At 45.1% G+C, this 143618-nt stretch overlaps 3 protein-coding genes, 1 long non-coding RNA gene and 1 pseudogene across 6 annotated transcripts; 4 read left to right on the top strand and 1 right to left on the bottom strand.

The window, feature by feature from the left end:
• Positions 1-33658: 33658 nt before the first annotated feature.
• Positions 33659-34967, bottom strand: LOC112659764 (L-xylulose reductase-like; annotated as a pseudogene).
• Positions 34968-42504: 7537 nt separating this feature from the next.
• Positions 42505-67520, top strand: MMP2 (matrix metallopeptidase 2). Its single transcript, XM_025447274.3, has 13 exons — positions 42505-42663; positions 45629-45855; positions 46774-46922; positions 48024-48152; positions 48386-48559; positions 51433-51606; positions 52510-52683; positions 54451-54606; positions 55792-55927; positions 59577-59713; positions 60738-60897; positions 64866-64975; positions 66634-67520. The coding sequence occupies exons 1-13, from the start codon at positions 42508-42510 to the stop codon at positions 66735-66737; spliced, it is 1986 nt and encodes a 661-aa protein (XP_025303059.3). The 5' UTR covers positions 42505-42507; the 3' UTR covers positions 66738-67520.
• A 1965-nt stretch (positions 67521-69485) lies between these two features.
• On the top strand, positions 69486-137962 carry LPCAT2 (lysophosphatidylcholine acyltransferase 2). 3 transcript variants are annotated; one of them, XM_025447064.3, is made up of 14 exons: positions 69488-69691; positions 83125-83264; positions 85924-86141; positions 87690-87802; positions 89788-89848; positions 90731-90789; positions 92056-92090; positions 95309-95363; positions 105318-105400; positions 107926-108051; positions 109413-109566; positions 127986-128084; positions 132584-132719; positions 136080-137962. In XM_025447064.3, the coding sequence occupies exons 1-14, from the start codon at positions 69521-69523 to the stop codon at positions 136262-136264; spliced, it is 1635 nt and encodes a 544-aa protein (XP_025302849.1). In that variant the 5' UTR covers positions 69488-69520; the 3' UTR covers positions 136265-137962. The 3 variants fall into 3 exon arrangements, with proteins under 3 accessions (XP_025302850.1, XP_025302849.1, XP_048960240.1); XM_025447065.3 differs by lacking the exons at positions 89788-89848; positions 90731-90789; positions 92056-92090; positions 95309-95363 and having other exon boundaries at positions 69486-69691; XM_049104283.1 differs by lacking the exons at positions 85924-86141; positions 87690-87802; positions 89788-89848; positions 90731-90789; positions 92056-92090.
• On the top strand, positions 69879-70695 carry LOC125754055 (uncharacterized). The gene is made up of 3 exons (XR_007407328.1): positions 69879-69925; positions 70035-70071; positions 70551-70695. It is a non-coding gene; the product is annotated as an uncharacterized LOC125754055 (long non-coding RNA).
• On the top strand, positions 112460-121111 carry CAPNS2 (calpain small subunit 2). The gene has a single exon (XM_025447068.3). The coding sequence runs from the start codon at positions 119839-119841 to the stop codon at positions 120592-120594; it is 756 nt and encodes a 251-aa protein (XP_025302853.1). The 5' UTR covers positions 112460-119838; the 3' UTR covers positions 120595-121111.
• Positions 137963-143618: the final 5656 nt, after the last annotated feature.

Here is a 143618-nt window from a genome sequence, read left to right as displayed (position 1 = left end):
GAGGAGAGAGACGATTGTTGCTTAGAAAGCTTTCAGGACGATGAGACCCTTTAAAACTGACTACAGGACATGTTAGAGAGCTTACAAACACCCCCAACAAGCACTGGGCTGAGCTTCTGGGGGCACATCAGCAGGAGCATGGGCCTGAGCTGGGGCTGGTTCCAGGTGGGGGACACTAGGCCCTCCTCTACACACCTGAGCTGGGATTTCTGAGAGCCTGCTCAGGTTGCTGCCACCCTCCGGCTTCCATACTCCCTTTCACCAGTCAGGGCACCTGGTCTATAAATATAAATATCTGGAAACTCTCATGCTAGACTCTGGTATTGGGATCCCTGGGTGGCGCAGCGGTTTGGCGCCTGCCTTTGGCCCAGGGTGTGATCCTGGAGACCCTGGATCGAATCCCACATTGGGCTCCCGGTGCATGGAGCCTGCTTCTCCCTCTGCCTGTGTCTCTGCCTCTGTGTGTGTGTGTCTCTCATGAATAAATAAATAAAATTAAAAAAAAAAAGACTCTGGTATTTATGGTTCAGTGCGTGACATGGCCACAAATCATGGCTGCATTTAGGTGCTAAGGGAAAGGACCAGTCGATTGATCTCTCTCTCATTCTCCCCAAATTTTTATTGCAGTGAGGTGGAAGGGTAATGTGTGGCTCCCAAATCACCTCAAGCTTATTCTTTAGCATTTGAAGTACTGGAGCCTTCTAAGGTGCCAACTGGAGATCAAGCTCTTGTACCATTACAACACCTTGCTGCCTTCATTAACCGCATTGGCCAAAAACATTATATAGGAATTATAGAAGAAACATATATGGGCAAGAAATAGCAATAGATTTTTCCTTCTAGGAGGTGAGGGGATTGAGTAAGATGCATTAGTCTCTTCTCTTAGTTGAATCATTTGTGGCTTGATTTTTTTAAATCTCAAAATCCCAACAACTCTATTGTCCTTATTTTATAGGTGGCAGAACTAAGTCTCAGCAAAGGTAATCGAGTTGCCCAGAAAGCATAGATTTTTTTTTAAGATTTTATTTACTTATTCATGAGAGATGCAGAGAGAAGCAGAGACATAGGCAGAGGGAGAAGCAGGCTCCCTGTGGGAAGCCCAATGCAGGACTTGATCCCAGGACCCTAGGATTATGCCCTGAGCCAAAGGCAGATGCTCAACCACTGAGCCACCCAGGTGCCCCCAGAGATAATAGGTTATTAGTGATGGGGCCAGACCTCCAGCCTAGAGCTCTCTGACTTTAAAACCTGAGGTCCTTCAGAAATATCCATTCATATTCATCTTAAAATGGGAGCATCCAGGTTAGTGCCGCAGTCCTATTGCAATCCTTTGACCAGAGATTTACCCTGGTTATGTTGGCCATTCCCTCAGAAATATCCATTCATATTCATCTTAAAATGACCATGTGCCTTTTTAATGGGGGTGCCTGGGTGGCTCAGTGGGTTAAGCATCCAACTCTTGATTTTGGTTCAGGTAATGATCTCAGGGTCATGAGATTAAGCCCTGTGTAGGGCTCTGTGCTCAGCAAAGGCATCTGCTTGGGATTATCTCCCCCTCCTACCCTGCCTCTCTTCTCCTCTCCTCTCTCTCTCTCTCAAATAAATAATGTTTTTTTTAAATACCCATGTGACCCCTCCCTGACAGCCTGTGCATTTGTGAAAGCATTGTCCAGTTGATGTTCCTTGAAAATGATATTAAAGTAACTTGGACCTGGTACCTGACTGGGATTGAATTTGTCAACATTGTCTACTCTGCCAGCAAAGTTGCAAGGTGAAGGTCTTCCGGAGTTGACATACATATAAGTACCAGCATGGTCTGTACTCACATTTATTTCCCCATCCTTGACCTCAACCCTCAACTCCCTAGACTTGTATTTCCACCTCACTACTCAACAGTTTGGCTTAAATGGTCAATAGATCACAAACTCAACACAGCCAGATCTATGATTTTGACATTTCCTCTCCAAGCCTTCTCCCAGACCAACCCCCAGGTCTTTCTTATCCCAACAATGACACTACCACTCATCTGGTCAATCCGGCCAAATGCTTTGAAGGTATCTTTTTGACAAGTCCAGAAATTTAAGACCAGATCTTGCCCGAAGGGACCAACGGATCTGAACTCATGGGTGTAGAGTGAGCAACTGGAAAGAATGAGTGGGTGGAATGGGCCTCCTGAGACTAATCATACAGAGCAGAGATTGCATAGGAGAACAGAATGTTGGTCTCTAAGAGAGAATGCCTCAGTAGGAGCACTGAACTTCTGGATTAGAAGAAAGCTTCCAAGGAACCATTTGGGCCTCTCCATCAAAGCAAGGACTTTGTGGGAGCTCTAGAGTCTAAACTTGCATGGCACTTTCTATGTTCGTGGCTCTGCCTCTGTGTTCTAACCACTGTACATCATTAACTCATTTAGTCGTCACAGTAACACAGGGAGGGGAAAGGGTTTTTTCTCTCCCATCTAAAACTTCCAGGAGTGGGGGCTCCTGGGTGGCTCAGTGCTTGAGCATCTGCCTTTGGCTCAGGTTGTGATCCCAGGGTACTGAGATTGAGTCCTGCTCAGGCTCCCTGTGGGGAGCCTGTTTCTCCCTCTGCCTATGTCTCTGTCTCTCTCTCTGTGTCTGTCATGAATAAATGGATGAAATCTTTTTAAAAATAAATAAATAAAACTTCTAGGGCTGGTGGTCAGGATTTGATTTGTCACTCCTCCTTGTTGGGGACCCCTATGAAGTCATCATCAGAGGTGGCTGCTGGAGCTCCAGCCTTTAGGAACAGTTCCAGCCTGCAGGAAGGAGGAAGCTATAAAAAAAGGAAGATGTAAGACAGTGACAGCACTCTTCAAAAGTTGCACTCACCACCTCCACATATGCCCAGTAACCAGAAGGTAGTCATGTAATCACACCTAGCTGCAAGGGAAGCTGAACAATGGACCTTCCAGGCAGCCAAGCAGCCATTTAAATCCAGGGTATCTCTTATGGAGAGAGAATAGAAAATGCATATTAGAGGACAGTAAGGGGGTTCCACCACACCCACTGAGGAAGCCGACCTAGAACACCCCCCAGAGAGCCTTGAGACTAGTTCACTGGTGTATCCGCGATCTGTCACTGCATAACAACTTATTCTCAACCTTAGCAGCTTAAACAATGCATGTGTTGTCTCACGTGGTTTCTGAGGGTCAGGATCCACAGGCAGCTAGGCTGAGTGGCTCTGGGTCTCTCAAAAGGCTCTCACACACAGCCGGGGCTGCTGTCATCTGAAGTCTCAGCTGAGGATGGGGTGCCCACTTCAAGATTCATTCACATGGTTATTGGCGTCTCACTGCCTATCAGTTGGAGGCTTCAGTTCTTTGCAGGGTGGGTCTCTTCAAAGGCCTCTAGCAACCTAGCAGCTTGCTTTCCCCAGAGCAAAAGACAGCACCCAAGATGGAAACCAGTCTTTTATGGCCCATTCTTAGACGACATACACCACTACTTCTGCCTTTTTTTTTTTTTTTTTTTGTCATACAGCCCTACCTTGGTTCAAAGCAGGAGAGAACTAAGCAAGAGTGTGAATATCAGAAGTTGGGATCTTTGTGGGCCATCTTGATGCCTACCAACCATGGGTAGGTAAACAAGAGGCAGGGATTAAACACAGATCACCAGCATAGAGAGTCTCTTGAAGCCTGACAGACTACACAGGTTCAGGAAGACTCACTGGCCCCAGACAGCAGCAGGTCAAAGGGTAAGGAGCTCAACAGAAAGTTCCTTGGGATTGCCCCCTGGTTACCCATCGATCATCCCTATGAAATAAACCTTTTTATTTTACCAGTTCAGGGAGAAAGGCAGATTTACTAGGACATAAGAAGCAGCACTGGTACCCACAAGACCTTCCCCTTAAGTCTCCACCAATGCAAAGGCAAGACCACTGCATGGAAAAACATCCTAGCTAAGTATAGACACAGGGCACAACCAGGGAAGTGAACACACAGAGGGCTCCGCTGGCTCCTGAAAGACTACTGCTCACGATTTGAAGTTGCGAATATGGATGAGCCAGTCATTCCAGAGACTGACAGTCTCCAGCAGCCCGTTACCTGAAACCACCGGGGACCCAATATCATGCAGAAGGTATAAGTCATTATAGAGGCAATTAAATGCTCACCTCCACGGCCAAATGCCAATATGTAGGGCTTTGTACATGGATATCTTAACTCCTTTAGTGGGAGGAAAAAAAATCTTTAGCCTTATTTTCTCTCAAGCCCCAGGGTGACTCAGAAAGCCAGAGTCTGTGACTTGTACACAGAGGCTAATTTGTATACCCATTGCCTAAAACTGGGGGGCTGGATGGGGTGGGCAGGACAATGACACGCAAAGCATATTGCTGGAGACAGTCAGCCATTGAACTCGACCTTAATATTCTAGTCCACAAGCCAGCATTGCACTAGAGCCTGGTTTAAAAAAAAAAAAAAAAAAAAAAGGCAGGAAAAACCCACACACATTCTTTCAATTTCTAAAGGGAAATTTGACTCGAGCTGCAGAACAAAGGATGAAGAAATAGAAGTAAAAGAAAATCAAAGAAAAAGTGATTTGGATTCAAGGGGATCAGATGTTTCATTTATTGCAGGTTGGAGACCTTCAATCAGTCAAATGAAAGGAACATTTGTATTAAAATACCTACGAGGCAGAGAGAAAAGCCTTGATCGGGCACAGGAGAGTAAAGTTACAGCAATCTTGCTGAGAGATATGAACCCACCTTCGAGGCTATCTGTTCCCAATATTGGAGGTTTTCTATGTTACGAACTTGAGATGAAAGGTAGTCATTTTAACGTCTGGGTCTGGAAGCCAGACGCTGAAATTAGCAGCATTCTTGAAGTGCGTGCCGGAGGGACGGGGAACCCAGGAGGGGGTGAAAATGTAGTTGTTTGATTAAAATGAAAAGATGTTAATATAACACCAAGGGCCCAAGTCACCTATGCAGGCAGGCAGTGGACAGGAACCATGAAAACACCTTCTACTGGATGGGAAGGGGCAGGGAAGGAGCACTAGATGGGGAGTCAGGGGACCTGAAATACAGTCTCTAAGATGGTAGCTCCATGACGATGGGATTTTGCCCGTCTGGTTCACAGCGCCGGGCATATAGGAGGTGTCCCATGGATAGACATCAAACAAATGTATGGATGAAGAAGTGAATGTGACCTTGGGTAAACCCTTCTCCTTTGGGGCATGAGTCTTGCAAACATGAGAGGCTTTGACCCGTTGTGGGTTTTCCCAGTGGGATGGGTACGATGATGGTTGGGTACCATCTGGATGGGACTGGGTGATAAACATGACTATGACAATAAATCATATTGATGCACAGAGAGAGAAAGGGATCAGTCTGAACTATCCTTTGGGCTGTCTGAGTCCCTATAAGAGCAAGTCTCAGTCCAAAGGTACTTTAACACCACCCTTCTGTTTCTAAACCTCTTTTCATAATTATAAGAGGGGAGGCCTCAGGCTCCCATTCCTCCTCAGGCATGGCATTCAGCTAAAGGTAACAACATGATTTCTTTCCCTTGTATTTATTTTTACAGTTACCTATTTATGGCAAGTGATAATAGTTTTTCCTTTACAGGACTCATTTTTTTAAAGGTTTCCTTGTCAGACAAAAGTATACTTGGATAATAGAAATGATAAACAGTTCAAGAGGGATGTAGATAAGGCAAACATCTTGATAGAGAGACTCAAATGCCTTGGGCTTGGGGAAAACCATCCCAGCTGACCTCCAAGGTCCCTTCTGGCACCATTGACCATGTGACATCTAGGACTACACACCTCTGGTTTGTGCAGAGCAGAAGCAGCTGTGTCCAGCAGAGGAAGCTCTAGCATGAACTTTAGGAGGATAGGTCCCTTCATTCAATCATTCATTTCTCAAGGGCATTCTATATGTTCACTGCTGTTCTAGGTACTGGAGACTCAGAAAGGGGGGAAAAATAAACCAAAAAATCCTTGCTTTTGTGGAATGTCTATTCCAGAAGTTTGAGAGGGGACAGAAACTAGGTCAAGCCAATGAGGCACACCAGGGTGCAAAATTTAAGAAGGTAGTCACTGTCAGGGTCATGCGTACCTAGTCTTAGCTTGAGCACTGTGCCCCATCCTGACCACAACTTGACATAATTCGTCATTATGGGGGCCACAGACTTTGCCTACAGAGGGTCTAGTGTTTGGTCTTGGGTGGACCCCAGAATCAGAATTTTACCATGGTTTTCCAGACCATTCCATGCCCATCATGATTGAGAACCACTGAGTTAGAGTTGATTTTCACAGCCTGGCATTTTTCAAGGGCATCTATCTTCTAAGGGCATCAATCAATGCTGATCAAACGATTTAACTGATAAGTGAATAAGTCAGTGAGTTGCCACTCACCATGATGACAAGGATTTCTCCTTTCTCATATGTGTTTATCAGATAGCATGGGCTGTTCTGAGCTTGTCACACTTGTTGCCTTATAGTCTCGCAACCACCTACAGAATAGGTATGGTTACCATCGTGACCTCATTTTGCAGATGATGAAACAGAGGCAGAGAGAGTTTGAGGAACTTGCCCCAGGTCACTGGAAAAGCCATGCTCCCAACCACTGCACCCTATTGCCTCTGTGGGATGGCCTTGGTGCCTGGATCCTTGGGCACAAGGGTCACAGTGAAAGTGAGTGAAGGAGGAGGTCATTTGTACCTTAAAGCTAGCACATAGTCTTTACTTCCACTAAAGTAATATATCCTGTCTCTTTCTCCAAACCATCAGGTCTGCTCTAGCTTCATTTTGCTTCCACATGTAATTAAAGCCATGACTATATAATAATGTCAAAAGAAGAATGCAGGTCCTCCCACCCTAATGCTGGGGTCATCTTGGGGAATGGTGGGGAGTGTGGTAAACAGAGAAGAGACCGTCCAATGTCTCCAGATCTGATTTATCAAAAGAATCAAGAAATTCAAACTTAGCATGAAGTCTCTCAATTTCTATATGGGTTCTAACTTATAAACACCTGTGTAGGGCAAATATATGCTTTGCAAAATGTGGAAGGCAAAGCTGGAGAAAAAAAGTCCCTCAGGATCTGGCCTAAGACCATTGTGTGACCTAGGACAAACACTTAGGGTTTCTCTGTGCCTTGAATCTAAAGCCATAAGAAGAACATAAGAAAGCATCATTTAATCTTTCTTCAACTTTTAGTGACTGTTTTCTATATATTAAACACTGTGCCAGATGGTGAATTTTTTTAAGACTTTATTTATCTATTCATGAGAGACACAGAGAGAGAGGCAGAGACATAGGCAGAGAGAGAAGCAGGCTCCCTAAGGGGAGCCCAATGTGGGACTTGATCCCAGGACCTCAGGATCACGACCTGAGCCAAAGGCAGACCCTCAACCACTGAGCCTCCCAGGTGCCCCCCAGATGGTGAACTCAAAGATGAAATCAATGCACTTATCATCGAGATAGAGGCAAGAACTGTGAGCTCTAGGTCCACGAGATAAGCGCCATAAGATAAGAACCCAGGGGCACAAGGGGAAAGCCCGCAGCTCCGCCTGGAAGAGGTCACATTTTAACCAGGTTGAATGTGATTCTCATGGGAGCAAGCAGAAAGCAAATGACTTTCCCTTGATTCCCAAGATCTTCTATGAGTTCAAAAAAAGCACGCATGCATATCCATAAATAGGCTGTAGACTGGGCAAATTGATATCACAAACCCCAAAAACGCAGCTCTCTTTTGCATATTAATCACTTATCCACAAAACTAGACTCATTGGTCTCTCCCTCACCAGCCCCCAACCTCGAGCTTTGTCTTCCTGGAGTCACTGATGCCCTGGAGCCCAGATTAGGTCTGCCTAATATTTCCCCATCCCAAGAAGCATCCCTCACAGGTCCCCCGTCCTCAATTCCCGCCCCGCCCCGCCCCCTACCCAGGAGACCTGGAGTCAACACCAGCGCCCTTCCCAACCCCTACCTAGGAGACCTGGAGTCACACCAGCGCCCTTCCCATCCCCCCCTCCCAGGAGACCTGAAGTCACACCAGCGCCCTTCCTACACCCCACCCTGGATACCCGGAGTCACACCAGCACCCTCCCGTTCAGCCTTTGTCTGCTGCATGGACCCTTGCTGTTGCTTTCTCTCTGTTCCTCCTGCCTCTCTTCCAGTCAGTACATTGCTATTTCCAAAACCTAGATCTCACAGCATCGTTTGTGGCTTTAAACCTGCAGTGGCTCCCATGGACCTCTGGCCACAGTAGAGCAGGGTGTCCTAGGCCCTTGGCTCTGGCCCTGCCTACCCTTCATTTCTCACAGTCCCTAAAACAGACGCTCCCAGGCACCTTCTGCTCCTGCTGCCTGCCTTCCCAGCCCCGAACATGCCTGGCACTGTCCTGCCTCAGGACAGGCCCCTCTAGCTTCCTGTGTGATCTACCTGCTGCATTCAGCTGTGAACCCAAGGCGAGGCTCAAGCAGTCTCTGGGGAAGGTTTCTCTGGCTGTCGCGCCCCCCTCCCTCCTGGGACACAACAAACTGGGGAGACAAGGCTAGAGAATTAAAACTGTGAGACAGGTGAGGTTTTGAAAGTTAAACAGAGAAAAGCCTTTCCGAAAAGTCACTTTTGCAAAAGCCTCAACCCAGAAAGTCATTTTGCAAAAGCCTCAACCCGGAGAACTCTGCCACCAAGCACAGAGCCCACCCTGCAGAGAGAAAGAGAAAGCAATTTCGCATGTTGGAAAAAGGCCCAGGGCAGAAGAAATGAAAAGCCACCAGTTGGCAGTAGGTGCTACAGAGGCTGAGCAGGAAACCCAGATCGAATGGGAGGTTGGGCTGTTTCTGGGCCACATATGGGCCCCAGCCCTCACCAGGCTGACACTCGCTTCCGAAGGGCTCCGACAGCCACACACAGGGCCTCCTTCTTGGCCAACTAGTGCGGAGGGGGGTGCGCACGCAAGGCTGGCTCCGGGCTGCGGCTGGCAGGCTAATCATTTCAAGGCAGAGCAGGCCCATGGCTGTGTCTCTGTCACCCACAGCAGGAGGTGACAAAGGTCCCCCTTTGTGCATTGAACATCCAGACCTTCTCCCTATAAACCAGAGCCTCAAACTCAAACACCAATATGTCACCTGGCAGGGATAGGATGAGCACGCTGTGGCCACCGCAGCTGGCACTCTCCCGCTCAGCTCCAGCTGATGGTAGCCAGATCCGGATTTTCCTAGAGGCGTCAGATATTGGCATTTTCATGTGAAATCTTTTGTTATTAAAATGTTTGCTCAGTTTTTTTTTTTTTAATCCTACGGTACAAAACAAAGAAGGCCACCAGTGTCTGAGCTCTGATGTGCAGGCTCAGACTAAGCGCATTTAATTCAGACCAAATAAATATGACCCTTAAGTCCGCATTACTCCTTGGCTGAGAATTAAGATTCTGTCATTGAATTGGATTTTTCTTAAGATTGGAGTATTTGGCTCTGCGGGAGATGGGGCTTCAGCAGGCAATAATCTTCACGAGTATTTCTCTGGGCATTCCTTGTGCATCTGTAGTTTCACCTGAGAGCAGCGTCCAGAGCATTGTCTTTTAATTTTAAGAACGAGAAGCACTCTGAAACCTCAGAGAGGTTGGACTCTACGCCACAGTTTTATAGTTTGGGGAAACTGAGGTCCAGAGAGAGACAGGCTTCAGAGGCCCCCAGAGCCGGTTAGAACCCCCACTCCCGGCCCCCCTCGCTCTACCCTGGCTCTGCATCCCCGCACCGCTGCGTATGAGGTTCCTTGGTCCCAAAAGGAAAGCCCACCAGGTTGCCAGATGTGCTGGGCTCCGGGGAGCCCAGGGAGTGGTGGGCCCGCGATGAGCAGCAGGCCTCGCTGGGGTGTAACCTGGCCTTCTCGTCAGGCCCGGCGTTCCCGCCCACAGCAGACAAGAGGCCAGTGTGGAGGGGACAGACGCCTTTGGCCTGTCCGCCCCCTCTTAGGCACAGTGACGCCCAAGTGCCGCTCAGCCCATGTTGAGGGAGACGCATCTCTACCTTTGCTGGGTCCTGTCCTCTCCCCTTCCTTCCTTTTCTTTGGGGGGGTCCCCCCATTCCTGAGGGGAACTGTTGGAAAAAACACCTGAAACCCGCATCTCTGCTTTCCGGTGGGTGCCTGCATCTCCCTCGGGAACCCAGAAGAAGGGGCAATGCCACACTTGGCTTCTAATGGGGGGATGGCAGACTATTCAGCTGGGAGGGATTCCTGGTTCGTGCCAGAGGACACCTCCCGAGGGACCCCTTGCTCCAGTTTCTGACAAAGTTGCCTTGAAGCTCAAAGGGACTCTGGCTGACCGGGCCTTGCTTGTCCTGCATGTCCTGTTGATTCTCATGTCAGCGCAGACCCTGGCTACAAACTCCCTATCTTCACTCTAAATAATACACACGTACGGGTGGGCAGGGGGGTGTATGAGACAGGAGAGAGAGGAGCGGAGCAGGAGGGAAGCCCCTACTATGTGCTCAAATCGACAGTCACCTATCCCTCAAAGTCGCTTTTAGTATACCCATTTTCCAGATGGAGACTTGAGGCCGCTCTCCTTTTCTCCATCCCCTGCCTCCGTGTCCTTCCCCTCCTGTCCACTCCTCCTTTCCCGCATCAATGTCATCTTCATGTGCCACGTCTGAGCAGTCCCGGGGCTGCTGGGTGCACACTGCTATCACAGGAATGTGAGGCTGCAAGCCTGGAGCTGGTGTCACCAAGGGGACTTTGTGGCTGGATGGACACCTAGCCTTGGCAGCTCCTGGGGATTCACAGAACACCACAAAATCCCAGGGGCAGGTGTAACCCCGACACAGAACTCCACTCTGGAGTTCAGCAGCCTGGGGGAGAGAGCCCCGGTTGGCTGTGCCACCTCAGGCTAGTGGAGCAGCCTCTCTGTATCCATCAAGTGGAGTAGTGCTAACTAGTAACCAGTACACCAGCTTAGGGTTGGTGCAAGGATGAACCTGAGTAATGGAGTGTTTGGAAGCTTACAGAGACCACACATAGTACCTGAAATGATTTTAGGTGATAGGTCATTAAATAGCATTGATTCACATGGTGCATACATTATGCCTTTTTTTTTAAGTAGGCTCCACACCCAGCTAGGAGCCCAGAGCAGGACCTGAACTCACGACCCTGAGATCATGACCTGAGCTGAAATTAAGAGTCGGATACTTAACCAATTGAGTCACCCAGGCCAGCCCCCATTATGTTTTTTTAAACTCCCTTTGGACCCTCTTAATTACATCACACAAGTGTCTGTTGGATGGCACTGTGTCTTTAATACCTAACAGATACTGAGTATTTTTGTTGTTTCCTTCCTGTTTTAATAAAAAAGGGAGTATACTTTGGCCTTGAATCTATTCCAGGTGGCAATACAAAGGTAGAATTTAAGAACTATTTTCTTTTGATTAAAGCGATTTGTATGGTTCCTAACTACACGTCTATTTATAGGAGTGATATGGAATTTGCTTTGTAAATAAATAGATCTAGGTCTTCAAAGCAGGTCCATTTAGGAATCCCTGGGTGGCGCAGTGGTTTGGCGCCTGCCTTTGGCCCAGGGCGCGATCCTGGAGACCTGGGATCGAATCCCACGTCGGGCTCCCGGTGCATGCAGCCTGCTTCTCCCTCTGGCTGTGTCTCTGCCTCTCTCTCTCTCTGTGAGACTATCATAAATAAATAAAAATTTATTAAAAAAAGCAGGCTCATTTAAAGAGGGGGGATATCACTAAGTAGATAAGTTTCAGTGACACTCAGATATGGCCAAATTTATAAAGAGAGCCACAAGTGATGGAAGTTCTGAAATCATTGACATAATCCACATCAGGGGTTTAGCAGAGTGATTATGATTGCTGTTTTTGGTGTCCATTCAGGAGGTGCCATGGATCCTGAGAAGGAGGACATGTCCCAAACCCAGACCCCCTCTCTCGTCCCCTCCATCACCAGAATTCAGGCTGAAGAAACTGAAAGTCACTCACACTGGCACCAGAAAACTATGGCCTCAGCAATCCTGCAAAACAGGTGGGACCAGCTGGATGGCCTTTCCAATTCTAGGATCGGACAATCCTTGCTTGTGTTTAGTCCGTCATCTTTCTCTGATGGGTCCATCTTTCTCTGATGTGACCTTTATGTAATGTAGCCCTGGGCTTCTCCTGAGGAACATCACTACAGAAAAATATTTGATGCAGAAAATCTCTGCGGTCAGGAGGTACACCCTTTTTTTTTTTTTAAATTTTATTTATTTATTTATTTATTTATTTATTTATTTATTTATTTATTTATTATTTATTTGTTTGTTTATTTATTTATTTGTTTATTTATTCATAAGAGACACAGAGAGAGAGGCAGAGACATAGGCAGAGGGAGAAGGAGGCTCCCCATGGAGAGCCCAATGTGGGACTCGATCCCAAGACCCGGGATCATGACCTGAGCCAAAGGCAGACGCTCAACCACTGAGCCACCCAGGTGCTCCCAGGTACACCTTTCTGATTCTTGGTTCCTCACCTGCAAAATGCTGTTCTTGATAATATCAACCTCATAGGGATGATAGATTCACTAAGATTATGGAAAGTCTCACCAAATGTGGGAGCATGATTCCTGAGATGCACATCAATGATGTGTGGACAAAGCATTGAGTAATAGTCACTCGAGTTTCTCTGTTGCACCAAGGAGCAATCTCAGTCTGGTACTAACATAGCCTGAACACTTCTCTGACACTTGCCAAATAACCCTTTCCTGAGGCAGAGAGCAAAGCTTTGGGCTCTTGCCACGGAGCGAGGTCCAGCTGGGATCCTAGTAGCGTGCTTAGAGGGATATGAAGAATATGTCCTCAGGTGAGCCCTGGGAACAGAACAGATTCCATGGGGACAGCACCATTTGAGCCATGCCCTGAAGAGAGAAGAATGTTCCTTGGAGTGAAACAGGCATGGGACAGTGTGCAGGCATGAGGAAGGGCAATTCCCTTAGAATTGGGGGTGGGGGGGAGACAGGTCTTAGCCTAGTTTGTGATATGGATGCTTCCAGTGAGGCCTATGAACCCCTTTACAGGGTATATCTTTTATTTTAAATGTGATATGAAAATATCTGTATTGTTCCCATGGATTTTTAAAAATTGTGATAAAATGCACATAATAAAACATTTACCATTGCAGCCATTTTTAAGCATAGGGTTAGTAATAAAAGAAAAAAAAAAAAGCATAGGGTTAGTGGCATTAAGTACGCACTGTTGTAAACCATGACTATCATCCATCTCCAGAACTTTTTTCGTCTTCCCAAGCTGAAACTCTGTTCCCATTGAACACTAACTTCCTCGTCCCTCCTACCCCAGCCCAGCCCCATTCTGCTTTCTTCCTCCGTGAATCTGATCTCTCTCGGTACCTCATCTGAGTGAAATCACACAGCATTTGTCCTTCTGTGCATGGCTCATCCCACTTAGCTTCATGTCCTCACGTTTCATCACAGAATAACATTTTCACAAGGATACAATAAAAAATAGGATTGCAAAGAAAACAAATTCTATTGAATGACAGTTATCCAAATAATTTAAAAAGATACAGTAATCCACGTGCTCCTGTTAACCTTTAAGTAACCGGATATAGAGGTGGGTCTAGTAGTTATAATTTCAGTATTATAATGAGTCTGTTTCAAGATATCCTATAACAACTATTACATGGCATTTAATATCTGTGATTTCTATTTTTTTAAAAAGATTTTATTGATTTATTCGTGAGACACACACACACAGAGGCAGAGACACAGGCTCAGGGAGATGCAGGCTCCATGCAGGGACCACGATGTGGGACTTGATCCCAGTACCCTGGGATCACACCCTGAGCCAAAGGCAGACGCTCAACCGTGGAGCCACCCAGGTGTCCCCTGTGATTTCTATTCATGACAAAGACACACAAGTAGCATTGACACAGTTGTAGTGTGTTGCCCATATTCAGAACTGAAGGAAATGCTAACTTTCAGTTAGAAACTCACACCCCAAAAAATGTGTGTGTGGGTGTGTGCAAATTTTTCCTATGCAAGCTCATGCACTCCCTGAATTTTCTCCATGGATCTTTCAGGGGTCTTCTCCTCTGTGAAACCCAAGTTAATGAGCCCCACCCCAAGAAGGAGCATTTTTATCCTCCACCAGCCATGTGCGAGCAGGGGAAGGGGCAGCAGGAGAGGGAGGCGAGCAGACTCCCTGCTGAGGGGGGAGCCCCACCCAGGCCTCCATCGCAGCACCCTGAGATCATGACCTGAGCCGAAGGCAGACACTTCACCTACGAGCCACCCAGGCACCCCTCTCGGCCAGCTTATTCCAGTCTTGGCTCAGGGGTGAGGCAGAGCCAGATTCTCCTCACTTCCACCTGAACCCAGACTCGGACCCACTGGATGGACAGTGGTTTCTGGACGCCGAGCAGCCATCCTTAACCACCACCACCCCACCCCCCGGCCCCGGGATGTGGGGTTTGTGCCGCAGCCTGCAGAAGGAAGTGACTCAGATCCAAGACAGCCCGTGGAGCCCGTCGGCATCCCTGCGCTGAAAGCCCTTCCTCTCAAAGGCTCATTTCCATTCGGGGTGCAGCGACGCACCCCGCACTCCGATGAAGATGGGTGGCTGAGACACCGGAGACCCTCCCCGAGTGTAGACGACCGTGTTCCCACCAACAGAGGAGACGCACTGCCTGCTTCATAGGGTTATTTCATTTTTCTCATCTGCAAACAGGCTTTGGATCGCCAACCTTTAATTAAGATGCAGTTTTCTTGTCAAAAGCAATGTGTTCTAATAAATACCATCTGAGCTGGGGCGGGGGTGCCACAGAAATTATAACTGTAGCTGAAAAACCATGAAGGCCTTCTGGAAGGGAATAGTTTCCATGTGCTTCGGAGAGGAGGACACGCCTGGTGGACCATGTTCCCCGCTTCAAAGCCAAGCCACCGGGCCTGGGGTGCTGCCTTCCTAAGTGGAAAGGAGGACAAAGAGAGGCAGGGCGTTGGCTTAAATGGCCCCTGCCCTGGCATTTCGACTTGAGAATCAGAAAGTTTCAGGGAATGAGGTGACTGCAGGCGAGACCCATCGGCTTTGGAGGAAGGAGTTTCTAGAAAAGAAAATATTTCTGCAGACAGACATGTCTTAGCATCCCCGTGGCCATGCCCTCACCCCTTAGAACTGCCCGATAAAATCCAAGATGTCCAGTTACATTCGAATTTCTGATGAATAATGAATAGTTCTTCAGTGTAACTGTGTCCCATGCAATACACTAAAAATATACAATAAATAAATAAATAAAATCTTTAAAAAAAAAAAAAAAAAGGTCAGTCCCAGTGGCTCAGCAGTTTAGAGCCGCCTTTAGCCCAGGGCCTGATCCTGGAGACCCGCCATCAAGTCCCATGTCAGGCTCCCTGCAGGGAGCCTGCTTCTCCCTTTGCCTGTGTCTCTACCTCTCTCTCTCTCTGTGTCTCTCACCGAATAAATAAATAAAATCTTAAAAAATAATAATAATAAAAAATAAAAAGATACAAAAAACATTATCGTTGTTGATCTGGAATTCAAATGTGATGCTGTGTCCTGTATTTGTTTGCTAAATCTGGCAGCTCTATCACCCCTCAAACAAGATTCTGGAAGCTCTCCCTACAAAGAAATGCTGGGCCAGCCTGGGACACTTTGAGGTCAGCTTAGAGGGATCCTCACAGTCAGCACGGTGGTTAAGAACGTGAACTTTGGAGTCTTAAAGTCTTAGCGTGGCTTCCAATTCAGGGCAGTGACTGAGGGTTGACCTTGGAGAGGTTCCTTGGCCTCCCACTTCCCCATGTTTGTCCTCTGCAGAACGGGGAAGACTGAAAATCAGTCTGATGGGACATTGGATTAAAAAAATCCTGGTTATTTAAAAATTAGAGCACTTCCCAGGCCAGTTGTTCAACAGCCTCACACACACACACACACACACACACACACACACACACACACTGTCATTCTGCCACCGCCCTGGCTCCTCCCCTACGTCCCCCAGACTCCACCACTTCTCATCTTGCTGCCTCGAATACCTGGCACAGACAAGGGCATCCAGTGTGCTGCCAGGGGTCCTTTCTGGTTGGCAGGTGTCATGGTTCCTGGATCGTTACCTGGATTGACTATCACTCCGGTTAGGAATACCCATCTTGAAAGGTTGTTTAAGGGTTAAATGAAATGATGTGGAAGACTGACTGATTCAGGACCTGGACTATAGATCTCACACACACACAGAGAATGAATGAATCCATATCCTACTTATTAGAAAGAGCTTTCGTTTTTTTTGTTTTCTTTGTAAATAGCAAAGTTCTTCTCTCTCTCTCTCTCTCTCTCTCTATATATATATATATAGAGATGTAGATATAAATATATCTAGATAGATATAGATATAGATAGATATACACATATATATACACACACATATATATACATACATATATATACACATATACACAACATATACACATATATAGGCACACACATATGTGATGTGTGTCTTAGAATCACAAATCACATCAACTTTAAGAAATCATAAAGATGGGACACCTGGGTGGCTCAGTGGTTGAATGTCTGCCCTCGGCCCAGAGCAGAATCCTGGAGTCTTGGGATTGAGTCCCTTATCAGGCTCCCCACGGGGAGCCTGCTTCTCTCTCTGCCTGTGTCTCTGCCTCTCTCTCTCTCTGTGTCTCTCATGAATAAATAAATAAAATCTTAAAAAAAAAGAAATCATAAAGATCATTCCAGTTCTAGTTCAGTTCCTTCCCTTTTACCCAAAGGAAAGCTGAGATCTGGCTTAATTTACTTACTTATCTCAACACAGCCAACTCTGCATTGGAGGAGAATGCTTTTGAGGAATCATCGGAAAGATTTTCTTGCTCAAAAATATCCCTTTTATCAAGAACTGCCACAGAGCCTGAAATTCCACCATTAGCATTTTAACCATCTTTTAAAATCAAACAGGTTTACAAGGTATTTCTCAAAGCTCACTCTCTTTAAGCTGGCAGTGACCCAGGGTCATCCTGAGAGACTTGAGTGCTGGGTGGACGGGGAGAAAGGGGGTGGTAGGAAGGAGACTCTAAAAGAAGCTGAAAGACTCATGTGGCCGACTTTAAAACTTTGTGACAGGGGAGCTAGGCATTAAATTGTTCAACTGTGACAGTTGTACGTTTGTGCTGTTGCATAATACAGGAGGACAAAAAGCATAAATACTAACTGATCATTTCATTCAAAAGAACTCCGACGAGAAAGCCAGACCCCTTGATGCTGTCTTATGCTAAACAAAGCTAAAAGCCTCTCTTAGATTGTTGGCCAAGGGTTTTTTGACTGGGTGGATGGAAATGTTTTTTACAGATCTACAAAGCGTGGATGGTAAAACAAAGCCTCAAAATGTCCAGGAGCAAAAATGTATCTGGGACTGTATCTGTTCATATACACAAATTGGTTCTGCCACTTGGGTGAGTTGCTCACCGTTGGAGTTCAACATCTCTGGTGTTTGGATGTGTCCTTATCTGCTGTCAATTAAATTCAGCCCACCTGTGTGTTATTTTGGGGACTGTTGGTGAGGGCTAACCAGTTGCTGGTATCAACCAGACGGTTTTCTCCAAAAGAAAAAAAACGCAACCTCCTCCGATAATTTGATTGGCTCAGTTTGGAAAGATCGGCATCAAAGGAAACGGAAGAAACTTCTAGAAAATAAGAGGGAGAAAATTCTGGCGATTCCTTCTAACACCAATACTTGTGACTTATTAATTACCAATGGATGATCACTAAACACAGTGAGATTTTTCCCATCAGAGTCTAATTAGTTTCATTGTCTTCTCTCTGAGTTCTATTGTATTCCATTCTACCCATCGGCTGCCTGTTTTAATTAATTTTGCACTGCATTCAAAGGTTTTGCTTTTGTGCCTCTCCGTTTGATTTAAATTCCTTTTTGCAGATAAATAAATAAATAAATATCAAAGCTAATGAGGCTCTGAAGATTCGAGATGTAAATATCATATGCAGATTCTTTTTTGGGTCCCAGCTCAGCGGAAGACCAAAAATAACACTTGGAAGTTTGATTAAGAAATCTCAGGCTCCCCTTTCCAGGCCTCCCTCCAGACAATCTTTCTGCTGGCAATTTCGGTTATTTGACAAAAAATCATGCCCCACACACTCAAAACCCCAGAAGCAAGTTCCTTTCAAGAAGAGCTCAAACGGGCAAAAGACTGTGCTGAGCTCCTAAAGATCCATCTCCAACTGACTGATCGTGTCTATCCTGAGAGGTTTCTATCTATGTGTGTGTGTCTATGCACGAACTGGCACTCTCATACAAACGCACGTCTTTCACACACACATGCACTCACAAACACACACATCACAGACATATGCACACGTAAGTCCATACAAACGCACACTCTACATTCACACTCTTTCACACATCCACACATTAAATGCACACGTTCACACACACACTTTCATGCACATTCACACACATGCACAAAATCACACACGACTCACACAAACTCGCGCACACATTCTCTCTTTTTTTTTTAAGATTTTATTTATTTATTTATTCATGAGAGACACAGAGAAAGACAGAGACACAGGCAGAGGGAGAAGCAGGCTCCATGCAGGGAACCCGATGCAAGACTCGATCCCAGGACCCCGGGATCAGGCCCTGAGCTGAAGGCCGGCGCTCAACCACTGAGCCACCCAGGTGCCCCGTGCACACATTCTCATACACATCCATGACAAACACATCTTCACACATGCACACAAACTCACACTCATATCCATACATACACACGTGCATCATCCACTCACACACACACTCATTCACCCATAAGCCACTCACACACACACTCATTCACCCATAAGCGTGCACACACACATTCTCTCACACGCGTGACACATGTGTATCATGCTTTGGCCAGTCCAGGTTTCCTGTTTCAATCCTATGCCTTCAACATCCTCCCAAAAGACATCTCTGCCAGACACCCCCCAGGACCCCCCCACTCCTGTCAGGTGCACGTAGGGCTGCAGAGTTATTAAACTGTATCCAAAGAGCTCTTATATTGTGCAATCTGCTTTTACCCGGTATCCTTTACGGAGAAAGTCTGATTCATTTCCCAGAAATGCTCATCTGCTATTAATCTTTCAGGATATAGTTAGTGTTGTGATATTTTCAGATATTGTTTTCGGGTGGCAGGGGGAGGGGAGGGCGGATTTCACATGGCTGTCCCCTGGCAGTTTCTGAGCTTACTGGGTGCTTATAAGCGGCTCAGAATTGTGTGACAGCATTTCCATGCAAGGGACTTACAATCATGTTTCATTAATTCGACGTGAATGAAGCCTCATTTCTGGCCTTGAGGAGCTTAAGATTTATGTGAAATTAATAACAGAACAGATGTCTTCACAATTTGGTTCCTCTGGAAAAAAAAAAAAAAAAGGAACCTGATTACTTTGAAAACTTCAATGCTTTAAAATGCAGACCCAGGGAGTTTTTACTCTGGGGTAAAGAGTTATGCCTTGATATCGTCCACATCGCAGAGCTAAGTGGAATTTAAATGTCAGATTTATATTAAATAGTCATATTCCCCATTATGACATATAATAAACAACAGCTTATTACTTTCATTAATAAGATGTGTTGGACATTTAAACTAAAGCTTCCAAGATAAAGCCGGTACCTCATAAGCAGGAGACACTGGGGAGGTGTGGGAAATATGCAAGCAGCCTGGTTTTTAGCTTGGTTTCTGATAATTTAATCATTGATTCCTCCTAGGAAAACAAAATGCATCTGTGCTCACACAAAACTCACCACTTTATAAAGGAGTTGAGTCATCTCCCGCAGACATGTGTGCCGAGGGCCAAATGCTCTCCATTTCACAGGACATTTTAAGTCTTGCCTCTTTATTTTATTTTTTCCTCTTGCCTGAAATCCTTTCCCTTTATCTAGGCTTCTGTAGTGCTGGGTGCCTCTCCGGCTGAATTTTAACACTCCTCCGGGCTCAAGTGTGTCCACACACCAGCGGGAGGGGGGCTGGGTTTTTACTTTCCGAAGTCCAAGGAGGATAAGTGTGATAGAAATTTCTCCCCTGTGGGCCTGTTGTTCTGGAAGTGAGAGAGAGAGAGCTGAGACCCCCAGGCACCAGGCAGTTCCCCTCCCTCTGGCAAAGCAAGTTAATGAGGTTTGCAGGGGGTGGGAGGTGTCAAATGGCAAAGCCCAGAGTTAACTATTAGGTTCCAGAATCCTTTCCCCATAACAGCTGTGATAACCCTTCTCTCTATTCCAAACCAGCAGTGGAGCGTGGACTTAGAACCTTCCCCACATTCCCCCAGAGAAAACAAGAACATTGAGCCAAATAATCTGAAAGCCTCTCCCTTTAGCATGTTCCATCTACTCTAATATTGGCTTTCCTGATACTTGTCCTCTTACTTCTCCTCTTGCCCTCCCTCCCTCCACACCTAGACCAGGTTGGGGATCCTATAGTCCAGTCACCTCTGCTGACTGACCCACAGGTGATGGTCCAGAGAAGCTTGAAGGAGATGTGACCGGCCCCAGCACTTCCTAAGGGTGTGTGGCATTGAGCAAGACACAGAGCTTGTTGGACCCTCTGTCTCCTCATCTGAAAGGGGACAGAATCACTCCCACCCAGGACTGTTGTGATGATGATGCTATGAGCTGGTGCATGGAGAGAGCTTGGCACTAAGGCAGCTCTCCACAAATTGAGCTCCTGTTAGTATTGTACAGCTCCTGGAAAGATGACAAGCCATGGTCCTGCAGAGGTAGCCAGGAATGACTTTAGGAGCCTCTGCAGACTGCCACTCCCCACCCCATGCAAAGAGGATTATCCAAATTGTCCCTACTCTCTGCTGATACTGGGTTGTGAGCAGTGGATGGGCCCCATCTAGGAAGCAGGATAACTCAGAGTCGGGCATCTGTCACCACAGGTGTGCATGCCAATGGCACTGGCAATGCCAGACCTTCCACTTCTTCAAGGAAGCCAGAAATGGTGGAACGCTTTTATGTCAAGGCTTCCATGTTTCAAATAGAGGGCACCACTAGGCCACAAACCCTTATCTGAAACTGTTGGGTCCAGACATATTTCAGTACTCAGAAATGTTCAGGTTTGAAGAGATTATACAACATAACTGCCATCTATTACCTGACATCCCTGGGCAGGCTCTGGAGAAATGTGACACAGTCAAACTCATTAATATCCCTGCATCGCAGGACTGGTCACCACTTCCTTCTCCCCATAGGGCACCAGGGTCTGTAGGCCCTCACCACATTGGCAGGTGGGGAATGTCTTCTGGCAGAAGAGGGCATCTATGGTGGAAGTCTTGCGACTCAGTTTCCTACAGCCAGCCCCACTTACTTTAGAGAGTCTTGCAAGAGCCATGAAGCTTTGGAATTCCTGTGCTGAAAGGCTCCTAATGATCATGGTGTAAAGTCAAACTAAGTCACTGGACTCTAAGTGATGGAAACCCAAGTCAAATAGGGTTGAGCAAATAATGGTGGCAATAATCCCATTACTAGCTCATGCAACAGGAGGGTATAGAGGTGGATCCAGGTGCTCTGACAAGGTCCCTAGGACTCTATTTCTCTTATCTCTCTGCTTCACTTTTGATTGTGTTGGCTCCAAACTCAAACAGATGCTTCCTTCATGGTGACAAAATGGCTGCCAGCAGCTCCAGCCACACATGTTTCTAAGGTTGGGCCCTATGAAAAAACATCATGAACTTCTGCCCAGAAATCTAAACAGCAGCTATTGGACATTTCTATGGCTCTGATGGAGTCACTTGCCCATCATGAAACCAATCACAATGCCCAAGGTTACACACCCACCTGAATGCAGGGATGGATTCATCTTGGCACAAGCTGCTTGGACTTGAGAGTAGAGGTTTCTGAATGAAGGCAGGGGCTGAAGATCTATAAGCCCCTTATGAAATAAACCCCGATTCCCACCCACCCCAACATGTCTGCTCCCAGCTGTTCTTTTGTCGCCCATCCTAGACCACCACGCTGACACCCTTCCTGCCTCCCACCCTTATAATCTCCATGGTGACCAAGAGGTTTCTCTTCCTTTTGTTGATAAGAACTCATTCAATTTGATCAACATTTCACGCTTAAGAGACAGTGCTCACTTTCCCCATTTTGCTGACTAGGAAACAGGGACTTGAAGAGTTTGTATAGCCTCAATGGCAAACAGTATGGAGGCACCTCAAAAAGCTAAAAGTAGAACTACCCCATGCTCCAGCAATTCTTCTGAGTATTTATCTGAAAGAAATAAAATCACAATCTCAAAAAGATACTTATATCCCCACGTTTATTGCAGCATTATTTACAATAGCCAAGGCATGGAAACCACCTGTGATCACTGACAGATAAATGGATAAAGCAAATGGAGAGCGCACACACACACACACACACACACACACACACACTGGGATATTATTTAGCCATAAAAAAGAAGGAAATCTTTCCATTTGCAACAACATAGTTGGACTTTGAAGACCTTATGTTATAACCCAAACAGAGAGACAAATACTCTATGATCTCACTTACATGAGAACCTAAAAAAAAAAAAAAAAAAAATTCCCCAAACATAAAGAAATAGTGTTTGCCAGTAATGGGGGATGGGAGTAAGCAAAAATGGGTAAAGGGGGTCAAAAGATTCAACTTCCAGGTATAAGGTAAATAAGGCCTAGGGATATCATGCACAGCATGGTGACTATGGCTAACAATACTGCACTGTGTATTTGAAAGTTGCTAAGAGAAGAGATCTTAAAAGTTCTCAAAAAAGTAAGTTCTCATCTCATCTCATCTCATCTCTCATAAGAAAAAAATATTGTGGGACGCCTGAGTGGCTCAGTGGTTGAGTGATCATACCCTTTAGCTCAGGGTGTGATCCCAGATCCAGGGATGGAGTCCTGCATCTAGCTCCCTGCGAGGAGCCTGCTTCTCCCTCTGCCTATGTCTCTGCCTGTCTCTGTGTCTCTCATGAATAAATAAAGAAAATCTTTTTTTAAAAAAAAATGTGTAACTGTATGGTGATGGGTGATGGTTATTAACTAAAATCTTGGGTGGAAAAAAAAAAAGAAAAAAAAATCTTGGGTGGTCATCCTTTCCCAATATAAACATATATCAAACAATTATGTTGTAACACCTTAAAGTAATACAATGATGTATGTCAATTATATCTCAAAAAAGAGAGAGAGTAACTTGTCCCAAGTTGTAGCGCTAGAGTTCACCATTTCTGCTTGTCCATCTCTGGACTAAGTGGCCTGACATTGGCGTCTACTCAATTTTTCTCATTTTGAAACTGGGAAGGCTGGATGTTCAGGTCCTATCCTTATTAAAAGTGGGAAGAAAGTGGTGTTATTCTCTTCAGCCTGAGGTTATGAGGTGTTGGAAGTGCAAAGAGGAAAAGAAAAAGGAGAATAGTCCGTGTGGGTTAATGTGTAACTGAATCCAAAAATGTTTTTTCTTGAACTAGAGCTTCTATTGTCAACCATTATTAGAAAAATAAGTTCAGGCATCAAGCGAGCAGTACCATGGATATAGATGTACCTGGAAGTACATGTAGATGTAGACATCCATCTTCTATTTTAGTAGGTGATACATACATAAGGTTTTAAAAAACCCACCAAACTTCTAAGTCATAAAAAGTATGTCTCAGCCAGCTACCCAGTTTCTCTCCTCAGAGACATTGGCCTAATGTTCTCATAAGTCCATCTGGAAAAAGTAAAGCACAAAACAAGAGAGTGCTTATTTCTCCAGAACCTCCCAAAACAAATATTATCAAACTTTATTATATTTGCCACTCTGATCAATGAAAAAGAGTATTTTTCAGGTGCCTGGGTGGCTCAGTTCTTTAAGCATCTTCCTTTGGCTTAGGTCATTATCCCAGGGTTCTGGGATTGAGCCTCACATTGGGGTCCCTGCTTAGTGGAGAATCTTCTTCTCCCTCTCCCTCTGCTTATCCTTTCTCTCTCTCTCTCTTCCTCTCTCTCTCTCTCAAATAAATAAATAAAAACTTTCTTTAAAAAAGAAAAATAGTATTTTTCTTGAATTGCATGTTCATAATCTTCAAATATTTTCTGTTCAGTCATATGATTTTTCTTATTGACTTATAGGGACTCCTCATATATTCAGTAAATTCACCTCTGTATGATATGAGATGCAAATATTTTTTACATATCTAGATCACCCTTACTCTTTGGTTTTTTTGTTATGTAGGCTTAAAAATATTTCTTTGTAGGCCAACTGATCAATTTTATTATAGCTTCTGGTATTTTGGCCATATTTTGAAAACTCTTACCCATTCTGATATTTTTTTGAAGTTCCTCCACATTTCCTTCCAGTTCATTTGTGTATTATTGAATGTATGCAAACATGGATTCATCTGAAATCTTTTGGGATATATGTTGTGAGGTAGGGGACCAATTTAATATTTTCTCTAGATGACCACTCATTAATCCAAAGACATTTATTAAATAAAGCCATCTTTCCCCCTACTGCTTTGAAATGCCCAAACCTTGGACTGTTGCAACATTCTACATTTATCTCATTGTTCAGAGGCTATATAATTATTCCAATGTCATTCACAATGCTTGTGGGAACCATCTTGCACACGATGGAAGCAATACAGATAAAACAATTTTGATAAGGAAGAAGCACTGCGAGGATGCACCCACCAGAGAGCTACACCAAACCGATGCTATCAACAAAAGCATGATGGGAAAACTTCCCATCATGAACCTTTGGTTGTGTTCAGCTTTTAGATGGGAGTATTACATTTGAATACTAAAACAAGACATCAAAGTGCATAGTTCTGTAAACAAAAACTTGTAACCCAAGGACAGAAGAGGTTCTCATAGAAGCTTAAAGTCCCAGGACATGTGGATTCACACCATCTAGAACATCTGTTAAGACTGTGACCCTATAGACATAACCAGACAATTGCCTTCTCAATTGGAGTTCCCCTCACCAGCAGAATGTGAACTCCTGGGACTTTCCTTGAGCTCCAGATGATCCTGGGACCTCCTTCCCACAGGGAAAGGCCTGAGTGCCCTTTGATCTTCTTAGAGCAAAATCTACTGGGTAAAATTATAATTTGATATGGCTGCACGTAGCCAATAGAAACTCATAAACCGTCTTAACATCATAATGCATTGTGAAAAAGAATCGCTAAGTACCATGAAACATATGAGAACCCCAGGCTTCCATTCATCTCTAGCTTTATGCTAGGGCAGCATATTAAAGTGATTTCAACTTCAGAGCTGAGCTCCCCAAAGAGTGCTCCAGTCTTAATTAAAATGTCAATGAAATACAAAAGTGCATGGGGGACATTCTCAGAAATCATTTCCTTTTAACTTCCGGCTGGCTGGCTGCTCCTTCCCTCAAGCTCACCAGCTTGGCCACTTAGTGCAGGTACTCAAGCCACCCTTCTACTCTACCATGGGGGAGCCCTCGTCCAGACCCCAACCATCCCCATGGGAGACTGGAGGAAGGTGGGCTGCAGATTCTTGCTTGAGGCTTCTCTGTATCTTGAGCTGCCCGAGTTGAAGGGTTGGACGATCATTACCTGGGTGCATAACCCAGAACCGCAGAACAAGGGGTGGGCTGGAAAGGTAGGGGGAAATAAGAGAAAACTTCAGCTTCAGGTCATTTGGGTGCAGCATCAGTGAACCCAGGAAAATTTTAACTCAGGAATTGAAAATGCAGATACTTATGGGGCTAGACAAAGGACATAATTGAGGAAGTGGGGGAGGTGCAGAGTACGAGGGGGTGGTGGGGATTGCCAAGAGCTAGAAATCATTTTCCCTTCAAAAGGAACAATTGCTACTCAGTTTAGAGATTGTTTACGTGTGGGAGTGCAAACCTGGTATCACTATGCCTTCCAATTTATTTTTAAGATTTTATTTACTTATTCATGAGAGACACAGAGATACAGGTAGAGACACAGGCAGAGGGAGAAGCAGGCTTCCTGAGGGGAGCCCGATGCGGGACTTGATCCCAGGACTCCGGGATCATGACCTGAGCCAAAGGCAGATGGTCAACCACTGAGCCACCAAAGTGCCCCCCTTCTGATTTTTTTTAAAGAAAATCCAGAAATCTGCATTTTTCAAATGTGAAGTCTCATGACTTTGTATTGGCTACTTATTAAATATTTAAAACTTCTGCATGGATCAACGTATGACCAAAATAAAACATGTGTGGATAAATTTCAGTCCTGGGAGGGGACTATGAGGTCCCAGGCACGTCCCTTCCTTAATCTCTATATCCATCCATGCATCCAGCCATTGAATATTCACTAATGCTTCCAGGTGCCAAGCTAATAGGAGAAAACAAATGATTCTAAGTGCAAGTCCAGTCTTATCTCCAGTCCCATTCTGGTCCTATCTCTTGGCTTGAGAGAGCAAGGTAGCCAGATCCAGTATTTAAATTATATTGTGTGTGTGTTAAGTACAGTCCAGGAATTAAAAGGCAACCTTTTTCAATGGATCTATCTTGGCTTCAAAGTTGCATATGACCTTGGATTAATACCTTCTCTTCTTTCTCATAGCACAAGCTGAAGAATCTTTTATGAGACTCTAAATTGTCACAGTGACCATTTCTGGTCTGGTTAGTGACCTCACTCGAGGCCCCAGGCCCACGGTAACTTTTGTGTTAATATAACCTCTGGTGACGCTCACCTGTCTGAATCTGTCAGGACTTCCTGCCTCTGTCCTGCCTGGACCATAACCACAGGAAATGCCTCTGTACTTGTTGAATTGCTGCATTTTATGCTTTTAGTCAAAGGAGAACATGGGGAAGTGGCATCCATCGTCTCCTCAGAGATAAGTGACTCCCTGGACTACAGTCAGAAGAGCTTTTTGCTAAGAGGGACACTCCTGCTGTGTCCTGGCGTGCCCATCTGTCCCTGTGTATGGCAGGGGTGGGGGTGCAGGGGTGTGGGGCCCCCAACAGCACAAGCAAGGCAGACCCTGCTCTATAGGTGGTGGGCTTCCTCGTTGTTGGGGCCAAGCCCTTGGGAAGATGCCAGTCCTATTTGTTCCCCACCTGATGCTGCTGACAACCTTGCAAGGACAGGGACCTTGACTTGTCACTTCTACATTCCCAGTATCCAGCACAGAGGCTGCACATAGTAAGTGAACATTTGCAGAGTGACTGGCCTAATGGGGGAAAAACCATTTTGCTGATGGGCAATTAAGAATCAGAGAAGAGAAGGGATTCATCTGAAGCCTGTTGCTCTCTTCTCCCTCTTACCATCTACACACACACACACACACACACACACACACACACACTCACATACACGGAGAGACACACAGATGCATGCATACACACACTCTCAGATACAGATACATACGGACCCACATTCACATGCAGACGCACCATCACATGGAGAACGGGCACATGTGCACACATGCACACATACATGGACACGCACACGCACACGCCTCCCCCCCACTTCAGCTTCCAGTTCCTAGATGCCACTCGTACAGCAATGCACCCAGGCCTCCCACTCCAACTTGCTGTCCCAGGTGCAGGAGATGCTGTTTCTCTCACACCTCTGTCCAAGGAACCCAGTTCATGCTAAATACTTGACTGTCATTCAAGCCGCCCCTTGGGAAAAACCATCACTGTTTAGCAGGATCTCTCTCTGGAAAGACATTTGCACCAACAATTCCTATCATTCCGGAAGTCTGATGTTTGAGAAAGCATTTACTTCTCTTGAGGCGTAAGAACAGGGAGCATCCGTTTGTGGGTGCCACCAGCCTTGGCCTTGGGTTGTCTAATAAAGCACTGGCTTAACTATGTCTGGGGTTGTAAAACTGCAACATAGCTTCTAGGTGATTCTACTGTATGAAGAGCTCAGGATGCTCCTACTACACCACAAACACCTGCTTATCTTTTTCTGTGTGTCATAGATTGTAGGTCTACACTCCTGCCCGTATTCACGGATTTGGGGCCTCTGAGGCTGTGGTTTCTGATCATCCAGCCTGAGGTCTTTATTCCACTGTTTTTTCCAAACTCGTGGCTCTGCCTCTTCTTTAGCAGATAACTCAGCCATAATTTAACATTTGTGCTCTTTCAATTCAGTCAAACAATCTCCTTTCGTGGGGCTAGCCACTCTTTTTGAGAGGCAGGGATGGGGAGGGAGGCTTGGGCTTGCTCTGCTTTTGTGTGAGCCTGTTGCTAAGAAATAGCATACTTTTTGTTCATCTTACCTGCTTTCCAGCTTTTGATCGATAGCAGAGCGCGTATACCTTATATAAGAACTAGCTGCATTTATTCAGCAGGTTATATATTAATTTTACCATCAGGACATCGTACAAATAGATAATCTTTAAAAAAAGCATTTTGGATTTCTTAAAAGTGAATTTAATTATAAGTAGTAATGTGTGCCGGAGAATTATAATTATGAAAAGTCATGTTCTGTAAGACTGAAATGACAGATTATATTTCAAAGACTTATTGCAGAGGAATTAAAAGACCCAATTTATTAGTTGTAAATTTATGATTATTGCGGCTTTGCTGAAACACGCACACACACACACACACACACACACACACATCATAGCATATTCTAGTTGGATTTAGTATGCCTAATCCTTTCGACAAGAATCATATTTTGCACCAGAAGCTGCCACTCCGTTAATTTGTTTGTGAGACAAAAACAGACAACTAATCTTTGTCTTCTGATCCCTGAATGGCAATAATTTAAATTACTTTGTAGGCATGTTTTGCATCCCTCCCTCCATCCTCGCAAAGTGATTAAAAAGTTGACATGGACCCGAGAACAGAAATGCTGTTGTCAAGGAGGAACTGAAGAGGGTTTTATGGGTATCGCTGGGGAGGGCGTGGGGGGAGGCAGCAGAGCTGCAAAGGACCTGGGATTGAGCCTCGCTGGTTCACACAACAAATATTTGCTGAGCATCTACTATGTTCCAGGCATCGTACTAAGTATATTCGAGGTGTTCTCTCCATTAAGCCGAGCTGAGGGGCTTAGACCTTCTCCTGAAGTCAATGGGGAGCCACCGATGGTTCATGAACATGAGTCAGTGGTCTTGGAGAAAGACGTAGGCAACTCTTTTGCCTACAGACAGGTAACACAGGCCCAGAGAGGTTGTAGAAGCCAGAGGAAGCACGCCCTGTCTAAAGGGGTAGCCACTACTTGGCTCCAGCCCACGGTGGACAGAGATTCCGGACCCCCCAGCTTGTTATAAGAAGCTAGAAATTTGTAGATTGATTGCAGAAATCGTCCTACCCTTTGCTGTCGTCATGCCCTTTACACGTGACTTGGTAGCCCCTCCCGTGACGTGCTGGAGTCCTCACCCCCACCACCGAATCTGCTCACCGACATCTCCTGGACTGTGACAGAGCCTGGCCTTCAGGGACCTCGCACGCTTCCACCGTCTACCCCTGGGAGTCTGTCTCCGCCCTGAGGACGAGTCCCAGCCTGGCCCACCTAGACCAGCGCAGCTCCCCTGGCTGGCCTGCAGCTTTGCAGAAACCAGAAGGAGCCCAGAGCCCACCCGCCAGCCGGCCAGCCTGCAGACTAAGGGAAAATAAGGAATGTCTCTTGTTCCACGCCACTGAGTTCTGGAGTCACTGGTTAGGTGGTGATAGCTAACTGATACAATAATTAATTCCTATTTTAAAAAACAACTTCAGGGGCATCTGGGTGGCTCAGTCCCGGAGTCACAGGATCGAGCCCCGCATTGGGCACCCTGCTCAGCAGGGAGTCTGTTTCTCCGTCTGCTCCTCCCCCTGCTCGTGCTCACTCTCTTTCTCTCTCTCTAATAAACAAAACCTTTTAAAAAATAAAAATAGGGGCACCTGGGTGGCTCAGTGGCTGAACATCTGGCTTCAGCTCAGGGTGTGATCCCGGGCTCCTAGGATCGAGTCCCGCATCAGGCTCCCTGTGGGGAATCTTCTTCTCCCTCTGCCTGTGCCTCTGCCTCTCTGTGTGTCTCTCATGAATAGATAAAATCTTTAAAATAAATAAATAAATAAACACACGCATACATACATAATAAAATAAAAATAAAAAGCAACTCTATGCTGTCATCCCTCCTCTCGTCAACCACCGCCCCTACCCCCCATACCTGCAAATAGAGGGACCCGAGGCTCAGTAAACGTTTCTGGCTCACCAGGCATCAAGGAGGGTTCAGTTCTAAGCTGCTGGGTCAGGGAGAGGAGAGGACACCTAAGCACGTCACATCTGCCACCTGCTCCGACCTTGACCTTCCTGCAGGAGGGCAGGAGGGCAGCAGGTGGGGCCGACTGCAGGGGCCTCTGTGGCCTCAGTGCTCAGTCCCCCTACTCACCCACGACCAGGGGCCCACCTGTGTGTTCAGCAGGCCCCAACCCAGATGTCTCTCCCCAGCCCCAACCCCCAGCTCCGTGTCTGGGTCTGTGATCCCCAAGAGCTCTGAGCCCCAAGGCTCGAAACTGCAACCTCTCCCCTGGGCATACAGCGTGGCTGGAAGCCTCTGCGGATGGAGCAGAGCACTTGGGCAGGTGGCACCCGGTCCTCCAGCCCCCGGTACGTCCACGAACTCCTACCCCGGGCCTGCATCCCTGCCTCAGAGGGCAGCGAGCCTCGGGGCTCCGGGCGGGCTCTCAAGCTGGACCCTGCAGCTCCATCTCCCCCTGTCACCAGGCCTTGCTGCCGTGTGAATTAGAAACGGCTCCCTGCAGGCAGGCGCAGCGTCAGGGCTTGTCTTAGCTGGATGTGCCCTGCATCAACACCCCAGCCGGGGCCCTTGGTTCAAGGCTAAGCGTGACATACGTCAGAACTTGAATCAGCCTAGGTGTTATCGACCTGTCTGCCAGTTTGAAATGTCCTTCCCCTTCCTCGGCCTTCAAGGCTCCATTCTAGTGATGCCTCCTCTGCAAAGTCCTCCTGGATCCACTCCCTTGACTGAGATTATTCTTTCTGAAACCTTTGAAGCCCTAGGAGCCCCCTTATTTAGCTTCTACCCTGTCCTGAGTGTCCCTTGGCAGCTGTCTGTCACTCCCCACCATACCACGTGAGCAAGGAGGGGTGCTCACCTGCCACCCATGTGGGTGCCCACAGGCTATGTGACAGGGGTCAGGAGGAGAGGTGGTGCCTCTGAAGAAATGGCAGGTGCAAGGGTCCTCTGGGAATTCAAATCAAGCTGGTTCCTAAAGGCGTAGAAGGAGGCGGCCTCCCTCACTCCCACATTGCCCCGCTGGGGGTGATACCTGGCGAATATTCCCCAAGAGGATGAGGCGTGGCTTGTAAGGTGCACTGTGGCCACCCCCCATCCCTTCCCGAGGCCTGCTCATCTGCGATTCCGCCCTAAGTCCCTCTTGGATCCTGCCACAGAGCCACTTGTTCCAGCGAGCCTCCACCAGTAAGGGAGGCAAGGACCAGGCGAGTTTGACGAGCGGGAACAGACATGGAGAATGTTCCAGATTTGGAGACTGACTCGAGGATCACCGTGGCTCCAGGAGCCCGGATGGGGTCTGTGTGTCTCTGGGCTGTGGTGGGGAGGACAGTGGATAGAAGTCAAGCTGAGGGGCAGGAGGGAGCTGGAGCACCGGGCAGCACAGAGGAGACAAGTGGCATCTGCAGCCAGCCCTGGGGAGGTGGAGGTGGGGGTGCTGCTTATAGGAAAGGGATTTTCTGGATTCCTAGAAAAACAATAGCCAGGGCTTGTTGCTGGGGCAGAAGGATTGGGGTCACCAGCTGGCTCTTTGGTACTGCGATTGGTTCCTGATGCTTCAGAATTTGAGGGCAGGAGGCACTTGGGGACACCGGCTGACCCTTGGGCCCCCTAACCCTCTCCCCAGCCCCCCTGGTGTCTCACAATGTATAAGATGTTCTGATTGCCTGTTTCTCCTTCCTTCTCACTTTGCTCTTCTTTTGCTGGGGTGTGTGGTGGGGATAAAGCCTTAGAGGCACTTCCAGGAGCCAGGCAGACACCCCACAGCAGGACCCTGGGCACCTGCTGAAGGCAACGGCTTGCTAGCTGTAGAGTGGGGACAGGCCTGGGCTTGGGTGAGGAAGGACGGCATTCTGGTTGGGGGCTGGTGGGATAAGGCCATCCCGGCAGGTAAGAAGCCACCGACACCCGGTCCTAGGGTCTCAGAAGGGCCAAGCCAGCTGCATCTCATTGTCCTCAGAGCACAACCCAACTCCTTAGCTCAGCCAAACAGCGTGACCTGGCCCCACTGACCGCCACCACCACCCCAACTTCACCTTCCAGTATTACCACACTGAACCCTTAGGATTATTTGGGTGCAAGCAACAGAAATACACCCTGACTCACTTAAGGGCAATGGGGGTTATTAGGGTGACAACAGAGGGGAGGAGGGATACCAGTCCATGGGCCCTGCAGCAGCACACTTGGGTGGCCAGCACTCTTTGTGTTTATGTCACTCAAGATGTCATGGGCATCCCGTTGGCTGAGCCCAGATCACAAGCCCACCCATAGGGTAGCCAGAGGAAAGCCCTGGCCCAAGAAGGCTTCAAGGACCCACCTGGCTGCTGAAGACAGAAGGCAAGTACCCCAGTTTACCTTCCCAGTAACACTGTCCTCAATGGAAAGGACAGAACTCCTCCAGAGGAAGAGGAGACACGTGCTTGGTGACCAAACCCACAAACGTCCACTGTGCCCTTCACTCACTCTATGGCAACCATGATGCTCTTCTTTTTGTCCCTTTTGTTCCTCAAATACAATAAGCTTGTACCTGCCACAGGGCCTTTGCACCTGCCATTCTCTCTACTGGAAACACTCTTCCCTTAGTTCTGCACATGTCTGCTTCCTTGTCTTTCTTCAGAAATCAATTCCTCTCAAAGCCTCCCACTCCCACCACCTTTTCTCAAGTTTTCCCTATTCGATCATCTTGATACCATCCTTCACAGGTCTTCCCACCATCCAGGATGACTTCTTCTATGAATGTGTCTGCTCTGTGTTCTCTGTCTCCTTCCACTAAGGTGGAAGCACCATGAAAGCAGTGACTGCAATTAGTCATTGCTGTAGATCCAGGGCCTGGCACAGGGCTTAATAAGCCTTTAGCAGCTAAATAAGCATATAGGAACAAAGAATCCCAGACAAGGAGCATGTGGTCTGGCCAAGGATGCCTGGAAACGAGACTGTGATGGCACGTAGGGTGCAAAAGCCAAACTTTGCCTGCTCTGGGGCACTGAGTGTCAGCTGGCTAGGGGCATGGGCTCCATAGCAGGTTGCCTGAGTCAGGGCTCACTAACTGTGCCTCAGTCTCCTCATCTTGGAAAAGAGAACTCCAGATCTAAAGTGAGTGACTATTTAATGACTGAACAGGTGGGAGCGGCTACAAATACATTTGCAGAAGTCCCTTTAAAGTCATGCTTCTCCGGACGCCTGGGTGCCTCAGTGGTTGGGCCCATCTGCCTTTGGCCCAGGGCGTGATCCTGGAGTCCCAGAATCAAATCCCACATTGGACTCCACACGGGGAGCCTGCTTCTCCCTCTGCCTGTGTCTCTGCCTCTCTGTGTGTGTCTTTCATAAATAAATAAAATCTTTTTTAAAAAAGTAAAGTCATGCTTCTCCAACTTCACGTTTCCCACAGTTATAATAACCTGGAAATGTCGTCTAAAAGGTAGGTTCTAAAGAAGCATTTCCCTCCCCGCCCCCTCGCCCCCATCACCAATTCTTTTTTTTTTTTTTTTTTTTTTTTTAAGCAGAAGACTCATGTTTATTGGAGAAACTGGGCGGGGGGAGGGGGGTTCTGCATGGAGCAGGGGTGTCAGTAGAGACTCAGGTGGCCAGGAAGCCCCCATCCACCGGCATAGCGGAACCCGTGGTCATGCTGCTCCGGTCACTCAGCAGGAAGAGGATGGTGTCCATCACGTTCTCCACCTCTGCAAACTTGCCAAGTGGGATTCGATCCAGCATGGTCTTGGCCTTCTGAGGGTCGCTCCAATTGGCCTGGCCCATGGGGGTCATCACCACTGTGGGGTTCACCGTGTTCACGCGGATCTTGTGTGGCCCAAGCTCCAGAGCCATCACCTAGGTCAGCATGTCCCTGGCACCCTTGGTGGAGCAGCAGACGCTGTGGTTGGCTATTGCTCGCCGCGAGGCCTGGCAGGAGATGTTCACGATGGACCCTGGGGCTCCCCTGGCTATTAAGCCGCGGGCCACCATCTGGGACACTTGGATGACGACGGCCCGCAGGTTCAGGTCGAAGGATGCTTCCTTGGTGACCTCCAGGAAGGGCCGCAGCAGCGCCACGCAGCGTTGCTCACCAGCAGGTCCACGGGGCCCACTGCCCAGTGCCCGCTCGGTGGCCTCCCGGTCAGCCAGGTCCACACACACGGGCTCCACCCCGGGACGCTCGCGACCAGGCTGTCCAGGTCGGCCCGGCTCGGGCTCACCGCCACCACCTGCACCCCCGCGGCGTGCGGCGCCTGGACCGCGCTGCGCCCGATGCCTTTGCCCGCCCCGGTGACGAGCGCCCGGCGGCCCGCGAGCCCCAGCTCCACGGCCGTGGTTCCGCCTCTGCGGGCGGTGGCGGCCCGAACGCCCCCATCACCAATTCCGATTCCGTGGCTCTCACGTGGAATCCTGGAAGGTTCCAAGAACAGCTTCCCCGGAGTTTCAGGACCCAACGGATGAGCTGTGATTGCGCATGATGGACACTAGATGGAGCCACGCGCCCAGAGAACTGGTCCGAGCCGCGCCGCGCCGGGCCCCGAGGCTGCTTCGCCACGCGTGGCCAGCAGGTGGCGCAAGCCGTCCTCGGAAGGAGCCGCCGGTCCGCGGGGGCGGGAGGGGAGCCGGTGGTGCGCACGCTCGCTCCCTCCCAGCTTAGCTCCGGCCGCGGGGGCCCGGCCCCTGTGCGACAGCGTCCCGCCTGCCGTGGTCTTAGCCCTTGCTCCCCGGGTAAAGGCGCTGCACTCAGCAGGTGCTCAATAAAGACTTGATCACTTGGGAAGACACACACAGGCCTGCTGGGTGACCTCTGTGATGAAGACCGTCATCGCCTAACTATTAAGTGCCTACTGCATGCATGCCAGGCGCTGTGTTAAGCATCTACCACACTCTAACGGATCCTCGGCCACCCGCCACAGCCCTGAGGTGGTCATTGTGATTACTGGACACACACGGCGGAGGGGGCCCCATGGGGTTCATCGGGGGTCAGGGAGCCGTGGGCAGCACCGCGGCGCCGCGGCAGAGCAAGGGCTCCGAAACCAAGGAGGGCTTCCTGGAGGTGAGCTCTGCGCAGGCTGCAAAGTGCGGTAGTCGTGGCCTGGCAGAGGGAGGGCGTCGGAGAACAGCCCTGAGCAACGGGGGAACCAGGGTGCTGAGGGTGCTGGAGACGCAGGAGATGCTGGGCTGCAGGGGTGCCGCAGGGGGTGCAGAGCCTGCTGGCCGAGGACGCAGCCGCGGGCGGGGGGGGGTCAATGGACTCAGGTTCCGGTGCCGCCCGCAGGCTGCGCGTCCTCCGTGGAGCTCACCTTGCCTGTCGGTCCTCGTGCTCACAGGTGCGTCGCGAGGCCTGAGCACAGCGACCTACGACCTACGGTTCCCGGTTCAAAGTGAGCCCCGCGGGGTCGCTGACTTTCTTTCCCTTGTAACGTGGCCGCAGCAAATCCTTCGCTGTGCCTCAGTTTCCCCACCTCTCCCCGGGGTTGGCGGTGGGGTGCAAGGGCTCCGGTGTCGGGGTGTGAGCTGGGGCCGCGCCCGGCGGAGGCAGCCGGCGGGGCGGGGGCGGGGGGCGCGGTGGCGACGCCCCAGAGCCGGGCGGGCCCCAGGGGGCGGGCGGCGCGCGGGGGATGCTCGGGCCCTGGGCGGTTCGCGGTCCCCGCAGCCCCCGCAGCCCCCGCAGCCCCCGCAGCCCCCGCGACGCCGGACACGTCCCGCCCCGCCCCGGGAGCGCACTGGGAGCGCACTGCGTCCGCGGGCCGCCTGCTGCGGGAGGGGGGGGGGGGACGGGGGGGGAGGGGGGGAGTGGGGACCCCGCCCCGGACGGGGAGGCGGGGGGGGGGGGGGGGCACTGAGCAAACCCGCCCGCGGAGGACGCCCCCCCACTGGGCCGCTTGGGGGGGGCGGGGAGCAGCCCGGTGGGGGGCCACGATTTTAGGTACAAATAACAGAGCTTCTACGCAAATCGGATTACGTGGAAAAGGACTCCTCAAAGAGACACCCAAGGCGGTATGGGTTTCAGGTAAAGCTAGATCTGGGCTCTCCAACAGGGCCCCCTCCGCCCTGAGGCAGCCCTTGCCCCCTCGGATAGAGCCGGCCAGGCGGTCCCTGGCCTGGAGAGGCTCCCTGCCCCCAGGGCCGGGCCTGGGCCACGGGGCGTGGGGGGGGGGTTGGGGCGCCCCAAGCCGAGCTCGCTGTGCCGTGAGCAGAAGGCTGGAAATGATGCAGAGCAGCAGAAAGAGCATGTGTCCTGCCCCAACCGTCCCAGCCAGAGACCACACATCTGGACAAAAACAGAGGCTGTGGCTAAAAGCACAGGGGGAGAGAGGGGGAGGTGGGCAGGGCGCCCCGGGGAGGCAGTGACTCAGGGCCTCAGAGACCTCAACGTGGGCCTCAACGTGGGGGGAGAGAAGGAAGGGCCAGCGGGCAGCGAGGGGCGGCAGGGAAGGAACCCAACGGCCCACTTGTCCGCCCCTGCCCGGTCGGGATCTTTAAGTCCATCTGAAGGCCCTTGTGTTCACCCAAACATGGCTTAGCCTCTCCTCCGTCTCTGCCTCTTGCGGAGGCAACTGCCTCGGCCTCCCTCACCGGCGCCTTAAGGCCTGGCTCCATGCTTCTCAGTGCTGCAAAGTCCTACCTGAAGTCTGCCCTAAATGTCTCCTGCTGTTGGTCACCATTTAACAACTGTGCCCACAGATTCCCCGAGTCTCAGGTGGTCTGTCCTCCCCTCCCCTCACTCCAGTGGCAGGAGAACCTAGGGCAGAGTCCGGGCCTTTGTAAGACAAGGGAAGCCCCAGAGCTTTGAATCATCCAAAACGACTTTGAGATAACCCAATTCGGAGCCCTCAGCTGTTCATTCTGGCCTTTCCTTCTACTCCGGGGGCCACCCCACCACCGCCTCCCCTGCTTACTAAGCCTTTCTTCCCACCTCCCCGCATCTAAGAGTAATTCATAAATTAATTCAACCATTTATTTGACAAATATTTATTGAGTACCTAATTTGTGAAAAACCCTATTCTAGGTCTCGGAACAGCAGCTGACCTTCTAGTGCAGGAATCAAGAAACAAATAAGAAATTAAAGTCACAAAAATGGGGGCACCTGAGTGGCTCAGTGGTTGAGCGTCTGCCTTCAGCTCAGGGTGTGACCTGGGGTCCTGGGATCGAGTTCCGAATCAGACTCCCCACAGGGGCCTGCTTCTCCCTCTGTATCTCTCACGAATAAATAAAAATAAGATCTTAAAAAAATTTTAAAATTAAGTCACAACGGCAGGCGGGGGAATCCTTCTGGTCAGTCCAGGAAGGCTTCACAGAGGAGGCTGCATTTGAGTTGAGACCTAACAGAACAGAAGCTTGCAGGCCACCCCGCCATGCTCCGCCCCACCCCACCCCACCCCCACCCCCCTCCCCCCCCGTCCTGGAATTCGCTGCCCAGCTCTGCGCCCCTGGCATTGGGCTGGGGGAGCCCAGCAAGGTATTGGAGGGAGGAGAACACCATCAGGGAACTAGTTCCTGGATCCCTGCTCCCACCACCACCAGAGGGGCTCTCGGGCTGGCTGTGTACTTCAAGGCACCTGCTCTGTGCCAGTCTCTCTCCTTTTGGCTCCTGCAAGCCGTCTCCTGTCACCCCTCTGGGCCTGCAGTGGTCTCAGTGCTGGAGCATCTGGTCTGGTTCCTGCACCACAGGCTGGCTTCCCCAGCACCCCACCCACATGCTTTGGTTTTAATTCCTCTGTCAATAAGCTTTCCTAGAATTATCCTCCCCAGGGGTGCCATCTGCTCCCTCCTGGGTTCCTGACTACAGGGACAGGCCACAGCAGGTCACGTGGGGTTCTGCAGGCCGTGGCAAGGAAGTGGGTTAGTTGGCAAAGGGTTTTAAGCAGAGAAGAGCGCAAAGCCTTCTGAGCCTCCGAACCTGGAATCCATAGGCCTGGGTCTGGGGTGGGGGTCCTGACAGAAAACCCAAAGGGACCCGGACTTCCTGGCCCCAGGAAAGGTCCTGCCTCTGCCCCTCTAGGGCTGTGTATGCTGACACACCCATGTGCCCCCCAGAGTGCTTCTCTGATGTTCCCGGGACCAGGACTCAGTACAAAATGAGAACAGCCCATGATCTCAAGCAGAGGGGCTCACGGGTCCTGGGTTCTCGGCTAAGTCTTCCACCGCGTCAGTAGCAATTCTCCGGTGGTGAGGGACGGACACTCAACCCAGACAGGCTCAAGCAAAGCAAAACAAAACACAAAGTTTGATGGAGAAGACGTACTGGCTCAAACAAAAAAAAGAAAGCTCAGGATACTCCAGCTGCAGGCACAGCTGGATCTAGGAGTTCAGTTGCTGACAGCAGGAGCTCAGGGTCACCATTTCTGTTTTCTTTGATATAGCTTCATCTCAAGAAGCCTCTGTCCTTAAGGGCACCTCCACCCTTACGTCACGCCAACCTCCTTAATAGTACATAGTGTATCTCAAACATCTCCAGTGAAAGTCTCAGATTTCATTTTCATTAGCTCCGAGGGACTCAGAAACCCATCTCTGAACCATCACCCAGCCAGTGGTACTGGGCCCAGGAGCCAGAAGGTAGGTCTCGTCCACTGAACCTCACAGACCTAGAGCCAAGGAGTAGAAGTTCCCCAAAGAAAAAATGAAGGGCCAGCTTCCAAAACTAAGAGAGGTTAGGGTGTTTGGAAGGCACATTCCACAGATGGCCACCCCCTCCCCCAGGCCCATCCTAGCCTTGGAATCTCACATTGTTGTTTTCCTTCTTCCTCAATACCACCTTTATCTTGGTGCTTGGTATCCCAGCACCTGGAATTGGGCTCAGGAAAGTTTTCCTAAATGAATAAAGGGCTTACAGAAATTCATGCCGCATCCTGGTGACTCCTAAGCGTGGCCTGTATCAATTTTCTAGGGCTCCTGTAAGAAGGCAGCACAAACTGGGAGGCTTAAGACATCCAAAATTTATTCTCGAACAGTCCTGGAGGCTAGAAATCCAAAATCAAGGTGTTGGCAAGGGCTATGCTCCTTCTGCAGGCTCCAGAAAGAATCCTTCCTCGCCTCTTCCAGTTTCTGGTGGCTCCTGACAATTCTTGGCATTCCTTATCATGCGACCAAGACATTCTAAACTTTTAACCTGATTACATCTGCAAAGACTACAGCTGACCCATGAACAGCTCTGGGATCAGGCAGGGACAACGACCGCACGTGTAGTCAAAACCCTGAGTACAACTTGTGACTCCCCCCGCCCCCCACAGAACTCACCGCTACCGTCATCATAGATGCTACAGATGTAGATACGTTACTGATGTCATAGACAACAAATGAAAGCTATTCTGATGTTCTATGTGTTATGTGCTATGTTCTTACAATAAGTAAGCTCGATGGAAGGGAATGTCATTAAGAAGATCATAAAGGAGGGACACCTGGGTGGCTCAGCAGTTGAATGTCTGCCTTGGGCTCAGGGCGTGATCCTGGGGTCTGGGGATAGAGTCCCTCATCAGGGCTCCCTGCAGGGAGCCTACTTCTTCCTCTGCCTATGTCTCTGCCTCTCTGTGTCTCTGATAAATAAATAAAACCTTTTTTTAAAAAAGAAAATCATAAAGAAGATACATTTACAGCCCTACACTGTATTATTGGGAAAAAATCTGCATATCAATGGTGGATCCACACAGTTTAAGGGTCATGTTCATGAGCCAACTATATATCTGAGGGAGCACACATTTACTACAGGTACTAGAGGGTAGGATTTGAACATATCCTTTTGGGGGGGCACAGTTCTCCCCTTTACACGACCGGCATTAAGACCGGCTAAAAGATGCTGCAGTCTCAAACATAATACCTGATCTTGGTGGTTATTATGCAAGAGTTTGTCTGGTTGCTTTCATTTAATGGTTCCCCCACATCCACATGGGGTTACTGGGATTACCACGGCAGGCTCTTAATGGCAGGCGGTGAAAGGGATACACAGGGATCTCATGTGGTCACCCACAAGTCCATTGCCACTAGACTGCCTGTGCTCTCCAGGCACCTTGGGCCCCTAGTCACTGCCGGGCACTGCTACTCCTCCCTCACTTCTGCAGCTGATGCCATTTCTAAATGCGCACCAAGCACCTACACTGGACACCGACGCCCTGGAATGCCAAAGCCATGCATGTTGTAGAGAGTCACAGTCAGGGCGCCTGGGTGGCTCGGTTGGTTAAGCATCTGCCTTCGGTTCAGGTCCTGATCCTGGGGTCCTGGGATCGAGCCTTGCATCAGCTCCCTGCTCAGTCAGGAGCCCGCTTCTCCCTCTGCCCCTCCTCCTGACTTGTGTGCACCTTCTCTCTCTCTCTCTCAAATAAATAAAATCTTAAAAAAAAGAAAAAAGTTGCTCAGCTAAAGCTGCCCTCTGCAGAGGAGCCCCAAAGCTATGTTGTTTAGGCTGCAGTGTCTTACAAAGCCTTCTGGGAAACGGTTAAACCCTGAATGGGGCCAGCAATATCTATGAGCACAACTGAGCCAAGCCCCATGCGAGGCAACAGGGAACAGCGGAGACTGTGGCAAACCAAAGCCCACGCCTCATCTAAACGGGGCAGCTGTGATTTATCGCCAGCTACCGGTTGCCATGTGAAAATTGGCACCCAGGATTGCCAGATCTTTGGGCATTTTTGAAAGAAAACCAGAAAGTCAGATTTCTACATGAAGTCTCCCAAGTTTCAAAATGCTGTCCAGGCTGGATTCAGCCCACAGGCCACGAGTTTGCAAGCCCGGCTTTTGTGAGACAACTTTTTCCATCTTCCCAGCTGTCCACTCTGCAGCTTGACTCTCTGGCTGCCCACGGGACATGGACATGTGTCCAAGGGGGCAGAGCCAGGAACAATCCCCCTCCCCCACTGACCTCAGCCTCACCCTCCCTCAGATAGCCAGGGCTTCTGCTCAGGTCAGGCCCATGGGTCTGGCTCCCTCCTGTGGGGCTAAGTCCCTCCCTCAGGCCTCCTTTCAGATTGAGTGCTGGCAGGCACGTAGCACACTGCCAGGCAAGCCTGTGCATGTCTGAAGCCCACTGAGACCCAAGCTTCCGAGGCTTTTCCGGTTCTCAAGAGAAAAGTCCAGACTTGTCACCATGAACCCTGAAGGCCCTCACTGGAAGATTGCTCCTGGCCCTCGGAGCCCATGGCTTTGGTCCTCAAATTGGTCCCTGCTGATCCCAGTCCCATCTCTTGACCCTGCCCTTCAACACCGCCCCCTTTTTAGATAGAGGGAAACTCCCTTCTCCAGGGCGGCTTGCGGTCTTCCCTCTCTGGACCTCTGCACGCAGGGTGCCCCAGACTGTGCCTGAAACGTCCTTCCCACGGCAACCCCCACCCAACACTCCTGTGTCTCTGTAGGTGGTAGCTCAGAAGTCCCTTCTCCCAGGAGGCCTCCCCTGACCATCTATACTAGTTTAGGGGCTGAGGACAGATGTTCTCACAGCCCTGCAGAGTTCCTCCTTAGCACTTAATTGTCTTTCCCGAGGGAGGGAGGGGACATCCCCCTTGGGCAGGGACCATAACCCCTGTGCTTCCAAGTATGCGTCTCGCACCCAGCATCACGCCGGACGCCAAGCAAACGCTCCAATATCTGCAGTGGGAAGAAAGGAAGGAAAGGAAGCGGGAAGGAGAGGGGAGAGGGCGCGACCCTCCACCTTCTCTGTTGCCACATCTCTTGCTCTTTCCTTTCCTGCCCCTGTCTTCGCCGCTCTGTCCTTATCTTCAGAGTTCTGTCGGCGCCGCTGACCGTCCGTTTCGGAGCTGGCGACCCCGTCTCCGCGCGGCCCCTCGCCCTCGCCCCCGCCGCGGCGCTCCCAGCCCCGCTGCTCCCCGACCTCGGGCGCCCACGGTCCAGGCGGGTCGCGCCCGCTGTCTCCCGCGGGGGGCGGGGGTCCCGAGGCCGGGCGCGGGGCTCCGGGGCGGGGGAGGAGGGGAGGAGGGGAGGAGGGGATGGGGGGGAGGAGGGGAGGGCCGGGGGAGGGCCGGGCCGGGGCGGCGCGGGGCGGGCCGAGCGCGCCCCCTCCCTGCGCCGCCCGCGCCCTCCCAGCCCCGCAGGCCACATCTGGCGGCCGCCCCATCCCGTGTTTCCGCTGCATCCAGACTTCCCCAGGCGGCGGCTGGAGGCTGCGCATCTGGGGCTGGAGCCGTACAAAGCGGCAACGGGCGGCGGCGGCGGCGGCGCGGGCCGGGGCGCGGGCAGGGGCGCGGGCAGGGGCGCGGGCAGGGGCGCGGGGCGGAGGATGCGCCGCTGAGCCGGGCGAGCCGGGCCCACCGAGTCGCGCGGCCCCTCGGAGCGCAGCGCAGCCCCAGGCAGGAGGCGCCGCGGCCGCACGCACCGAGCCAGCGACCCCCCGGGCGACGCGCGGGGCCCCGGAGCGCGATGACCCCGGAGCGCGGGGCCCGGGGCGCGCTGGCCGGCCCGCTGCGGGCGCTCTGCGTCCTGGGCTGCCTGTTGGGCCGCGCCGCCGCCGCGCCGTCGCCCATCATCAAGTTCCCCGGAGATGTCGCCCCCAAGACGGACAAAGAGCTGGCTGTGGTGAGTTGCGGCCCGGCCCCGGGAGGGAGGCGAGTTGGTAGAAACTCCGGAGGCCGAGGCTCGGGGTGGGGTGGGGGTGGGGGTGGGGGTGGGGGTGGGGTGGGGGGGTCTCCGGAACAGCCCCCGCCGCGGTGGGCGCGCGGCGTGGGGAGGAGCTTCTGGAAACCGCTCGGTGGGGGGTGGTCTTTGGCCGGCGGAAGGCGGGATCCCTTTTGCAGCCCCTTGGTAATCGGAGAAGGCCTTGGGTAAACAACTTGGCAACTTTGAGGACCCGCAGGGTGGGCGAGGAGCCAGCGGTGGCAGGGCCGGGATGCTTTGGCCAACAGCTGGAAGGGACCTCCTTTGTAAATAAAGGGGCATTGTCTTGTAACCGGGGGATTTGGCAAGGGGGCCCGCTTTGTAAACAACTTTTGGACACATCTGGGGGGTTGGCTACGGGCCCTTGGCCCTTGGCAGGCGTCTTGCTCGGCCTTTGGCCAGCGGTCTGAAAGGGGTCTCTTGAAAAGGGAGGATCTCTTGATCCCGCGTGAGACTTTGAGAAGAGGGTCCTTTGGCGCCCAATTTGGGTTCACTTTGGCACACATACGGATAGGAACTCAGGGCAAAGCAGAGCTTGGCCACCGCCAGGGAACCTTCCGCACACATCTGGAGAGAGGCCTTGGAGGGGATCTTTTGGCAAGTATTCGTGGGCCGGAGGGAAGCAAAGAGCGCATCCTTTCCACCTGGCTTAATGGACAGTTGGCCCGGAGGGTCAAGCGTTGCACCTCGGAAAGTTTCCTCGAACTTATCCAGAGGCTTGGAGAACCCGGGAGAGGCTGGCGGGCCAGGCGCCGGGAGGGGCAGGCGCACGAGGGGCCCCGGCGCGTGGGGCGGGGGCGGGGGCGGGGGCGGACTGAGCCCCGTGCTGGTGGGACCGCAGCCAGCCAGTCCTCCCTCCTGGCGGGGCTCCGGGCTGTGGCTCAGAGCTTGTTTTGCCAGCGCGCTCGCCTGGCCCAGGAGCTCCCTGGACCGGCTGCAGCGTTACTCAAGGGGGCTGGGGGCATCAGAGGGGCGCTTCCTCTCACCCTGTAGGCGCCTGGAGCCTCCAGGGGTACCTTCCAGCCCACGAGACATCTGCTTCTTTACTGCTTCAGACGCCCCAGAAATCTATTCTCCTTCATCCTGGCCCTCAACCTGCCCAGGACAGGACTTTTGCACCCCCTGGTCACCCTAGGAACCCCTTCTCAGAATGTGATGCCACCACTCCCTCTCCCTGCATATAAGCTTCTGTCCCTGCTGGATAAATAGGTTGGGAGATCATACTTGTCTTTTTTCTTTTTAAGATTTTATTTATTTATTCATGAGAGACACACAGAGAGAGGCAGAGACACAGGCAGAGGGAGAAGCAGGCTCCCTCTGGGGACCCCGATGCGGGGTTTGATCCCGGGACCCCAGGATCATGCCCTGAGCTGAAGGCAGACGCTCAACCACTGAGCCACCCAGGCGCCCCGAGAGACCTTACATTTTTAGGGGGCTACTCATTTCAAGGATCTGGAGCTGGCATGCCTGATGATGTGGCTGTTGCCTGGGGCTGGGCTTTGCAACACTGACAGAGCTCCCCGGGTCCCCACACCTCCAACAGCATGCGGAAGTCCATGTTGCCCCAAGGCCATGCAGTAGGAGGCTTGAGGGGCAGCCTCTGGGCTTAGGCTGCCTGGCCTCTCATCAGGGGGTCATGAGTGGCCAGCGTCCTTGGGCAAGTGACTTCATTTCACAGTCTCAGCTGCTTCTGCAAACAGCATGAGAGTGGGGTCTCAGAGTTAAGGGTGAGGCCATCATAGAAACCTTGAAGGGCCCCTGGCCCATGGTAAAGCCTCAATGGGAGATAACCGTGGTCATTATTCTCATTGTTACTATTATTATACTCTTTCTTTCCCTTTCCTAGCTACCCCCACCCAAACAGGGTTAGGGCCTCTGTAATAAAGTCTCCGGGCTCTTTTCACCATTCCAACATAACACACCTCACACATTCAATTTTGCACAGACTGTGGTCCATCCACCTCCCCACGCTGGGATTTGCACCCTGGAGACTAGAAACACCTGTCATGTTCACCAGTCTCTCCCGAGTACTGAGGCACAGGTCCTGGCACATGGCAGGGAGGCAAAAACCTGAGCTGGTTGGTCCCTGAAACTCCCTAGGGGCCTGTTTAGTTTAGGCCTCAGCGAGCACGGAGCCAGATGAGGACAGGATGATCTTCTTTTTGGAAATTACAGCTCTAGGATTTGAACACAGGTCTGTCTGCTACAGGAATCCATGCACATGAGCCTTGAATATCCTTCTAAGGAAAGTGAGAAAACCAAATCCCTCTGTCTTCAGCAGTTAGGTGAATTAAAAGAGATGGTGGAGGTAAAGAGGAGAGGCAGAGAGTTATACTTCCGAGCCTGGGCTCCAGAGCCAGATTGCTTGGGTTCAAATCCACCCTCTACCATTTGCGAGCTGGGGGATCATAGGCAAATTTCCCAACCTCTCTGTGCTTTACTTATTTATTTAAAGATGTTATTTATTTATTCATGAGAGACACACAGAGAGGCAGAGACGTAGGCAGAGGGAGAAGCAGGCTCCCTAAGGGGAGCCCGATACGGGACTCGATCCCAGGACCCCGGGATCATGACCCGAGCCAAACGAAGGCAGACACTCAACTGCTGAGCCACCCAGGTGCCCCCTCCCCTGTGATTTAATTTCTTTCTCTGTATGAGGGAGATAGCAAGAGTAACTGCATTACAGAGTTGCTCTAGGGGCATCTAGTAAGCTCCCAACACGTGCCCCCAGCCATGTGTCGTTACAGCTTTCAGGTCACTCAGTGAGTGACAGAGCTGGTTTGGGAACCTGGGATTCTATCCCAGTGCCGTTAGGTTCCTGACTATTTTGGTCAACATTATGTTATCCTAACATGGCTGCTTGCCTCGGGCTGTTTGTTTCTTCCAGCAATACCTGAACACCTACTACGGCTGCCCCAAAGAGAGATGCAACCTATTTGTGCTAAAGGACACACTGAAGAAAATGCAGAAGTTCTTTGGGCTGCCCCAGACTGGGGAGCTTGACCAGAGCACCATCGAAACCATGCGGAAGCCACGCTGTGGCAACCCTGATGTGGCCAACTACAACTTTTTCCCCCGAAAGCCCAAGTGGGACAAGAACCAGATCACATACAGGTGCGGAGGCAGGGCTGCAGGCAGTGGGGTCCCAGAGCTGGGGGACACTGAGTGTCCTTGGGCCTTGCCTTCTCCTTTGTGGGGACCCAGGGTGTATCCAGTGACAGCCTGGCATCTTCAGAAGTTGAGTCCAAAGTTCTTAGGAACTGGAGTGAGACCAGAACTTGAATCTCACACTAGCCTGGGGGCAGCAGGCTGCTTGGCTTGCAGTGCTCTGAGCCTTGGCTTTCCCGTCTATAAAATGGGGCTAAAACACAACCTCCTCTTAGGTTTGTTGGAAACTAAGCTTGGTCACCGATATAAAGGGATATCCTAGCACCCAGCATACAGTGAGAGTATAAGGAACGCCAGTCACTGTCCTTATTAGAGGGGCTCATAGGGTGGGTGAAGGGATTTGATGATTGGTTGTTGAGTTTTATATGGTATTATAGAGTTGTTATTATCGGTTGTTAATTGGGCTGAGAGCTCCCTCTGAATGACTCATGTTGGATTCCAAGGGTGAGATCTCTGTCTCATAGCCTTCAATGCGCTATTCATGCCCCCCCCTGCCACCCACCAGCCGGAGGTGAGAAAGGAGACTCTTGAGCCAGGTGTGGAGATGTGGGCTGGTCTAGGACTTCACAGAAGCCCAAGGCATTCTGGGTGGACTGTTCTCTTAGCTCTGCTCCACATGCACACATGTATACCTGCTTGTGCATACACACTCATGCACACTCATACATGCCTGCAGAAACCTATGCACCCCTTACACGCTTAGGCACAAACTTACATACCTGCATACATGCACGCACATTTGCACACATTCATGCATGGTCACACACGCACACTTGTACATGTACTTGCATGCTTGTGTGCATATGCACACTCCCGTTCCCTTGTACACCCAGACACACTCACATGCATCTCCACCCCCTGCAGGATCATTGGCTACACACCTGATCTGGACCCTGAGACAGTGGATGATGCCTTTGCTCGTGCCTTCCAAGTCTGGAGTGATGTAACTCCACTGCGGTTTTCTCGTATCCACGATGGAGAGGCTGACATCATGATCAACTTTGGCCGCTGGGGTAGGCAGAAGAGGGGTCAGCAGAAGGCAGTCTGGCCATTGGAGGGGCACGGGGTCCTGAGCAGAGCTTAGACAGGAAAGTAGAAGATGTGTAGACACTGGAGAGCCACATTGATGTGGGGGCAGATGATGTGACAGTGAGTTTATCCTGGACGCAGTGTAATCCTGAAAGTAGGTGGTCCACCTGCATCCCCCAACGTGGTAGTCACTAGGTACATTGGGCCATTTTAATTTAAATTAGTTAAAATTAAATTAAACTTAAAATTCAGTCACACTAGCGACACTTCAGCTCCTCAGTGGCCACATGAGATTCATGGCTATTGAATTGAATGGCACAAAGAATCTCCTCATCGTCACAGAAAGTTCTGTTGGCTGAAGCTGGTGGACACTGAGGAATTCTAGATGTGAGAGAGGGTCAGAAACAGCAGAGTAGTGTAGACTTGAGAGGAAATGGGCTAGAACCTGGCATCAAGGATGCCATGTGGGTTGGTACTATGAACACTGGCAGTAGTATAGACACGAAGGTAGATAATGTGGAGATTGTGAGTGGTATTGCGATGTGGGTGAATGGCAGAGGCAACAGTGTTAACATGTGGGAGGGTGGTATGCACCTGGGTGGCAAAGTAGACTTGTGGGTTAACATTGCGGATAGTGAAAAAAACAAAACAAAACAAAAAAAACATTGCGGATAGTGGTAATGGTATGAGTTGAGGGTCAGATATAGGGTTAAATTGACAGTGTGGATGTGGGGTAGGTGATCTGGACAATGGTATAGACGTGGGGACAATGAGAGAGTGGTGAGGATGAGGGTGTGGCACATTAGTATGTGGATAGGTATGATGTCACTGGCGGTAGTATAGACAATGAAAGTCAGCGGTAGAGATCCTGGGGACTGTATAGACTTGGGGGGGTGGGTAGTGTAGACCATAGGATAGTTATAATCAAGTCAGGAACTCTACTGAGGCTCTGTGTTCCCAGGGCTGGATGACCGTACCACGACAGGGAAAGGGATGGATGTTAGGGTTGAGGGACCATGGACAGGGATGTGGCTGGGTTAGGGCCCCGCTGGGGCAGCTAGAAGCTGAGACCCTGTGTATTGCAGAGCATGGAGATGGATACCCCTTTGATGGCAAGGACGGGCTCCTGGCTCATGCCTTTGCCCCAGGCCCTGGTGTTGGGGGAGACTCTCACTTTGATGACGATGAGCTATGGACCCTGGGAGAAGGACAAGGTAAGAGAGCGAACATCTGCATGCCGGGTCTCCTCTCGGGTCCTCTGCATGCCTTGCTGTCCCTAGCAACAAGGACCGTGGCTTCCCTGGCAACCCCAGACACCTCCATCTGCTCCGATGGGATCAGAGAGCTGGCCATGGGAGGGAGGTCACATTCCCGACTGAGTCAGAATCCTGGTCTCTAAAGAAGGGTCTGGAGACGCTGACAGTCCACCCCGTGTTACCGTACGCAGTGGTCCGTGTGAAGTATGGGAATGCCGACGGAGAGTACTGCAAGTTCCCCTTCCTGTTCAATGGCAGAGAGTACACCAGCTGCACAGACACTGGCCGCAGTGACGGCTTCCTCTGGTGCTCCACCACCTACAACTTTGAAAAGGATGGCAAATACGGCTTCTGCCCCCACGAAGGTGAGCTTCCACCTGGCCCCAGGCTTTCCTCCTCAGCCTCTACCTTGCCAGGCTCCCCGCTCTCCCCCTGCCCTCCCTACTCCTCCACAGGCCTGACACTGCCAGCCAGCCAGCATGCTTCCATTCCATTCATTCAGGCCCACCACCCTCGTGTGAGCCATGGTTGTGTCCTTCTCATCTGCATGATTATTTACACGATACTTTCATTAAATCGGTTTGTTTTGTCATTAGCAATAGCATTTGTGAAATCACAGGCTTTTTAAAAAAAATATATTTTATTTATTCATGAAAGACACAGAGAGAGAGGCCGAGACTTAGGCAGAGGGAATAGCAGGTTCCCAGGCTGAGCAGGGAGCCCGATGAGGGACTGGATCCCAGGACCCAGGGATCACGCCCTGAACCAAAGGCAGATGCTCAGCCATTGGGCCACCTGGGTGCCCCAAATCAGTGGCTTGTCATACTAATTACTTTTTTTCTAATGTGCATAAGAATGAATTTAGAACTACTAAAATGCCCAGTGATTCTCTCTAGAACCAGTCTCTAGCCCCAGGCCAGGATGGGGGCTTCAAGGACTTAAGAAGAGGCTGTGGAGGATGGCTTGGAAGCCTAGCAAGCTTGGGAAGCAAGACTCAGACACAGAGGCTGATACCCAACCTGGTTTGGGGACACCGGCCCTGGGAATTTCAGCCATTGTTCCTGGTTCTGACCGACTTTTCCAGTGTGTATGTGTGTGTGTGTGTATGTGTGTGTCTGCATGCATGTGGACACGGACTCCCATGCTCCTGCACACACACCTGGGTGTGTACACATGTCTGGGTGTGGGGCCTCTTCCTTATCTGCCTCTCTGGGTTTTTGTATCTGCTTGTGTCTGCATCTCTGTGTCTTGGCAAAGGCATTAGGCCTGACTCAGTATTTTTGTATGTGTTTTTGCCAATGCTTGAGACATAACATTTTCAGATGTTTTGAAACCATACAGAGGGAAAAGTTTTTTAAAGGGGTCAAGGTATTGACATACTCAATCCTTTTTTAATATATCCTTCACCATGAGACACACTTCATAACCGGAAATCATAAGAAGACAGCATGTACGTTTTTATACTTGTCACATCATCATACTGGATGATTCTAGAAGTCAAAAGCCCAGAAAACTGGAGGGAAATGGGAGAAAATCCAAAAATTCATTTTGTAAATATTTGTTTCTTTTCCATCCCCATAAAGACTCTTTGATCTATATCCCTGTGTTTTTTCGGCTGTAATTTTACATGTTTGTTCTGACCCCATAGCTACTGGTCATTGAGTACCAGCCATCTTAACAGAAGGAAAGGAACAAAGATCTAGTTAATCTGTTCCTGTTTATGCTTTTAATACCAAGCTCACACAATACTTTGTATTAAGTAAGAGCTCAAACCACTGACCATTAATAAGTCAGAAATTTTTAAACAAAAATATTTTATGTATCTTGCATTTCCCAATAGGGATTCAATCAGAGTTAACCCTGCCATGTGTCAGTCCCTGTGATTAGAACAAAATGCCTTGATTGTAGAAGTGGAAACAGCTGTAATTCGTAAGTTTGGTTTTTCCCTGCATTGGACATTAGCCATATACTTGATCTTTAGCCAGATGCAAGTACGTACAACACGCGCGTTTGGGTCTTGGAATAGAGGTTCTGGTTACTCAGCCCCTCCTGACTGCTGAGTCAGTGTCCTTTTCCCTTTATCCTTGTTGGGGGTAGGATCTGAAAGGAGATGGAGCTTTCTGGGTGGTAAAAATGCAGCTGTTGGCCTCCACAGAGGTTAACACTGTGCCTTTCCTTCTCTGAGGCCACCAAGACATGTGGCTTCAGTTTTGGCTCTCTTGGAGTCTTGTTGTTTCTGGCATTGTGGGGGAAGGTCTCTTGGTTGGGAAGAGGAGAGTAGTGAGGATATGGGGCCCTGATCCTGCCATCTCTGGCCCACATTTTGGTCATGGTGGAGTTAATGGGGGTTGATGAGGTCACCTCTGGCGCCGTTGCGCACAGATGGTCCTTGTTACGCACTTGTGGTTTTGCTAGTTGGCAATTTCAGAGACACACCATTTTGTAGCTTTAGGGTGGATGAAGGCATTGGGGGAGCAGGAGAAGAACCTAAGAGAGACCAAAACCCAGACTCCGAATCCCACTCTCCCCAAATTCTCCAGTCATAGCCTCACATCTTGGGGAAGTTAGAATGGGAGAACAAAGTGTATGTTATCCTTTCCCCCTCTCCTCCTCTCTGCCCTGCAGGGACCACAGCAGGGCCATCCAGGAAAGCGCCTGAGGTTGAAAGGGAGGTGAAGCTTCCTCTGTGTGTGTGTGTGTGTGTGTGTGTGTGTGTGTGTGAGAGAGAGAGAGAGAGACAAAGACTGTAAGCAAGAGAGAGATGACCACGAGCAGTTCCAGAGTGAGCCTTCGCAGAACTGCTTTCCTAGGTCTCAAATGGAAAGCCTCTTGTGGTCCTGCCAACCACGATCTACGTGGCGTGGGCATGGACCAAGCAGCAGGGGACAGAGACCCTTGGGTGTGCGCGGGGCTCTGGAAGCCCCACGTGCCTCAGGTTTTACCATCTCCTTGTTGGGAGGAGGGAGTTTGGGTGGGTTGAGGGAGGTGTCCTTAAGGTCCCAGGGGAGGGGCCGAGGTGGCCAGGGGGGACAGGAGTACTCTCCAGGAGCCCAGAGAAGCAGCAGTTGACCAACGGCTAGAGATGGGTTTTGAATATTTTAACGATGCTGTGACCTCACTGGCGTGACCCGGCGGATGGCGACCAGCCAGGGCTGGGCCCACGCGGCGGCCAGCTGACCCCCAGGCAGGCAGGCGGTGGCCGCTCACATTCACCCCCTCCCCTCTCTCCCGCCCCCAGCCCTGTTCACCATGGGTGGCAACGCTGACGGACAGCCCTGCAAGTTCCCGTTCCGCTTCCAGGGCACCTCCTACGACAGCTGTACCACGGAGGGCCGCACGGACGGCTACCGCTGGTGTGGGACCACGGAAGACTATGACCGCGACAAGAAGTATGGCTTCTGCCCCGAGACCGGTGGGTGTTGCCCTCCCCTCCCCCCCACCGCCCCTCGCCTCGGCCTGCAGCCTGCCCTGCACCCAGAACCTCCCAGAGCGCCCTCCCCACCTCCCACCCCCTTTCCCAGGACAAGGGTGGCAGTCAGAGTGCTTAGCAGCTGGGACAGTTGGGCACCCAAGTCAGAACGGTCGGCGGGCACCCATAGCCAGTTGAGCCGTCTGGGAAATGCCTGATGTCCCACCAGCTCGGGACTGGTCTGAATGGCCCACCTTCCGTCGATTTCCTTTGCAGTCATTTCTCTTTCTCTGTCTCCTCTTGAAGTCTCTCTTCCCTGCCTTTCTTTGCTCCTGTCTGCATCTCTGGCCTTCATTGTCTGTTTTTCAGTAAGGACTCCCTGCCTCCTTTCCTCCTCCCTCCCTTCCTTGCTTCCTGCTTGCTTCCCTGGCCCATCTTTACTGAGCACCTGCTTTCTGCAGGAGACACGGGTAGGTCTTTGCAGGACCCTGCATGAGGGAGCTCCTGGTCTATGGGAGTATGTGGGTGCTTCTAGCTCTGCCCAGCCCCCTTTGCCTCTGGTCCCTCTGGCCTCGTCCATGGGAGGCTAATCAAAGCTCTGGAATCTGGCTGCGTGGGTGTGAATCTTATCCCTGACACTTCTAGCAGTAGCTGCTCAGGCAAGTTTTTTCATTTCTCTGAGTTCCAGTTTCCCATCCATGAAATGGTGGGATGGGGGTAAGGGGTAGGTTATGCTCCCTACTGCACAGGGTTGTAGAAATATGTATAAAGTGCTTGCTCCAGTGCCCAGGCCTGAGCAAGTGAGTACTCAGTAATCATGGTTTGTTAACTGTCTGCATCGTGTCATTCCCTAGTGGTAGCCTCGGGTTCCTCACTGCCCCCTGACCCATGTCCCTCACTCCACAGCCATGTCCACTATTGGTGGGAACTCGGAAGGCGCCCCCTGTGTCTTCCCCTTCACCTTCTTGGGCAACAAGCATGAGAGCTGCACCAGCGCGGGCCGTAGCGACGGGAAGGTGTGGTGCGCCACCACGGCCAACTATGATGATGACCGCAAATGGGGCTTCTGCCCTGACCAAGGTACAAGGTTCTGACCATTGGGCAGAAACACCAGACCCCATCCCGCCCCTGCACCGGAAACCTTCCTGCCCTCCTCGCCACTGCCCCACTGGCCACCCACCTCAGGCACAGACACCAGCCCCACACATCCACCTGTGCTGGTAGAGACAGTATGTTGACTGAGGTCCTGCCCATCCCTGGAGACGCTGCGCTTTCCCTCCACCTTGACTACCCCTCTAGATGGGGTGGTTCCTGCCCAAAACATTCAGTGCTGGGCACAGGGTATCCTATACTAGAGAACAATTCCCCTACGAGGCATTCCTGCCTCTCCAATGGAGAGCTGCCTTCAAGGAGCTGGGTGCGCAGGAGACGTGAAGAAAACAGAAGTAGCCTCATCGTCCAAAGCCACCCTCCAGGCAGCACGAGAGAGCCCCCAGAGCCCTCCTTGTCCCTTTGCCAAGTTAATGGTGGGGAGGGTCTCTGACAGTGCTGAGTGCTGAGGACAGCTGCCTGACATAGCTCTTTGCCCTCCAGGGTACACAGGCTGGGGCAAGAGAGTGACCAGGAGATAGGCCATGACCTTACTATGTGGTCAACGCAGGTTGTAGAGGGGTGCCTGGGGGCACCATGCCCACTCTAGTCTGCAGGGCCGGGTGTCATTGGGCCCAAAGCTCCCTGATGGCCCCTGATGGACAGGGGAGAGGGTTGGTGCAGGGCTGGCCAGAATTCGATCAGCCTCTTTCTAGGTTACTTTTCTTCTTGTTTACTCACAATGAGATGGAGTTTGGATTGCATCAACTGCCAGAGGCCAGCCAAAAGAGTTTTCCTTAACCCCTACCGAATGCCATGCTAGGACATACCCTGGTATTACGTGCTCTGCTCCAGCTTCTGCCTAAAGGTGGGATTCTCCATCTGCTGGGAGGGCTTAAGGCTCCAGAGCTCGTGTGGCACACTCATAGCATGTATTAGTTTCCTGGGGGTGCCCATAACCAAGTGCCACAAACTGGGTGTCTTAAAACAACAGAAAATTATTCTCATGCACTTTGGAGGCCATAAGTCTAAAGTCGAGGCATTCGCAGGGCCACATTCCCTCTGAAGACTGCATTGCTCCAATCTCTGCCTCTGTTCTTACGTGACCTTCTAAGTATCTTCTCTTCTTAGAACGACACAGGTCACAGTGGATTAAGGGCCCACCCTACCCTGGTATGACCTCATTTTAACTTAATTTATCTGCAAAGGTGCTATTTCCAAATAAGGTCGCATTCATAGGTGCTTGGGGTTAGGAATGAACTTATCTTTTGGGGAGACTCAATTCATCCTACAACAGAGTATGAAATGGGGTTTGCTCTCTGTGACTGAGCCTGGGCAGCCACTCCAAGTGAGACTGGATTTTATGGCTTCCTCTGGGGAAGAAACAGGGGACCCACTCTCTTACCTCTTGGAGACCCTACTCTTTGTAAAAAAACATAAAGGCAAAAAACCAGATTTTTAACAAATGAGACTTTAAGTAGAGGATTTACAGCTGTTCCTGGTCTCCTGTAGAGCTTGCATGAAGCCCAGCCTGGAAGGGACAAAGGAACTTTGGCTGACCCTCCTTGAAAGCAATGGGCATAGTCTATCAGACCTAGAATTCTCAGGAGAAGAGAGAATTAATATGTGCCACTTGCAGGGCTCTCTGCCCCCTACCATGGGGATGTCCTCAAAGTCAGCATCACTGGGGCCAGAGCCTCGCTCCTCTCTCATCTCTCTCCCTGTCTCTCTACCGCTCTCCCCCGCTGCGGCCCTTAGGGTACAGCTTATTCCTGGTCGCAGCCCATGAGTTTGGCCATGCAATGGGACTGGAGCATTCTGAGGACCCTGGAGCCCTGATGGCACCCATTTACACCTACACCAAGAACTTCCGTCTGTCCCAAGACGACATCAAGGGCATTCAAGAGCTCTATGGTAACCCGCAGCGTGGGAGTCTCGGGATGGGAGTCTGGGGAGGTTATGCAGCCTGGGGTGGAGGCTTGGGGCTTGGGAACCAGCAAGGTCCCATCTTTCCAGAGCTGCAGGAGATGGAGGCAGGAGCGTTGATCTGTTCTGAGCATATCAGAGCAGCTCCTCAAGGGTTAGTCCCCTTCCTTTGGATGGTCCTGTTCCTTTCCAAATAATATCAATATTCATGTCCCTCTTGGCTTCCCGGAGCCACTCCGTGAGCTCAGCAGGGAAAAACTGGCTCCACATTTTCAAGGTGGGTACACTGAGGCCTGACTAAGGTTCCCTTCTGGCACAGGGTCGCCAGGTTTGAGCCACGAAGTTAGGTTTAGAATTCAGGAGAATGAGCTAAAACCCAGGACAGAATTGCTCAGCATGTGGAAAGACCCTGATGATATGGAGGGATAAAAATGTCTAGTTTTCCTACCTGTTCTTTTATTTTAATGTGTAATGGGCACAATGGAACCAGAGCTTGAAACTAGTGATTTATTTACTAATACTTACAATGAGGCTAGAGTGGGTCCATTTAAAAAAAAAAAAAAAAAGTGGCTATAAGATGGTCCTGGACCAAGTCAAAGTAGTGGAAGTGGTGCTGGGTGACAGCTGGGGGCACACGGATTTGGGAAGGAACACCGGCTCGAGGTAGAGGTGCGGAGTTTGAGGGCCTCTGCCACTCACTCACAAGTGATGGAGCAGGTCTTTACCTCCCTGGACTCAGTTTGCACTGTGGCCGGTTGTCATGAGGAGCAAAGGGATGAGTCCTTGAGAAAGTGCCCACTGCTGGCTCTGACTCTCCTGTGGGCTTAAGGACCCGAGCTTTGGAGTTGAATGATTGGGTTTTAACCAATTAATGATTAATCATTAATCATTTAACCTTGGTGGGCCTCAGTTTCCTCATCTGTAAAATGGAAGTATTATGATGAGGACTGGTTCGGGTGATGTTGGTGAAGAGCATTTGTAAAGGACCAGGTGCTGGGGGTTCTGGTTTCTCTTTCCTGTCCCCCACCCATCACATCCAGGCTTCATTTCTGTGTCTCACCTGGGCTCAATCCAAGGCCAGAATACTATTTCTTCTGACCCTTAGCAGGTTGAGTGGGCAGCCCCGGGGGGCTCAGCCTGGTGGGGAGAGTCTGAGGTCATGTCCTCCTCCAGGGGCCTCCCCTGATGCTGGCACGGGCACTGGCCCCACCCCAACTCTGGGACCTGTCACTCCTGAGATCTGCAAACAAGACATTGTCTTTGATGGCATCTCTCAGATCCGTGGGGAGATCTTCTTCTTCAAGGACCGGTGAGTGCAGGAGCTTGCTTCTTGTCCTGCCTTCTGCCCATTCCCTCTGTTATTCCCGTGGTCTGGGAGCCCACTGGAGGCTTCACAGAATGGCCTGTATAGACAGTTTGTCCCGTGTATTGGGCAGCCTCCAGATGTCAGTGGCTTACCACACCAGACATTTCTTTTGCTCTATCCTAGTCTGTGGGTCTGCTAGGTGTCTTGGCTTCAGTCTGTGGTTTGGGTTCGGGAACGTTCTGCGTGTCACTCATTCTCCTGGGGTTAGCAGCTACTCGTGGCAGATGACAAGCACAAGAGGCCAAATCAAATCACACAAGAACATTTAAAGCCGGGGATCCCTGGGTGGCTCAGCGGTTTGGCGCCTGCCTTTGGCCCAGGGCGCGATCCTGGAGTCCCGGGATCGAGTCCCGCGTCGGGCTCCCGGCATGGAGCCTGCTTCTTCCTCCTCCTCCTCCTCTCTCTCTCTCTCTCTCTCTCTCTCTATTTCTATCATAAATAAATAAAAATAAATATTTAGAACATTTAAAGCCTTCACTCACAACACGGCTGAGAATGTTCCATTGACTGAAGCAAATCACATGGCCAAGCCCAACACCTGCTATAGAGGGTAGTATATGTGAGGTCACATGGCAAATGCACGTGGATGTGTCATTCTAAAAAGGGGTGGAGGGAAGAATTGGGAACAACAATCCAGGTTCCCACAGGCTTTCCCCTGGAATGGCCTTGACCCCGGATAGCCAAATCGTGCTTTGTATGGGGAGCAAGTAACCACAGGGGAGGGGTGGTATCCTTCATGCTATAGATAAAGGCCCCCCATTCAATCAACCAAGAGCTGAAACTCACCCTAGCCCTCCCGGAGAATGGCAGACAGTATCTAGGACCGCATTGAAGGGTCTGTCCATCATCTGACTGTACATATATGCATGTATACATACACTATCCATCATTCATCTATTTGTCCGTCATCTATCCATCTATTATTCTTTATCTATTATCCATTAGCCTGTCGTCATTCCTCCATCCTTTCATCCATCCAACCATTCAGAAAGTGTGGTAAATCGTGCTTAATAGTTGCACGATTATAGGCAAGTTAATTATGTGTGTCCTTGGTACCTCCATTTTCTCATCTATAAAATGGGAATAGTATTCTAACCTGCATCATGGGGCTGTTGTAGAGATTAGGTGTTGTAAGATTAGATGCTTAGACTCATGCCTGACACAAGGCAAGTGTATTGGATCATACTAGCTAGTATTATCAGCAAACAATTACTTGGCATCTATTGTGCCAACTACTTTGCTTTAGGAGCTGTGGGAGTTGGCTTGCTGAGAGCAGATGGGCTGCCTAATGCCTAGAGAGGTCCACGGGCCTCCTACACTAGAGCCCCCAAGGGTGTAAATATTAGGAGTGTGGGTTTCTGCGCCCACCCTCAGGCCCTCTGAAATCTCTGGGAGTGGGCCCCAGGCATCTGCATTTTCACAAATTCCCCTATGATTCTTATACTCATTGAAGTGTGAGCAGCAGCAGTCTGATTTGGGAAACAGGCAGGGAGACCTGACAGCAATCCACAGCGGGATGAAAGGAATGGACTTGCAGAAGTATTTTGAAAATGCTTGCCTGGACACCTGCAAGTCAGGGGAGGCTCTGAAAAGGAAGCAGCCCTTCAGCGGGCCTTTAAAGAAGAACCAAATGATGTGGGAGTGACGAGCTGACAGGTTGGAAGGGTATTTGAGCAGGGGGCTCCACAGGAGCAGATCAGAGCAGAGCCGTAGAGATGTGAGACTTCCTGGCTTGCAGAGGGGAGGGATGGAAAGAGCCTGATGAGGCTGGAAGATGTTCCATGAACTTTTGTGAAGCACGTCCTCCTCTGGTCCAGGCACTGGGCTCAGTGCCGCAGGGAGGATGCCCTGCTTTTTGCAGAGTCTTCTGGCCAACAGGGAGATGGCCAAAATGCCGAGAGAGCTAGGAGACCCAGAATGCAGTGAGAAGTCAGGTACCATCAGGCCTTGAATGCCCAAACCTGGAAGTGTAACAAAAGATGCCAGTGCTTTCCAGCAGCCCCTGTTATAGGGATGGGGAAGAGGTGAGTCAGGGGGCCCCACTCCCCAGGACTGTCCTTAGCCTGGAGTACCTCCCAGTAAGGAAACCCTGACCACACATTTAGATCTGAGAAATGCAGACCTAGAAAAGGGTACAGAGCCCAGGCCTAGGTTTAAAGCCATCCCTGGCCTGACACAGCATAATTTCAGAAGGAAAGTGATGAGTGTTTGATGGGTTTGTTGAATTAACCAGCAAATATTTAAGCCCTGATCAGATGCAAAATGGGGGATGGAGAAAGGTAATATTGCAAGATAATTAAACCCAGAACTTTGGAGTCAGGTCTGGATTCAAATCCTGATAATATTGTGATCTCTCTGAGCTTCATTTGCCCAATAAAGTTGATGGTACCTTCCTGCAGCAGGATGTTTGGGCTGCAGATAACGGGGAACCCCAGCTCAAACCAGCTTAAACAACAGACAGAAATTGCTGTCACGTGGTATGAACTCCAGGGGTAGGGTTGCCTCTAAGGGCAGAAAGAAGCTCAGTGACTTAATGATATCTTTGTCCACTGCCATCCTCTCAAGGCTGGGTCCCTCATGGTCAGACAATGACTACCAGGGGCCGTGGGGGCTGCAGGCTTCCTTGGCCATATCCAGCAGGAGAGAGTGAGAGATTCCCCAGCTGTGAATTACAAGTCTGTCTGTTCAATCTCATTGGGCCCACATGAATCATACAGTAACTGCTGAATCCATGCCAATTTCTAGGAAACTCTAAGCTCTGATAGGCTTAGACCAGTGGTTCTCAAATGTTGGCATGCATTAGGATCATCTGGAAGGCTTGTTAAAGCAGATTGCTGGGCCCCAAGCCCAGAGAGTCTGGTGCATAGGTCTCGAGTGGGCCCCAACAAAGTTCCCAGATGATGCTCATGCTACTGGCCTGGGAATCGTACCTCGAGACCAGTGGCTTAAACTCATCAGAATGGGGATGGGTCTGCCGGTGGGCAAGCTCGGATCATAAATATGGAAGTTGTGTGAAGAAGGATGATAGGGAAATAAATGTATCATGGATGCTCATAGACCACCAGGAGTGCATATTATCTTGTCACATTGTGAAGATTTCATTTTACAAGACACACAAAGGGCGTGGTGCTTAGTAGGCTGTCCGTAAATAAGAGCTCTCGCCCCTGCCAAAGTACACGAGTCCATTCCATTTCAATTCAGGAGATGATTGGAGTACCATCAGCCCCTGCCTCAATGGACATCTGAGCTAATAAGAGAGATAAACCATCTTAAAAAATCATCAAACTGCTATTGCAGACACTCATGTTGAGGAGGAAGAATGTGGTATGATGGAGGTAGTTAGGGAAGGCTTCCTGGAGGAAGGAGCAAGACAGGGGCAAACAACGTGGCTCCTCAGCCCTGGCATCTTGCAGAGCAGGTGGGCAGAGCTCTGCTCATTCTCCAGTCCTGCCCCCACGTGCCCTTGACCTGGCCTTCCTGTCTGAAGGCATCATCAATGGGAAGTGTTTGGGTGGGCTTGAGGAGGCACATGTGGTAACAGCTGCAGAGTGACCCAGAGTGTGGTTTCCTGTGTCCCCTGCCCCCACCGCAGGTTCATTTGGCGGACAGTGACACCACGGAACAAGCCCATGGGGCCCCTGCTGGTAGCCACATTCTGGCCTGAGCTCCCGGAAAAGATTGATGCTGTGTACGAGGCCCCACAGGAGGAGAAGGCTGTATTCTTTGCAGGTGCGTGGGAAGGTCTCTGCCTCGCCCTCAGATCCCTGGGGCTCTGCACCATGGTTCCTGTGTACCTGTGGGTACTCCCTGTCCTTTCAGGATCTGTTCTTTCAACCATCAGTTCCAAAAGCGTGGGATTCCTCTGGGGGATTGGCTCAGACACCCAGCATCAAATAGCACTAGCCCACAGAGTGAACATTCCATTACCTTTTAATTTCCAATCCTGATCCTCTTCTAGAAGGAAAATCACAGTTTAGTGCCTGTGTGCTGGTGTCCCTAACACTTTTCTAATGCTGGAGCCTTTGGCAGACAAAGATTTTAGCTAGAACTTTTTCTAAGATGATCTCACTTATAACATTTAAAATAAATTGATTTCCAAAAAAATTTATCTCCGTGGATTTCAAGATGAATTCAAGATGAATTCCTCGAAAACAGAATAGGAGGTCCATAAGAGGACGGAAAGTCTCTGTAAATGGTAAAAATTAGCAGGGGTAGGGTCATGTGGCTAACACTTGGGAAACCTGCTCATTCAGCATCTGAACCTACCACGTGCCGGGGATCCAGCCGCTGCCCTCGTGGAGCTCACAAGTTGGCGGGGGAGACAGAAAAGCAGGCTGTGAGGAAATGCAGTAGGGCTATGGCAGGGCAGGGAGGACCAACTGGACCCTGCCCTGGTCTGAGGTGTGGGCACAGGGACGGCTTCCTGGGGCATCAGACAGGTACGTGTTCCACCAGCCAGTTCCCCACCCCCTCCATCCCAGAGTGGTCCTGGGCAGTGGCACCAATTAGGCAGAAGGTGTTCATGGCAAGTGTGGCACTTAGCGTGTGAATAGCAAGGGCTGCTTCTAGAGGCAGGTTGTAAAACCATATATGTGAGTCCCGATCCTGGGCACTGAAGCAGAAGTGAGCAGGACCTCGTGTCCCCATCGAGAGCGGCCACGGTGGCATCCCTGGCAGACAGACGATAGGCAGAAGAGGCCAGGCTGAGGGGCTTCAGCACCAGCCACCAACGCCCGCTTTGCTCCCTCCCCAGGGAATGAGTACTGGGTGTACTCAGCCAGCACCCTGGAGCGAGGGTACCCCAAGCCGCTGACCAGCCTGGGGCTGCCCCCTGACGTTCAGCGCGTGGATGCTGCCTTTAATTGGAGCAAGAACAAGAAGACCTACATCTTTGCCGGAGACAAGTTCTGGAGGTAAGGGCTTGGTGGTGTGGGCGGTAGAAAGGGGGACAGCACAGCCAGCTGTGTGGACGTGGAGAAGACGTGCTGCGGTTTCCTGTTTCCTGGGGCAGAGTCGGTGGTTTGGGGCCGTGGGTTCCCCCTCCGGCCTCTGAGAGGTCACCGAAGGATCAACCATCCTTGGGCACGTTTCTGGTGCAAGGTGGTCAGAACCTCCTTTCCTTTTCTGAAGTCTTTGGATGCGGCCCCTGTCTGCCTGCCTGGAACCTCTCATTTGGGGGTGACTCGCTGAAGAAGGCGGTAATAAAAATAAAGCTAATTACTGCTACTACTCACACTCTCCACCAGACACTATTCCACGGACTTTACGAGATAAATGTCGTTACTCCTATTCACATTTTACAGATGAGGGGAAGCATCTAGCTTAAAGTCACACAGCCAGGTCGTGGCAGGTTGGGACTTGAACCTTGGAATTCTGGCTCCCAGAGACTATGCTATTTATTCCTCACTATTCCCTACTATACCTTAGATAGCGGGGTGTGAAGAAATAGGGGTGATGAAGGCGGGGGGTGGCGCTGAGGACCTGGCAGGAACTTCCAAATCAGGTCCCATGGGAAGCAGCAGGCACTCTCTGGCATGTCTGCCACCAGCCCAGTGTCTCTGGGTGCAGACTGGCAGGGGGCTAGTTTGGAAGCAGGTAGCTCCCTGCTCCAGGTCATCAAAAGGGAAGGGTTCAGTTCCAAGAGGCCATGATCAGGGCTATGGGTCAGGGAGCCCAGTGTCCAAGAATGGTCAGTGAAAGGCCATCCAGACTTCTGGAGTTTGATTATAATTCTTCACTTTTCCCAGACAAGGAAACTGTGGCCCAAAGAAAAGAAATAACTTGGTCTACATTATTTAAGTGCAAGTGTGCTGACCACAGAGCCGGGATGATAACTGCTTCTCTAGTCCCATAACCCCACACCCCTCCACGGGACCCTGAGGGTCATTTGGGCAGTGGGGAGGCATGGCGGGTGCAGGGGGTGGTTCCTGCATTCCTCCTGTGGCTGCAACTGCATCTGGGGCCCTTTGTCTGCCTTCCCTAGAACATTCCAGCTTCCCTCCCAGGCTACTCTCTTCTCCCCTTGCCCTGCTCCCCACCACCCTGCCCCCAGAGGCTCTGCATGCGGAAGCTATTTGCCTGTGTCTAGGAGGAATTCCACACGTATTTCTAAGATACTTAGCAGCTCAAACTGATGGATATCTCAAACCTCAAGAAAGAACACAGTCAGCCAGGAAACCTCGGGGCCGGCTTTCTGCCCAGAGGCTCCGGAACACTCCTCAGCACTAGCACATACTACAAATGGCCTCTCAGCCTGGTAGGTGCCCTGAATTTCTAAATCTTAGAACCTAGACGGCGAGAGACGCAGACACATAGAAACGTGAATCTTAGAATCTTCAAGCACTGGTGTCGACGATTCAGGGTATTGGAAGGACTTCTATAATCTCCCTCCAATGTTCCCCACCCCCGTGGATAAAAACACATATGACAGATGCGACCACATGTGAATGCGAGTGAGCACATGCACATGTGTGCACATACACGAGGACGCTCAGCTGTGGTGGAGCCTGGCTGGGTTTTGGGCAGGGTTACCTGCTTCTCAGTCCTTCTCTGCAATAAGCCCACCTTCCAAAGCTGGGGTCCAGGATGCGTTGCTGTAGGCCAGTGAAACTTACTTAAAAGCAGCAGAGCCAAAGGCCTTATCGGAATCTCAGGGCTGGGTTTCCTGAAGAGACCGATACATCTCTTACTGGAGCTGAGTGTGCAGGGGACTTGGAGGCCTCCTTGCAGGAGAAGGACAGACACCCCCAATGACAGAGGACAAAGCTGCTGCCTCCAGCCTGACATCCCCTAGTTTAATCCAGGGAGTAATCAGCCCCTGCTTCTGGAAGCTTCCCACTAAGCCCACGAATGTATATTCGATATCTTCTATCTTCTAAATGTATATTTGATATCTTCTATATAAAGCCAGGGGCTGGAAGACAGTGGTCAAGAAATAGTCACACTTTTCCTTGCAAAGTTTATGGTAGAATGAGGGAAATAGACATATGTGCATTTCGCCTTTATTTTTCACGTAGGGTAGATACTATCTTTAGCCCCATTTTCTGGGTGTAGAAACTGAGGCTGAAGTTGGCTCAAGGATACACCCGAAGAAAAGCTAGGGCGGAAGCGTCTGCGTTCTTAACACCTGCTCTACACTGCCAGTTTCCACAGCTGCGGGGAAGTACAGGGTGTCGCAGAGAAAGAAACATTTAAGACAGCCAGCAGGGAACACTGTAGGAGCCTGGGGACAGAGAGCCGAATGAAGAGCTTCGAGCCCCTGCAGAGCCAGCACCTTCTGATGTCATGATGTCGGGCCCTTCCCAGAGGAAAAGAACTTGGAACCAAATTGGTTCTCTCCCCTGAGCCTCGGTTTCCACATCTGTAAAATGAGGTGGCTTCCTGCCCTGCCCACCCTCTGTGGCTAGGCTGGATGCAAACACAGGGCACATAGCTCTGGGTCGGGGGTGGGGCTTCAGTGAAGGCCATGTGGATGATGTGGATGGAGGGCTGGGATTTTGAGCTGCAAACTTGGCTTTGGTACACCAGGTCACGAGGAAGCATGTTAGGTTTTGCAAGCAGTCTTATGATGCAGCTGGGATCAAGGAAGGCTTTTCTGGCAGTTTCTCAGAGTGACGGAGAAAGGGGGAAGCGAACCCCCCTGGAGAAGGGAACTTACAGGAGAAATTATTGTGGTGTTGGGGTGGCCGTGGGGAAGAGGATCCGCTCTGAGGCACAGCAGAAGAAAGCCTGGCTGTCACTAGAATGGCATTCAACCATGGATCTGTCTAGAAAGTTAGCTCCACAAGGGCAAGACTTTATCTTGATTTTAGTATATGCTGTTGAAGCGAGCACTATCTTGATTAATGCAATATCCACTGACAATCAGAGAGGAGGAGCTCATTAAATATTTAGGGAATAATAGGTTGAGTGTAAATAGAGAAGCAAAGGAATCAAAGTGAGCCTAGCATTTAAGAAATTCTCCCCAAATTGAAAAAGATGGAGACATTGCTAGCCAGGAAGAAGAATATGCCAGCTAATACCCCAGGTAACTACCTGGATAAAAGGCACAGCCCAGGATAACTACTCACCCTGTTAGCAGCAGTAGGGACTCCAGTGGCGGGAGGCCTGCCCCCTGACTAAGTGAGCTTCCACCCACATACCTGCACTGTTAACCTGGCCATCCCAGATGAGATCATCTCCCAGGATGTAGATTGTTACCTCCACGTGATGGATAAAGAAGCAGCAGTTTGTCCAAAGCCTCTCAGTGAAAGGTTGCTAAGGCTGGAATTTGTCCCTAGGTTCCTAGTCCAGTGCTCTTCATACCACAGCAGGGATCAGAAGTTTGTAAAGGGACTAACATTTCCCAAATATCTACTAAGTATCAGATATGGAGATAGGCACTTTGCATATATGTTCTTTCAATTCTTATATATGTCAATTAAAAACATTAACTACAACCCCATTTTATAGTTGGTAAAGTGGAGGTTTGGAAAGCAATTTACAGCCCTGGAGCCAGACAGGCCTGGGTTGGATTACTCCTTGGAAGCTGGGTGCCCTTTCTAAGCCTCTGGCCTGTAAAATTGGTATTAAGGTAATAACTGTGTCCTTGCGATTGTCACAAGGATTGACTGAGAAAGTATATGGAAAGTGGTTAATACACCGGTTACACTTTAGCAATAATCACAAGATTGCTCTTATGGGACTGTTTAAGTCACGTAATTAATAATGAGTAGTGGAGTTGGGATCCAGACCCCAGTCTGACTCCCTGGCCTTCCACTCCAGCCGGCTGCCTCCAGGCAGGGCTAGGGCTGGTTTCCCTGGGCTGGACCCTCCCATCAAGGTGGGAGGAGGGCTGGCCTCCAGGAGGTCCCACTGGTCCCTCAGATCCGCTTGCTTGCAGATACAATGAAGTCAAGAAGAAGATGGATCCTGGCTTCCCCAAGCTCATCGCAGATGCCTGGAACGCCATCCCGGATAACCTGGACGCCGTGGTGGACCTGCAAGGCAGTGGTGAGCTGCCCAGAGCCCTGTCCGCTTTCTAGGACAGGCCTCCCCACCCCCAGCCAGGGCCCAGCTCCCCACAAGCACACACTCCCTCATTGTGTAGGGAGGCAAGTGGTGCTGGGGCGGGGGCGGGGAACAAATCAGCCCCTTCAGCCCAGTACTGGGAAGGCATCCAGACCCCTGACCTCTGCGCACTCAGCCGGCTCCAGGCAGTAAGACCCAGAAAGGCCTCTCACAGCTGCAGGGCCTGGAGCCAGGGAAGGGGAGGGCAGGAGGCCTGCTGGAACAAGAAATATGGCTCTGTGCCCTGCATTCATTCTGGGGTTTGGTCCAGGCCCTTTCAGGTTCCACAGGAGGCCTTGTGACTGCCTCCCATTAGCAGAAGGATGGCTCCATTTGAGACAGGACAAACTTTGTCATGCCCTGTTGCTGATGTGGCAAAGATGTCCCACTCAACTCCATCCCTCGCTGAGTAAAATACAACCAAGTGTCAGCAAGGGATAGGATTTGGGGTTGGAAAAACATATTCTTGAGGAGGCTTCTGTGAGGTCTGCAGGGTCCTGGGAATGAGTCCAGTTTGGCTTTTCAGAGGAGGTTGCAATTAAATTCCACAAAGATTTCTATTGAGCCCCTATCATATGCGAAGCACACGGCCCAAACCTCCTGTGGCGAAAGGTCTCACATGTCCAAGAAAGAGCAAAGTATAATCCAGGGGCCTGGTTAAGGGTTCTCTTCAAGAATAAACATCTATGGAGTCCCTCTCACGTGCCGGGCTTTTAAAGGAGGCAAACAAGATCATCGATGTCAGGAGTCACACATTTTAAAGCCCATAGGGGCTGGGCCAGTAGCACCAATGAGTGAAGCAGACAAGGCAGACAGGAGGGAGGGGTGGGGTCTGTGGTGAACCAGAAGGCACATAGCTTCTTCACAATCATCTGCTTCTTGAGGCTGCTGCAAGAACGGGACCCAGTGCTGCTAGATATCCTAGCTGCTTTATTTTATTTTATTTTTCTAAGATTTTATTTATTTATTCATGAGAGCCAGAGAGAGAGGCAGAGATATAGACAGAGAGGAAAGCAGGCTCCCTGTGGGGAGCCTGATGTGGGACTCAATCCTGGGACCCCAGGATCACACCCTGAGCAGAAGGCAGACACTCAACCGCTGAGCCACCCAGGCGTCCCTATCCTAGCTGTTTTAAGAGGAAGCAAGAAATGTATATTTTCGTATGAAGTTTCCAGATGTTTATGTGTTGGCAACTTAGAATTCAGAACAAAACAAAACAAAATATGTGTGCAAGCCAAATAAAACCCCTCTGCAGGCCTGATGGAGTGAGAAGCCTCCTAGTTTGCTCCCTCTGGTCTCTGGGACTTGCTTAGTTTGTACCCATGCTCAGTGGAATGCTGTTATTTATACTCATAATAGCATATGTTATCTGATGTAGTCCTCGCCACAAGCTCTAAGAGGTCGGTATCTTAATTCCCATTCAAGATGAAAAACAGGGACTCAGGGAGTGGACTTCCCCAGCCATTCCCTTCCCTCTGGCCTCAGAGGGATCTTCTCTGGTTGAAAAGCCTGTGCCCTATGGCCGGTGGCTCTCAAAGCTCCCAGGAACCTTCCATGTCTCAGGGTGGGGTGGTGACAGCCTCCCCTCTTTCTCATCCCAGGTCATAGCTACTTCTTCAAGGGTGCGTATTACCTGAAGCTGGAGAACCAAAGTCTGAAAAGCGTGAAATTTGGAAGCATCAAATCCGACTGGCTGGGCTGCTGAGCAGGCTCTGGCTCCCCCAGGCCCTGCCCCGCCACATTGCCTTCTGCACACCGGGCCCTGAGCGCCAGGGAAGGACCCGGATGGGCCTGGCAGCCTTCAGCTCTGTAGTTAAATGGGCGTGCTCACCCCTACCTGGTAATTTAAGATTCTGGAGAGTGGCTCTGCCCTGTGCCCAAGGAACGGTGCTGATTGTACCCCTCCCAACTGCCCTCACCCCCCCCCAGAGCCACCCCCAAAGAGATGCCTTGATATTCTCAATGCAGCCCTGCCTTGGGCTGCCTTGGTGCTGTCACACACTTCAGGCTCTTACCTTGCCACGATTTTCTGTGGCTCACAGCACCCTCGGAGCCAACAGACGGAAACTGTCTCAAGAGGGCACTGGTGGCCTGACAGCCCGGCGTGGCATGGGGCAGTGGGACAGGGGCGCGGATGTGGCCGCCCCACACACCTGGCTTCTCACTGCTGGCTGCCTTAGGACCTCTCCTACATTAGCAGTTTGCTTTGTATGCACTTTGTTCTTTTCTTTCGATGTTTATTTTTCCACTTTGTGATTGAATTTCTTGACCGAAGGACTCAGGTTGTCTGAAGTCACTCCACGATGCATCTCAGCCCACATAGGGATGGTTCTCTTGTTCCCTCTATTTAGTACAGCCCTCCCCCATCCATTCCTCCACTGGCTGGAGGAAAAAGCCAGCCTTGGCTCCTTGCTCAGCCCCGCCCCCTCCCCTTCAACAGTTCCCCATGGGAAATGTCAACAGAGTATGAATAAAGACACCAATTGAGTGGCGGGTGTTTGTGGGCTTTTTTTTTTGCAGAGCCTGGGGAGGGGCGATGGCCCCTGGGCCCCAGGCAGAGGAAAAAAAAAAACAAAAAGTTTAAATCTCTATTCCCTCCAGGGCTCAGGTGACTTGCTGCAAAGGTCAGAGCTGCCAAAATAAATAGCAAGAGACCCTCCAAGTGGGTGAGCTGGAGTCCCTCTGTCCCGTGGAAAGAGCCTTGCAATAGCAGTGGTTCTTTGATGTTGCTGGAAGGGTCTCATTCAAGGCTCCCTTCCTTCCTGACTCTCAGTTTTCTCATTGACAATAACACCCGTTCTAACACTAATACCACCAACAGTGAACAACAGTAACACCCCCTCCATTAACAGAGTGCTGATGGGGGCCGGGCACTTGACATGCATCACTGGTGTAACCTTTCCAACAACCTAAGCTTAGAGGAGGAAACTACAATTCGCTCAGTGCTTACAGATGAAGACACTGAGGCCCAGAGAAAAGAAATGTGCCCAGGGTACCGCAGCTGTTGGGTGACAGCCCAAGTCAAGGCCAAAGATGACTTAGAGGAGGAGCTTCGGCCCTCAGCCTGAGTCTCCATCCGCAGCATTACCCTCCACTGTGTTTAGAAGGCATGTGTTAATGATTAAGCTTCTGTTAATGATTAAGCTCTTTATCCCCATCTTCCCACCATATTGCCCTCTCCTCAGCCCCTTTGATACAGAAATCCTGAAGCTGCTGGAAAACAAATTTAAGGCCTGGGATTATTTCAGAGGCCCCATCTGGCTCTGTTAGACTTTCTGCTTCAGGCCTCTCATGGCTGGGCTCTCGGGATGAGTAGACAGGACTCTCTGGAGGTGACCCTAGTGGACCAGGAGGCATCTTTCCTCCTCCTGTGGCCTGCCCAATGGCTCAGATCCTCGAGGGTCCTAAAGAGATCGCTTTGGGGCAAGTTTCTGGCTAAAGAGCCACAAGGGACTGTCAGCCCCTACTTGAAGACCCCCACGCTTATATCATGATGATGATAATACACTATTATTAACATTACACCGAGAATATTCAACTGCTCCACAACATGAGACCTCTAAGGTGCCATTTCTTGACTGCTTTTCTATGAACCCTACACATTCTTTTAATTGTTACTACAACCCTATGAGGTAGAAATTAATCTTTTCCCATTCTTAGATGAGAGTACAAGCTCAGAGAGGTTAAGTGAGGAGCAGAAAGCCACACATCTATCTGGTGGGGTTGGAAAATTTTCAGATTCTGCAGGAGCTAAGTGTGAAGCATCAGCTGTCCAAGGGCCCAGATTCAGAATCTCGCCGTGCCCTCCAGCCTGATGTGAGCAGCTGACCGGTAATTGTAAGATATTTCCCATCTCCAGCCTCTGCTTCTCAGCACTCAGGGCTTGACCAACTGACCTCAGGACCTCCCTTCCTGTTTTCCCCACCAACACCACCCCCATTGGTCCAGATAGGTCCCAGACCTTCCTCAGAGAGAAATGGAACTGTTTATCTGAGTTCTGTTTATCCCCATTTTACAGAAGAGGCCAACTGAGGCTCATGGAGACACCGATTTAGCCAACGTCTGTCACAAAGCCCGTAAAAGAGAATGGTACTCCAGGTGGGCATGACCCTCAGGCAGAGAACGCGCCCCACCCTGTCCTTGGGGTGCCCTGCTCCAAGAGAGAAAGACACCTCCAGGGGGCGGAGCTGTAGGACCCGGGAGGAAGAGCCTGATACCTAAGGGGGCGTGGCTAGCGCTCGGGGGTGGAGCCAGAGCGGAGGCTGGGGGAGGGGTTCGGAGCCAGAGGAGGGGGCCGGCCGGGGCGGGGCGGGGCCTGCCGGGGCGGGGAGGGGCGGGGCGGGGCCGGCCGGGGCGAGGTGGCTCGCGCCTGCGCGGACGCCCGGCAGCAGCGCCGGGCGCTGGGACGCGGGTGCCGCTCCCCCTGGGTCTCCGCGGGCGCCGGCTGCGCGCTCCGCCTGGGTGGCCGGGGCCGGTCCGACGCCGGCCATGAGCCAATGCGCGGAGGCGGCGGCGGTGGCCGCCACGGTGCCCGGCGCGGGCATGGGGAAATCCGGGCTGCGGCCGCCCATGGTGCCCCGCCAGGCGTCCTTCTTCCCGCCGCCCGTGCCCAACCCCTTCGTGCAGCAGACGCGGATGGGCGCGGCGAGGCGCCTCCAGGTGAGCGCGTGGGCCGAGGGCAGGAGACGGAACCGCGGGCGGGGCGTGGGGCTGACGGGGGGCAGATCACCGGGAGGGATGGGGACGGAGGGAGGAGGCAGATCCCGGGGAGGGGCGTGGAGCTGACGGAGGGCGGAGCCAGGTGAGACAGGTGAGGGAGGTGGGTCTGAGGGAGGAGGCAGATCTAGGGGAGGGAGGTGGGTCTGAGGGAGGAGGCAGATCTAGGAGAGGGATGTGGGTCTGAGAGAGGAGGCAGATCTAGGGGAGGGAGGTGGGTCTGAGAGGAGGCAGATCTAGGGGAAGGAGGTGGGTCTGAGGGAGGTGGCAGATCTAGGAGAGGGAGGTGGGTCTGAGGGAGGAGGCAGATCTAGGGGAGGAAGGTGGGTCTGAGAGAGGAGGCAGATTCTGGGGAGGGAGGTGGGCCTGAGGGAGGAGGCAGATCTAGGGGAGGGAGGTGGGTCTGAGGGAGGAGGCAGATCTAGGGGAGGGAGGTGGGTCTGAGACAGGAGGCAGATCTAGGGGAGGGATGTGGGTCTGAGAGAGGAGGCAGATCTAGGGGAGGGATGTGGGTCTGAGAGAGGAGGAAGATCTAGGGGAGGGAGGTGGGTCTGAGGGAGGAGGCAGATCTAGGAGAGGGAGGTGGGTCTGAGGGAGGAGGCAGATTCTGGGGAGGGAGGTGGGTCTGAGAGAGGAGGAAGCTCTAAGGGAGGGATGTGGGTCTGAGAGGAGGCAGATCTAGGGGAGGGAGGTGGGTCTGAGGGAGGAGGCAGATCTAGGAGAGGGAGGTGGGTCTGAGGGAGGAGGCAGATTCTGGGGAGGGAGGTGGGTCTGAGAGAGGAGGCAGATCTAGGGGAGGGAGGTGGGTCTGAGAGAGGAGGCAGATCTAGGGGAGGGAGGTGGGTCTGAGGGAGGAGGCAGATCTAGGGGAGGGAGGTGGGTCTGAGAGAGGAGGCAGATCTAGGGGAGGGATGTGGGTCTGAGAGAGGAGGAAGATCTAGGGGAGGAAGGTGGGTCTGAGGGAGGAGGCAGATCTAGAAGAGGAAGGTGGGTCTGAGAGGAGGCAGATCTAGGGGAGGGAGGTGGGTCTGAGAGAGGAGGCAGATCTAGGGGAGGGATGTGGGTCTGAGAGGAGGCAGATCTAGGGGAGGGAGGTGGGTCTGAGAGGAGGCAGATCTAGGGGAAGGAGGTGGGTCTGAGAGGAGGCAGATCTAGTGGAAGGAGGTGGGTCTGAGGGAGGTGGCAGATCTAGGAGAGGGAGGTGGGTCTGAGGGAGGAGGCAGATCTAGGGGAGGGATGTGGGTCTGAGAGGAGGCAGATCTAGGGGAGGGAGGTGGGTCTGAGAGGAGGCAGATCTAGGGGAAGGAGGTGGGTCTGAGAGGAGGCAGATCTAGTGGAAGGAGGTGGGTCTGAGGGAGGAGGCAGATCTAGGGGAGGGAGGTGGGTCTGAGGGAGGAGGCAGATCTAGGGGAGGGAGGTGGGTCTGAGAGAGGAGGCAGATCTAGGGGAGGGATGTGGGTCTGAGAGAGGAGGCAGATCTAGGGGAGGGATGTGGGTCTGAGAGAGGAGGAAGATCTAGGGGAGGGAGGTGGGTCTGAGGGAGGAGGCAGATCTAGGAGAGGAAGGTGGGTCTGAGAGGAGGCAGATCTAGGGGAGGGATGTGGGTCTGAGAGAGGAGGCAGATCTAGGGGAGGGATGTGGGTCTGAGAGAGGAGGCAGATCTAGGGGAAGGAGGTGGGTCTGAGAGGAGGCAGATCTAGGGGAAGGAGGTGGGTCTGAGAGGAGGCAGATCTAGTGGAAGGAGGTGGGTCTGAGGGAGGTGGCAGATCTAGGAGAGGGAGGTGGGTCTGAGGGAGGAGGCAGATCTAGGGGAGGAAGGTGGGTCTGAGAGAGGAGGCAGATTCTGGGGAGGGAGGTGGGTCTGAGGGAGGAGGCAGATCTAGGGGAGGGATGTGGGTCTGAGAGAGGAGGAAGATCTAGGGGAGGCAGGTGGGTCTGAGAGAGGAGGAAGATTCTGGGGAGAGATGTGTGTCTGAGAGAGGAGGCAGATCCAACAAAGGGGCCTGCATCTGCTATGGGCTTTTGTCCAAGGGGAGTACTCCTGTGATGGGGAGGTATCCAAGGTGGAGGGCGGGAGCCTGAAAAGCAAGGCCTAGTAGAAGAAACAGATGCAGATCTGGGAGGCGAGGGCTTTTGAAGGGACGGTGACCCTGGAAGGGGAAGAGATGTGGGTATGAGAATTGAGGGCCCGGAGGATGGTGTGAGGGTGTAAGAGAAGAGAAAATGCAAAGAGCATGTGGGCCTTAGAGGCAGGTCCTAAACAGGAGAGGGGGAGCACACCAGTGGAAGAGGAAACATGCCATGTTGAGAAGGGAGAGGAATCTGTGACAGAGCTTCAGTTTGAGTTTGAGTTTGTTAGGTTGGAGGGGTGGGCAATCTATAGGAGAATGGAATTGGGGAAGTCTTTTTTTTTTTTTTTTCTTTTTTTTTTTTTTTTTTTTTGTCTCAGGGAAGGAGAGGAGTCAGTCTAGGATGAAATGTGAGGGCAAAGGCATAGAACCCAGGTCTGGAATTAGAACAAGCAAGACTAGGGGGATGAGCTGGGGAGAAGGGGCATGGAGGGGAGGAATTCAGAACCTAGGAAAGGGACAATGGTCAGTGTAAGGTGTTCAGAAGTCTTCACCCTGCATCAGTCCCTAATCAGTCTTCACTCAAACACTGCTAGATGCAACACTTCTCTAAACTTTTCTTCGACTGTTAAAAACTGCTGAATACATAAAGGAAGTTTCCTTTTCTTTCCTTTTTCTTGTAAAACGCTGCTTTTACCATTAGCAGTTACAACTTCGTGCTCTGTGGACTTCCTCTTTGGTGAAATTAGCGATCAAAGAACAAGATAGAGGGTGCAAGCTGGATTTGTCCTGTGTGTTCTGCATGACAAAAAAAAGTTTTGATGTCTTCCTGTCCATCTCATGCATTTCTTTACCTTGGATTTGGAATAGTGTTATTTTTTGCATAGCCCACTTATGTGCACTGAGACCATTGTCCTGAACAATGGAGGCAGGTTAGAGTAACGGTAAATGTGCATCTGCTGAAGAAGGGTGTGAGAGAGGAAGAGGAAGATAATGTAGAAATACCTCTTTGCAAAGAAACTAAATGTTTAAAAACTTGACCTTCATGTCTTTAAATAGATAGATATCTCTTTTGTATCTTAAAACTTCTGAAGCACTTCTAAATGCATTGACTATCACTCAAGGTTAATTTTAGTTTGATTTGGTCAAATTAGTCATCCTTAAATGAAAGTATGTCTATTTGGCTTCATATTTGGAGAGATGGTCGAAGTGGCATATATGTGTGTGTGTGTGTGTGTGTGTGTGTGTGTGTGTAGAGAAAGGGGGGGAATTGTTGGTTTTATGCATACACACCTAGCATGGCCTATTACTGTTTGGAGAGCACTTTCAAATAACGCTACAAGAGCTGTAGTATAATGCAAAGATCACCAGTCTTAGTCAGAAACCCTGCTCAGGCCATTTATTAGTAGTATGACTTTGGCCAAATCACTTAACCTGTCTGAAGTTCACTTTCCTCCTTTATTAAATTGGAATAGTCTTACATCAAAGAAGGGTTAAAATTACATGAGATAATGCATGAAAGAATCTGGATTGTTTGCTGATCTTAATATTGATTAAGATATTTGTTGTCTACAAATTTTATACTGTCCTTAAAATTTACCGTTTATATTGAATGGAATTGAATAGGTCTAGGTTGTTTGTTCTTTAATTAAAAATATAGACTAGAGGGATCCCTGGGTGGCGCAGCGGTTTAGCGCCTGCCTTTGGCCCAGGGCGCGATCCTGGAGACCCGGGATCAAATCCCACATCGGGCTCCCAGTGCATGGAGCCTGCTTCTCCCTCTGCCTATGTCTCTGCCTCTCTCTCTCTCTCTCTCTCTCTCTCTCTCTCTCTCTGTGACTATCATAAATAAAAAAACAAAAAATTAAAAAAAATATATAGACTAGAGATACCAAAGAGGTTTCAATGGCTTGAACAGTCTGGGCAAAGGGAAGATTTAACTAAACATGATTGAAAAAACAATGTTGTTTGTATTTTAAACTTGTATTTAACTAAACATGATTGAAAAACAATGTTGTTTGTATTTTAAACTTGTATTATCAAGCTTAAAAGATGTATATCCTTTCATTTAAGTATGACTTACTCTGATCAATACAGACTAAACTTAGCCTTGAATAATGATCAATATCATCTTGCTTAAGGACTGTTGTCAATTTTGTATCTCATTGTCGAACTTAGCTTTGCCCTTCCCCTTCTTTTTTTTTTTTTTTTTTTTTTTTGACAATTTAAAGGTCTACTACTTAGTGGTGTAGAAACAAGTAGTATAGCTTTCATTTCCTCAATAGAATATGGAATTGAAATAAGTGTTTGGTAGTAATTGTGGGTCACTTACCAGACCAAAAGAAATTATTGAATGTCTATTATATACCAAGCACAATGCTAATTTCTGGAGATACAGCAGTGAACAAGAGAAATAAGAACCCTGCCTATCTAAAGCTTAAGTTTCACTGAAAAAAGTTAAACAGACAAGAAGAAAAATATGCAGTTTTCTGTTTTAATAGTACTATGAAAAAAATCCAGAGAAGATAACCCTGATACAGTGTTGAAAGAAGGCCTTCCTACAGAGATGATGTATTACCAAATGGAAATACAAGGGAGAATCGTCTTAATTTGTCTAAGAGTTACTCCAAATTTGTTTATTTACTGTTACGTACTATTATTTGTTGCAAACCTGGAAATGGTACAGGAAAGAAAAGTTGTCCAATATTTGACAACTGAATTAAAATCCATATTAGCTACTCATTGTGAATGTGAGTAAATCTTCTATGAATATAGTATAACCTTATTCTAACTCTATTTTCAGAGTCTGTGCTATGGTCCTTTTTTGCAGTAAAGATTATTTCTAGGTAATTTGCAAGGCTGTTTGCAAGCCTTATTTAATCTGCCTTGAAGGTCACCCATTGCAAACAGTCTTTTCTCCAGGGATATTTGTCAGAAACAATCAGAGGTGATTGTTTAACATGACAACTGTCTGAGGCAGTGAATGATGATTGAAGCAAACAATAGACTTAACCAAACATCTTGCAAGAAGAAGCTAGGGGATGAGATGTCCATAGGGGACTTTGAAAAGCTTTGTCATATTTATGGGAATCTAAAAGGGTATCCACATGTATAGGTCTCTGTGTATACCCAGGGCTATGCACATGACCTGAAAAAAAACCAACAACAACAAAAAAATGAGAATATTCTAAGCTCTCACCTCTAGCTAACCATCAGGCTTTGTACAAACAGGAGGTAAAAGTTAAAGGATAACTGTGAACTTCCACTTGGCTGTGTATTGAAGGTATGCTCCAGAATGCACACAGAGACTCTTCACATAATGCTGGGGAACTTACTGCTTCCAGGCATTTAAGGAAATCTTATCATTAGCTGACTACCAAACTAATTGGTCAGAGACTTAAGTAACCACACCTGACACATGACAAAGACCACAGCCTTTAAAGAATTACTTCATAATAGTCACTGAACAAAATAACAACAACAAACAGCAACAACAGTAAATCCTGTGATGGAAGAGAATCTGATTTTCAGAGTTGTTATATTATTTAAAATGTTTGGTTTTCAATTAAAAAATTGTAAGCTATACAACAAACAATAAAGTGTGTCCCATAAATAAGAAAAATAGCAGTTGATACAAACTATATTCAAGGAAGCCCAGATGTTGGACCTACTATCCAAAAACTTTAAATCAGATATTTGAAATATGTTCAAATAACTAAAGGAAGCCATGTCAAAAGAACTAAAGGAAAATATGAGATACTGAATCACCAAATAGAAATTATCAGGAGAGTGAAATTATAAAAAAGAACCAAGTAGAACTACGATAGCTGAGATGAAAAATTCACTAGAGGGGTCAACAGCAGACTTTAGCAAACAGAAGAATCAGTAAATTTAAAGATAGATCAATTTAGGATTAATTAGTATGAGGAACAGAAAGAAAAAAGGATGCAGAAAAGTGAACAGAACCTCAGAGACCCGTAGAACATGATCACGTCTATCAACATAAGCATAATAGGAGTCACAGAAGGAGGCAAAGAATATTTGAAGGAAAAGTGGCTGAAAACTTGCCAAATTTGGTGAAAAACATTAATTTACACATTCAAGAAGCTTAATGACTTCCAAATGTAATAAACCCAAAGATGTTCGTCCCTAAACATATAATCAAACTGTTAAAAGATAAAGAAAAAGAGAGAATCTTGAAAGCAGAAAGAAATAACTAACTCATCATACGCAAAGGGATCCTGAATAAGATAAATGTCTGATTGTTCATCAGGAACCATGGAGGCTAGAAGGCAGTAGGATGATATATACTCAAAGTGTTGAAAATAGAAGACTGTCAACCAGGAATTATAGAGTCAGAAAAACTATCCTTCAAAATAAAGAGAAATTAACAAAAATTGAGAGAATTTGTCACTAGCACACATGCCTTGAAAGAGATACTACAGGGAGGCCTTTGGTTGAAAGGACACTAGAGAGTAACTCCAGTCCACATGAAGAAATAAAAATACTGTTAAGGATAACTACCTGTAGGGCAGCCCTGGTGGTGCAGCGGTTTAGCGCCTGCCTTTGGCCCAGGGCGCGATCCTGGAGACCCTGGATCGAGTCCCGCGTCAGGCTCTCTGCATGGAGCCTGCTTCTCCCCCTGCCTGTGTCTCTGCCTCTCTCTCTCTCTGTGTCTCTATGAATAAATAAAATCTAAAAAAGAAAACCAAAAAAAAAACATTTAAAAAAAAAAAAAGGATAACTACCTGTATAAATATAAAAGACTATAAATATCATTTTTATTTGTGATTTTTTTTTTTTGTCTTCTAAGTGATTTAAAACAAAACTCCCTGGGGGTGCCTGAGTGGCTTAGTCAGTTAAGCATCTAACTCTTGATTTCAACTCAGGTCATGATCTCAGGGTCCTAGGATTGAGCCCTGCATTGGGCTCAGCACTCAGTGGGGAGTCTTCTTCTCTCCCTCTCCCCAGCTTGTGTGCACATAAGCTCGCTCTCTATGATAAATAAATCTATTTTAAAAAAATACTACATAAAGCAATGATTAGAAATCTGTGTTGATAGACATACAATGTATAAAGATGTAATTTATATGACAATAATAGCAAACAGGAGGAGGGAGGAAATAGAGCTCTAAGAGCACAATTACTATTATAATTAAGTTGGTATTAATCCACACTAGGTTATTGTAAATGAATTTGGGAACACTTAGGGCAAACACTAAGAAAATAAAGTTTTTAAAAAGTGACAAGAGAATTAAAATGGTTCACTAGAAAATATCTATTTAACATAAAAGAAGGTAATCATGGAAAGGTAGAGAAACAAAAAAGACAGATATATAGAAAGCAAGTAGTAAAAGAGCAAATGTAAATCTTATCAATAATCACATAAATATAAATGGATTAAACACATTAAAAGCCAGAGATTAGAAGAATGGATAAAAATATATAATCCAACTCTATGCTATCTAAGACACACTTTGTATTCAAAGACCCAAATAGGTTGAAAGTGAAAGGATAGGGATGCCTGAGTGGCTCAGTTGTTAAGTGTCTGCCTTTAGCTCAGGGCATGATTCTGGAGTCCTGGGATGGATTCCCACATCAGGTTCCCTGCATGGAGCCTGCTCCTCCCTCTGCCTATATCTCTGCACCTCTCCCTGTGTATCTCATGAACAAATAAATAAAATCTTAAAAAAAAATAAGTGAAAGGATAGAAAAAGATATACCATGCAAACAGTAATCAAGAGAGAACTGGAGGGGCTATATTAATATTAAATAAAATAGACTTTAAAACAGGTAACCCTGGATGGCTCAGCGGTTGGGCATCTGCCTTTGGCCCAGGGCGTGGTCCTGGAGTCCTGGGATCGAGTCCCACATCAGGCTCCTGCATGGAGCCTACTTCTCCCTCTTCTCCCTCTGCCTATGTCTCTGCCTCTCTCTCTGTGTGTCTCTAATGAATAAATAAATAAAATCTTTTTAAAAAATAGACTTTAAGACGGAAATTGTTACTAGAGATAAAGGAAGACACTTTATAATGATAAAAGGGTTGCTTCATCAAGAAAATATAACAATTAGAACCATATGTGCACCTAACAACAGAGCCCCAAATACAGAAAGCAAAACAGATTGAAGTGGACAATTCAACACAATAGTAGTTAGAGACTTCAGTTCCCCACTTTTTCTACCAATAGTGGTAGAACAAAGAGACAAAATATAAACAAGGGAAAGTCTTGAATAACACTCAACTAGACCTAAGAAGTATATAAAAAGAGAACTCGGGATCCCTGGGTGGCGCAGCGGTTTGGCGCCTGCCTTTGGCCCAGGGCGCGGTCCTGGAGACCCGGGATCGAATCCCACGTCGGGCTCCCGGTGCATGGAGCCTGCTTCTCCCTCTGCCTGTGTCTCTGCCTCTCTCTCTCTCTCTCTCTCTCTCTCTCTCTCTGTGACTATCATAAATAAAAAAAAAATAAAAAAAAAAAAACTCCCTCCAGCAACAGCAGAAAACACATTTTTCTCAAGTGCCATGGAACATTCTCTAAGACAGACAATTATAGTAGGCCATAAAACAGGTTTCAAAAAATTTTAAAGGATTACAATAATATAATGTCTGTTATCCAACCACAATGGATTGCAATAAAAAAAATAACAAGAAATTTGGGGAATTCACAAAGATTTGGAAATTAAATTACTCCTAAATAATCAATGAGCCAAAGAAGAAATCATAAGAAAAATTAGTAAATACTTTGAGATGAATGAAAATGAAGACCGTATACAAAAACATATGTGGCTAGCATTACCTTGATACCAAAATGTGAAAAAAATGTTATAGGGAAAGGAAAGTATAGACCGGTTTTCCTCATGATCACAGATATAAGAACCCTTAACAAAATATTAGCACATCAAATACAGCAACATGTGGAAAGGATAATCGTGTCTGAGTTTGGTGGTTTATCCCCAGGAATATAATGTTGGTTTAACATACAAACATTTATATTTCAATGTAATTTATCATATTAGCCAAACATAGGATAAGAAGCATATGATCATTTCAGTAGATGCAGGAGTTTTGTTACTCATTTGACAAAATTCAACATCCACTGATGTTTAAAAAAAATTCTCGGTAAAATAGAAAAAAGAGGGAACTCTCAATCTAATAATGGGCATCTATGAAACACCTATAGCTAGCATCATAATAGTGAATATCGAAGCTGTTCCCCCTAAGGTTGGGAACAAGACAGATAATCTTGCTCAACACTTCTGTTCAACATTGAACTGAGGATCCTAGCCAGTGCGATAAAATAAGAGAAAGAAACAAAAGACATAAAGATTAGAAAGGGAGTTTTCTCAGTCAGAGAAAATTAAATACCATATGATATTTCTTATATGTGGAATTTAAGAAACAAACCAATAACAAAATGAGCAAAGGGGTAAAGAGAGACAAACCAAGAAAGAGACTCATAACCATAGAGAACAAACTCATAGTTACTAAAGGGGAAGTGAGTGGGAGGATGGGCAAGAGAGATGATCTGGGGATTAAGAAATACACTTGTTTTGATAAGCACTGGGTGATGCATGGAATTGTTGAATCATTATATTGCATATCTGAAACTAATATGACACTGTATGTTTACTACACTGGATTTTAAAATAAAATTTAAAAAGTTAAAAATAAGGAAAAGTGTAACTGTATTTATTTACAGATGTCATGTTTATATGCAGAACATCCTAAAGAATCTACAAAATGGCCAACAACTAAAACTAATATGTGAACTTGGCTAGGTTGGAGGAAATAAGATTAAAACATAGTATTAGTTACATGTCTAAATACTAGTAGCAAACAATTGCCAAATAAAATTAAATAATCTGATTTATAATAGCAATAAAATAGCATTAGACAATTAGGAATTTATTTAACCAAAACATGTAAAACACTGAAAACCACAAACACTGTTGTGAGAAATTAATGGAGCTTTGCATAAGTGGAGAGATATATCATGTTTATAAATTGGAAAAATCAATATTGTTATGGTGATAATTCCTCCTAAATTGATCTATAGATTCATTGATAGCCTAGTAAAATTCCCAATGGGCTTTTTTGTTTGCATAGAAACTGACAAATTAATTCTGAAATGTATGTGGAAATGAAAAGGATCCAAATTAGCCCAAAAAAGATTTGAAGAAGAAAAAGCTGTAGGACACACAGTACCTGATTTCAAGACTTACTTAAAAAAAAAAAAAAAAAAAAAAAAGGCTACAGAAGTTGAGAGAATGGGGTATCAGCAGAAGAAGAATAGATGAACCAATCAATAAAACATAATGGAGAGCCCACACATATGTGTTTGATTGATTTTTTACAAAGTTGCTAAGAAAATTCATTATGGAATATCAGGTCTTTTCCTGGAATATCAGGAGCAACTAGATAGAGCTATAGATAAAAACAAACCTTGATCCCTAATGCATGCCACCACAGAAAGTAATTTAAGATGGATTATAGACTGAAACAAAAGCTAACACCATACAGCTTCTAGAAGAAGAGAATATAAAATATCATCATGACCTTGAGGTAAGTAAAGATTTCTTAGAAAGGACCCAGAAAACTAAAAATTAAAATTGATAAATTAGGGAAAACTGGGTGGCTCAGTTGGTTACGCATCTACCTTCGGCTCAGGTCATGATTCCAAGGTCCTGGGATTGAGCCCTGCATTGGGCTCCATGCTCGGTAGAGAGCCTGCTTCTCCCTCTGCCTGTTGTTCCCCCTGCTTATGCGCGCCCGCTCTCTTTCTCTCTCTCTCTCTGACAAATAAATCTTAAAAAAAAAAGGGGGACTTTCATATTTTGTTGGTGATGTAAGATGATACAACCACTGTGGAAAACATTTTAGCAGTTTCTTATAAAGTTAACCATACCCTGGCCCAACAGTTTCACTCCTGCTGAAGTAAAAATATATGTCCACACAGAGACTTTGAACATTAATGTCCATGAGAGCTATATTCATAATAGCTAAAAACTTAAAATAGACCAAATGCCCATGAACAGATGAATGGATAAATGAATCATGATATATTCATACAGTGGAATAGTACTCTGTAATTGAAAAAGTTTTATTCCTGATATATAACAATGACATGATAAAATCTCAAAAACGTGAAGGGAAGTAAGCCAGGCATAAAAGAATACATACTGTGTGATTTCTTTGTGACAATCTAGAACAGGCAAAACTGTGGTGAAAGGGAACCTGTCACTAGTTGCCGAGGGCCAGGAAAGTTATACTGACTGCCGAGTGGCACAAAGGAACTTTAACGGGTGATAGAACTATTCTCTTTTTTTTTTTTAATTTATTTTTTATTGGTGTTCAATTTACTAGCATACAGAATAACCCCCAGTGCCCGTCACCCATTCACTCCCACCCCCCGCCCTCCTCCCCTTCTACCACCCCTAGTTCGTTTCCCAGAGTTAGCAGTCTTTACGTTCTGTCTCCCTTTCTGATATTTCCCTCACATTTCTTCCCCCTTCCCTTATATTCCCTTTCACTATGATAGAACTATTCTCTATCTTGATTGTGGTGGTGTTTGCATAGGGATATATATTTGAAAAACTCATAATCTGTACACTTAAAGTAGGTGCATTTTATTTTATGTAAATTATGCCTTGATAAGGTTGATTTTTTAAAAAATACTAAGACCAAATGTTGGCAAGGATGTCTAAGTGACCTAAATTCTCATATATTGCCAGGGAGGGACACTTTAAAATGATACAACCACTGTGAAGACTGGTTTGGCAGTTTCTTATCAAGTTAAACTGTAACCCAGCAATTCCATTCCCAAGTATGAGAAATGAAAACACATATCCACAAAAAGGTTTGCATAAGAATATTCATAGGGGCTTCAGTCATAAGAGCCTACAACTGGAAACAACCCAAAGATTCATCAAAGAGGGAATAGATAAATTGTCACATAGGCATACAGTGGAATCATATTCTGCAATCAAAAAGAATGAATTACTCATTTACAAAGTCACATAGCTGAATTCCAAAAACATTATGTTAAGCAGAAGAAGCTAGACACGTAAGAATGCATAATGTATGATTCATTTATATGACGTTCAAGAACAGACAAAATAATCTGTGGTGATAGAAATCCGGCATTGGTTGCCTAAGAGGGTAGGGATTCACTGGAAGAGGTGCAACATGACTGGATGTTCTGTGTCTTGGTTGGGGTGGTAGGTTCAAGATGGACATTTATCAAAACTGAACTGTCTACTTAAGATCTGTACATTTCTTTATATGTTATTTTGACTTCAAACATGCACATGTGCATAAAGTAATTTGACAGGATCAAATTATATGTTAAATCATTTGACAGAAAGGTAGAATCATTTTGGTGTTCCTCATAAATTATTTGATGATGTTCAGATTCACAGTAAGGGCCAGGAGAGGCAGAAGGACAGTGCTGTTTGAGTAGTGTGATTGGCTAATAGAAGAAATATAATTTGGTGTGCATAAGGACAGTGTATTTCACTTAAAAGTGAGAATGGTATAGGATTAAGAGCAAGGGCTTTGTCACCAAGATAGGTTCAAGCCCTGGTCCTATCACTTAGTAACAGTGATCTTCGGCAGCATCACGTAACTCCCTATGTGCCATTCCTTTCCTTTCCAGCTTAAGGTTGTAGGAATCAAATAGTTTGCTATATGCCAAGTGCTTCTAGTGGCTGCTACATAGTAAGCATTTATATATTATTGGCTATTCTTATTAGTTTTCATTCTTATTCTTACTGATTTTTTATTTCATTTTTTTCCTTCTCCATCTCCTTGTTGTTAGTTATAAAGGACCAGCAGGTGTATAAAATAACGGCATTTATTCTTTCACGCTCCTAACTCCTTCATTAACACTCTTCCTTCTACTGGCATCTCTCAAAAAGTGATTTCCCCTCTTCCCTTGGCTAGCTTCTCTTTGTCTTTCAAGATCATTCAGCCTTTGGCTCCTCTAGGAAGCTTTCCCTGACTGCTAAGTCCAGACGCTTTGTTTTCCCAGCATCTTCTAGTCACTTTCCTTGATAAATAGATGACTTGTCTTATAGTACCTGGATTTCTTCACTGTTGTTTTTGCTACATTGTAGGTGTTGTGTCGCCAGATACAGTACTTTATTTTTCTTTGTGCTTAGATTCATATCTGGTGCAGGGTAATGTTCAATTCATCTTTTAATGAACACATGAGTAACACAAAACTCTCCTCTTACATGTTTCTGTTTGATAGCTAGAACATTAAAATACTCTCCATTCATATATTTTTTTTAATCAACTTTGACTTTCAGATTTTCTTTCTTGGAATTATCCTGCTTCCAATCCGTGCCTTATTAGTCGCATTAATTATATTATTGGCATGGCCATTTGCTGCACTTTCAACAGCTTGCTGTCCCGAAAAGCTGACCCATCCAGTAACTGGTTGGAAGAGGTAAGAAATAATAATGTCTAAATGTTAGGTAAATAAGGATAAGAGTTTAACATTAGTCATTGATTGATAGTTTTTTTCTACCGCTGCCTACTTGGTATTTACCATTTATTTCTATTTCTCAGATGAAATGGTTCCTAATTCATCATATGTAGAAATCTGCCCAAGCGCCTTATGATGATAATCTTCTGTTGAAGTTGTAATTTCCTAATATTAAAACATTGTTTTCTGAGTTATTGCCGAAAAGTGATAGGTCCATGGTTCTAGAAGACCCAATTAGTATACCTGAAAGCATTATAGCTGAAAAATACCTGACTTTCTTCTGCTCTCCCTCATTCTTGACATTTGCTTTTGTCCCTCAATAGTAACTACATACTTTCTGCAGTGGTATAATTAAGCAGATCCGTTATAGTGTATTTACTAATGCTTTAGTGATTATTATTAATAACAATTCTTAATATAGCCTAGCTTTTTAAAACATTAGCATTAAGGCAGAATGGAATTGCTTCTTGAGCATTATCTAATTAGCAGGGTATTAGAGGACAGATTCATCACAAATTAACAAAGTTATTGGTAAAAGTTCACTCCCATTTGGCAGAGCCAACTTGTTGCCATATGTAGGTCCTGAGGGTAAAGCCTTTCACTGTGGACTCCTTGGAATAGGAAGGCATAGGTGAGTTTCAGGGCACCATTGAACTCTCTAAAATTGTTCACATTTTTTCTTTGAACACAGGATCCATTCCTTTCATCCAAATCTCAAATGAAAATGTCCTCCAAAAATTTTGAAAATCACTGTTCTAGGAACTTTTAAGGAAATATGCAATTTGCTATTCAGTTCATGTTCTAGTAAATAAATGTCAATATTCAACACAAGGCTGGTTTGAAGTGGAAGTGAATCCAAGTCTGGCAGTGTCCCCAGAGAACAAATACCACTTCAATCCTTGCAAATCATACTCCTTTGTATTATAACTCAAGGTTGCATGGCACTAAAAAATACTTTATGAGAGATTTTTTTCATGACATGCCATCCCTTTCAATTACCTCTTTGGTTTCTATTGTTAATGGCTTATGGAGTCCTGTAATTATGGAGGGAACACTCTTTGAGAATCCAGAAAACAGATGTAACACATATTAGGGGAAAAAATGTTCTATTTCTGTCAATTAAGCAAGTATCTCTACTTCCTCTCCAACAGGTATTTGTGCAACACCAAACTTAGTTTTTTATAAATCATTTAAATAGAAGTGTTTAACAGCTCTGAATTTGGGATATTTTAGAATGTGGTTGTCAGAATCTGTATCACTGTAAATCAAAAATAGGTGGTGTGGAAATTCAGTAAAGGGTGAGTTTTTTATCCTTATATAAATAGACATCTGAACTCGAAAGAGCAAGGAGAGATACAGTCATTTCCCTGTGCCCCCTGGAAAAGTGCTTTGGCTTTCTGTTTCTCTCTTCTCACTATCTAATAAAAGTCAGAGAAACTTCCTCGGTGGCTAGTTGCTTCACAGCCCCTCACTGTATTATGACAAGACTGTTGAGAGAATTAGACAGGAAGCCTATTTTTTAAAGCTCTCATTAGATATCCTATGGGAAATACACGTTTTGTTTTTCATGAAAAGCTGTATGCTTATTCACATACTTAGTTGTCCACTGAGTTTGAGTTTCTGTGTTTGAGTTTCTAGAAGTGTGTTTCTGTTTTTCTACTCAGTTGAGCTTCTCAAGGACAGAGGCTGTGTGTGTCTTGTGTGTCCAGCACAGGTCCTGGCACAGTTTGATGAATTGATTAATCTTAAATGACACAAATTCTTTTTTTAAAAGTAAGCAGCTCGATTTCTGAAATTGTTTAAGTGCGTTTATGTTCCAGGGACGTGAGATGGAGAATTCACCATTTAAGATTTTTGATGAGGAACGCCTGGGTGGTTCAGTGGTTAAGCATCTGCCTTCAGCTCCAGGCATGATCCCAGGGTCCTGGGATCGAATTCTGCATCAGGTTCCCTGGGAGGAGCCTGCTTCTCTCTCTGTCTGTCTCTGCCTCTCTCAAGAATAAATAAATAAAATATTTTTTAAAATTAAAAAAAAAGATTTTTGATGATGTCTAAGAGCTATAATGGTATAGGTAATAAGGCTTTAGAAAATGATTCCTAAAGTAACTGAGGGTAGATTCAGCATGAGAGTTCTAAAAGTGTTTGGGGTAGATAGCATCTTTGTTACCCAAATGTACATTCCCAAGGTGACTCCTCTGAAGAACAGTACTGATTTGGATTTCTCAGTAGGGGATGTGTGTTGAAAATTCATTTTTATCCCTTTATAGTCACAGAATAATAGAGCCACTTATTAGCCATACATCCTTGGAAAATTTGGTTCTCTGCACCTCAGTTTTCTCATCTGCAAAATGAAGGTGCTAATAAATAATATACATTTTACAAAATTGGGCTGAGGATTAAAGAAATTAACATATGTAAAGAATTTAAAATATTGCCTGGTGGAAATAACCCCACATATAACTGATAGCAATTCTTATTTTAGTTCATGTTTTAAAATGAAGTGTTCTGACATGTTTGGGATTTTGTTTGGTGTTTAGAGTAAAGCCCTGCTGTTAGCTGAGATTAGCAAGGCTGATTGTGTCTTTTCTCTCTCTCTTTCTTTTTTTTTTAATTTCCAAAGGAACATTACTCAACCAATTTTGAAGTTTCTAGGTCATGCCATGTTCTTTTCAATGGGATTCATAGTTACTGTGAAGGGAAAGGTGGCAAGTCCTGCGGAGGCCCCAATTTTTGTTGCTGCCCCTCATTCAACATTCTTTGATGGAATTGCCTGTGTCGTAGCTGGATTGCCTTCTATGGTATCTCGAAAGGAGAATGTACAGGTCCCTCTGATTGGCAGTAAGTACTTGTAAGACAACACAGATATTTTCATGCTTATGGTTCACCTTTTAAAAAAAAGATCATCTATTTCTTTTAAGGGCACCTGGGTGGCTCAGTCAGTTAAGTGTCTGCCTTGGCTCAGATCATGATCCCAGGATCCTGGGATTGAGCCCCAAATGGGGAATCCCTGCTCAGTGGGGAGTCTGTTTGTCCCTCTGCCCCTCCCCACTGCTTGTGCATGCCCTCTCTCTCTCTCTCTCTCAATAAATAAATAAATAAGTAAATAAATAAATAAATAAATAAATAAATATTAAAAAACCATCCATAGTTTATTGATAGGCTTTTTAAAAAGCTTTAAAATAATGAAACACTTCAAAGCTATTTCCTTACTTTTAATGAGGAACTATACCAAAAGAATGAATTTACATAAAGGTTAGAGACTTTTCTATCTGTACCCTTACAATTCTTTCAAATTCTTATCTTTATCACTATAACATCACTTCTTTTCATTCTTCTGTGTAGCTAGAAAGACCAGCTTTCAAGTACCAAACATGCTTGATTTTTCCAAGAGAGCATTTTTAATGGAAGAATTTGTGAAAACACTGGTTACGTGCTATTTCACTAATTTCTCTTTAGGATATTATGCTGATAGACACACGAAGTCTTTCGTCTTAACTCTGTTTTCTTATTATTGCCCCAGAATCTCCATGAGAGACCAACATGAAACTCTGAAAATTATGATGTGGAACGAATAAGTGCCTCCTGTCTTAAAAAATAATGAAGCAAGTGAGATATGTATCCCACCAGATGCTTTGGTTTCTCCCTAGGGTGTGGGTCTCTAAGTAACCACTCTCAGTCGTCCCAAGTCCCAAGGTTATTGCAAGCATCTAGTGGTGGCAGAGTGGGTGTGGAAGTTGCCTGATGTTGCCTTGGCACTCTAGAGAAATAGCAGTAGTTCCTGCCACTATATCACTCAGCTAAGAAAAACACACACACACACACACCCTCTCTCTCTTTCTTTTTTTTTTTTCTTCAGTGTAACCGCCTTGCTTTGTGTAACATGGCATTTTCTGAAAAGCTGTTTAGCAATAGACTTTTGGTATATTGAGGTTTCTTTTGCATGTGTGAGGAACCTACCTACTGTCATGCTGAAAATTTTAGTAGAATTAATAATGGCTCCCTATTCGTCTGTACTCTGAATTCATATAATCAGTTTTCAGCATATTTCTAAAATAAAACAAGATCATCTTGCGGTATATTTTCCAAAGCTTTAAGTCAGTTGAGGAAGAAGAACTTTAGGGAGAAAATTGCATTTGCTTCCTCTTATACTCTTGCTGCTAACTTCTGTTATATCAATGAAATCTTTGTATGAAGAATCTCCTTTTGAAACCAGAAGCTAAGTTCTAATAAACTGAATTAGAGGGTTTTTTTTTTTTTAGGTTCTCTTTGATTTGCTATATTTTAACTTTACATACAATTTGTTTTATGATTTATCCACTATCATTGCTGTGGTAGCTGTACACACACAAAAAATGACTTGGCTCTGACCTTTTGTTTGTTTTAAAGGACTATTACGAGCTCTGCAGCCAGTGCTGGTGTCCCGTATAGATCCGGATTCTCGAAAAAACACAATAAATGAAATAGTAAGGCGAGCAACATCAAGAGGGCAGTGGCCACAGGTAAAACACAAGAGCTGATCCGAGTCACGGCACCAAAAAAAAACAAAAAAAAAAACAAAAAACAAAACAAAACAAAACACAAGAGTGTTCATTTAGATATATTGTGAGTTTACTTATTGTATACATGCAGATTATTTGGATCCACAGATGGCACCATCTGGGGATACCTATGCTAGGTGTCCTCAGTATGAGTATTAAGTCCTCTTCCCTGTGAGATACTCCATGGGATTAAATGTGTCATTCTTTCTTATTTTCCCAACTCTTTGAAATAATTTTTACTTTGTGTCATAAAAAGTAATTCTCTACCACTGAATTCATGTATTATCTTAAAGACAAAATATCAAAGTTCAATTATACTCAACAATATGGTAGGTTTATTAGAAAAAAAGCGATTATGATCTTAATCTTATTCAAAGTATATTTAGACAGGGCTTTTCTGTTCAGGGGATTATATCAGAATCACCTAGAGAACTTTTTCAGACTTTACCATCTCACTACTCCCATCCCCTAGAGTGTTTTTCGGAGGTGAAGAAGGGGCAACATTGATTGGATAAAGGGAGCCTCATGGGTAATTCTGATAAGTATCGCTCTACCTTGACCCAGGTATAAGCAGGTGACCTCCAGCAGGACTAATGCTCCTGCAGTGAGCTGGCCACCCATGGTGATGTGTAGATGTTAAAATACCAAGAGGAGTATGACTCACCAGGAGGTTTTAGAAACCAGGGCATGTGAGGAAATGATTGAAAAGGTGACCAGGAAGAAATGGCACTTGGAATAAGGATTCAATTTTTCTCTTTGGATCAAAGGACTGTATCTAGGACTGGTAGGCAAAAGTTAGCAAACAGGTAAGATTTCAGCCCATATCACTCATCTCAAGGAACTTTCTGGCCAGATGGAGATTGGTTTGATCTGAAATCCTTGTCTAGAATTTTCAGGCACTGGCTAAGCAACCACTTGGGGGGGATATTGTAGAAAGAATTCAAGCATTGGCAGTGCTGGATGGCCTTTAATGCTCCTTCCAGATCTGAGATTTCATGATTTACTCTGTATCCACTCATTGTTAATAGAGTAGCTATAGAGTTTACATTGATTGAACCTTATTAGATATCGTATCCAGTTGTGATAGGAAACCCATTCTGTTTTTTAGTTGAGGGATGAAATTGCATACACTTACCATTTTTATTTTACAAATAACCCTTCGTGGTGGCACTTTCACCTAATAACGTTTCCCCTTTCTAATTATAAAATACGACTACCAACTAAGTGCACATACTAACCGCTGTGGGTGCAGGGATTTTCTGTTTTTATTTTACGTACTTAGCGATTTACTCATTGCTGATTCTAAAAGTTTCAGAAAATCCAGCCTGTTCAGTTAATGGGGAAACTAACTGCACTGCATGTCTCTCACATGAAGAACGTAAAAGACTATGTTAAAAGCTAAAATACTTTCTCAAATAAAGGTACTAAATCATATTCCATATGTCTGCTAGCTCAAGTAAGCATAAAGCATGTTGTAAGTATTTCCTCCTTTGCCCCTCCACCATATATCCCTAAGCTGTATGTTGTAGAAGTGAATATCCTTTAATGGGAAAACAGAAACAAGGAAGGAGGAATGTTTTGGTTAAGGATGTATAGCAGTAGAGGAAAGAATTTAATATGCTCTTTGACTATGACTTTGGGTCTGCATTTTCTTTTAAGTTTATTCACATCATCAGCATTGTCATTAAGAAACATTTACTTAAGTGCATTTTCTATTCAGAACTTTAATCCATTTTCTCATTATCTCAACGGTCAGGTGACAGTTCTTTTTGAGGAAAACTGGATAATCTGATTCTAGGTTTCTGTAGAATCGAGTTATTAGCCTTTTATTTCACTTTTGTTTTATAAGAATTGGCAGCTATTTGTGAAGTCATAAGAAAGTGAGTAAAGAGATAATCTATTGATTAGACTGAAATATTAAATGTACGTATTCCTTTTCTCCCAAGATACTAGTTTTCCCAGAAGGTACTTGTACTAATCGTTCCTGTTTGATTACTTTTAAACCAGGTGAGATCAATTAAATTATGTACTATAACAAAGTATGGACGATTTCTCAAATGATTTAATACTAATACACAAAGCAACTTGTTAGTTTGTCCTGGGCGTCTTTTCCAATAAAAAGTTTTTAACATTGTAAATCCGCAGAACTCACTCCTTTACATTCTCTTATAGTATCATAACCCCTTCTTCCTTGGTTTGTTGTGTGTGTGTGTGAGCGAGTGTGTATGAACCATATTTGATACACACACACACATAGAAACCACTGGCAGATTTTTCTTTTCCTCCAAAGATACCCTCACAAACACCCCAAGTCCTGTGTTATCTAGTAGAAAACTATTTCAGTGATCATGATGCTTTCAGATGCCTTCTATGCTTCACTCCTTTTTTTTTAATATTATAAAGTGACAAATTTCATAGTAATGTGTAATTTCATATGGAATTTCCTAGTAACTGATAATGGTTTAACGTGTTTTTGTATCGGCTCCTAGAATGCTCAGAGCCAAAGTTAGAACTCACATCTAGCAAGTGGGGTAGTTCTTACTACAAGTTTTCACTTTTGTATAGATTTTGTTCCCCTCAGTTTCTCTTGGTCTTGACTTTGTCATTACCTTTTCTAACAAATCCTTTTGAATGATCAGTATTTGGAAAATGAAAACACTTGGAGATATTTTCAGTGACTTGGGCGTAACATTTAATATTTTGGTTTTATCATTCTGAATTTTAGAACTCTCGTTTTGGTAAGTGCTAGGGATTTACCAACATTTAGCAAATAGTTTGTGTATACTCTTAAACCAGTAAGGATAGGTATGCCATTTATTATTAACTTTCTTCATTGTAAACCTTAAAGTCGTATAAGGAAGATGTTCTAATATTTCAATGTGGTTGTAGGAGCCTTCATTCCAGGAGTTCCAGTACAGCCTGTTCTCCTCAGATACCCAAACAAGCTGGTAAGCGTAGTATTTCACTGTGGGAAAAATCTCAGACATTCCGAATGGCACAGATTCTCTAGCACCCCTTTTCATCTTTGAATAAAGCTCTGAATAGACAAATGGTAGAAGAACATGGGTAGAACCCATTCCCCTTGACACATTTAGTGTTTAGAAGTTTGCAAGATAGGCACATATTTGTGGAGTATTACATTTTTGTCTCTGTTATTCCTAAGCCCCAGGAAGGCATTTCCCTTAGTTTCTACTCTGTTGTCATGGTAATGGTACAGTTAAGCTTCAGATTCAGAGTCTTATTAGATTGGATAGCAGAAAACTTGCATAAAGTTGTGATTTTCACTAAGCCTACAAGGAGACTTTTCCTGATTCAGTGGTTTTTACTGGAAGGATAACTGGTATCGCAAGATAAACTTGGGATTGACCTGGTGTTTTGTTACTGGCTGAGTACTTACTAGCTGTGTGAGTCTTGTCTTACTTAACTTAGGAGATATATGAAAAGAATCTGTCATCCTATAGAAAGTGCACATTTGGCTTAGGAAACAGTCTTTCTGCTCTAGCCAGGTACACCACTGACTCCTAGATACTCATTGTGCCACCAGTTTCCTAAAAAAAGTGGTTTTTTTTTTTTTTTTGGAATCTGTTTTGGTTTTGAGGGGAACTTTCAGTACTAGAGACTTTACATAAAAAGGCAGGCTGCCATGATTAATTATCTATGTTATTTGAGATCAAGAGTTCTTGCTCAATTCAGCTTTCTTTTAGTGGCTGACTTTAGACATCTTGATTTCTTGACTTTAGACATCTGTAGTTAAAAAAAATTAAAATCTATCTAAATATACTTATTATACTTCTGCCTATTTGGCATTACTCAAATTCTTTCACTATGTACTACTTTAATCTTTTCTCCCAAATACTCATGCCCCCTTTTGAGAATGGATATATTCTGGGTTTTGTAAGCAAATTAATTATCCAGATATGTTCATATTAGGAGAAAAATAGCTATGTATGCATATAGTTTTATTAAAAATTAAGAACAGCTTAATTCCATAAAAAGATAGGGGTAACATATGGAAAACAGATTTTTGCTGTGTAGATATATAATCCAAGAATTCATAGAGCAGCTCACTGCTATTTAATAGGTTCGTTTTACTTTTCAACATACTGTTTTTAATTCAGAAGGAAAGTATATGACTACCAATATTGAAATAAGGTTTTGGTTTTATTTGGCATTTTTTCTCTGAACTAAGAGTCTAAATACTTTTGTTACTATAGGATACTGTGACGTGGACGTGGCAAGGATATACATTGTAAGTCACTTCTCTCTGCTGTTTTATTTAAATTTTACTAGGGTGAAGAAAAAGATCATTTATTCCTTTTTTTAAAAAAAGCCTTTTTTAAAAAAAAAAAAAAAGCCTTTTTTTGCAGAAGTAAAGGTTTCTTTTTTAAAAAGAATTTATTTATTTATTAATTTGAGAGAGAATGTGTGTATGTGCAAGCAAGGGCGGGGGGGTGGGCGGCAAGAAGAGGGACAAGCATACTCTGCCCACTGAACACAGAGCCCCACACAAGGCTCCATCTCATGACCCTGAGATCATGACCTGAGCCGAAATCAAGAGTCAGATGTTTAACTGACTGAGTCACCCAGGCATCCTTAAAAGTAAAGATTTCTAGTCAGATTCTAAAATCTTGTCACTGAGAAGTCTCTGGAGAGCATCGCTATCTTGCCTGATAGCCCCCGGCCCCTCCCATGTGCAGAATTCTAGATGCCTTCCATGTTCTTATGGGTCTCAAGTGTGTGTCTACCAATTCTCAAGAACCAGTCCAGTGACCTGGTTTTCAGCCTTCATAGCTTTAATCTCATAGTTTTATTTCTATTGCAGATTTTAGCGTATTAGCTGGTGTCTCCATTATTGCTTTGCTCTATCGGTTTAAGCAGTCCAGAGCCATTGCGTCATATGGCCTGAAATAGCAGTGATGTGTCTGATCTGAGCTGAGAAAGTGGCTAAGCTTTCAGTTCCGTTCTTGGATTGTAAAAGCATAGGGATCAGCAGTTTCTATAAACATTTAAGAGGAATACAGCTCACCAGTAAGCAAGCTGAAGTGAAACAGGCTTCAGAAAGAACAGAACATGTAGAATCTTACTTTCCCTCAAGATCTTTTGTCCAGTTCCCCCTGGATAGGTCTGAGTCAGTTTATACTGTGGAGAGAACCATGTAAAATGACTGGATTTGAGGACTTTGCCTGGGGGCTTACCCAGCAGTGTCTTTTGATACTGAGCGAAGAGAGTTCACATAACGTTGTTGATGCATAGACAGCCGCTTGGACGTGTTTAAAAGGGAATGATCATTTGCCTTCAAGTACCTTGTGACTTCCTTACATACCCCTTAGATCATCCAAACAACATATGAAAGTCAGATTGTTTTTTATACTGCATACCGATTTTCTCTATTTTGTGTGTGTGAATTGCATCAAAATAATAAATTTAAATCAAAGTGGGTAACTGATGGGCCAGTGACATATGTTATTGTTTATTAACATGTGAGACACATATATTCCTATTACTCTTTGGTCCTTTGTACCCGAAGTTAAGTCAAAGACACTGGAAATAAAGACCATAAATTGAAAAGGGTATCTGGGCGTTATGTGATCTTGGCTGGGATACATTTCATGTCACTACTGATCCTGGTTTTCAGCTTTTCATAGAAGGGCAAGTGAGGAGAAACAAATACTATGAGAAATTTTAGAAAAGGAAGTGCCTAGAAACTGGGTACAGAACGTCGTTAGATGTCCCAAGATGTGTCATCCTTGGGCCCTTTATAATTTAAGTTCCTTGCAGAGACAGTGACATCAGGCTCTCTCTGCAGTCAGTATGACTTGTTTAAACTTGTGTGGCAGTCCAGGTGGGCATGAAGGTCAAGTAGGAGAAGGCCTTCCCAGGAGGATGATCAGGGTAGAAAATGGAGTGGTTTGGTAATCTAGGCTTCTAACCCAGGAAGCGTGTGATAAAGGGAAAAAGAAAATAGGAGACAATTCAGAAAAGAGAGAGAAATTTTTTTCCCAGAGTTAAAGATATCTTAGGGCTGAAAAACACGAAGACCTCAAAAGGCACAACTTTGTTTTGTCCAGATGCCACGTTGCACTTGCCTGTGGTAACTCGCATTTCCGCTTTTATCTTCTCATGGGCTTCGTGGTATATTGAGCACCATGTCTGTTACTTTTAAGTCTGTTTTCTCAACTGCCCTTGCTCCAAGGTTGAGTCTAGACAGATTCTAAGGAAGAGAGTCTATATGCTAAGGCAGATAGCCTAAGGGAGAGGGATAATAAACTTAGGAAATGCATTTAGAGAAGGGGCAGCTATAGAAAAGCTGTTTTGTTTGGGTCCAAGAAGTGGTGTTTGGTTTGTGTGTAGTGAAGACAACATAATTTTAATGAGATCTTACACCTGGTTTGTTTGTTCGTTCTTTCTTTCTTTCTTTCTTTCTTTCTTTCTTTCTTTCTTCATTCATTCAGAATTTTCAGAACAGATTTATCTATTTGAATCACTAAGTTCCAAAGCTCAATTTAAATAATTCAAAAACAATTTATTTTATGGTAAATAATGTGTATTGATTTTGTTTGCTTGGAGTTGATAGTAAAAGATTTTTTCCTCTCAGATGGAAAATTTAAGAACTGATACTTATATTAAATTGGTATATCCACTTCCTAAATTCCTTCTTTTAACTAAATTCCTTCTTTAAATTTCTAAGTTTCTTGTGTAAACTAAGTTAATTTTTTATAGATAAATCCTATTTTAGTTTCTTAATAGCAACTGGTTGGTTGTTTCCTTAAACATGTAGATTAATCCACTCTGTCAGCATTCTGGGTCATCTGTCTAAATGAGGTGAAATAAAAAATCCTATAGAAGTCTTATCCAGAGAGTCTAAATATGTATTAGAAAGCTGTACATAGAAACAACTATTTCAAAAATTATCTTTGAGAGGGTTGGTTATAATCACTTTAAAGAAAGCCTTTGTTCTTTGCCTAGTTTACAATGAAAGAAAATTTCTCTATAACTAAAACATGTATTATTAATTGGGACAATTATGATAAAATTTCTGCTTTTAGGGAAAGGCCCACTGATTTTTTTTTTTAATATCAGAAATGAGTTTAAAAATGTGATGTTCTGCTCCAGAGTTTTCCTACAAACACATTTATGTACCTTAAAATGTGGCCTTCTCTAGGGTCTTAGGCTTACAAGTCTGAGTTGTCCAGGGGACTTCACATTTGGGGGGTAGTGTGCTGAGCTGCAGCTCTGACTCACAAATAATTATTTGGTGTTGCATTTGGTGATTTAACTTTTGAATATCACAAATGCTTGTTCAAGCCCAAGGAGTGTAGTAGCTGCTGTGTGACATTTATAAATGCAGAATATATATGAAGTGTGACATGGCAGCGCTTGTGCATAAAGAAAGGATTGTTGAGTAATAATATTAGATAATACTTGTATTACTATATAAAGATGTGCTGCTCTATTTTTTCTCTTCAGCATTCAGCTTTGTATGCTTACTTTCTGCCAGCCCTTCACAAAAGTGGAAGTTGAGGTAAGTCATTCAAAACACAGCCTTAGAACTGGAGATTTGACCTTTCCTTTTTATTTGAACTTCTCATCTAGAGAACCCAGCTGTACAAAGGTTGGAAGTTAAGTCCACGATATATATATAATTTATTTATTAAAGATTTTATTTATTTATTCATGAGAGACACAGAGAGGCAGAGGCATAGAGGGAGAAGCAGGCTCCTTGCAGAGAGCCCAATATGGGACTTGATCTCCAGACTTGGGATCAAGACCTGAGCCAAAGACAGACTCTCAACCACTGAGCCACCCAGGCGTCCCAAGTCCACCATCTTTAAAATAAGCCCTGCTCTTTGACACATTGTCCACCTGGCTCTCAGATTCCCACTGCTCCCCCCCTTACAGTAATTCCAGGAAGTAGCCCTAACTTGTGAGAACTTCCATATGTAACCACCAGATTTATGTAACTGCTTTCTATCTCATTCCTTTTAATGCTGACCTCTGCCCAATTGGATGTTATGCTTCACATCCTAACAAAAGGAGCGATGGAGCCCCAGAGCTCCTTAAAGAGTATGTTCTGTCAAAGTGGAGAGGCACAGAGGTCAGAAGCCCTCCCTTTTGGAATCATTCTGCACACAGAAGGCCTGAGAAAATCGTATCTGGAGGCCACTCATAGGGCAGTCTTTCGGCTTGAATTGCAGTAGCAGGCTGGGAGTAGGGCAGTGATTAGGTCTTTCTGAAAATTCTGATGAGATTTTTAAGACTCTGAAAGTTGGTTCCAGAACCGTTCTTAGACCTTAGAGTGATGTGGAATGGACCCCCATATGCAGAATTGAGTTGGATTTAGTGATACTCTCAGGAGGCCTCTAAAGAGAGAGGGTCAGAATAGTAAGTCAGGCTCTCAACTTCATTTTGCAATTGCATCCATAGATTGTGTAAAGAGAACTTTAAGTCTGCATATGTAGTTCAGAGTCCTGAATGAGGGCCCATACTCCAAGTGACAGGACAGGGAATTTAAGTAATGAGAATACTGTTTTTCACTTTGTTACATAGCTTAGTCATTTAGCCACGCAGAGCTTGTCAGCAATTCCAAATGACGTAGGAAGGCAAATTATATTTCAAAATGAATTTCACTTTGGTTGAGATTTTTCTTGAGATTTGCAGGTTGTCTGCCTACCAAGAAAAGATCTTTTTATTAATTATATACCACACTTCCCCCACGTTTAAAACCAGCTCAGTATCACTCAGTGTGACGAAAAAACACTAGTTCTTGAAATATACATAGATGTTCCTAGAGAAAAACACTAATCTGTGCCCTAATAATCACTTTAAGAAATCCTAGGGTAAACAAAATTAATCAGATTTCTTTTCTGAAGACCTGTGAGTGCCTTTGAGATGGTTTGGCCACAATACTCTTTTTTTCTCTGGATTCCTTCTGGAGCCAGTGTTCCATAGAATATGTTTTGGGAAACCCTGTCAGGAAGAAATATTATATTATTTCTAAGTACTCTGAGCATGTTCTTCCGTTCTTGATAGCTATTCAGGTAGACTAGCCCTGTGTTCTTTTTCTAAAACAAAAATGAAAGGAAGAAACTCCTACTTAAAACAGCCACTCTGTCTTCTGTGCAAACTTGAAAGCTATTATGTATATAGTATATATGTTGCCTTCCCCAGCTAAAACAAGATCTAGCAACAGATGTGGAAATGCAGGAGAACTCTACTTTTTTTGTCTAGCACATGTGTCCATGGTCAAACTGTTACAACAGAGGTAGGCAAAGTCCTCTTTTCTTTGCCCTGAACATTATTACCACATTTCCTTTCTGTGTCATGGCAGGCATGACTACCTACCTACCTTTCTTTCTTTCTTTCTTTCTTTCTTTCTTTCTTTCTTTCTTTCTTTCTTCTTTCTTTCTTTCTTTCTTTCTTTCTTTCTTCTTTCCTTCTTTCCTTCTTTCCTTCTCTTTTTCCTTTTGATTACAACTCTAGCCAGTTCCCAGACCTGTCTTGGTAATATTTCCTAGCAAAGACTATATCCTTTGATAACTTCACAAACAAAATGGCTAACAACCTGTTTAAAGGAGCTGAATCAGTAAGATTCAGTGTATTAGAATTGTGGCTTATGGCAAGCGGATGGGCATTTGTGGCGTTCAAGCCTTGTGTTCTTATTTTGCTTATATTTATTTTACATTTATGGTGCTACCTTTCACCCAGGGCACTCCTCACTACATTATGACTTTTGAATATTTTAATTCCCCCTAGTTGGGTGCAACTGAAAAATGTATCCCACAGCCTATCAGGTGCTAGGTGTATCCACACCCTGGCTCAAGATTCTCAAGAACTGGGCACTGCATAAAGGCTCTTGCTTTTTACTATGGCCGAGGAGGCCTGGCTTGAGCTGCCACACATGTACTTAGTTGCACCAACATCAGGTGTCTTGGTTGTTCAGAAGCACCCCCACTCCTCACCCTCGTGTTCTTTAAAACTGATGGAAATCTTGGGCATTTGGGTGGCTCAGTCAGATAAGCATCTGACTCTTGATCTCAGCTCAGGTCTTTTACTTGGAGTCATGAGTTCTAGCCCCTCATGGAGCTCCACACTGTGCATGAAGCCTACCTAAAAACAAAAAACTGATAGAAATCCTAGTTATTATTTTTTTTACATATGTTTTTAGAACTTCTTAAATATTAACTAGATAAGCCTAATTGAAGATGTATTATTCAAGTATATGGTCTTAGTTTTGTGCTTTTTAAAATGAACTTTGAATGGATCATTTGGTGTCTTTTAGACACTCTGCCTTGGTGAGTCGTAGGACATCGCAGGATGTTGAAGGCCATAGTATTCTTTCATCTTTTACAAGTCATCCTTCGCTGAGGATGATTTTCCAACTCCGTAGTTACCAGAATCTTTGGATAGCTAAAATCTAGGTGTATAATATTGAGGGGTGTTTTCTTGTCTCTTCTCCCCAATCCCTCTCTGCTTCCTCAACAGAGACTTATTTTTGAAAAGGCCATTATTTTCTTGACTCTTGAATCTTAAAAATATAATCCGTCCCAAAGCACGTGCCCTCTGTAATTGGTCTTCTGGCATTCTTGAACAATGATGTTATGTGTGTCCAAAGAGGTTCTACTGCAAGTTATTCTCTGGATCATAGTGGCATAATGGGTGTGTTTAAAGTGTCTTTTAGTGGTTACTTTTATTGGCCAGCTACTTCACAAGCATGTCATTATAAGCAAGTGGCTTAGGGGCATATGGAAAGAGATAGCTAGTAGGAAACATCCCAGAATGTGACATAAATCATCAGCCTACTAGTTGTATCTCATGAGAGAGAATCCACACAAAACTAGACTATAAGGCATTATGTGGGCAGCAGCTGGTTTATGAATGGAAGTAGGGCCTTCACAGTGACCATTAGTCTGTTTCCTCTTTCATAGGCTAGATCTCAGTTTCTATTCAGAACCACCCATTATAATACAGGCGCATACAAATGATTTATCTGAGGGCATACAGACATACTTTGTTTTAGTAAAATTCCTTTGCAAAGCTTAAAAGGAACTTCTAGTGGCTAGCATTAGACCTATAATACTTTGTGGTGGGTCTAATTCCTATAAGTAGTAGAAAGGGATTGTTTTTCATTAAAAAACAATTCTGATTTAGGAAAGGATTTTCATAATGAGTGTTATGATCAACACCTGTAGATAGATCCAACTTTTTAAATCTCCAAAAAGTTTATTAGTTAGGGAAGGTCCAAATATATTTATATAGTTTACTTAAATATCCAAATATACTCAAATGATTTGTAGTTTTGAATCTAAAATGAACAGACCTTTTAAAAAACCTCTGTCACATGAATACACATGCACACACACACACAAAACCCATATATGTGCTTATTCTAACAAAACTAATTTCTTCTGGAACTCAGTAGAATTCTGAAATTTCTAAGTAGTAGTAGTAGTAGTAGAGAAATGGAGTGTTATATCTACTTTTATTTATAAATATATTTTTGAAAGAGAGAGAGAGAGTACATGATCCAGGTGGAAGAAGGAGAGAGAGAATCTTAAGAGGCTCCATGCCCAGTACAGAGCCTGACCTAGGGCTCAATTTCATGACCCTGAGATCATGACCTGAGCTGAAATTAAAGATCAGATGCTTAACCAACTGAGCCACCCAGGTGCCCTGAAAAATGGAGTGTTATATAAAAAAAAAAGAGTATTAGCTGGGATTTTGTTCCAATTCTGCTACCATCAACCAGTATGTGCTTGAGTAAATGACTTAAGCCTCCCCTGGCGTGTGTTCTCACTGGTAAAATGGGATACTAACACCTCTTTTATAGGGTGGCTAGCATTTAATAAGGTGATTTCAGTGCTAGCACATGGTAGGTATTTAATAAGCAGTCACTTGCATTTCCCTTACCATCTAAATTGTTCTGTGAATTTGGGAAGAAAGCAGCAAATGTTAATTCATAAATACCTTCCTTTTTTCACATTTGCTCTTTCTGAAGAATCATGGGAAGAACCAGAACTGTGTATTTGTTGAGACTGACTCATCAAAATCCTTTTCTGTTACTTGGAAAAAGAAAAGGCTGATCATAGTACTGTCACTCATCAGTCTTTCTCCTTTTTATAATCATTTATTTAGTAGAAAGGAATGTGCCCGATATGGTCAGGAAACAATGAATAAAAGCAGTTTCACTGGTCCCAAGTATTCATGTGAAGGATTGGCTCTGGATAACAGATCGCCTGCAAAATAGACTGAAGAATTCTGACTTTTTCTTCTATGTTGCCTGTGGCCCAAAAGATGGTGGGGCACTCTGGGACCAGAAGGGTAAATGAGGCATTCCTATGGGAAGCATGTCAGTTAGCTGCCCTCTTATATGGGGCAGGATGGTGCCGAGCCAGCAAGTGAAGGAACAGAGCACACGAAAGGGAGGAGGGCAAATGTGCTGGGAGCCAGTCTCAGGGGCAACAGAAAAGCATTGGAGAGATTCACGTGGACTTTTGTGGGGGAGGAGAGCCTTCCCTCTACCCACTTAAGTTCCATAGCTGGATCTGTGAAATAACCTCACAACGGTCAAATTAATAGAGCCAAAGGTATACAGATTTATTAACTTTTTAATATGTGCACAAGAGCATCTTAGTGAACAAAAAGTGAATACCCAAAAAAATGAGGAAGGGGAGGGACAGTGTTGGCTACTCAGGGCAGAGTCAGTCATTTTTTTAAAAAAGATTTTATTTATTTATTCATGAGAGACACAGAAGCAGAGACATAGGCAGAGGGAGAAGCAGGCTCCTTGCGGGGAGCCTGATACGGAACTTGATCCCAGGACCCCAGGATCACGCCCTGAGCTGAAGGCAGACGCTCAACCACTAAGCAACCTAGGTGCCCCAAGTCAATGATTTTTAGAAATGACAAATGGACCCTGGGAAGAATAGACTGGGGGCTGTGATAGCGTGCAATAAAATTTGTGTGGGTGTGATACCGACCTGCATGTGCATCTCCTTTGATAAGGGTCCATCTTCCCTGTTTGAGGAGACTCCACAGGAGGGAATTTATGACAACTGAGTTCCTTTTGGAAGAGCTGCCTTTAGGTGGATAAGGAAAATTGAGAGAAAGCCTCTCTGTGCATTTGCTATACTTCAAATGCCTCTAACTCCAAATAATCAACATACTGAAGTGGTACACTATGCGGTAGCCTGTCCTTGACTCCTTCACTGTCTCCTTTCTAAAGTTGAATGTGAAGTACCATTGAGGTGAAAGTAGAATTGAAACCTGAGAAGCATGAACCATGTCTGAAACATTAAAATACAATGGCAGCAGGTCCGGAAGGTATACCTGAGCAGCAGCGAGGTCCCGCCGGTTCAGTAACTTGATCCTCACCCGTCACATAGACATTAAGGAAACAGACTCCATATGAAGATCACACGTTGGGGCACAGCTGCATGATTGAAAGGCTAAAGGAAGATGCTCAACAAAGTAAACAGGACTATTTTGTGTCTGGAGATGGTGTGATGACCTTGGGAAAATAACATAATTTTTAAACAGCTGTGAAGACCCCATGGAGCTTACCATGAATTTGTAGTAGACTCAACCCATGAGCTTGTATACCTTTCTCTAGCATCCCTCCATGGTCTCTCGCAGGCATGGGAAGGCAGGGGAAGGAGAGGTGATCACGGGTCTGCAGTTGGCACCGTGGGTGTGGCAAAAGGAAGACAGTCTAGGTGACAGTCTACATGGAAGTAGCTGACTCCTCAAGTCCCATAGAGACAGGCAGTCAGCTGTTGCTGGGAGGGAGTGGATGAAAGGAGACCAGCATGCCCTAAGACAAACCAGCAGGTTCTCACAGTCTGCAAGGGACCAGGTCAGAGAAGTAACAAGAACTCATCACAGGAGATTAGCATCATATGTGTGTCACTGTGGCCAAGGCACAGATGAGAACACCTGTGGCCAGGTGAAGAGGCTGTGAGTTCAACATGTCAGATGAGCCATGCGTGTGGCTACTCCGGATAATGAGAGAAGATGGATGTGGAAAGGAAAATTTGGTGTTCTGAAGTCACTGGGGTATCAGCTATGTGTCAGGGGACAGTAATAAGCAGACAATGGCAGTCACATTTCCCTGTCTTGGGCCAATCTTCCTTCCCAAGGAGAGGCTGTGTTTTTGCTGTGTCTTGAATGAATGCACACAAAATAGAAATGTGGTAAAGAAGGCAAGGTCTGCTGCAAGGAGACACAACTTTTTATAAGAATTTCCATTGCATTCCTTCTCAGGAGGCATGGTGGGGGGGCTTCAAAGGCCCGTGAGGGTCAAATACAGGCTTTTAATTATTTTGTACTCTCAGTGGAATTTTCTTCATTGAGAATAAAAGGCTGTGCCAACATGAGAGTTATTAAAAATCATTTTGTGGAAAATATTGCCTGCACAAAAAGGAATTAAGCCCACAGTTCATTGCATTATGTTTGTCTAACAGTATAGTAGAAATTTCTTTTCAAGGTTTTCTGGATGTGCTTTTATGACCCACAAATTACGTGTGTTACAAATGATCATGTGGCTTTCTTAAATAATGAAGAATTATATGGCAATTTAAAATATGCCATTTTATTTTGTTAAAGATTTTGTGAACACTGATTTTGACATGCCATTTTCTACCTTGGGTTTCATACCAAGCAAATACAAGAGATTAAAATCTAGAATAGGATGGAGGGAATTTTAAGAAATAATTGCAAAGAAGGGCTGTTGCTCTGGATAGATAAGTGATGTGGGGACCTCTGGTGGCTTAGTTTATTTTTCCATCTTATTTTTTTTTTTTTTTTATTGGTGTTCAATTTACTAACATACAGAATAACACCCAGTGCCCGTCACCCATTCACTCCCACCCCCCGCCCTCCTCCCCTTCTACCACCCCTAGTTCGTTTCCCAGAGTTAGCAGTCTTTACGTTCTGTCTCCCTTTCTGATATTTCCCACACATTTCTTCTCCCTTCCCTTATTTTCCCTTTCACTATTATTTATATTCCCCAAATGAATGAGAACATATAATGTTTGTCCTTCTCCGACTGACTTACTTCACTCAGCATAATACCCTCCAGTTCCATCCACGTTGAAGCAAATGGTGGGTATTTGTCATTTCTAATAGCTGAGTAATATTCCATTGTATACATAAACCACATCTTCTTTATCCATTCATCTTTCGTTGGACACCGAGGCTCCTTCCACAGTTTGGCTATAGTGGCCATTGCTGCTAGAAACATCGGGGTGCAGGAGAGCCCCGTCCCGGAGACGCAGGAGCTGCACCGACCTTCCCGGGCGGAAAGGGGCTCGCGGGGAGTTGGAGCAGGAACCAGGAGGGTGAGGATGCCCTCGGGCTCCCGAGGACAGTAACAGCAACTGCGCACCCAGGAGAGTGCGCCGAGCTCCCTAAGGGCTGCAGCGCGCACGGCGGGACCGGCGGGACCCGGAGTATTTTTCCATCTTAAAGAATAACGATACTAAGTAAAAGCTAGACGCAGAATCCCCATTGGAGAGGGCCTTGGAGATCATCGAGTCCAACTTTTTCATTTGACAAGAGAGGGGACTAAGTCCCACTGAGGCCAAATGACTTCGCGGCAAAGCCAAGGCCACAACCAGGTTGAGGGCTCTTTCTGCAACCTGCCACTGCTCCCCTGAGAGAGAATGTTAATGACAATGCGTATCACACAGCACGCTCTCCTCTGATTCCTCTCCGTGTTATCCTAAAATGCCGCTTGCACCCTTGCTGTCCTCTGCATCCTCACACCCTCTCTTCAGGGTCTTACCTTCTCTCACAGGGTGATTGTGGTAACCTCCAGGGCTGCTCCTTGCTCTCAGCCTTTTCCTCTTTGGTTAAGCTATTCCCTACCACCGAGGTTTCCACTCAAAAGCTTGGACTTGGTTACAATGCTCCCTTGCTCAGACTTCATCTCTATATCCCCTTGCCCAAAGGCTTCTTAACATGGTTAACGAGATTTGAAAACAGGTCCACATGGGGGCTCCCGAGGGCAGGGGCTCCTTTGTCATGTGCCTGGCATTCAGTAGGTGTATAAGCAACACTCATTGAATGTAAGTGAATTCAATGAATGAATTCATTGAGTACGTGAATATTTGAGTATGTCATTAATCTTTGTGAACCCCAGTCCTAATGACTAAAATTGGGAGAATTGGTGAAATGAAATAATGCATATAAAGCACCTAGCATGGTGCCTGGTTCATAGTTAAAATTCAATGAATAGTAGCTATTGGCAAGATCATGTTTATCCTTAAAAAGCCAAGACCAAGTATTAGCTCTTCTATAAAGCCTCTTTGGCTGCTTTTCCCTGCCCCCTGGCCAAATTAATCATTTCTTCTCCCTCACTCTCATACTCTAGGAAGGATGATTTAGTGGGGAAAACAAGGGTTTTAGAATCTGACAGAACTTGGGCTGAGTCCTGGTCATGTGACCTGTATGACTCTAAGCTAACCTAATGAAGCTTGTAAGCCCTGTCATTGAGGGCAATGATACTTAGCACATGCTGTGTTGGTCTATCCTATTAAAATAGGGATCTTTTTTGGAGCAGAAATAGAGCCCTGCTAATCTGGATGTGGTATGTAGTAGGTGCTCAAAACTATGTAATGACTTAAATATAGCACCAAAAATCTCATTAGTGTTCAAAAACTATAAATAAAACCAGGACAGCACAAATGAGGCACCACCGAACAGCAAAGGGGGGAGGGGGGAGAACAGTAAAATTTAAAATAATAAAGGAAAACACAGTCTTCTTCAGCAAAAGCCAAACAGCCAACACTAAGAGTTAAAAGAAAGCCAGAAAAATGACAAAACGTGACATTTGAACAAATGATAAAAATGCAGCTGATACAGGAGCGGGAAGAGAAGATAAACTATAAAAGACCAGTTACTACTGATGCTAACATTTTCACACAAAGCATCGTAAGCCATAGGAAATGCAGCATGGAGAATAAGATCTCTGTACCTATAGCTCTACAGCTTCCAGAATTCTGAGCCCTGGCTCAGTTCATCCTCATCACAACCAGGGGATTGGGTGATGGTAGGCCTCTTGTCAGAGTCCGGGTGACAGGGAATAAAACTTGAGGCTTATACTAGTGAACACACAGGAAGACTCAGGGCTTGGTTGCAGATCGCTGTGTTCCTTCCACTATAGCATGTAACCTAGTGCTGGAAGGTGGTGGGGGATTTAATATAAAGAGATAGTTTAGGGCAGCCCCGGTGGCGCAGCGATTTAGCGCTGCCTGCAGCCCAGGGTGTGATCCTGGAGACCCAGGATCGAGTCCCACGTGGGGCTTCCTGCATGGAGCCTGCTTCTTCCTCTGCCTGTGTCTCTGCCTCTCTCTCTGTGTCTCTCATGAATAAATAAATAAAATCTTAAAAAAAAGATAGATAGTTTATAAATTAATGTATGTAGCATTTCGTGTCTTAGGCCTAGCTGTTGTAATGGAAAGGTATATTTGTCTTTCAGTTCATGCCTGTTCAAGTACCAAATGATGAAGAAAAAAACGACCCCATCCTTTTTGCTGGTAGAGTCCGAAATTTAATGGCAGAGTAAGTATCTCTATGTGATCACACTCAGTAAATAGTTTTTAAATGGATTGGTCAATGACATTTCTCATAGTTTTGGAATTTAGGCGTTTTTGTTTTTGTTTTTTTCATTCTGAGGTCCTCGTTCCCTAACTCCTTTTGGTAAGTAAAATGATGTGCCTGGAAATGTGGTCAGTAAAACAATCTATAAATATTTTCCCCAGATGCAGCCCTAAACTAATGGAAATATGTTTTTGCCAGATGGGGAGCAGAGAGGATTCAATAAGCAGAAGAGACCAGCCAGCCAGCGGATTCCACAGGGTGGATTCTCCTAAGCTGGCCTGTCGCTGTCAGACAAAGCCTTGTGATGCTCTAAGTTATTCGTGGCTCACCTTCTGTGCCCCAGCCTCCATAGAGCTGCCAAGGCTGGTTGTTTCAAAGGCATTGATGATTATAGTCACAAAAAGGAGAAGTTTGCAAGAGAATGCAAGATGTACATCTCGTTAAGGGATGGCTGTAAATTTAGAATTTGTAAATCACAAACATAAGGCAGATATTTTCCTGTGCTTAAGAAAGTTTTAACTGGCCATTACTCTGATTGGATAAATGAAAGAATGTGTGTTGTGCTGTCCTACCACCGAGGCAGCCCTAGAGCCTTCCTAGTATGTACTCCACACCAGGCACCACCCTCCTGTGTCGTTCTGGTAATGGGCTTGGTGCTGATAGGCCAGCAACATGTATTCCTAGCAAAAATTCAGATGAGAAATCTGAATCCAGCTTCATAGCTGAATTTAGTATTAGAAGCAAGATTATATATACATACATTTATATTTCACAGCAGAATAACTTTATTTTCACAACAGAACAAAAGTTCAAAAAATCTTTTACTATGTGTATGTACACGTACTTGATTTTCCCAGTTTCTAGACTGGCTACAGAATTTGCTCTGAGGTAGTTTTCTTCCCTTTCTCCTTCTGTTTTCATACCAGAAGCTAGAAACTCATATAAATTTTAGGAACTGAGGGAATTTATACCAGATAGTTGACTTCCCAAAATGTGCCTAAAAGCAGAGCAGGGGTTTGATGAGGCAGACTTTATCTGAATTTGGAGGCATGGAGGTATTAGGGCCTTGGATAAAGAGTAAGAAAGACTCTATTGGCCGCCTAACCATGGACAAGTCCCTCTGAGGCTCCTTCTCCTAGTGTGTAAAGTCGTAGTTACCATCCTCGCCTTGCCTTTCTCATGGTTTTGGTGATCATGAGTCTCACAGAGGAAAGAATATGACAGGAGCATTTGAAAGTGGTAAAGACTCAAGCTGGTGGTGTTACTGTGACTTATAATGAATATATACCAAGTACCATGCCAGGCCGATTTACTCGGGTTATCTGACATAATCTACACAGCAATTCTTGGAGCCAAGCAAGGAAACTGAGACTCAGAGGAAGTCATTTGCCCAAGATCATGGCAGGTAGTGATGGTCTGGGCTGGCACTCAAATCCACCTGAGTCCTAGCTCTTGATGGGCATGTTCTACTATTCTCTATCATAAATAATAAATTCCTGAAATATTTAAAAATTTTATTTTCCAAATGAAAATATTCTTACATTAAAATATTTGTTACTCAAAAATAGCCTCGCTGTAGATAGGAAAAAAATGTTTTATTCTCATCACATCCACTGAAAATATAATATTCTCAGCCAGAATTCAACAAAATCCGATACAGTTGAAGATAGAACTATGATTCTCACTGAATACCTGTGAATAAAAGTTTTGTGAAGAAGAATCTTTAAGAAATTATTTTATGTACTACACAGGCTTTTTTTCTTAGTACTCAGTGGTTTTTCAAGTTGTTACTGATAATGTATTTTTGTCAAGTCTAGTTCATTACTAGACCTCTGAGCAGGAGGGAGCCAGTAGACATCATGCACTCCTTTGAGGATGGAGGATGTTTAGATTTGGAAGAAATAATGAGCTTATTCTCTGTTCTCTTTAGTATTTTCAGAAGATTGTTAGCAAGAAGTGATAGCCAGTTTTGAGAGATGAAAAACATAGATAGCTAGCCATTTGGATTATTCCCTTACATGATGAATAGATGCCATTTATCTGTTCAAATGGCACTTCCACAGGCCTCTTTAGTTTGTCTTTACAATAAAGAATGCTGTGTAGTAAATAATTATTCCTATGTACAGACAGCAGTGAGCCTTAGTTAAGAGCTGAAAGGTCCGTGGTTGGGAAGAAACTCCAGTGGAATGAAATACAAATATACTGCTTTCCTGGAGATTGGAGTCAGCTAGTATCACTGTCACAGTTAAAACACAAAACAAAATGACCACCTGACCAAAGCACGCAGACATAAGGGGATTAACTCAACCACAGGAAGTCTGTGCAGAGGAGAAATATGTCTCTTTGGCAATAATAAGCCAAAGCTACTGGTTTAAAAAGTAGTAAATACTTTCCCATTTACTGTTGTTTGTTGACCAGTTGAGACCTGATGAAAAATTCATTACCTTTAAAAAAATTGGAATTTGTTTGCTTTCAAATGCCTTTAGAACTTTGGGAATTCCAGTAACAGATCATACCTATGAAGACTGCAGATTGATGATTTCAGCAGGACAGCTAACATTGCCTATGGAAGCTGGGTTGGTGGAATTTACCAAAATTAGCCGGAAATTGAAGTAAGTGTATTTTTAAATTGCTCCACTTTTAGTAAGACGTCCCAAAGAGATCTAAAATACTGTATGTTTATTTTCTCTGGTTTCATTAATGCTCAGCTCTAGAATCTACATGGTGTCTATTAAGGAAGCCAGAGTTGTGAATTTATCTCACATTTAGTTTATCTAGTTGTGTTTTTTCAAGATTGTCAAGTCAGAAGCAAGTGTATTGGTCACAGGAGGAGCCTGAGAGACAGTAAATGTGGAGCAGCACAGAGCTTTCAGAGCAGTTAGTGTTCCTGCTGTCCTCTTGCAAGAAGGATCGCATGATTTGATGGTACCGGCATGTGGTAGTCAGACCTTCTCATGTGAAATATGAATTGACTTGTAGAGAAGCAATTCTGACCATCCACTGAATTTTAAATGCTTACCCTAGGTCTCCTTTTTCTTCTGGGTGCATAGATTTTTTTTAAGGCAAAAACACTCCTTTGTGCTTTTATGAACAATCGCTTTGAACCATCTGCTATGAAAGGTATAACCTTCGATTCCCTTCTTATTACCATTCATTCTCTTTTCAGCCCCATTGGGGATTTGCAGAATGTATTGATTTAGTAGGCTTTGGCATCCTCCATAGGAGAAAGCTGCACAACTAGTTATTGTACTAAAGGTCAATATTTAAAGATAATATTTTGATAACTGATAAAGCAAATATGATTCATATCTTCTAATTAAATGTGTTTTGATATTATGTTCATAATATTCATATAAATTTGAAAAGTTTGGATAGTTACTGAAATTGGATACAGAAGAAAGCAGTATGTGTTAGGTCACCTGTTTAATTGTATAAAACAAAGACAGGATATGATATGAGCTATGGTACATTTCGGGTGTTTTGGTGTCTCAGTGTTTTATAATATTTATAATATTGGAAGAAGTGTGTATTGCCTACTGAATCTCCCTGTCACAACATTTTGTGCAATGTTAGTTCATTATCAGCCTGAAAGCTCCTTTGAAAGCAAGAATTGCATATTTTTTTCACAACCCAATTAGTACTATTGACTTACTAAGTAAGATTTAGATTAAAATATGATTTCTTATTTTCTTTTCATGAATCATTTCTTATTCTATCACATTGCTCTTCTTCTCAACTACTTTTCTCTCCCTCAGGAATTTGGGAAAATTAGTCTTACTAATAGACTTTAAAAAACTCAGAAGCCTATATACATGTTCCATAAGTACTCTAAAATACTCATTTTATTCTCATTTTCAAATGTAACACTTAAAATATTGTTTCCTCAGACAAATGAATAAAACACCATTCATAAAACGTCCGTGTAGATTTTAAAGGTTTAACAACACATATTTATGATTCTTTGTTGGTTCAGGTTAGATTGGGATGGTATTCGTAAGCATTTGGATGAATATGCAACAATTGCAAGTTCTTCAAAAGGAGGAAGAATCGGAATTGAAGAATTTGCAGAGTATTTGAAGCTGCCTGTTTCAGATGTCTTGAGACAACTCTTTGCACTCTTTGACAGGGTATGTTAAAACGTCTTTAACACACCAACATCTTTACTCTGCTGGTCTCTACAGAGCATAAATCAGTATGGCATTAGAAAAACTTGGCAGGTAACTATTAGAAGAAGCAAGACAGAGCCCATGGTTTAATTTCATGATTTTGTTTTTTCCCCTTAAGTAGTAGTAGTAGTAGTAGTAATGTAATTGTGTATGTGTGCATGCGTGCACCTGTGTGTATTACAACAGTTATGAAGGTATCTACTTATTTTAAACACTAGGTCAGAAATAAATATTGTAGCCATAAAACCATGTTTGTAATATAGAATTGGAAAGGTTGCCATAACTATCAAGAATCTAAATCTTTATGTCAAAATTCAATCAGTGATGACAAGGGTGGTACTATTCTATCCTGAAGAGTTCACAACTTCCCCCAAAATGTATGAGAACCAAGTAGGTTGTATTTTCAAGTAACATTTTAAGACAAAGATTCCAGTTAAAGCTTGGCTGTTGGCCATTCTATTGGATTTTCTGCTTATGAACATGTAAGTACAGGCAGTTAGATAACTGAATTGTCAGGAAGTTCCCATAGGAAAAATATACCAAGATTTCAGATTCTCAATTTTAATGTGTTTTTTAACATATAACGTTGACAGTAAAGTTTACTCTTTTGGTTACAGTTTTACGAGTAATAATGCATTGAGGGTTAGAACTACCACTCCATTCAGGACACATAACAGTTGCAAAATAGCATCCCCTTTAACCATCCCTTGCCTTGCAAGTCCTTGCAAGCCATCCCTTGCGAGTCAAATACTTGTCCTACCCTTAACCCCCAGCAATCACTCCATCTCTATGCCCTTGCCATATAAATAGAATCAACTATTTGATTTTGAGTTTGGCTTCTTTCACTTGGCAAAATGCATCTGAGATTCAGCCATGTCGTTGCATGTATCAATAATAGTTTCCCCTTTTCTTACTGAGTGGTATTCCATTGTATGGACGCACCATTCTTGGTGTATATCCATTCCCCAATTAAGGAGCATTTTGACTTGTTTACAATTTGGGGCAATTATGAATACAAACTATGAATATTCCTGTGTTGGTTTTTGTGTAAATCTAGGCTTTTATTTCACTCAAGTACATACTTAGGATTGTGCTCTTGTTATTTTCTTATCTGAGAATGACTTTATTTCGCATTCATTCCTAGGATATATCGTTGTGAATAGAAGAGAGTTGAGGGTTCTTCCTTTCAACAATTTAATAATGAAGTCATCCATGATTATCCTGCTTTACTGATTGTTCTTTCATTTTGGCTCTCCTCACCAATTCTCCTGCTCTGGTATTTTGTCCAGAGATAGTTGCTTTTCATATTTCGATTAGAGTTTCTAATTTGTACTCATAAGGAGAGATGGGCTCGATTGGGCTTATTCTATCCTGGCTGGCTCCAGAAGTCCCGGTTCTCTGTTGACCACTGGGAAAAGATGTTTTTCAAAGAAATTATAGCTTGATGACAGAAACCAAGACAGGGCTTCTTTTTCTCTTTACCCAGAGCACTCTGATGTTCCTAATGACTCATTCTGTGATCTTTAAGATGAACCATCCTTTAACCTGATGCAGTAAAACAACCTTCTTCTCTCTGTAGTACCCAGTCCCCTTTCCTTGGCTTGCTTGCAGTGTACAGATCATCTTCCTTTGTCTGTGAAATGATCACGTGTTGTGTCACTGCAGTCATACTACTAGAAAATGTAATGAAGACTTAGGAGAAAGGAGAAGTAAATTATTGGCTGTAACTGTGCAAGTTGGGAAAACAGAAGAGCTTCTTACTTGTACTATTAACAATCTCTCTGTGAGATTTATGTACCATCTCCCTCTTTGGCTCTAGGAACCAGGCAAGTAGTTTTAAATGAAACTTCTATGAATAGGAACGTGGTGACAGGAAGGAATATGGCAGGAATATACAATTAAGGAAAGGAGATGGGAAAATGGGGAGTGACATGGAATGGGAACCAAGGAGGAAGCTTAGAGCACATCTTAGACTTTGTGCTCATCAGGATTTTCAATCAAGATTAGCACTAATATCTATGAGGTTGCCCTCCCTTGCAGGTATCAAACTGTCATCGCTAGCAGTTCCAGGATTATTAGGACACCCATTCTGTTGGTGACTGATAATCCCCAGTGTTTCTCTGGCACTCTTTTAAGTATGGGAAGATTTAGAAGTGGGGAAGGGAGGGTACAAGGATTAAAATAACCCCCAGTTAGTGGGGTTGACTCACTCTGAACTAGAGGATGCAGTGAGCCTTGGCAGCCAAGTTGGCCAATCACATATCCGCATGGACCACTTCCATTGGTTCACACGTCACTTACAACCATGAGTGTTTGTCACTTCTTTGTATAGCGTGACTTGGCTTTCACTATAGATCGTAAGAGGGTCTTTCCAGTACTTTTCTTTCTGCTCTCCAACATACTGGAAGGTAGAGAAAAGAGCCTGGAGAACTGGGGACTAACGCACATGACCTTCCTTTCTCTCCTTCCTTCCTTTTTCCCTCTTTCCTCTTTCTTTGTCTGTCTTTCTTTCCTCTTCTGTCTTTAATGTATCTGCATGTCTGCGCCTGTGAAGATTTGCTTTGTTTTGAGAAGGCGAATTATGCAATTGTTACCACGCCCCATGCACATACCCACTTAACTTCCAGGCTAGGCTTGTTTTCTCAACCTCTTTAAGTGATTTAGCTGGGGAATGTTCCATGGGAAAGACAAGAAGTTCAGTAATGCCATAGTTTGTTTCCCTCAGAGTAGCTTATCTTGCTAAACTCAATGTTTCATGAGGGGTGGGGGGGTAGGAGGAGGAAGGGTGGGAACGAGAAAGGGCGGGGGGTGTTCCTGTGGTTCTTCCAGCAGCTGTACATTTTTGCAGTGCAGACAGCTGCCCTCAGCCTCTCTGTCTCCCCTCAAGTCTAATGAAGTGGTGTTGGGATTTGGGGGGATGGGAGAAAGACCTCCCTCACATCCCCTTACTCTTTCTTCCCATGTACATTCTTGGCTAGTCTGTAAAGACTTCATAATGGTCTTATCTCAGTTTGTCCCTAAAAATCTCACTGTCTCTTGAGCTCCTGTGGACATTCCGACCTGTCCTTTCAGACTCTCTGGTATCTGATGATGAGTAAGGTCCATCCAAAGCACGGCATAGTTCACTAGTTTGAGATCATGTCATTTGGAGGGGTCCTATCTCTCTGAAAAAGAACAAAGAACTTTTTCATCTTTGTGTTGAGTTTAGCTTCTTTATTTTTAAACATATTCTGAACTGTCTGCATCAGATTGGTCACATGTCCAGATGAGTCAGAGTTGAAGGCTGAGATGATAGGGTAAAAACAGTGGTGTCTCAACATCGTTGATATTCATTAATTCAGTTTTAAATACTAGACTTTTTGTCAGCACTCCTGAAGCGATTGAAATATACCTAATGGAATTAAGAAACAATGCTGGCTAAACCCAAAGTCATAGCACAGTCATTTCTACAGTTATAACAACATCTCAGAATGTCCGTAACAGCATGCCTGTTCATTGCATTCTTCCTCAGAGCTGTGTTACCGAGCAGAGCCATATGCTGCCCCACCAGCACTATCTGATGTATCAATAAGACAAAGTCCTCAGATACTGCCGGACACAGCTTGCCTTTGTTGCTGGCTTGACAAAGCACCATGTTATCTGCCTCTTGAACTTCTTACTAGCTCCAAGTCCTATCTCTTCTAACTCCCGATCCTCCTCTTGAATCTCCTGATATACTCAGCCTAATATTTCATCAGCCCCCATCCCCATAACAGTATGTACATGCACCAGTGGCAAAGCCTTACTTCAGGGTCAGCAGACTTTTTCTGATAGAGCCAGATAGTAAGTTGTTTTTTTTTTTTTTTTTTTTTGTTTTACTTTGCAGCATGTATGGTCCCAAACTTCCAGGGCAACTTGTACAACTAAAGAGAAAAATTCATCTTATCCCACTCAGAAAGATTTCTCTGTTACTCGCCGTCACTTAAGCCACAAAAGTGCCCTGATCTGACTGTCAGCATGAGCAAAAAATCTGCATGCTGCAGCACCCTACCTTCTCCAACAGGAAGGGGCAGGCAAAGATACTTGTTATTGTTGGACCTCATTTAACAGTGGAACTAATACCAAGAACCAGGCAGACAGGAAAAGAACTCGGGATAAAGAGATGCATTCATTCCACATAATGTGAAGCAGTAATAGAAGATCTATAGAAGTTTACAATAGCCCAAATGCTGGATTGTCAAAGTGCTAAAGTACACACACACTTTTCTTGTCTAATATTTAAACAAAGAACATAGTAAATGTCAGAACTAAGTGCTAGTTAGAAGGCCGAAAGGGGAAGAATCATGACAAGTTTCAAAATTATTTTACAGGATGGAAAGAATAACCACCTATCTAAATCTTTTTTTAAGATTTTATTTATTTATTCATGAGAGAGAGAGAGAGGCAGAGACATAGGCAGAGGGAGAAGCAGGCTCCATGCAGGGAGCCCGATGTGAAACTCAATCCCAGGACCCTGGAATCATGCCCTGAGCCGAAGGCAGATGCTCAACCGCTGAGACACCCAGGTGTCCCCACCTATCTAAATTATATCGGGTGATGGCCTGTTTTGCAGTGTTGTTGATAAAAAAAGGCAATGAGTTCGTGCTAGATGATAGGTAACTGAGGAGTTAGAAACCAGTTTTTCTCATCTGTAAAGACAAATGGTACAACACTAGGACAACTGAGGGAAGGTATCAGTAAGAAACAGAGCAGACAAGAATAAAGATTCAGAGTGATCGCTAGTAAATCGGATGTGGGGTATCCTACAAATTGACAGTGGCCACTCGAAGCACTAACTGCAGCCCATCTCAGTCCTTAAACCTTACCAACATACTCTGTTTTCATCAGCTTAGGAAATAGAGCAACAGTCAGCAAACAACAGCTGGTGGGCACAATCCAGCCCGCTGCCTGTTTTGTTAATAAAGTTTCATTGAAACGAACTATGTCCATTGGTCTATGTATTGCCTGTGGCTGCTTTGTCTACAATGGCAGAGGCAACTACTAAGCAACAGTGAAGCCTTCTATCCTTTAAATTTGCAGTTCAGGTTTGATTTGTAATATAGTATTTCATAGTTCACATGAAAAGAACTATTGATTGCAATCTCATTTAATCAGGATTTGTTATGTGACATGTCCCCATAACTTATATGATGCAATTAACAGCAAAAGGCTATAACTTTCCTATGCAGTTGTACTAGTTGGCCTAAATGTTTGGTGGTCCTATATGCCTGACCATTTCCCTGTCCATGTCTCAGATTGTCTTAACTCCTCCACTTAATCCATGATGGTATTTTCTCTCACAGCGTGTTGTTACATTAGGAATCTCCACTGAAGTGTGAGAATTATAAGCTTTATTTTTGGCTCCTCTGTGCAAATATACCTAGGAGATGCTTAGAAGGAACAGAAAGGAGGCTGCATGAGTTAAAGCTTAACTTTCTTTATAAGCATAAGTGAGCAATCACGGGCCTCTCCCATGAGCATAAGGAAGTAAAGAACAGAGCTTTGTAAAGAGCAAATTGTGTCAGACCAATTTAATTTTCTCCTATGACAGAGTGACAGTCCAAGATGATAACAAAGAAGAAATAGATATTATCTATATGGGCTCTAGAAAGGCTTTTGAGTTCATCCAATATGACATCCTCATCAATAAATGAGAAAGGTCTGGTCCAGATCATGCTGCAGTTAGGTGAAAGCCTCCCTTGACAAGAAAGGGTTTGCTGCAAGCAGGAGCTGTATGTCCTTCTGGATTCAGCGCCCCCACCTTGGCATTCTGTTTGGAGGAGCACCATACTTGATAGGGAGCCACCAGGAATACTTGTCAAAACCAGATGATATGTCAAAGCAGGGATAAGGGTGAGTATGTCCTTAAAAGTGGTAGAACCAGACCCAAGAAAAAGGAAGATTAAATTAAATCAACATATAGCATAAAAACACTTGGGCCTGAGAAGGAAAGGAAATGCAAGATAAGAATGATGTCACTGCCACTATTTCAGGGCACATGAGGATCTAGACTCCCAGAATTCCAGAGCTAAAAGGACCTTACCCATCCAACTGCCCACCTTCCTCATTTTACAGAGGCAGCTAGCTGGAGAGAGGGAGTGACATGCTCAAAGCTACACAGCTGGTTAGTTGCAGTCCTGAGACTAGAACTGCTCGTCAGTATCCTTTTTACTTCAAACTGTCTCTGTTGACTTTGTATATATATACATATATATGGGCTTCTTGAGGCATCTTTTACATATCCTATCACTCACCCATTTCAAGCCTACAATTCAGTGATTTTTTTTTTTTTAATAAATTTGCCAAGTTCGTGCAACTATCACCACAGAGCAGCTTAAGAACATTTCCGACACCCCACTGTGTCTCCTGGTAGCATTAAGTGTTAGCTCCTGTCACCAGCTGTCTCCTAGCCCTAGGCAACCACAACAGAGTTGTCAGTCCTTTGGTGTGACTCTAGGCCTGGTCTAGAAGAAAGACATCCTATCTCTGTGGATTTGGTTTTTCTGGACGTTTCAGGGAATGGAATCATACAGTAGATGGTCTCGTGTGTCTGGCTTCTGTCAACGTAGCATAATGTTTTTGCAGTTCATCCATGCTGTAGCAGGACTTTGTCGTCTTTGAATGACAAAAAGTACTCCATTATATGAACATATTGCATTTTTTTTTTCAACAATTGGCGGACACTCAGGTTGTTTCTACTTTGGGGCCATTATGAATAATGTTGCTAATAGCAATCATGTTTCTCTACTTTTTAAATTCAGTGACTTTTCCCCCTCGAATAGAGGCTAAATTTTCCATCAGATGTGTCATCTTCCTCTACTCTTTTTCCCTGCTGATCTGGACAGTCAATTCCCCCAGATGGCAACCAAAGTTGCTATTAATGTTCTAATAAATAGCCTCTGGGGATCCAATAGTCCAGAGAAGAAAAGGCTTGCTAATCTAATAACAGTCTTTTATTCGAGGATGGCTTATGAGAAACTGTTAGCCAAATGCCCTCCATCTTCACAGAAAATAAATGAGAGGAATTGGATTTAAACCTCAGGGAAAACCACTTCAGCTGGGCATGAGGAGGCGTGTTTTATATGGTAGTGGTTGCTATCAAGTTAATTTGCAATATTATAAAAACAAAGCCCATGTAATTTCCTCTGAGAGAAGCTCTTATGAATGGGTTTACATCTGTCTGAGGCCAGATGGCCCTGCGATCCCCTCAAAAGAAGACAATCCTTTTGTGGCTCTTTCTTCCGTGTGGTGAAGAAAGACATTTGGCCTTCGGTGTTCACAGAGGCCATTTCATTGTGCCCATGAGACCAGTTATTGGAGTCATTGTGTCATAAAGCCAGTGGTTGGAGAGTTTTACCCAAACCACTGGGTGTGGCAGAAGGAGACATTTCTCCCATGCCCTGAACAGAACAGTGTCCCCTGCTACTGCTCTCTCCCTAACAGTAGCTAGAACAATCGTTATTCACTTCTAGAAATTATACAACTCCCAGCGTAATTTCACATCTCATCTCCTTTTGACTTCCTGTTCGAGCCTGGGTAGTTCCCACTGTGAGACAGATTGTCACATGGCGGTTCAAAGCCCCTTCCAGTCCGAGTCTATTCTGCAGATTGGCCTCTCTGCTGTCATGTCTAGCAGTGGACCATCATCACAGTGGATGGTTGCTTAAAGACCACACATCCTTTAGCTTCTCTGTATTTTTACTGTGTTGTCCCTTCACATCCTCCATCTTTTAGAGAACTCTGGCCTGCACATCATCTTCTGTAGGTAAATCTTCTTGTTGGCAGAATTCATCGCACTCCCCTTTTGGGCACTCACAGGGCTTAATAATGCAGTACACTACCTTTCCTCAGTAGCTTGCCTTCCCTGAGTTTTTCTTTCTTTATCACAAATACTTTGTCTTTCAGAGGAATTCTATGAAACTTAAATACCAAAGAATGCTGCACACAAATGTCATATTTGGTATTAAGTAAAAATGTGAATATAGATGTCAGGTTATAATTACAATTAGTTTTTGGTGGGTGTCCTCCCTCAATCCTTAAGTGCAGCAATCTTGATGTATTCACCTTTGTCTCCTAAATACTGAATCCAAGTCCTGATACCTAACTAGTGAGATTGAATCATTATGAAGTAGGCAGAGAGATAGTATTACCATCATTTGGCAGATTTGAAGTTGATTTCCAAAATGCTAAGTGATATAATGACTTAGTGGTTATGTCTTGGCCGCCTTTTCCTGAGTTCACCAGCAGAACTTCCAGAAACCTCTGAAAGACTGGTATCTTGTCTCTCTATCTAGTATCAAAGGTTGGGTTGGTTTCTCAAAGTATTGTTTGAGACTACTTGTCATAGACTGACTTCTGCAGATACTTATTTAAAAATATAAAATCAAACCTCACAAATGTAATTTTGAGCCAAAAAAAACCCCACAAAATCAGAAATGGAGAACAGTACTTCCAATTTTACAGAAGTAAAATTATATAAGAGAGTACTATGAGCAACTGTATGTATCATGAATCATTAGGGAAATGCAAATAAAAACCACGATGAGATTATTACCACCTCATGCCCATTAGGATGATCTCTGTCAGGAAGGAAGAAAAGAAGAAAGGAAGGAGAAGGGGAGGAAAGGGGGAGGAGGGAAAGAAGGAGTGTTGACCAGGCTGTGGAAAAATTGGAACCCTTGTGCACTGTTGGTACAAATATAAAATGGTATATCTACTGTGGAAAACAGTATGGTAGTTCTTCAAAAAATTAAAAACCAAATTAATATTTAATTGGATAGTTCTGCATCTGGGTATACATCCAAAAGAATTGAAAGTAGGGATGTGAAGAAATATGTGTATGCCCATGTTCATAGCATTATTCACAGAAGCCGAGAGACAGAAGCAACCTAAGCATCCACCAGCAGATAAGTGGATAAGCAAAATGTGTCTTATACGTGCAGTGGAATATTATTCAGCTTTAAAAAAGGAAATAAATCCTGACACCTGCTACAACACGACTGAGCCTTGAACACATCATGCTAGGTGAAATAAGCTGGTCACAAAAGGACAAGTCCTCCTGTGATTCCACTTATGTGATGTCCCTGGAGCAGTCAGATTCACAGAGATGGAAAGTGGAGTGGTGGTTGCCAGGGCCTCGCAAGAGGAGGGAATGAGGAGTTACTGTTTAATGGGGACAGAGCTTCCATTTGGGAAGATGAAAAAGTTTCTGGGCATAGATGGTGGTGATGATCGCACGATAATGTGAGTGAATCTAATGCCACTGAACCGAACTCTTAAAAATAGTTCTGATGGTAAATTCTATATCATGTGTATTTTACCACAGTTTTTAGAAATTCAATTCAAATTTTAAAAACAAGACACAAAGAAATATATACTGTATGATTTCGTTTATTTACATCACAGCCATCAGTTGATAGTGTTCGATGTCAAGATAATGGTTACCCTTGGGAGGGAAGAGTAACTAGAAAGCAGGAAGAGCTTCTAGGATATGCTAATATTCTCTCTCTTGATCTGGCTGTTATGACATGGGTGTGTATAGTTTGTGAACCTCTCTGCACTCTACAGTTGTGATTTGTGCAGTTTTCTCTGTGCCTGTTACACTCCAAAAAATGATTCCAAAAATGTCGATCATCAGCCTGACAGCAGACTACAGAATCAGAATCCCTGAGGATGGGACCTGGGGACCCTGCATCTTAAAACCCTCCCTTCCAAGTTTTTCGTAAGAGCATTGGATTTGGGGATTTTTGCTAAAAGAGAGGGACTAGGGAAATAGTCTCCCAATGCCAAGAATTCCATTCTGCTCTAACAATAAATATTCCTTAGAAAAGAAATTCTTGATATCTTTGAGTCATTTAGCTTCTCCTGTTAGGAAAATGCATATCATCTTTCAGGTATGGAGAAATCAGTGATATATAGAAATGAGTATTTTAATAAATTACATTTTAAAATATTATTTCTTATAATTCATCATATACACAGTAGCTTATGAATATTTTATTGAGGCCCTCTAAAAGCTGGCAGGTGCTAGGACCTCATGGAAGTCCCACTCCTTTAGTAGGAGGGAAGACATTGCACCATGGGGCGTGGCACCATGCAAGCAGGTACAGAAAAGCCAGTTCTTCTACCTCTAAGCTAATGAGACTCCATCTCAGCTCTCTCCACACCATCTCCAAAACATCAGCAGCTTCTACACTTGCTCCTTAAACCAAAAGCATGTTTCTTGCAAAGGCTTTATTGGAAGGGGCAGATCGAGGCCTTGGAGAAGCCCTTGGAGGCCTTCTTGGAGGAGGTGGTCAGAGAAGAGGAGGAGGAGGAGGAGGAGGAAGAAATATTGGAGGGATAGTTGGAGGAATTGTGAATTTCATCAGTGAGGCTGCAGCAGCTCAGTACACCCCGGAACCACCTCCCACTCAGCAGCATTTCACCAATGTGGAGGCCAACGAAAGTGAGGAAGTTCGTCGGTTTCGGCAACAGTTTGCACAGCTGGCAGGACCGGACATGGAGGTGGGTGCCACTGACCTGATGAATATTCTCAACAAAGTCCTTTCTAAACACAAGGATCTGAAGACTGATGGCTTTAGTCTTGACACCTGCCGGAGCATTGTGTCTGTAATGGACAGTGACACGACCGGCAAGCTGGGCTTCGAAGAATTTAAGTACCTCTGGAACAACATCAAGAAATGGCAGTGCGTTTATAAGCAGTATGACAGGGACCGCTCTGGGTCCCTAGGAAGTTCTCAGCTGCGCGCGGCTCTGCAGGCAGCCGGGTTCCAGCTGAACGAGCAACTTTACCAAATGATCATCCGCCGATTCGCCGATGAGGATGGAAGCATGGATTTCAACAATTTCATCAGCTGCCTGGTCCGCCTGGATGCCATGTTCCGTGTCTTCAAATCCCTGGATAGAGATGCAGATGGCCTAGTTCAAGTGTCCATCCAAGAATGGCTGCAGCTGACCATGTACTCCTGAAGTGGGTGCCGAGAAGCCAGCGCCCACCCCGAGGACGGGACTCCTGAAAGCCCAGCCATGCTGTCCTGGAGCTGTCGTTTCCTGTGAGCTCCTACACCAGCTTGCATGCATCGAACTGGGGCTGTCCTTTACCGCTTAATTAAAACAGATATTTTTTATGAAAAACAGATCTTTTTTATGAAAAATATTCCGGGTGGTTTGTATGTCAGGTTTTTGAGATACTGAATGTATATGATGGGGCGGGGGAACGTGGGGCAGAGCCCCAGTCGAGTAGATTTTAATAGAGCATTGCTTATTTGGTGAGTGAATTCCAAGGAGCAGGAAATTTGTTGTTACTGAGAATGAAATTTTGAAAAAATCTTGGAATAAATCAAGAAAGCCCTCAAGAGATCTATTTTTTTTTCCCCCTTTAAAAAGGTGAGGAGGAGAGAAGTTCAAAATCTGTTTTCCTCACATCTGGTCTTTCCATTATGTAAATAAATAAATAAATAAATAAATAAATAAATAAATAAATAAATAGTGTTTTCCTGGAAACCTATTTAACCGTATAGAAACAGGTTCAGAAATGAGAAAAGCAATTTCACATAAGGTAAGTAGATAAACATTTTTAATGGTAGAGCAACTGTCTAAAATTCCAGAATTCTTTAGTCCTGTTTCTCTAGTAAGATAAGCATGCAGCAAACTTGTTTTGCTTTGATTTGTTTGTAAAAAGGGTTAGGGCATTGGAGAATAAAGGGTGGATCCGTAATCTAAAATGTCGCTCTTAATCATTCTTACATGTTCTTCATACAAAATCAGGCATGCCCGGCGCGTGTTGGCTGACTGGTTCTTGTCATGTCTTGCCCTGCCCCAGAGCTTGGAATGGTTTTTTTGTTGTTGTTGTTCCTCTTGAAAAACTGCAGACAGAAGAAATGTAAGCAAAGGAGGAAAAAGAAAAAAAAAAAAAAAGGAAGGGTTGCATGAATTGTAACCAATTATGTAGTCTATAAAGGAATATAGAGATATATAAAGATACATAAATATTGTTGACTGTTACAGTGCTTCTCACAGCTGACTGCAATTCAGAATCACAGGGAGAGCTCTTTAGGAATACTGACACCTAAGTCCCACCCCAAACTGGTAAACAGAGAATCTTGAGAGGTGGGGCCCAGGGATGAGTATTTTATCCCCAGGTGATCCAATAAGCAGGTAAGGTCACCATGCCAGAGCAGTGGTCTCTGTCTTGTGTATGGCCCTTGGTTTGGCCCTCTCATTTTGATCAGGAGGTTATGGTGGGCATAATCCAGAATCCTCCAGCAAGTAGATTCAGCCTGAGGGGATGCGTCTGCAAGTGCTCAGCTCCCCCACCTGCTATTGAAGTAGCCCCTCCTGCTTCTCTGGCTCTTAATGCATTCCTTCTCTCTCCCAGACTACTTTAGAGGGTCCTCCTGAGTTTGAAGATAAATTCTTCCTTCCTCTTTGGACTCATTTAGAGGAGCGTTTAACTATGGAACTGATGTAACTCTCCTGTTAACAGCCCACAGCTGCATGTGAGAAATCCCCAGTGAAATCAGGAGAGGTTGGCATTTGGCCTCCTCGCTCACCATCATCACCATCATATAATATTTATGCAACACCACGCACATATAATTCTGCACTGAGCCAAGCACAGAGACCACATCTGCCTTCCTCTAGGGACTTGTAAATTTAAGTTTGCTCTGGTGTGCTACTTAGACCAGGTATGGTCCTATCAGAATGAGATCACTGCCAGCAACCACACATTAATATCAGGATCCTTATTTTAGAATCAACCCATTCATATGTCAGACATGAGTGTAGGAATATAGCCAAGAAAGGGGAAAGCTGCCAAGATGCCTTTTAAGGTCTCAGAATATTAAGTTTATTATTTAACCTTTCCATATGACAGTTGTAGAAAGGGCAGCAGAGCCTTACCTTTTTTTCCTCAGTTAATTCTAAATATTTTATGAAAGTTAAGACGGTTACCTCATGCTGGAGGTGATATTAAGTATTTTTCTTGCTCCTAGGGTCAAGGGATTATCTGCTCTTAGGATTCACTTCCTGCCTGTACAGGGCAAACATCCTGAAATTACGTACATTTTTCTTCTGTTCTCTTCTGGATTTGTATAAAACTTGTATAGGTAACCCCAGTCACTAGCGTAGACACTAGAAAATCCAGTCTAAACTCTGGACTTTTTTTAAGTATTCAAAACTTTGGCATTGTGTGGAACCATTAGCATAATGAATGATTGAATTTCTTAGTTTTTATCTAACAGTTGATGTTTTAAGGGGACATTTTCAATGTGTGAGGGAATATTTACATGGTAATTTTTTTTAATTTTGCCATTTCTATGTGGAAGCTTGCTTATAGGCTAAGACTTTATATGATTCCTATTCCATCCCATGATTTTTTAGTTCTAACATTAAGCAATACAATCGATGTAGTAAGTTGAAAATAATACTCAATGATCTTATAAAGCATTTGAAATTGTACCATCTACATTTTTAAATTTCAAAACATCCCATATGACTTTGAAAAACATCTTTATGTTAATACAAGCCCCTGGATTCCATAAACTGTGACTGCAGGAAAAAAGAATGTAGTTCTGTTTGCACGCATGCTGTACACCTAAGAAAAGCAGACCTCCAAAAATATGCAGAATGGGTACATCATCTTAAAGATCACTTTTTAAATATCTTTTGAGTAGTAGTGCATTTATTTTTAAAAACTTTTTTTTTAAGTTAGCAATTTTGTCAGTAATATTGCATGACTAACCCATCATGGGGCCTTAAAAAAATATTCACAGATGCACCTGCAGGGCCCTGATATTTAACATGTCTATCAATCTTGAGGTGCTTTCAGAATTACTTCTTTAAAGTGCCTGTGTTTAATGTTAAGTGGATTAAAGCAATTTAATTCTGAGAAAATTGGTAATACAATTGTGTATGTGGGTAGAAACATGCTCTTAATAAGAATATTTGAGTAAACAGAATGCCTCTTCCCAGTCTCCTCTGGAAAACTGAGAATTTCCTGTATTTTAATAATAGTACTCCTTTGGATTTATGAAGCATCTTCAAAGACTCAAAGCCTTTTCCCCTTTGGCTGCTGCGTAATAGGTTCTGGTTTTATATAAACATTTCTAAATTGTTTTGATGGCATTGATTATCCCTTATTTGCAGGGATGATACAAATTATAACACATCAAAGACAATATAGTCCTCATCCTTGGGAGTTTACCATCTCAAAAGATATTCAGAACAGTATCCTTAAAACTTTAAGATTTAAAGTTTTAAAGTATCCTTACAATTTTAAAGGTTATAAAATGCATTTAACTCAGTAGGAATAAAAATGTTCAATAAATTGGACTGGGAAAAGCCTTAGGGAATGGATACCTGAGAATCAGACACAAGAACACCATCATTCATTTCCTTCTGGATTTTTATTTTATTTATTTTTTAGACAATTTTTCTTTCTTTTTTTTTTTTTTAAGATTTTGTTTAATTTATTCATGAGAGACACAGAGAGAGGCAGAGACATAGGCAGAGGAAGAAGCAGGCTCCCTGTGGGGAGCCTGATGCAGGACTAGATCCCAGGACCCCAGGATCATGACCTGAGCCAAAGTCAGATGCTCAACCACTGAGCCACCCAGGTGCCCCTCCTTCTGGAATTTTAAATGGACCACATTTGAACATGTGATCTGGAACTTCCCACTGGTCTGAGAAGCCAGTGTTGTGTGACTGTGGGGACGGCAAGGTGCTAGGGCCCCAGGAGGTCCCAGTGACCCCCAGCCTTCACTTCCACACTTTTCTGATCCTGCCAACCACCACTAGATCCCACCATCTAGAGTGTCAGGCAGGTTCAGTCACCCTGTCTTTTGCAGTAACCCAATACAAATCTATAGTTCCTCCTTGGGACTGTCCTGGCCTCCAGATTAGGACAGATGATGGAGGGATTAGAGTCTCCTTCCAGAAAGCTGGGCTCCTCCTTTGAAATGTGGCCTTGAAATATTTTCAAGTCTAGATTTTTAAGTTTATAATTCTTCCTGAGAAGATCAATAGATTTTTAAAGAAAAAAACCCCACAGATTTGAAGTACAGTTTTTATCATGGAACTGGTTTGAAATTAAAAAATTAAAGGAGTGCATTTTGTTGTATACTTTTGTATTATCTGTTTTTGAATGTATTTTATTAAGCTACTTGCTTTAATTTGAATGACTTGGAGTCCGATCACTTAAATTTTCATTGTAATTAATGGTAATAGCAAGTTTTATGACCTCAAATAAAGTTTATGTCTCATTTTTTTATTTAAAATCAATTAACATATAGTGTGTGATTAGTTTCAGAAATAGAGTTTAGTGACTCATCGGTTGTATATAATACACAGTGCTCCTTACATCACCTACCCTCCTTAATGCCCGTCTGCCAGTACCCCGTCCCACCACTCCCCTCCCCTCGAGCAACCCTCAGTGTGTTTCCCAGAGTTAAGAGTCTCTTATGGTTTGTCTCCCCTCTGATTTCGTCTTATTTTATTTTTCCCCTCCCTTTTCCTTTGTCCATGTGTTTTGTTCCTTAAATTCCGCATATGAGTAAAAATCATGTATTTGACTTTCTTGATTGACTTATTTCACTTAGCATAATACCCTCTAGTTGCATCCACATTGTTGCTAATAGCAAGATTTTTTTGATGCTGAGTAATATCCCATTGTATATATATCTTTATCCATTCATCTGTCAATGGACATCTAGGCTTTCCATAGTTTGGCTATTCTGAACATTGCTGCTATAAACATTATGATGCAGGTGCTCCTTCAGATCACTACATTTTTATCCTTTGGATAAATGCCTACAAGTGCAATCGCTGGGTCATAGGGTTCTCTCTCTCTCTCTCTCTTTCTCTCTTTAGTCAAAATGAGTTAGTCGAATGGGTAACTTCAAAGATTCCTTCCAGTTCAAAGTTTTATTATTCTGAATTTGGAAACTTAACAATATATGTTTTATTGATCCAATAATAAAATATCTGAGAATAATTTCCATACTGCTTTTTTATCCCCTTCACATTACTAAGATGAAAACTTACCTATAATTTCTTGTGTGATTGATTACCAAGGGTCTGCTTCTTTTTGTCAGCCAAAACCATTCAGAGATAAGACTGCTAGTGAATATTAGAGGTTCAGAATATTACTTTGTTTTGTGAGTAGTGGTAATATGAAAGGTCCTTTACATTTCCCTTTCTCCATCTACAGAATGAGTAATAATGCTTGACTTCTGCTATACATAGGGTTCAGTGGTATAAATAAAAATTAGAGCCTCACAATGAAGAGACAACATAAATTCAAAAGAATATTCCCAATTGTACAATCTATGATTGTAGGTTCATTGTCTACTGCTCATTCTTCTATCTGTTCTTCAGACCTTCCATTCAAGACTTCTGTGTTGCTTCATAGAGAATGTCAATTGAGGAACAAATGCACCTAAGTGAGCAATAGGTATATCGTTCAATAAGCTGCTCGGCCTCTAAGGCTAATGAACAACAGCCTTCTGTGATGTGTAAGGAAATGAATGGTGGTGGCACAAGAAGGAAATCATGTTACTTAAAATTCCACTGTCTTTGAAATTTCTAGGGTGATGAAAATCTTGTAGCTATTATTTGTGGCAGTGGTTACCCTGGTGCATACATTTGTCAAAACACATTAACTATACACTTAAAATGGATCTTTTCATTGGATGTAAATGATACTTTAAAAAAAAAAAAAAAAGATCAGTTTCTTTAAAAAAAATTTGGTTCAAGAAAAGGAAAAGGGGCACCTGGGTGCCTCAGTGGGTTAAGTGTCCAACTCTTGATTTCGGCTCAGGTCATGATCTCAGGTCATAGGATCCAGCCCTGGGTTGGGCTCTGCACTCAGTGCGGTGTGTGCTTGAGGCTCTCTCCCTCTTCCTCTGCCCCCCCCCCCATTTCTGTGTTGACTCTCTCTCTCTAATAAATAAAGCTTTTTTTTTAAAGGGGGGCATGGTAGAAATACAGCTCCTTTATAAGTAACCAAACAAAAATGGAAGTCACATGACCTGAGTTTTGCCTTAGGCATAAACCCTTGTTCCTTAAAGGGAAATCTTAAAATATCTTTGTTTCTACCTTCCTCTGGTGGGAAACTGAAGTTAAGAAGTGAAGTTATTCCTCTTTTTAGTTCCCTGTGGTAAGATACAACAGTAAGGTAAAAGGGACGCTTGATCTTTGGAGTCTTGGTTGCTTTGAGAAGCAGATCAAAGCTGCAATTTTCTTCCCTAGAAAAATGTACACACCAAAACTGCACACAAAAATGTACACACCCCCTATCAGGGGCCTCCCCTTTCCCCAAGCTCATCGACAAAACCCCAGTGAAGAACACTTGCCTTAGTTTTAAAGTGAACCCAGTGTCATAGGTAAAGATCAAGGAGAAAAAGGTAGTATTTATTTTTAGTGCCTACCTAAGTGTGCTGAGCATTGGAAATACACCGCCACACAAAGAGAACAGTCCTTGCTCTAAAGGAACTCCTAATGGTTGAAATGTAGATACTTAGTCACAGTTAAAAATTCCACTCTTATTGATGCCAAACATTGTTTGTTCATCTGTCAAGTACCACACTAGCTTTGTTGGTCCTAGTTCACACTTTATGTGGGAATTCATCACTTGCAGATTTTACTGCCAAATTGCTTCTAACACCTGAGATCATCATCATTGGGCTTGTTGACAGTTCCCTTTCCTTTTCCCCACTTCGTCCTTAGTGTTCCTGTCTAGGAGAGTAATTCATATGTAGGGAGGTATATAGATACTCATATCACACTAGTTAGAAGCTTAGAAGTTCAGGATCTCCTGGGGCCTCTCATCACCAGGTCGCTACTAAAATGGCTCAGGCTCATTCCCTTGCTCCTGGTTTATTACAGAGGGAGCCCGCAACAAAGAAAGAATCTATCTGCAATCACTGCCTCAGTTTGCCCTTTCCCTTCCCTTCCCTTGTCTACATGTATAGGGTTGTTTAGTGACCCTGATCCCCCTTTGGTGACCTGCTGGTGTTGGCCATCATGGCGGGGCCACCACCAAGATTCTAGATCCTGCCTCGCAGAAGGGCTTCCTCCGGGGCTGAGCTCAAGAACCCATGCTGAGTGCCACAGAGCCACCAAATGGCCTCTGTTGATTAAATGTTTATATTCATTACTAAACAAATATATTTTACTTCCTCCTGAATGGGAATAGGTAGGCAGGCCCTTTGTTTGCTCTTCCCTCTCAGTGCCAACTTTCTTCTAAATAGGCTCAGTGCATGATGATGTTCAGTCATGTGACGTACCTGGATTTCACCTTTGGGGCTGTAATTAATAGTAATTAATGGGCCTGCTAATTGATTTCTCCCCTCCTTCCGTAGAACCACGATGGCAGTATTGACTTCCGAGAGTATGTGATCGGCCTGGCTGTCTTGTGCAACCCTGCCAATACAGAGGACATCATCCAGGTGGCATTTAAGGTACTGTCAGCCCTACCGAGAGCCTCCTAGTCAGTCTCATGAACAAGTGTCAACTCTAAGTGTATTATCTGAAAATCAGTGAAATCTGTTACATGGATTTATAGATCTGCTGTAACGTGTCCATGAGGGTAATGCGATTAAAGCAATTGCTACTGAGAATAAAGAAAACACAAGCACCCATTTGAGCACAGGGGACGTCTTGGGGAGCCGCCCTGCTAACGGCATCAAGATTGAAGAGCGGGTGATTTAACAAATTAGTCTTAAAAGTGATTTCTATCCAGCCTCTCCATTTGAAGCCCCAAAGTACAGTTTATAAATAAACACCACCTGTCACCAGCCATCCTAATTCACCATCTGGAAAGTTCCCATCTACCCTTATTTTCTCTGTGTGCCAGAGATATTTTAAGTGCTCTTTTCCGGATGGAATTTGTTTTGTTGTGGTGATGGCTGGTGAGCATCATGATACGTGTCCCAAGTTCCCACCAGGTCTGTTTTCCCTGTAGTATTGCATATATTTTCACAGTGACATAGGGGCAAAGGGCAGTGGGGGAGGGAGGGTTGGCCGGTGAATAACACCCATAGCCCCGTCCCCAGCAGGACTCAGTGCAGGTCTGAACTGTTAGGACTTAGACTCCATTTATCACACACATGCCCAAGAGGAGGAGAAAGAAACCATTCTTAAAGTGTGTTTTTCATTTTTCAGAGATAAAAGGTGCCTCATCTAATTAGTAATAAGTAGGATGTTCACTTCCAGTTCTAAGTTGTGTCATCTACTCTCAAGTGAACCAAAAACTTGATTTCCATGCTTGTCTTTGTATCAAGCTCTCTATATGTACTGACTCACCCTTCAGCCACTTGGCGGTCTCCCTGCTTCCATCCACCATGACGACGGAGGACCGTCTCCATTCCTGTTTCCTACTCTTCTCTTTTCCTGGTTTCTGAAAATATCCCACTGTGATTCTGACAGATTTCCTCTCTCCTGTGTCATCTAGACAGACTGTTTCTCCAAGAGTCCTTTCTCACGTTTTAGAGGCCACCAGGGCAAGCCTTAGGAATGCTCATGCATTTTGTCATTTACAGAGAAGTCCCCAGGCTTACCTTTTTTTTTTTTTTTTTTTAAATTTCAGATTGGCTTAAACTGAGTTAACTGTGAGGCCTGTAAAGAACCTAAGTGGTTGATGCTTAGCAGATGGTCCTACAGCAAGGGCCAGAACTTTTTCCAAGTTTAAAACGTTTGGCTTTTACAGACTTACTTATTCATCATAAAACCTAAAATTATACACATAGCTAACTTATTCCAATCCAGATATTTCTGTTTCTGTTTTGGGATTGTATACCTAATTATAAGTTTAGCTGAGCAAATGGTCACTTTAGGTTTACCGATGAAAGACCTGATAGAAAATTTGGCCCTCTGTCACAGTAATTATTGTTTTTAAACGTCGTGAGATTTTTCTCTAGCCTAGACCTTGGTCTGGTATAGAAGAGGGAAGCAAGGAGAACCTAAAACTATAATTAGCTCTTTTTCCAGTAAGACAGGGGTCATGCTTTACATTGCTTATTTTTCCACATTCTTTTTCAGGAGTGTTTGATGTTTTTGGAAATACTTTGGCACACTTTTATTTTTCATTTAGTCGTATCCTTTTATATGCACAGAATCCTGTTGCTTCCTTTTATCTGGGAAGCACTTCACAGTGAACTCCCCATCCTTGAGCTCATTTCATCGTCATAGAGACCGGCAGAGGTAGAGTTCTTCAGCTGTGAGCAATGAGCATATGCTATGGCCGAGAAATCTACCATAAGGCCAGGGAGATGGCTCCAGAATAGACTTGGTGACAGGGACTCCAGAGGACCCTACTGCAGGGACTGCTCTGTATTAGTGGGAGCACCCCCAGCTCTGCCCACAGTCACATTCCAGGGAGTGTTCAGATGGTCGTGAGCCATGTGCTTGCTGGAAGGACTGGATGTATGGGCTCAGGGTCTCACCATATTCCACGTAGTGGACAGATATTGTTCCTCCAAAAGCAACTGGGGTGTTAAGCTTCCTACCAGAGTCCAGAGTGTGGGATTTACCTGAGGTCTGGGTACTCTGTAGCACAGAGATTATCGGGAGAGATGAGTAATTGAGGAAAAGTGAGTGTTTTAGTGAGGGGTACAGCCTGGGGTAGTTGTGACAAAGGCCAGATAGAGAGGAAGTAGAAACACCCAGCCTGGGCCTGGTGAAGGGAATTTCCACAGAAGTGAGAGCCACCGAGCACCGAATATGACCATTGAATTGCTGAGGATTGTGTGGGAATGGAAGGCCTCTCAAGAAAGCTTCACACTTGTGAGGAGTGGGGTATGACGGGATCTCCTCACAGTTACTGCCAGAAGTCCAAGGCCCCTAGAAAGCCCTGGGCTGCAGTTTGTGCAAATGAACAAATGCTAACCCACTTTTTCCTCAGGGGCTGTCTTCTCCTTCACTTGGGGGCTAAGTGATCAAAAATAGGAAAGTCCCTGCTTCCTCAGCTGAGGCAACACATTAACCACCTTTAGGGCTAGTGTTCTCCTCCCACCCTGGTCAGACTATGCTTGTGGTTCTGCTCATGATTATCATACCTTATCTACTGCCTCTGGTTTTCTGGTTTTGGTCATGTGTTTGGTCAGAAGTGACGCCTTAAAGGCAGGAGCTCTAGATGTCACCTGCCTGGATTTGGATGCCGGCTCTACCACCAACCAGTTGTGTGGCCCTGGGAAAAGAACCTAACTATCTCATGCTTCAGCTTTGTCATCCAGAAGACAGACCTACTGACAGCACCTACCCTGCCTAAGACCACGGTGAGGGCACAGTAATCAGTTAACACAAGGAAAGTGATTCAAACACTCTGGATCAGTGCCTGCAAGGAATCAGCGCCAGCATCCATTTAAAAACCTTAATGCCAGGCCCAGGAGAAGATTTTGAAGATGAGATATTCATTATCTAACAATTATCACTGTTTTGCCACTTGACTTTCAACCCGTCCCACCTACCTCCTTTTCCTTTCGGCCTATAAACATGTTCAGAGTCTCCCTTCCTAGCGACGACTTCCTTTTGTGCTTAGCCAATGCCCTGTTTACCTCCTTCCTGTTATTCCACATTTCTCAAAGAGCCCGTGCTGGTTGCCTCTGCCATGCACCTCTCTTCATTCCCAGTGTCCCATGACCACCTGGCCTCCAATTCCCTCAAACTGTGTTTCCCGAAGGCATCCAGATCTCCTGGTTACCAAGCCCAGCAATGCTCTTTGCTTCTTGTCTGCCCTCTCTGTGGTGTTTGACTCCCTGGGCCCTTACCACTCTCAGGGTGTCTCCCTCTTTCCAGAAAGAGGTGCACTCCTCATTTCCCATTCTCTCTGATGCCTTCTTCCGAGTCTTTCTCTGCCAGCTCCTCTTCTCTGCACACACTTCAATTCATGCCATTCCCAGGGCGTCTCATCACTTTGTACATTCTCTACAGAGAAGCTCCAGCGCCCCCAGACTTGGCAGTTCTTACCCAAAGTCATGGCTTGAGCCTCAACCACCCTCCTGAGCTGAGGTGCTGCAGGCTCGTACCTTCCCCTGGCACCTCTGACTCAAGTCTCACCTCTCCAGGTCCAGCTTTTGGTCTATTGCTCTGGGGAACGGACCCCACTCTCCCCAGGTGCCCAAGCACCGTAGCCCACTCTCACTCCTCCTTGCCATCCCCACAGGCCCCGATTGCTGGCCAGGCCCTGCCTTTGCTTCCTCCCAAATTCTGCTCCCATGCTCCCTGCTCCTCCATCTCATACTCTTCATTGTTTTTCCCACTTCTAGTCTTTCCAGCATTGAGTCTAATCCATCCTCCACACTCTCAGTTCACATATAATCACACCACATCCCCTACAGCCATAATCCCACAGGGTCAGGTGAGACGTCATATAGCCATCATGGCGTGATTCCTGCTTGTCTGTCAGTCTCCTGGTCTGAGCCCCTGGCAATCACTGCCAGTCCTCGTGTGTTCTTTGTGTTCGAAGACCCAACTCAACCTGTCAACTCAGTATAGCTTTCCCTGACCTCTCTCATAGGATTCATCTTGCTCTCTACAGGACTCCCACGTCCTTTGGACTTACTTTTATTGCAGCCCCCATTTTCATTTTCTCTCTTCCCACGACCAAGCCACATGTCTCAAGGGTGGCAGAGACCAATCTTCCTATAGATTCAGCTCCCTAGCCCCTGGCACAATAGAGGTGTGAATTTTGTTTTTTAAGATTTTATTTATTCATGAGAGACACAGAGAGAGGCAGAGACATAGACAGAGGGAGAAGCAGGTTCCCTGCAGGGAGCCCGATGTGGGACTCGATCCTGGGACTCTGGGATCACGCCCTGGGCCGAAGGCGGACGTTCAGCTGCTGAGCCACCCAGGGATCCCTAGATGTGTGAATTATTTAAGAGTTTATTTTCTGAGATTTCTCTGTACCACTATTGCTCTGCCCACATGCATCCTTATATTTATCTACTCTTTCTTTCAGCTGTTTGATGTTGATGAGGATGGCTACATAACAGAGGAAGAGTTTTCCACCATTTTACAGGCGGCCCTTGGGGTGCCTGACCTGGATGTTTCTGGTCTTTTCAAGGAGATAGCCCAAGGGGATTCTGTGTCCTATGGTGAGTAGGCAGTTTGGTTTCGGCTTTAGTTTGCCAGGAGGGCATCCAACCACAGACAGACCCTCAGGCAGGAATGTGATTTCCCTCTACTAATTGCATTAACAATAGAAATAACAGGAGTGATGATGATGATGACAGGAATAATAGTAGTAGTGAAATAAGAAGAGCTACTTACTGAGCACTTGTATGCTAAGCACTCTTCTAAACACTTTTTAATACATCTTTACAGCAAACCTATTTAATCAGTACTCTTAATGATTAATTTATTGAGATGCATGGAATTTAACTTACCTAAGGTCACATCATCTAGAGAATGTCAGAGCCAGGATTCAAAAACCAAGAGTCTGGTTCTAGAGCCTGGATCTCTGCCCTCCCCACCTTATTTCTCATCTGCTGCCCCTCCTGGAAGAGTCTTTTCCTTTCTGCTATCACTGTGGCCAAGCAAAACTGAGCAAGTTAACTAAAGTGGTTGTAACTCTGAAGGATAGAGGGGTACAGGTAAAGTACCAACAGTAACTACAGCAGCTAAACCATCCATTATCACACTTGCCATTAGCAGCTTAGGCAAGCTTTCACATAGGCTCGTTTTCTCCTGCCCTGTGGATAGCACCCAGTGAGGTCACATAGGTTCATTTTCTCCTGCCCTGTGGATGGCACCCGGTGAGGTCGGGACCATCATGGTGGAAGAAGACTACAGCAGGTCCATCCATCAGGGACCAAGCTGTCTCCATATGCCTTGAGTCCACACATCAAAACAAGACCCCCCCTGTCTGAAGGATGGTATACCAGTTTCCACATATTTCCCAGTACAGTTGTTGAGAAAAACCCACTTGGGTTGAGAGGCCTAGGTGACTGCTTCCCTGCCTTAGCTTTGATGTGGTCATTAAGGTCAGGTTGGCTTATCTTCCCCAGCCTTCCCCACACACACCCACACAGGCTACATGGGGTTTCCTCTGGAATGCCTCTTTCCTTATGGTGTTCAGAGAGTTTCAGCTATTAATTTCCATGGGATAGGGGAATGAGATCACATACTTCTCTCACTGTCTGTTTTTAATTACTATCATTCTGCTGCCCTTTATTCCATTTTAGGTAATTAAGGGCCTACAGCACTTACTTTATTGAGTTCATGGAAGGGAGGGAGGGAGGAAGGGAAGGAAGGAGGGAGGGAGGAAGGAAGGAAAGAAAGAAGGGAAGGAAGAGAGGAAGGAGTAAGGGAGGGAAAAAGGGAAGTACATACTAAGATAAAATATATGAGTCATAAACCCTTTGTGTACTAATTCTCTGACCATTTTCCTTTCACAAGTAAGACTCTTTATTGCTCTGAGCTGCCAAATTTGGAACAACTATTTAGAGTAACCATTTCATTGGAAGTTATACCAGAAACGATTCGTTAGGTAGTCATAACTTTACCCATTGATTTTAACAGATTTTTTAGGGAAATCTGCTTTGCTTTTTTTGGAGTTCAGTCTTTTTCTTTTTAGAATACACAGAATATCTCCCTCTCCCCCAATATTATGTCAGTTTCTTTTTTTGCAGGAATATTTGGAGGTATTTAAGTATGATTTTTATAAAAGGATAACCGTTGGAATGTATCAGAATATGACCATCTAAGTTGTTTTCCTTTTCAGTTTTCTGTTAGCCAAATTAATTCCACAAAGTAGCCAGTTTACAGAACTTCTTCTAGAAATGAGTTACTTTTTTTTTTGAAATGAATCACTTCTTAATGCCACTAACCTCTCCAAAGAAGGCAGAGACCTTGATCTTTTGAACAAAGCACAAGTCTTGAAAGACAGACCTTGGTTTCGTAAATCAGCTCTCATGTTTACTTTCCATAGAAGTCACTTATGTGCCTCCATCCTGGAACTGGCTCATGCAGATGAACCTTTATTTTGGATGTTAAGAAAAAATATCCAAAGACCATGTTAATAGCTTGCCTGATTTGGAAACATATAATGGTCTATTAGTGTAAAATAATGTTGCAGTTGCAAAAATGATTCGGGCTCAGTCCAGTGGCTTCCTCATCACTGAGACCTATTTCTGTCTTCAAGACTTGTTAGTTGGTCTAACGTGCTGTGAAGTAGACTCTGGGTTATCAGATGATTTAAAAAAATAATAGAAATAGAACATGGGGTTAAAAATCCTTTTGCTATAGAGCCAAATAGGTAGCTAATTCAAAGTCGAGGCTCCTTATGCTGTGTCAGCTCAATAAAGTTTTTCTCTGTCCAAACAGAAGAGGATAAAGGGATTTCAGAATGGAAGGTAGCCACACATTTCAGAAACTCTAGGTTGTTGGAGGCTTGATGTTCAAACTCCGCTGGTTAACTTAGTTAGCCTTCTATACCTCTACCTCCATTCCTAATTCTAAAATACCCAAGATAGAAAGAGGCCCGCTACTCCGAGGTCTTGTAATACGATTATTATATATTGTACACTCTACTTGCCTTTGTTGATCATTAGTCGGGGCTCAGCTTTTCAAGGCTGTGTCTTTGTATACCAGAATTAAGGGTTAAAATGGTTTTAAAAACCAGTAATAGAATGTCACAGGTAATAGCATTTTTAAACACTTTGTATTACAAAAAAAATTATAGCAATATAGAAAACTGAGTGAAACATAAACGTGAAGTGTAATGAGGTTTCATAGAGTGAGCACTTTGCATTACTACTGCTCGGGTCAAGAAATAGAACTCTTTAAGAACTCTGGAAACATCTGTGTGCTCATTCCCAGCAACAGCCACTCCCTCTCTCCTAAAGTGGGGCATGGCTGACCTGATTTTAAAAGGAATCTCTACTTGATTTCCTTTTTAGTATGTCACTACAAAATCTTTAAATATTATGTGTTAGGTTTGCTTGAGTTTTTGAGCTTCATATAATGGACTCCCACAGTATGTGTTGTTTTGTATCTGGCTGTTTTCATTCAACATTATGGCTTTAAGATTTGTCCACAGTGTTACAACACAGCAGTTCCTTCATCTTCATGGCCGTGGAGCCATTATGTCTCATGAAAATGCTACAAGTCTCTATTTCTGCTGTTGACCAAGCTTGAGTGGTTTCCATTTTTCACCTGTCATAACCAATGTTGCTGTGAACATTCTCAGGCATGTCCTCCAGAAGACAGCATGCACTCATTTCTCTAGGATATATACTCTGGGATAGAATTAATGGGTCATGGAGTATGTGAATCCTCAGCTTTACTAGATAATGGAAAAACTCTCCTGCAAAGTGCCTGGACAGTTTATAAGAGTCAAGTAATAGGATTTGGCAATAATTATATTATTAAAGTCATAGATGAATCTGTATTATGCTGAAAGAAGATTCGCCTCAATTTATTGAATTTTGTTTGTGTTTTTCCCCCTCTTTTAGAGGAATTTAAAAGTTTTGCCCTAAAGCACCCAGAATATGCTAAAATATTTACAACCTACTTAGACCTCCAGACGTGCCATGTGTTCTCATTACCAAAAGAAGTCCAGCCAGCTCCCTCGGTTGCCAGTAATAAAGTCAGCCCCGAAAATCATGATGAGAGTACCTCAGACAAAAAAGATGACTGAAGTCTAATATTCACAGTCAGAAAAGTCATTTCCTTGAAACTGTAAAGGGATTCATTGATAGCATTCTTCAAGTGATTTCTGAGTAATTATGATGTTCAAAATGGAAAGCTTTTTAAAAATAAAAATGATAGATTGCCTTATCAAAATGCTTTTATTCACCTATGTATATTATTAAGTAATATTCCCTTTCTATTATGTTATATTGTGTGCTGTATGATTGGTTTCCCGGTGATAAATATGTCTTTATGGATTTATCTGTTTAATTTGCAAATAATGGTGAATGAAATGGTCTCACTTGTTTACTGATGAGCATTAATCAACACTGTAAAGAGTTGTAAAAAGTGCACTTTTCAATCTAATTCCCTTTAAAGAAATGAAGTAATAGTGTTACTTTCCCATTCTGAAAATAAGAACATTGCAGGATTCTTTGCCTCTGACTTCACAGATGCATTATTTCATTTCCAGTTCAGTTTCTTGGATCACTAAATGTGAATTGGAAGGGGGAGTTCCCATTAATTCAATGAGACTTCTTAGAACTCAAATTCTTTTTATTGCAGATTTCCTTACCCACCTACTAAGGAAACTATCATTTTGCATGATCTACAGTTTAGAACTTTGTGTTAAAGACCAAGGCTATAACTAAAGGCTAAGTAGGAATTGCCTTATTGCAGGTAAACTTGACTTCATAATGAGAAAACGAATCACTTGCCACAGAGTCTAGTTTGAGTTGGATAGTTCGGAAGGCAGGGCTTGCCCACCAAATGGGTCACATTTGATCCATTTATATAGTGTTAGAATTAATACATTTTACCATTCAAATGGGAGTTTTATTTTGTTAAGTGTCGTCTCAAATTTTAGAGCTTGCCTGAGATATCTACAGGGAAAACACAAAAGGTCCCAAAGTATTGAAAGCTAGAGAACTCAAAAACCTTATTAAGGTGAGGCAGCAATTTAACATTCTTTCCATTAGGTCAGGCAATAATTCCCTCAAGTGCTATTTTTACTGGATGTCACACAGCATACTTATTTGTTGTTAATGTCACTGTGTTTGAAATTTTGAACAAAGAACCAATTTATATAATACAGTGTACAAAAATAATCGGTTCATTTCTGAATTTTGTCTTTGAAATCAATCTCTTTGTTTTGGTTGTATTTCTGAATTACCCCCAAATTCATTTTTTAAAGCCATTTGTGAAGGTGGGAAGTGTCACGAGAGGTGAGTCAGCATTTCAAACTAGTTGTACACGTTAAGCTGTGAGTGTTCTAATTTAATGAGTGGATTTGGATAATTGCTTACTAAAATGTTTTATCCTTAAATGTATAGGATCGTTTGCTTTTTGTGTGTCTTAAAGCTGTTTAGACAGAGTATTGAATGAACTGAAAACAACTGCCTAAGTAATTAGAAAAGTTACCTCTATAATAGTGTCTGCATATGTATGTACTACTCAGGTACCATGATTGCTTTTTATCATAGAAAAGCCACATATTACTCCCATTAATTATGAAAAAGTAGCATTGTAAATTGAAAGTTTTCTATGAGGCTCTTGAAAATGATTCCTTTGTTTTCCCATTTTCAAATAATATTTTATGCTCCTTAAGTCCACTTCTGCCAATGTAATATTCCTATTTTATTATGTTATTGAATAAACAAACTTGCTATATGAAATTCTTGGCAATTAAAAAATTCTGGTTTTACCATTTTGTCTCCAAGGTAATATTACCTTTTTAATATTGTGGTTTGAATGTGTTTGCATATTTATGACTGCGATTAATCATTCTTGTTTGTATTTAAGCTTTCTGAAATGTCAGGCATGATGTTGCTCTAATGAAAAACTCAAATTTTAGCCAAAGTTGCAATAGTTAGTATTCTCATGGAAGTTGACTTTTGTCTGGTGGGGTGTGTATGATAACACAGTCATGATCATCAGTATCCCTACAGCCTAGGCCTCTTCTTTAGGCCATGGTAACAAAGATTTCCTTCAGAGAGGCTGTTCTCCTCTGAGAACTTGAAGTTAGGAATTAAATTTCATTAAGTTAGTTAAATGCACTGTGATTTCCTATAATCATTTGAAAAAAAAATAGGTTACTCTTTGAAATGAGAAATACTAGGTCCTAAGTCCTATAAATCATAAAAATTTCAATCAGAACAGCCCTGTTGCAGGATAATGAGGTGCTGCATGCTTATGTACCAAACTGCTAGCATTATGTGAATTTCATATTCCTCTGCCACTGCTTCTAGAATTTTAGAAGGCTGGCTCTGATTGCTAGTGGTGGTACCTATCACAGATACGTAAAATAGACTGTGTCATGTAGGCTGCTGTCGGCATGGGGCACAGCAGTACAGATACCAGATTCCCAGACTCCGGAGCTGTCCCCATCACGCTATTGCAAACGCAAGGTGGGTAATTGGCACTCTGGACAGGGTGGATAGGAAGGCTCCCTTCCCCAAAAATCCTTATGTAGGGGTGCCAGCATGGCTAAGTTGGGTCAACTTCCCACTCTTGATTTTTGGGGTTCAGGTCATGATCTGAAGGCCCAAGTTGGGTTCTGTGCTTGAAACAGTCTGCTTGAGGTTCTCCCTCTCCCTCTGCCCCTCTCCCTGCTCAGGTGCTCTCAATAAAATAAAATATTAAAAAAATTGTAAGACATTAAAAATAAAACATTAAAAAAATTGTAAGACTTCCTTGAGTATTTGTTTGTATATAGCAATCACTAAATAGGATAAAAAGTCACCAGTAAGAAACCATTCCCTAGGAAAGCAGACATACTTAGGATCTTTTTCTCCCCCTTTTCTGTTCTCTTGGATACACTTCAGGGTTTTTTGGTGTTGTTAATCTGTTATGCCAGAGTGTTAAATCCGTACTACTTGTGGTCTGATAGAGGTGAAGGCCTGCACAAAGTGCTTGATATATATTCAATATACACCTCACAAACTTGAGGAAATAAGGTAATAGAGTTTGTGTTCCTTTTAGTCTGTTCAATGTAGCACTTGTTTCTAGATAATCGATAAACTTCTCAAGCGTGTGTGAGGAGCAGCGTGCTCTGACAAGCTGGCTCTTCTACACTGGGACACCAGTTTGCTATTTTTTCTAACATGTGAACCGTATCATTTTCTTTTCATGCTTATAAAGGAATCTACGTACATTAGAAAATATTTTTTTAAAAAAAAGGACAAAAAAACATGGTTGCTTCCATCACCCCAATTCCACAATTACTAATTTTCTGACATGTTTTATTTCACCCTTTTTTCTAGATACTCTTATGGTCTCAAGATAACAATGTATACGTTACTTTACATTCTGCTCTTTTTACTTGGAATGTAACCTCTTACAAGGCTATTAAAATATCCTGTAAATGTAAATTTTTCAGTGTCCCTAGTATTCCTTCAGGTAGCTACAGGCACTATATTTAATATTCTTCTCATACTGCACATGTGAGTTTGGCTTTCATTTTGGGATATATTACAAATAACTCAATACCCCATAATGGTTCATCATTAGGAATAGTTTGCCAAGGGATTTATTTATGCTTTTTGAATTCCAAAAAAAATTGATACTGTTATCCCAAATTATGTAGAGTATGGTCATTTTAACATCATGTAGAAGGTCACAAGTTCATGTCTTTTAAAGGTAAATACAAGGGCACCTAGGTACCTCAGTTGGTTAAACATCTGCCTTCAACTTAGGTCATGATTCCAGGGTCCTGGGATCAAGTCCTGCATTGAGCTCCTGCTCAGCAGGGAGTCTGCTTCTCACTCTCCCTATGCCGCTCTTCTTGCTTGTGCTCTGTCTCAAATAAATAAAAGGAAGGAAGGAAGGAAGGAAGGAAGGAAGGAAGGAAGGAAGGAAGGAAGGAAGGAAGGAAAGAGAAAGAAAGAAAGAAAGAAAGAAAGAAAGAAAGAAAGAAAGAAAGAAAGAAAGAAAGAAAGAGAAAGAAAGAAAGAAAGAAAGAAAGAAAGAAAGAAAGAAAGAAAGAAAGAGAAAGAAGAAAGAAAGAAAGAAAGAAAGAAGAAAGAAGAAAGAAAAGAAAGAAGAAAGAAAGAAAGAAAGAAAGAAGAAAGAAAGAAAGAGAAGAAAGAAAGAAAAGAAAAGGAAAGAAGGAAGGAAGAAAGAAAGAAAAAGAAAGAGAAAGAGAAAAAGAAAAAGAGAAAAAGAAAGGTAAGTACATTCTGGAGCATTTGGGTGTCTTAGTTAAGAAGCCAACTCTTGATTTTGGTTCAAGTCATGATCTCAAGGTTGTGGAATCGAACCCCAAGCTGGGTTCTGCACGGGGTATGGAGTCTCTAAAGATTCTCTCTTTCTCTCCCTCTGCCCCTCCTCCCCCAAAAAGGTAAGTATATTTCATCTTTTAAAAAATATTTATTTTCCCCTTTGTAAAAATAAGAGACAAATGATTATAATAAGTAATAACAAAGCAACAACGGCCACAATCTGGAATGCTTACATGTATTAGGTATTATGATAAATAATTTACAAATATCAATTCATTTAAAGACTTAGGTATCGGGGATCCCTGGGTGGCGCAGCGGTTTGGCGCCTGCCTTTGGCCCAGGGCGCGATCCTGGAAGACCCGGGATCAAATCCCACGTCGGGCTCCCGGTGCATGGAGCCTGCTTCTCCCTCTGCCTGTGTCTCTCCCTCTCTCTCTCTCTCTGAGACTATCATAAATAAATAAAAATTAAAAAAAAAGACTTAGGTATCAATTCATTTAAAGACTTAGAAACATAAGTACTGGTGTCCCTGGTTTTACTGAACAAAATTTAGAATTATCCTTAAGTCTATTCATTAAATGGCAGAGCTTGGAATGAATACTAATTTTGTCTGCCTACAAAGGCCACCCTTCTAATTATTTACATATAGCATCACCATTGCCTGATCTTTTTTTTTTTTTAAGATTTTATTCATTTATTCATGAGAGACACACACACAGAGAGAGGCAGAGACACAGGCAGAGGGAGAAGCAGGCTTCATGCAGGGAGCCCGATGTGGGACTGATCCCGGGTCTCCCGGGCTGAAGGTGGCGCTAAACCGCTGTGCCACCCGGGCTGCCTGCATTGCCTGATCTTTATAGAGTTTATATATTAATGTCTGCTAAATATTTTCCTACATGTGGGTTCTAGATATCAAATTTTGACTGAGTTTTTTTTTTCAAGATTGTATTTATTTGTTCATGAGAGAGAGGGGCATAGACATAGGCAGAGGTACAAGCAGGTTCCTTGAGGGGAGCCCCATGTGGGACTTGATCCTAAGACCCCAAGACCCCGGGACCCAAGGATGATGCCCTGAGCCAAAGGCAAACAAACACTCAACCACTGATCCACCTAGGTGTTCCTTGACTGAGTTCTTAAATGGAAGAGAGTTCAAAATGGTTCGAAGCAGTGGTTGAAGTGGGAAAAGATGTGAAGGAGGCCCAGGATAGGTCAGCTGAAAATCCAGATGCCTTCCCTTATGAATAATCCAAGTTACTGTAAACCAATGGCAGGGTCAACTTCAGGATCCTAGCGTATAATCTTTTTCCTTTGTGGATAGTGAAGGAGCATGAGATCTCTACTTTTTTTTTTTTTTTTTTTTTAAGATTTATTTATTTATTTATTCAGAGAAAGAGAGCAAGAGGGAGAGACACAGGCAGTGGGAGAAGCAGGCTCCATGCAGGGAGCCTGACGTGGGACTCGATCCTGGGTCTACAGTATCACGCCCTGGGCTGAAGGCAGTGCTAAACCGCTGGGCCACCAGGGCTGCCCAAGATTTCTACTTTTTATAGGTCCCTTTGTTGTGGGTTCCCTTTTAGTCACATTTCTGCTCTCAGAATAATGTTACATGATCAAGAAGGTTGAGTTTGACAGAACTAAAGACTAAGGATTGGAATATCTAGGACCTTCATTCTCACTGTTGTGGAGTATCCCCTTTGCTGTTCTCGCTCATACCATTGCCCTCCTATAAATTCCCTTGCCAGACAGAGTACAGTGGATGCCCCAAAACATAAACCAGTTATCATTTATCCAGTTAAATTCTTTCAAAAGCCACCCATTGCAATTTGGATGCAATCCCAAATATTCAACATGCTCCACAAGGCCTTATGGGGTCCAGCTCCCCTCTGGAGGTCCAGATCTCAACCGTCCTCTGTCCCCGCCATCCACTAAACTCTCACCACCCACTCTTCCTTTTCCTCATATTAACTAAACCCCCTTCCAGCCTCAGGGGTTTCTGTACTGGATGTCTTCTCACCTGGCTCTCCTTCATTCAGATTAAAAAATAATAACAATAAAAATAAAAAGCTTCATTGAGATGATTCACACATCATACAATTCAACCATTTATTTTTTTTTCTTTTTTTTAAATTTTTATTTATTTATGATAGTCACACAGAGAGAGAGAGAGGGGGGCAGAGACACAGGCAGAAGGAGAAACAGGCTCCATGCACCAGGAGCCTGACATGGGATTCAATCCAGGGTCTCCCGGATCGCGCCCTGGGCCAAAGGCAGGCGCCAAACCACTGCGCCACCCAGGGATCCCAATTCAACCATTTAATGTGTGCAATTCAGTGCTTTTTTTTTTTTTAAAGTATGTTCAGAGTTGGGCTACCATCAAACCTGATTTTTAAGATGTTTTGTTTTGTTTTGTTTTTAAGACTTTATGTATTCATGAAAAACAGACAGAGAGAGAGAGGCAGAGACACAAGCAGAAGGAGAAGCAGGTTCCCCACAGGGAGCCCGATGCAGGACTCGGTCCCAGGACCTCAGGATCATGACCTGAGCCAAAAGCAGACGCTCAACCGCTGAGCCATCCAGGTGCCCCAAGGTGTTTGTGTTTATTCCGATTTTAAATCAAACGTCGTGTCCTCAGATAGGAATCCCCCACTGCCTGAGCAAATCAGCTCTCCCTGTCTCAGAGGTTTGTAGTCCTGTTACCCTCGTTGTTAGACTTAAACTTCTGAGAAATTGTTTATATGTGTACTGCCTGTTACTCCCAGCGCTTAGAAGGTATGCCCGACAGGAGCAAACACTACGTGGTGAATGAACAGTGATAATGTTTTCCTTATCGTGCCTCGCATCAGATGGAGCAGAGGTCCTCTTTGCAACAAGGTCGAAAACCTGGCATTACGAAATCCCTGCAGCTCCCGTACAACTGGACTCACAGCGGCTGCTTAGTCGAGTTACATAACCGGCAAGTGCCAGGGCTGGAACTCAGACCCACAGCTGTCTGGCCTTACGTGAGGGGACTTCTGATCAGGCCAAGGCAACTGGAACCCATAGTATAACTAAGGGATCATATGACAGGTTTCCGTTTCCAAAAACATGGATACGAGATCATCTGAGAACCCTCTGGCCACAAAACCCATAGAATGCTGAGCAAAA

Source organism: Canis lupus, chromosome 2, assembly GCF_003254725.2.
Source record: "Canis lupus dingo isolate Sandy chromosome 2, ASM325472v2, whole genome shotgun sequence".
NCBI lineage: Eukaryota > Metazoa > Chordata > Mammalia > Carnivora > Canidae > Canis > Canis lupus.
The sequence above is the reverse complement of the archived record's forward strand: the minus strand, read 5'-3'. Positions and strand labels throughout refer to the sequence as shown.

Excerpts from the sequence above, each read along its gene's own strand:
- MMP2 (XM_025447274.3), top strand. The coding sequence starts at position 42,508 with ATGACCCCGGAGCGCGGGGCCCGGGGCGCGCTGGCCGGCCCGCTGCGG. Across the intron at positions 48,153-48,385 it reads GACCCTGGGAGAAGGACAAG|TGGTCCGTGTGAAGTATGGG; the intron begins GTAAGAGAGCGA and ends TACCGTACGCAG. Across the intron at positions 59,714-60,737 it reads GAAGGCTGTATTCTTTGCAG|GGAATGAGTACTGGGTGTAC; the intron begins GTGCGTGGGAAG and ends CTCCCTCCCCAG.
- LPCAT2 (XM_025447064.3), top strand. The coding sequence starts at position 69,521 with ATGAGCCAATGCGCGGAGGCGGCGGCGGTGGCCGCCACGGTGCCCGGC. Across the intron at positions 69,692-83,124 it reads GCGCGGCGAGGCGCCTCCAG|ATTTTCTTTCTTGGAATTAT; the intron begins GTGAGCGCGTGG and ends TTTGACTTTCAG. Across the intron at positions 86,142-87,689 it reads ACAGGTCCCTCTGATTGGCA|GACTATTACGAGCTCTGCAG; the intron begins GTAAGTACTTGT and ends TTTGTTTTAAAG.
- CAPNS2 (XM_025447068.3), top strand. The coding sequence starts at position 119,839 with ATGTTTCTTGCAAAGGCTTTATTGGAAGGGGCAGATCGAGGCCTTGGA.